This window comes from Saimiri boliviensis, chromosome X (genome assembly GCF_048565385.1).
Source record: "Saimiri boliviensis isolate mSaiBol1 chromosome X, mSaiBol1.pri, whole genome shotgun sequence".
Taxonomy (NCBI): Eukaryota; Metazoa; Chordata; class Mammalia; order Primates; family Cebidae; genus Saimiri; species Saimiri boliviensis.
Window position 1 is genome coordinate 107,094,673 of NC_133470.1, and position 142,276 is coordinate 107,236,948.

The 142,276-nt window shown below is 47.2% G+C and overlaps 3 protein-coding genes across 3 annotated transcripts; 1 reads left to right on the forward strand and 2 right to left on the reverse strand.

Moving 5' to 3' along the window:
- Nucleotides 1–4,161: 4,161 nt before the first annotated feature.
- Nucleotides 4,162–19,400, reverse strand: SASH3 (SAM and SH3 domain containing 3). The gene is made up of 8 exons (XM_003931116.2): nucleotides 19,169–19,400; nucleotides 11,524–11,619; nucleotides 11,017–11,163; nucleotides 8,255–8,396; nucleotides 6,884–7,032; nucleotides 6,525–6,734; nucleotides 6,222–6,372; nucleotides 4,162–5,719 (listed from the first exon to the last, which is right to left on the reverse strand). Exons 1-8 carry the CDS (start codon nucleotides 19,223–19,225, stop codon nucleotides 5,529–5,531), a joined length of 1,143 nt encoding a protein of 380 aa, XP_003931165.1. The 5' UTR covers nucleotides 19,226–19,400; the 3' UTR covers nucleotides 4,162–5,528.
- Nucleotides 19,401–28,148: 8,748 nt separating this feature from the next.
- Nucleotides 28,149–62,550, reverse strand: XPNPEP2 (X-prolyl aminopeptidase 2). The gene is made up of 21 exons (XM_003931114.4): nucleotides 62,160–62,550; nucleotides 59,245–59,318; nucleotides 57,339–57,449; nucleotides 56,208–56,271; nucleotides 55,129–55,233; nucleotides 54,788–54,874; nucleotides 53,718–53,864; nucleotides 50,010–50,111; nucleotides 48,898–48,979; nucleotides 48,382–48,577; nucleotides 47,493–47,582; nucleotides 46,137–46,246; nucleotides 45,352–45,429; nucleotides 43,843–43,914; nucleotides 41,296–41,356; nucleotides 39,684–39,753; nucleotides 39,024–39,128; nucleotides 38,242–38,301; nucleotides 37,542–37,618; nucleotides 30,423–30,512; nucleotides 28,149–29,828 (listed from the first exon to the last, which is right to left on the reverse strand). Exons 1-21 carry the CDS (start codon nucleotides 62,206–62,208, stop codon nucleotides 29,634–29,636), a joined length of 2,025 nt encoding a protein of 674 aa, XP_003931163.3. The 5' UTR covers nucleotides 62,209–62,550; the 3' UTR covers nucleotides 28,149–29,633.
- A 27,675-nt stretch (nucleotides 62,551–90,225) lies between these two features.
- Nucleotides 90,226–90,588, forward strand: LOC101039599 (ubiquitin-fold modifier 1). The gene has a single exon (XM_003931115.4). It carries the CDS (start codon nucleotides 90,291–90,293, stop codon nucleotides 90,546–90,548), a length of 258 nt encoding a protein of 85 aa, XP_003931164.1. The 5' UTR covers nucleotides 90,226–90,290; the 3' UTR covers nucleotides 90,549–90,588.
- The last annotated feature ends 51,688 nt before the right edge of the window (nucleotides 90,589–142,276 follow it).

A 142,276-nucleotide genomic window follows, 5' to 3' on the forward strand; every position in this document is an offset into this window, starting at 1 on the left:
CAGGTTGTGTGAGAAGCTATGGTACCCTCTATTGTGAAGGAAAGGTGGGAGAGCCACTTCTTTTCCCCAGTGGGAAACCTCATACCTCTTCCTGAATTTCCTGACTTGGGAGGGGGGAAGGTGTTGGGCCTTGTTGAGACGATGGTGATCAGTGCCTGTTTTTCCCGTAAGAAACCTCGTTTAGCCTTTGTTTTAATGTCCTTGGTCTCTCATGGCCCAACCGTGGGTGGGGAGCTCTGTGAACAAGAAATTAGAAGCTGACTCATAGGGACTGGGCCCTCAGTGCCATGTGTCAGATCACAGTGCCATAGGGTTTGGGGTTTAGGAGAGGGAATTTGCGGAGGCCTTTAGGGGGCTGACCAAAACCTGCTTGGGTGGTCTAAGGGGAGGCTGTGAGATACCGAGACAGCAGGTGAGAGAGGACGTTGTTCAGCTGGACTATACCAATGCCTCCAGCTGCTTCTCCTGATAGGAAGGAGAGGCAGAAGGTGGCTGTAACTCTGAACTGGTGAGGAGCTGGCTAGGCTCAACTCTTTCTTCTGAAATCTGGTCTTTATTCTCTTCTTTCTACCAGCCCCTAGATGTCCAAGTGAGTTCCCTAAAGGAAGTCTAATGCCCGGGGCTGATTATCTTGCTGTGGATCGAGCAGAGCCAGGGCTGCCCCAGGCTCCTCAAGCGGGCTTTTTTTCATCACCAGCCTCTCTGGGCACCAGAGCTGGCACACTCTATCCCTGAATCCCAACACCTCCCGGGGGCCTGGACATCAGTGGTCTCTGGGATATGACAGGTCCGAACATCAGTCAATCCTCAGACAACGACACGGCCTTTGTGCCCAGTATTGAGCTCAGCACCCTGAAAGTTACAAAAAAGTCAAGTAGCTGCCATTTAACGTCACTATGTGCTAGGAACTTTGTACGAGTTATATGATTGATTTCTCTCATGACTCCCAAAAGGTAGGTATTATTAGATCATTATTCCTGTTCCACAGAAAAGAAATGTATATGTATGTAGTTTACCTAACGTCATATAACTAGTAAAAGTGGTATAGCAAGAGTTTGAAAACACTTTAGTCGAACTCCAAGGCCTTTTGCTCTTGGTCACTCCATTGTACTCACTGGGGTTCAAAGGTCAGATGGGCCTTGAAAGGAGTGAAATGGAGGTAGCAGGATGGAGCAAATCAAGGCAGCCAGACCCCCTATCACTCCTTGAGCATGTATTTTGTGCTGGACACTGTGCAAAGTACTTTACGCTAGTACATTAAAACTTCATAACAGCCCCATGGGGCTAATGCTAGTATTCCTACGTTATTGTTGTGGGAATGGAGGCTTAAGGAGGTTAAGTGGCTTGTCTAAGGTGACCCAGCTAGGAAGTGACACAGCCAACACTTGAACTCAGGTAGTCCTGAAGCTCCCAAGTGCTAGGCCTTACCTACCCAAGAGAAGGTTTTGCTCTCCCCAGGCCCTGGAGAGGCCCATGGGCAGAGGAAGAGCCTGCCTCATCAACCTCTTAGACTAGCCTGTCCCCCCACCTTCCAAGGGGAGTGAGCCAGAGGCTACAGCTCCCTGGGCTGCTGACCTCCCAGGCTGGGGTGGGTGTATATGGTCTCCAGCTGTGTAGAGTTAGCCTCTTGTACCCTAGACCTTGGTTGCTGGGTTCAGGGCACCACTTGGCATCTTCTAGAAGTGCGTGGGTCAGGACAAGAGGTGCCAGCAGCCCTGCCTGGAGGAGGAGCTTTGGGCCCTGTGGCCCTGCTCAGCACTGCCTTTCTTGCCCCTCGGGCCCCGGCCTGTTCTACATTCCCTTGATGCCCCGCCTCACCTGCCCTTCCCAAACTCCTGTGATCCTTGCGGTCCTTGCACAGCTACCTACCTCAAGCCTGTAATCATCCTATACACCAAACTGCGCCTGATATCCGAGACACACTCTCACCCCTGAGCTGCCTCTGCCCAGGGAAGGGGAGGATTTCCAGACATCATGTTCACAGGCATTCCTCTCTTTCTGTTTTCCTTTCCCCAGCTTAGAGCAGTAGTGATTACATAGGGGTTTTAAAAGGTTTAGGAATCTCCTCTGACAGGCGCACCCTGGTGTATGGATTTTGAGCACTTTGGGCATTATTCACCTCTCATCTTTCCAGAACTGGTGTCAAAAGGCAGCAGGATAATGGTTTTGCTGCTGCTGTCCCATATTGGAGGCCAGAGGGGCATGGTCCCTATTTATTTGTTAATTTAGTTTCATTTTTAAAAAATTGAAATGCAGTTTCCTTTTTTTATAGACATAAAAATAAAAATAATACTTTTGAAATGCAAATAAAATAAGAATGTAGAAAGTAAGCATTTTTTCCCTTCACTCCGCTAGTCCCATCCCACGGCCCTCACAAGTTCACCAGTAGTAGTCGTTTGGTACGGACCGTCATAGTCTTTATTCTATGTATGTGTTCTCTTCTAAAATAAAAATGGAATCATCCTATTAATAATGGTTTAAGATTTGCTTTTTCCCTCGCTATAATGCAAATTTGTTTTACAACTAAAATGTTTATACACTATTTGTGTAATTTTCAAATTTAAAGTTAAAGAAGGCTGGGTGCAGTGGCTCACACCTGTAATCTCACCACTTTGGGAGGCTGAGGTAGCAGGATCGCTTGAGCCCAGGAGTTTGAGACCAGCCTGGGCAACTGGGCAACATAATGACACCCTGTCTCTACAAAAACTAAACAAAAATTATCTGGATGTGGTGGCACATGCCTGTAGTCCCAGATAACTCAGGAAGCTGAGGTGGGAGAATCGCTTGAACCCAGGAGTTCGAGGCTGCAGTGAGCCATGATCATGCCACTGTACTGCAGCCTGGGCAACAGAGCAAGACCCTGTCTCTAGAAAAATAAATAAATAAAATCAAAGAGTGAAAAAGCACAAAGATTTTTCTCATGTCATTAAATATTTTTTCTACAACATCATGTGTCATAGCTGTGTGGTGTATGAACAAACCATAAAGCATTTAATTCCCCATTTGCATTACTTTCAATTTTTTACTGCTACAGACAGAGCTGCTGTGAATATCTTTGTCCATAAGTCTTTGTGCACTTATGTGGCTGTTTCTGCACTTACGTGGTTGATTAAATTCTAGAAGGGAAATGGCTGGGTCAGAGGGTCAGCTTGCCCTCCAAAGTGCCCAGGACCTTTGAATGCTTGTTGGACGAGGCCTTTGGAGAAGCAGTGTAGCATAGGAGTTGAGAATATGGGCTCTGAAGTCAGGCAGACTCCTGCTCTGTTACTTTCTAGTCAACTTCTTCAACCTCCCCAACCCTCAGTCTCCTCCTCTGTGAACTGGGATGGTGAGGGCACCCGCCTCAGTGGGACACTGTGAAGATGACATGAGATGCTATATGTAAAGTGCCCAGTGCCTGGCACAAGTGGATGTGCTCCCTAAATGACTGCAATTATTCAGTACCCACTGGGGCCTTGAGGCTGCTAGGGCTCTTGTATCTTTGGTGAGGATCATGCTTGCAGTTTCCTGGTATCCCCAGTCACTAAGGGCGATGAGATGAACGCAGCTGAGAACAAGCCCTGGAAATCGAGTGGCCTTGTCCTCACTCTGGCGGCAGCTCTCCCTCCAGTAACCCCCTTCCCCAATGCCCAATGCAGTTAATTCTGGCAGAAACAGAAAGGAGGCTAGGGGTCTTTGTCTCCATCCCACCTCCCAAGAGATGGTATTGCTTTAGTGGGCACAGGGTGGGGGCCAGGAAGAGGTGCCCTCAGAGGAAAGGCCATGCTGACCCCAAATCTCCCACTCTTAGACCCTGGACAGCTCCCCAGTGCAGGTCCTTCTTCACAGGGGTGAAGGTTTTCAAGGGCCCTGTTAAAATGAAGTTATTGGATGAGGGAAGTAGCCATTCCTCCCTATGCCTTTTGGACCCCAGCAAAGCCTGTGCCATGGGAGCCTGAGACATGTTCTGAGGAGGGCCAGTTGGAGGGAAGGGCAGAGCCAGCTAGGGCTTCAGACTGGTGCTTTAGGTCAGCAGAGTCAAGGGCAGTGAACATTTAAGGGAAGGGAAAGATGGCCCTGAAAGGACAATGAGGGACAATTTGCTGAGACCAGCTTTGAAGGAGACCGGTCTGCCCCTCCCCACAACCCTCTCCCCATAGAAAAGATAACTGGAGACAGTAGTTTAGTTCTACCCATGTTTATTGCTACCAACTGGTCTCCCTCCACCCTCATATGTACACCCAAACCCTTCCCCAAAGCTAGCTTTTACCAAAGTTCCTGGTAGGAGGTCAAGAAGTGTGTCCACTTAGCCAGCAGTTCTAGATGTAGTGGACACTGTTTGTCCCCAGGCTGGTTGGGCACCAGAGAAGGGCTACTCTGGGGATTCAGGGCACAGACTTGGTACTGGGGTCAAGGGAGGCCCCCACTCACAGATACTCTCCTTTCCTTCTGGGGCTCAGTGTACACCAAAACCTTCAGAAAGCGAAGTTGGAGTGGTGGACCCCCAATGTTAAGTTTAGTGCTCTCTTTGCTCGTGAGGACCCACACAAGTGGCCAACTCTGGACCCAGATCCACAGCTGGCTTCTGAGAGGCAATTCTGTCCTTGGAAGCCAGGCCTGACCATCTGCAATTAGCCTTGTGAGAAGCCTCGTTTGAAGGGGCCAGGGATGGAAGGGGAAGGTGCATATCATAGGAGGTTTGGGCATTGTTTTAAGCTGGGGGAAGTTGCAGCTGTCCTGAGTTACACGGGGAGGGATAAAGTGGGTGAGCACAAGGAGCCATTTCACTTGAAAGATCGAGGCCCCTCTGGTCCCCTCGATAAGCCCCACTGGTGTCCCGGGCCACAGGTGACAGGAGAATAGACGTTTAATGTCACAGAATGTCAGAGTTGTCAAGACCTTCAGTGATCACCCATTTTAACCCCAACCAGTCCTAAACCTAGGAAGAGGAAGCCACTTGGTTCAAGTCTCATAGGATTTGGTGGTCAAACCTCTAAGAAAGCCAAGGAGAAGGAAAGTGGGTATGGTACCAGTGAATTTCTTCAGCCCTTACTTAGGGAAACTGGATTTACCCATGGTCAGTTTGGGTTCTTTTAAATGGCCAACTTCCCTAGGGTTTTGAGACTGACCTGAAACATTGACTTGACCCCCTTTTCAGGAACAGTGCAACAGGAGTAGGTGGTGTGGGGGCAAGGAGGATTTGGGGGCCTTGGTGGTGAGGGACATGGGCAGGGTCTCCCAGTGCCCCGCTTGCTGTGGCCGTGGCCATGGCGGGGGAACAGTTGGTGCCAAGAGGGGCTGCGCTGTCAGTCGCTGGTGGAGGGTGGGGCTCAGGCAGGTGGGATGTGCCCTTGGGTGACTCCCCAGCCACTCTAGCTGAGCCTAGAACCTGTAGGGCCCTGGCCTGGCCTCTGCGGCCCTAAGCGTCCCTGGGGAAGCAGGGCCAGGCTCAGTGCCAGTCCTCTGGGCCTGGGCCACCACGGGCAGCTGGGCCCCCTCCTGCAACCTTTGCAGCTGGAGCCCAGCCTTGGCCTATTGCTAACACCACCTCAAGGTGCCCCGGCCAGGGAGAGGCCCTGCAGCTGCTCCTCAGTGCCCGTCAGCTCCGCCTCATCACGCCCGCTCTCTGAGCCCTCATAGCAGCCGGAGTCACGAGGGATGTCCACCTTGGGGTCGGACACTGTGTGTGCCACTGGCTCCTGGCTGCTCTCGGCGCCCTCTTCTGCCTCCTCGCTGCCGGCTGCCAAGAACGAGAGAGGAAGACAGAATAAGGGGGTGGGGGTAAGGATCTTGGGAAGTGCATCCTAGGCGGTCTCTCCCTGTGGGCACCTGCCACCACCTGCCTCTCTCCTCATCACTTCCAGCTTAGAAGTCGGTGGGAGCTGTTTCCAGGCCAGCTCTGCAGCCCAGGAGCTCACACTTCTTTAGCACCACTAAGCTGGAGCCAGGCAGTGGGCCTGAATCCTGGCTCTGTAATTTATCTGCTTTGAGGCCTCAAGTAAGGCCTTGCCTTCTTTGGCCTTAGGGTCCCCTTTGACCCAAGGGGGGTTGGGCTCAATCATCACTACAACTCCTTTCTCCCACACACCTTCCCTGAAATTCTAATTCAAGTGGAAAGTCCTTCTCACTGCAGAGCGGTCCCAGGGCACGGTGTGGACCGGGGACAGGGCCAGGGCAAGCCTCCCCTCCCTGGAATGCTGGTGGGCACACACTCTTGCCAGGCTGTTCCTAAAGGCACTCACTGTCATAGTCCAGCAGCAGCTCAGCGGCAGTGAGCAGCTTGGCCCGGTGCTGTGGGTCCATGATGTTGAGCTCATTGAGATGTGTTTCTCGCAGCTCTTTGAAGTCCTCCAGTGTCTGGTAGCCATTGAGCAAGAGGGTGGACGTGTGCTCCTGTGGGCAGAGGCAGGCCACCGGCACAGCTGCTTACCAGCTGCCCTTGCCAAGGCTCTCCCCAACTATGCATAGTTGTCGTTTCCTGGTCCCCATCCCTGGGGCAATTGTGCCTCCCTGATACTAGGTACTAGTGAGGTCCAAGCTCAAACCTCCAGGCCGATGCGCTCCAGCAGCTCATGCAGGGTCTTAGGCTTGGGTCTCTTGCCCTTGCTCTGTCGGCGGCTGGGGCGGGCAGGCTCTACGGCCTCCTCGGGCAGCACATCCACATAGATGAATTTGAAAGAGCCCAGCTTGCCATTGAGTAGGCCCTGCCATGTGCCCACAGGTGGCTTTTCAATGATCTGGATCACATCGCCTTTCTGTGGGGGGAGAGGAGAGGAGAAGGGAGCAGGGGACAGAGGAGGTGGGGGTCTTGGCCTCCACTGACACTGTCATAGCCTGGTTCAGTCCAGCTTCCTTTTTGGGTGCAGCCTGCCAGGCTCCAGAGAAGCCCAGATGCTGACCTTACCTGCAGTTTCAGTGAGTCGTGGTCATAGGGGCTGGGAGTGAAGTCGGTGTGGACTCGTGCCCGGCCACAGAAGGGCCCTGTGTACTGGGGGGCAGGTGGTTTCTCCCCGAAGCTGCCAGAGCCTGGGCTGGGGCTGCAGAGCTCACTGCCTGCAGGAGATGGGGCAGGGAATAGGCTCACCTTTGTCCCAGGACAGCTGAGACAGTGCCTAGCAGGTGTCTTCCAGGGGGTCTGCCTAGAAATCCCAAGGGCATACACTGGAAAGGCACCTGGGCTCTGGCAAGCCTTACACTGCAGAAGGGATTCTGAGCCACCCCCTTGGCTACCCTGCAGGAGCACAGCTTCACCTCTGGGGCCTCGGTCATGGAAAGAGTTGACAACAGGAGGAGAAACGGCTCACTGACCAAAGAATGGGCAAATTAGGAGGGCCTCCAGAGACCAACTGGGCCAACACCCCAATGAACAGATGAGAAAATCTGAGGTCGCACAGACCAAGTGAACTGCTCAAGACCTCTCATTTTATAACTGGCAGCACATTAGACTCCACGTTCCCTGACTCCTGCTCCAGTGCTCCCTCCACCCAGGAAGCGACCTGCTGCATTAATGTTTGACTTTCCCTGCTTAATAACTCAATGTTTAGTTACAATGTCACATAGAAACTCAGCTGGGCCTTTTCTCCTTGGGAAGAGCAGAGTAGTGGGCATTGTGAATGATTTTCAGTCGGGGGCAGGGAAGTGTCTGTGGAGCCAGAGAAAGAGCAGGAAACTGGAATGGGCCTGAGGGGCGAGAAAGGCGGCGCTGAGTGGGGCTACGGGACCCAAAGCCCCTTCCTGGAGGAGTTCCCTGCTGGCACCTCTTGTCCTGCCCCATGGACTTTTAGAAGATGACAAGTGATGCCCTAAGCCCAGCAACCACGGATTAGGGTCAAGAGGCTGACTCTTCACAGCTGGAGACCTCATACGCCACCCCAGCTTGGGGCATCAGAGGCCCAGGGAGCTGTAACCTCTAGCTCCCCTTGGAAGGGTGGGGACAGGCTGGTCCAAGAGGGTGACTGAGACTTCCTTTGCCTGTGGGCCTCTCCAGGGCCTGGGGACAGCAAGTGGAAGTTCCTCCATGGTACATCTGAGTTCAAGACTGGGTCACCTTGGGCAAGTCACTTAACCTCCCTAAGACTCTTTCCCCATCAGGGATAATAGTACTGGCCCCATGAGGTTGTTGAGCAGATTTAATGTGAAGAGGGCTGGGAATGTTCCCAGCAGGCAAACAGTAAGCATTCATTTATCTTACCCCACTCCCAGATAGCCCGCCACCAGCATGGCCGTAACCCAGTCCTTTCCTCTAGATTCAGCAAGTGTACCCCGCATCCCTTACCTGTTGACGCCTGGCGGCTGAGCGCTGGAAGTTCACGCTCCTCTTCCTCAGAAAAGGCCATCGCCACTTTCTCAGGGCCGGGGCTGTCCAGGCTGCAGTCTGGAGATGTCGGGGAGGCAGAGCCCTCCTCCAGAGTGTCTCCCTGCAGGGAGGGAAATAGGGAAGCCCTAAGAGCCTCGCTGGGGTGTGCGTGAAGCCAAGGAAATGGGCCTGGGCTTGGTGAAGACCTGGGGGCTGCCTCAAACCCCAGCTCTGCCACTTACAGGCTAAATGGCACTCTCTGAGCCCTGGTTTCGCCTTTTGTAAAAACGAGAGCGACAGTCCTTGCCCTGCTTACCTCACACAATGAGGTTCAACCAGGGTGTCGTGTAGACATGCTTTTGTCAGCCTCAAGTGCCGATGTACATACAGAAAAGACCACGGTGGCACAACCTGGACTAGCCATTGCTACCACACAGCTGGGTGGACAATGGCACTGGGGAGGAAACTACTTTTGCCTGTGCTTCTGTGTGCCAGGCCTGCCTGCCATTTCACTGAGTCCTCACAGTGACACCTGAGGGTAAGTGGTATTGTTGGCCTGAGTTTACAAATGAGGAGTAAGGCCCAAGGTTTACTTAGTCCTCATTCGTAAACTCAGGCCAAAGGAACTCAGGTTCAAGACCCGAGGGAACCCACAACCAAGACGGCCAGACTCCAGAGCTATCCCCACCTCACCACACCTCACAGTGTGTGTTTGTTTTTGAGATGGAGTCTTGTTCTGTCGCCCAGGCTGAAGTGCAGTGGTATAATCTCAGCTCACTGCAGCCTCTGCCTTTAGGGTTCCAGTGATTCTCCTACCTCAGGCTCCCAGGTAGCTGGGATTACAGGTGCATGCCACCATGCCCGGCTAATTTTTGTATTTTTAGTAGAGACAGGGTTTCACCATGCTAGCCAAGCTGGTCTCGAACTTCTGATCTCAGGTGATCTGACTGCCTCGGCCTCGCAAAGTGCTGGGATTACAGGCATGAGCCACTGTGCCTGGCGAGGTGACAACTGTTTAACAGCTGGCCCCCCTCGGTGAGTTGCCAACTCCTGTGTTGTAAATACTCCCTACTACGGCCAATGTCAAGCTACCGTTTTGACGTCACTGGATGTGTTGTCTGAAATGAGGGCGAGGCTATTTCCACCATGAAGATGCTATGGATGCAAGTAACCTCAACGGCACTGATAAGAGTAAAAGGTAGTGCAAGAATTAGGAAGTGATGAGTTTTGAAGATTTACTGTGTTGTTTTTGTTCTTTTTTACAAAATTTTATTTTTATTTATTTATTTACTTATTTAGAGACAGGGTCTCACTATGTTGCCCAGACTGCATTCTTACTGGGCTCAAGCAATCATCTTGCCTTGTCCTCCCAAGTAGCTGGGATTATAGGTGTATACCACCACACCCAGTGCACCTTTTCTTTTTTCAAAAAGAATATTATTTACCAAATTGTAAGTTCTATAATTTGATTTTTAATAATGGTTGTGTTTAACAACTGGCTTGCAAAATTCCTGACAGTTTGACCAATTGCTTTCGTGAGCTGGTATAAGTCAGTGTGTGCCAACTCCAGCATACCACTGCCTTTTAGCCTTTTAGAGCTGTGACACTCCAGACTCACTGTGTGATTTAAGCTACTTGGTTCATGCCTGCCCCACAGCTGTCTGTGCCACATTTCCTTCCTGGGTTGAAGACAGTCTTCTCTGTTTCTCTCTCTCTCTCTCTCTCTCTCTCTCTTTTTGAGTTGGAGTTTTGCTCTTGTCACCCAGTCTGCAGTGCAATGGCACGATCTTGGCTCACTGCAACATCTGCCTCCCAGGTTCAAGTGATTCTCCTGCGTCAGCCTCCCAAGTAGCTGGGATTACAGGCACCAGCCACCATGCCTGGCTAATTTTTTTGTATTTTTATTAGAGACAGGGTTTCACCATGTTGGCCAGGCTGGTCTTGAACTCCTGGCCTCAGGTGATCCACCCGCCTTGGCCTCCCAAAGTGCTGGGATTACAGGTGTGAGTGAGCCACCATGCCCAACCTGCTTTCTCTTATTGGGATCCTATGAGAGAAAATAGGCCTCCCCAATCCCAGGGGCTAGTTCCAAAGCAAAGCTTTGAGGGGTGGATTGCCTCAGGCCATCTCATCATTCTTCCAGCTGCCTGTGTCCCAGGCCCGTCTCTTCAAGAAGCATCTGTTGCCCAGACTTTCTTTCTTCCTCTTTTTTTTTTTTTTTTTTTTTGAGACAGTTTTGCTCTGTTGCCCAGGCTGGAATGCAGTGGTACAATCTCAGCTCACTGCAACCTCTGCTTCCCAGATTCTCCTGCCTCAGTCTCCCGAGTAGCTGGAATTACAGGCATGTGCCACCACACCCGGCTAATCTTTGTAATTTTACTAGAGACAGGGTTTCGCCATGTTGGCCAGGCTAGTCTCAAACTCCTGACCTCAAATGATTGGCCTCAGCCTCCCAAAGTGCTGGGTTTACAGGCATGAGCCACCATGCCCAGCCCTGTTGCCCAGACTTGAATCCCTTCTGAAACTCCACCCCTTCCCCAGCCAGCCTCCTGCCACCTCAAGACTGTTCCTGGCTGCCTGTCTGAGGCTGCAGGTGAGTTTTCCTTCTCATGTGACCTTCCTTCTTGCATCGAATAGGACCTTCGGGTCTGAGTAGTGGCTATTGAGGTGGTTATGCTCACATTCTGCCAGAGCTGTTCCTGGCCCCCAGACACCCCCTCCCCTGCATCCCCAGGCCTCACCATCTCTTCTGACAGGGCCTTCACCATCATCTTGCCCGTCTTCCTGTTCATGGTTCGGGAAATCACTGCCCTCCACTTCTTCCCCAGCTTTTTGCCACTCTTCCCAGCATCCTCTGGGGCGGGGACACCTGAGTCATCTTCTGGAATCTGTGACAATAAAAGAGGTGATCCAGGGACCCTAGTGGTCCTGCCTGGGTCCGGGACTTGAGGCACAAGAGGCCTTTTGGTCACAGCAGAAGCTGGAGGGGGTGGAGCTGAGAGGCCCCCATCCCTTCCCCTCTTAGCTCCAGCCATATCCTTAGCCCTATAAATTTATAAATAGTTTACTATTTAATTTGTAATTGAAAGGAATGCAGGGGAGTTCTTAGTGTGGGGAGAGGTGGGCCCTGTGTGTTAAAGGGAGCTTTGCCCCAACAGTTCTATCTCCTCTTCACCCTCCTCCCTCCCACCCCCACTCCCCTGCCCGGGGCCTGCAGCCGGATCCCCCAAGAACACCCTGAAACTCACATTATCATCCAGATTAAACTCCTTCTCGCTCACCACGGGGGAGCTGGGTTTGGATTTGGCAAAATCCTTGAAGCTGCTGGAGCGCTGAAGGGAGAGCTGGAAAAAGCGTGGGTGTTGCAATCAGTGAGCTAGGCTGTACAAGGGCCTACATACATACTCTCGTCCCCCGCCACCCCGCCATGCAACAGCCACAGCCCAAGGCTGGCAGAGCCACATTACCCTGAGAGCCCAGGGTAATGGTCCTCGATATTCTTGGAGCTACCTGGCCTTATCCCATTCTTCACCCCAGCCCTGGCCACAGACCAAGCTCCTGACCTCAAGAGCTTCACAGCTCAATTGGGCCTCAGACTTAGCCTGAAATTCCACCAGTTCCTCAAGTTTGGTCTCCAGAATCCTGAAGCGAAAGTCTACAAGAGTCAAAGTAAACGTGTATCTACCCCTGGAGACACCTCAGTATGCACAAGCACATTGCCGGGTGTGTAACTGAGCAAATCTCTCCCAAAACCTGTGGCTCTGGCCTCCACATCCTGGGTGTGCTCGGAGCCAGGCCCCCAGTCACAGTGATAAGAACAAACACACTGGGGTCTCCAGCCTGATGAATTTGTGTCCCAAGAAGAGCAAGACAATCCGACTAGAAGTCAGCAAGACCTGGCATGACACTTTCTGGAAAACCACAGTAGAGGCTTGCTCACAGAAGAGGCCCACAGATTTAGGATACACGTGACTGGGGCTAATTTGGTGGAAGAAAGTCACCATTTTCTCTTTTTTCCCAGCTTTTAATCTTAGCCACTGATGTGGTGAGCTGGCAACCATGACGTTTGCCGGTGTTTGGACTTTTAGGCATGACCTATTGTTTGTGGTTTGTGTTGATGAGGTGGTTTTTAGGATATGAACTTTTTTTTTTTTTTTTCTTTGAGACGGAGTCTCACACTGTCACTAGGGCTGGAGTGAAATGGCGCAATCTTGGCTCACTGCAACCTCCACCTCGCAGGTTCTAGGGATTCTCCTGCTTTAGCCTCCTGAGTAGCTGGGATTACAGGCATGAGCCACCACACCTGGCTAATTTTTTTTTTTAAGTAGAGACAGGGTTTCACCATGTTCCCCAGGCTGGCCTCCTACTTGTGACCTCAGGGGATCCACCCGCCTTGGCCTCCCGAAGTGCTGGGATTGCAGGCGTGAGCCACCATGCCTGGTGGAGCTTTCTTAAAAGTATATGCACTCGCATAGCAAGATAGCAGCCAGAAACCAGGGCAAGGCAGGTAATGGGGGCGGGCCCTCGACACAAGAGGTTAAGGCTGAGCCTGTATCAAGATAAACAGTCGAGACCAGAAGATACACACAGGAACCAGGGTTCACAGATGGCCAGACAGATAAAATAGGATAGACTGCAGACACCCGAGATAAGGGCTTGAGGAACTGAAGCCCCAAACCCACACAGCACTGAAGGTTTCACATCCTCTTTCCTAATAAAGGGGTTGTGTGTCCAGTGACAAACTCCCAGGGCAAGGGCAATATCACCTGCCCCCCACTAACACACATATAATTGGGCCAAATTCCTGGGCACTGCAGTGTAGCAGTTTAGCACTCTCGGTGGGTCTTGACCAAAGCCAAGTCAGCAATCGGGGATCAGGGGTCACACGTTCCTAAAAGTCACAGCGAGGTAGTTGATGAGAAACCAGGTCACTGGTCAGGCCAAGCAGATGCTAGCACGATCAGGCCCTCATGGGGCGGGGGCTGTGCCTGCAGCCTCAGTCAGAAAGCCTCCTCTGTATTGCCCTGGCGAGCTGAAAAGGGGGCTGTAAGTGAGGGTGGGGAGCAAGCATGACCACGGGGTGACCACTCGGGTTCCTCTGCATCTTCTCCATCTTCCTTTCCTGGTTGTCTCCTCCCACTATTCTTTTTTCTTTTTCTCCCTTTCCTTCCTTTTCTCTCTACCTTCCATTTATGTTCTCCTCTTATATGGCTAGGATGCAGCTGCCTGGGTAACTTCCTCCTCTTACTGCATGGAAAAGAGGGAACAGAGAGAGGGTGAGCATCTGGCTGGCCTGGGCCCAAGGAAGGCAGGCTGGGCTGCTATTTATAGGCCGATGGGGCCTATTGTGGCCTTCTCTCCACCAGCCCTCAGCCCGATCTGCAGACCAGGAGGCTAAGAGTCGCCCCTGAAACCCTAGGGACTGGTGAGGCTGGAAAGCAAGCAGGAGGGCAGACGTGGGGCCGGAAGTCGGCTTTGTTGGGGAAGAGTAAACTCACCGCCTGCCTGCCCTCTAATTGCAGCTCTTTCCCAAGGCCTTTTCCTGTCATTAATCTGCAGTCTGGGGGCTGGGAGGAGAGGCCTTTGGCTCCCAGGCCTTGTGCGAGGGTCCCTCTGTCCCAGTTTTAGTCCAAAGCAGGAGGAGATAATTACAAAGGACTACAGAGATGGTGCTGGGGCTTGGGTCCAGTTGGCCGCTCTCAGCCCAGGGAGATGGAAAGGACAAACACAGTGTTCTTTGGCTGATCGAGTTTCAGGACCCTCTAGGGTGGCGTTTCGCCAAGCCTACCTCTAACCTCAGGGACAGCCCCAAATATCTTGACTGCCTTTCAGGGACAAATGACCCCACTCAGGGTTGAGTTGAAATCCTTGAGCCCAGCTGGGTTTTCCGCTGGCTTCCCTTTGGAGCGAGGACTTCCTGGGAGTCATGCCTGACGAGGGAGGTGGTACCATACATTGTTGGCCCCCTTTTCACTTCATGGCTCAGGGCAATGTGTGGGCCTCTTGGAAAGAGCTACAGTTCAAATGTATATTACATTTGAAATGTATATTGAAATATATTGTTGAGTATATCTCAATATTTCAATATTGTATGTTACATTTGAAATATATATTGAAAATATATTGAGTATATTTCAATATGTATTTCAAATGTAATATACAATACATTTGAAATGTAAGGACACTAAAGAGTATATGTAGACCATATGGTTCCCCCTGTGTAATTATAGTTCAAAGCCTGGCAGAGCTCACCTATGCTGTTGGCAGTCAGGACGGTGGTCACCGTGGGAGAAAGGGGGCATGTAGTGACTGGCAGGGGCATGAGGCAAGCTTTCTCAGCACTCTCACATTGCTGAATTCAGCTCTGGGATGTGTGACCTCCAGCAAGTTATCGAACCTCTCTGAAACTCACTTCACATCAGGGCAAGGGTTCGCATCTTGGTTCTGCCACTAACTGACTGCGTAAAGCTGGGTATGTTTCTTAACTTCTCTAGGCTTCTGTTTCTGCTTTAGTTAAAGACAAAAGTACCGACCTCATCTGGCTGTTGTGAGGATGAAATGAGCTAGTATGCATATAAGTGCTTGGAACATTGTCTGACACAGCAGTCCCTCTCGAAATGTCGGTTTATGTTTACTCTTTCCTACGACCCACCTCCAGCCTCTTACCCCGGGCATTTCCCCACTGGAATACTCTGCCCTTCTCTCTGTTAGCCATAGCTTCTCTTCCTTCCAATTTAAGTGGAAAAATCACAAGTGCCCATCATCTGTATAATGGGTAAACTAATTGTGGCAGAGTCACGCCAAAAAATAGTACCCAGGAATGAGAAAGTACAACTGTTCCCAACAATATGAATGTCACAAATTCACCGTTGAGTAAAGGGGCTGGACACCAAAGAGTATATATACACGAAATGGTTCCTCCCGTAAGTTCAAAGCCTGGCAGAGCTCACCTATGCTGTTGGCAGTCACAATAGTGATTGCCCTGGGGGAAAAGGGGCATGCAGTAACTGGAAGGGACATGAGGGAAGCTTCTAGACTTCTGAGAGTGTTCTGTTTCTTCATCTAAGTGTTGTCTACATGGGGTGTTCACATTATTGAAACTCACTGGGTGGCGAAATTACGATTTATCCACTTCTTTGTATGGATACTATACTTCTATAGAAAGATTTTCCAATTCCAGCTTAAAAGGCAGCATCCATACAGAAGCCATGCCCCGATCAACCCCTCAGACATACACACCGCCCCAGCCGGCATTCTTGTCTCTTGCTTCCTGAGCAAACTTGGCTTTTTTCCCAGGGGTCTCCTGAGCCACCCTCTTTGCTCCTTCAGGGTACCGGGCATATACTGAGCTCTAGGCCCTGCCTGTGTGTGTGTGTGATTCCAGCAATGAGGGGCTAAACACCTCCTGCATGCCCGACATCCTGCCAAGTGCTTCCTGTGTGCCAGCTCACTCCAGCTTCATCGAAACCTCGCATCGTATTCACACCTTGATGCAGACACCAAGACGCAGAATGAAGTGCCCTAGGCAGGGTGACGCAGCTGGTCTGGGGAAGAGCAAGCATCCAAACCCGGAGCTCATGCTGTTGCTCTGCCTCACCAGTGTAGAAGTTAGCAGTGGATTGCCTGCAGCGCTGACTGCATGCAGGTGGTTTTTGAACAGAGCTCCCAGGGAAACAGGTGGGAGTGCAGAGGGGGAAGGGCTCAGGCGGGACTTTGTGGAGGAGGTGCATTTGAGCTGGGCCATGCAGGGGAGGCAGGATTTCTCCAGGCGGAGCTCCGAAGGGGTTGAACAAGAATGAAAGTTAGAGACGTTGAGAGCGTGGTGATGGGATGGTGGGTGGTGTAGTAGAAAAGGCTATGGAAGGCTCTTGCCAGCCAGGCCAAGGACATGTATCCCGTGGGCAGTGAGGAGCCACTGAAAATACAAAGTGCATGCTGGTGGGGTGTGGGGGTCGTGCTAGAGGTGTGCTGTAGGAAGGGAGCGATGGAGAAAGAGGGAATGTGGTGGAGTAGGAGCATCCTTAGGGGAAGCAAGTCCGGAAAAATCCCCTCTCCACTTCCTACACCTCAACACTGGCCTTTGGATGAAATCAGATCAAAGGGCTTGCAGAGCAAGAACTTGAAGGAAGTGAAAGTCTCCAAAGTGCAGCTAAGGGGTCTGTCTTCCAACCCTGGGGCCTCTCCAATCCTTCTTGATCTGTGGGAGATGCCATGTTCTGGCCCCGCCATTCTAGGGGGCCCTCCCCCTCCTCTGCTCCGGTGGCTGGAAGGTCACTCATTCCACAGCTATCTGGGTCTGCCCAGCGGAGCTCTCCTGCTGATGGGTTGAGTCTTTTATGCTCATCAGACTCTTCTAGCGCCTTTGAAATCAACAGGGGGTCAAGAGAGTGGAGAGAGAGAAGGGATCAAGACTCTGGAGTCAGACAAATCTTGGCTTGGATCCCTGCTCAGCAGCTTCCTAGCTGTGTGACCTTCAGCAAGTTGCTTCACCCCTGTGAGCCTCAGGTGTCAAATAGAGATAATGACAGTATCTGCCCCTACCTCACCAGGTTGTCATGGGGAGTGAACAAGCTAAGAGATGCACAGCACTGTGCCTGGCATCCCATGAGCCCTCACTCAGTGGTGGCTCTTAGTGCTATTAGGTCTTGTGTTCTCTGCACCAGCACTGGGGCTATGGCTCGTTCTTCTTCGAAGTATCTCCCTCTCCCCACCCATGCCTACAGGAGGCACCCCCTTGTGTGCACATGCATACATGCGACAGGGTACTCGCACATCTATTTTGGGTGAACTCTACAACCTCTTGAGGGGATAGATGATGAGTTATCCTCCTTTTCAGAGGCAAGGAAACTGAGGCCCGAACGAATTCAATGAGCTGTCCAAGGTCCTACAGCTAGAACATGGTAGGATTCCAGTTCAGCTTTCTTGCCCCCTGCCCGGCACATTCTCCATTGGCAGGCCCAGGAGGAGAAGAAAGGGCAGGAGAGAGAAGCCTCTCTTGCTTTTGTGCCTTCCTCTCCACCAGGTTATCTCAGTCTTCAAGAGGAAGGGACTAGCAGTGATGGAGCCAGCCTCCTGCTTCTGGGCCTGGGGAAGATTCTCTGTGCCTTCTGGAAGGTTGGCTTTTCAGATGGCATTTCCACAGTCTGGGGCTAGCAGAATATGTGGAGGCAAGCTCATCCCAGCTCTGGAGGCTGGCATTAGCTCTGGCAGGGGTTGGGGTGGGGTTTGCCCAGACTACTCTCCCCTAAAGGACCCCCTAAAGGACATGGGCCTCAGACAGGCACTTATCTTGCTTCTCCTGGGAGAGGCCTGGGGAAATGCCAGAGGCTCACCTGCCTGCTGAACACAGAATTTGGGTAATTGAAGCTGTGTGCCCCTGGGCACGTCCTGCTGATGTGGCACAGGGTCCCAGTGTCAAAGTGTCAGCTCTTTTTCACATTATCCTCCAGCTCAGCGCCCCTGTGGTTTGGGGCCTAGCAGTGTCTATAGAGCAGTCTCTGTTTCTCACCCCCACCAGCCAAAGAGCAAGGGGAAGTGGCCCTGCTCGCCTAAAAGTGGCAGCCAATGGCAGGCCTGCTGGGCCCAGAGCCATGCAGCGTTTGGATGAGGATGACATAGCCTGTACGAAGATTCATGAACCTCCCCCCTCCCCCGTCCACCACCACTGCAACCTTAGAGAAGCAGCTGGGGTGGGGAGAACACAGCCGGAAGTGGCAGCCACCCCAGGACCTGAGAGCTGGGGCAGGATGCACACCCCAGTGCCCCGAGTCTCAATCTTTCAGCTGCCTTGGCCTCCATCTCTGAACTGCTCCCCTGACAAGGCTCTTTGCCTTAGGTCACCTGGGCTGAGCTCCAGGGAAAGCTGGGGGGGCATAGCCTGGGCCTCTTGGACCTAGCTCGGGCCTACTTTGGGACCGTCGTAGCATCCCACTGGATGTGCAGGATATGCTTGCTGATTGCCTGGGAGAATCCTTCAATTGAATTAAAGAATTAAGTCTAGAAATCCTCAAACCCAACCAAAGAAATCTGAAAATTCTCAAATCCAACCACAAAATCCTAAATCTGGCAGAGCTTCAGGGAATCTTCCAGTCCAGCCTCTGCCCCAGGAGGTTGAACACCTCAGCCATCTATGGCAGCTGCTTTTCCTCCCAGCCTTTAAAATCCCCGCTCCTCAGCCTTCACTCCTACTCACCACCTCAGCTTCATTTCTCATTCCCTACCCAGGAAGAATCTGCGTGTCCCCTGCATCCCACTGTACTTCCGGACTCCTTTATCCCCAAGCCTGGAATGGCCTCAGGCCCCATCTCCAGGTTGGCTCCATCTCGGGTGGGGCTGGGGAGCTACCACACAACTGAGCCAAGTGGGCAGGGTCTGAGCCATGGCCAAAGTGAAGATGGGGGGTGGGGGGGTGGTACTATGAGCATCATGGCTCCAAGCTGGGCAGCCCAGCGGGGCCCTTTGAGTGAGATGGCTCCTGAGAGGCCATGGCTGGGACAGAAGTGGCGGCAGGACCAGCGTAGAGGAGAGAGAATTAAGTACAGGCTCAGGGTTCAGCTTGAGCATTGTATTTTGTCATTCTCAAATTCTAGTGTAAGATTCTCGCCCCTAATTTTAGATCTTTTTTCCCATCCTTGCAGGGTTGAATTGCATGACTCTAGACTTCTAAGGATTTATTCTGTAACTCTGTTGCTTCAGAGTTTTAAATGTCTCTTCTGTACTTCTGTTACTCTTGTAACCCTTGGGTCCCTGTCCCGTTGCCCTCTGGGTGAGTGGCTCTCACCTACAGACTCAAATATGGCCTTTGACTCTTCCCACTGCCAAGAGTCTTGGAGGGGGTGGGTCAAGAGAGCAGAGGAGGAAAGGAAGATGTGAGTTCCCAAAGATGCTCCTCACCTTTTTCTTCTGAGTGGGCTCCTTCTCGTTGGCATTGGAGGGCTTGCGGCGCAGCATGATCCTCCACCCTGGGAGACTCCGTCTCTGCTCTCCTAGGTGTCAAGATGCAGAGGACACTTGCTCAGCCTTGCCAGTACTGCCCGGGGGCACGGCATGAACCGAGTCTTCAGCTGCCACTCTGACTGCTGCAGTGGCAGCTTGGGGGTGCGGGCCATGGACACCCGGCGGGAGCAGCATACAGGAAGCCCTGCCACGTGACCTGCTCTTACAGCAATCGCAGCCCCTGCCGGCCCCTAGGGAGGAAGGAAGCCCAAGCTTCAGTCTCCAGAGATTCTAATGCAGACGGCTCTTGGGTTGAACAGTCAGAGAAAGTCCCTACTTTGTTGTCTCATGTCAATCATCATCAGTCCTTCTGCCCCATCTTCCCAGAGGTGGACAATCAAACTTAACATTATATGGCCTACCCAAGCCCTTTATCTCACTGACCAGAATCCAGAAACCAGAAATTGGACCATCTGTCTGCCTGTTGGATCAATGCTCCTGGTCAACTTGCATCGTCAAGGTCATCATTGCCATCACTACCATTACCATCACCCCTGTGACCATCACCACTGTTACCATTACTCTTCTCAATGGCCATCACCGTACAGCCATCAGGCCCGCAGCCGTCCCCGCTGCCAGCAGCACACTTGCAGCCATTGTCCTCAACTCTACAGTTGACATCCCTCAGCCATGTATTCAGCTGGCTGAATACAGTATCTTTAAGATTTTCTCATGCTATGAAATATTCTTCAACAACATGATTTATAACGGCTGCTGAACATCTCATTGTGTGGATGTGCCATGCTTATTTCACCAAGCCCCTGCTGATGAACTTGGGTTGGCTTAAATTATTCATTGAACATACTTATGGTAAATATTCACATCCATAGTTTTTTCTTTTCTTTTTTCTTTCTTTCTTTCTTTTCTTTTTTTTGTTTTTTTTTGTTTTTTTTTTTTTGTATTTTTGAGACAGAGTCTCGCACTGGAGCGCAGTGGCGTGATCTTGGCTCATAGCAACTTTGCCTCCCCAGTTCAAGTGATTCTCCTCCCTCAGCCTCTCGAGTAGCTAGGACTACAGGCATGCACCTCCATGCCCAGCTATTTTTTTTTTTTTTTTTTTTTAGTACAGATGGGGTTTCACCATGTTGACAAGGATGGTCTCGATCTCTTGACCTCGTGATCTACCCACCAGAGCCTCCCAAAGTGCTGGGATTACAGGCATGAACCACCACGCCCAGCCCACATCCATAGTTTTTTTTTTCTTTAGGAGAAATATCCAGAAGAGGAATTGCTGGGATCAAAGGTATGCATCTTTTTAAGGCTTTCAATTCTGTGGTATTTGTGAAATCCTTGACTGGTCCACCCCTGTTCCCAAGATGTTCTCGTGACTTCCTCCCCAATTCTGCTTTATGCCCTCTGACCATCCAACCTTTAGGGTGAGCTCAGGGAAGACAAGCTTTTTCTTCCCTAAGCGGAAACCATACATTCTTTGGCCTACTCAGCCTGCCAGGCAGACTCATGAAGAGATTCCACACCCCAGATCTCCTCTCCACTGGCCTGTGTTTTCCACCCTGAAAGTCCCTCCCAGGCCGCCCAGGGGCACAATCGAGCATGGTAACTGGTTAAGGCTTTTCGGCATGCGCAGTAGCCTGGCAGCCATGTAGGGGATCCATCAGGCCTTTGGGGCTCTGCGTGACCAGGGGCAGGAGGGCAGCCCCAGAGTGTTCTGGGACTGGGGATGCCACTGTAGTGGCACCTGGAGCCAGAGCTGTGAGGGAGGAAGCAGTTCGCAGAATCTTCCGGGTCTGCACAGCAGCTGCGTCCCTGGCCGCCTGGCAGGATGTGCCCGCTTCCTGTTTGCTCAGCCCAGGCAGCGACTGAAGATCACACACTAACCACAGAACCTTCAAAGGCCACCAGCAAACCAGGGCACAGGGCTGGCAAGGCTTGGGAAAAGGTAGCGAGGGGGAGGTGAGGGTACCTCGGTGAGAAATATGGAGAGGTGACCAGCTCCCAGAACAGAAGGGAGCAAGTGTTTTCAATGGCTTCCTTCTTTCTCCTTTTCACATCTATCTCTTCTGATAAGCAACACCTCCTTCCCACCACCTGGGGCAGAGCCAGTAGAGGCGGGGTGTCCAGGACCCCCATCGGGATTTGCCTTCCCCTCGTTTTTCTCTTCTAACAGATTCCCCTGGCTCAATCCCAACAGGCCAGGTCCTTGCTGGCTAATGACTTTTTTTTTTTTTTTGAAACGGAGTTTCGCTCTCATTACCCAGGCTGGAGTGCAATGGCGCGATCTCGGCTCACCGCAACCTCCGCCTCCTGGGTTCAGGCAATTCTCCTGCCTCAGCCTCCTGAGTAGCTGGGATTACAGGCACACACCACCAAGCCTAGCTAATTTTTTTGTATTTTTTTTAGTAGAGACGGGGTTTCACCATGTTGACCAGGATGGTCTCGATCTCTTGACCTTGTGATCCACCCGCCTCGGCCTCCCAAAGTGCTGGGATTACAGGCTTGAGCCACCATGCCCGGCCCATGGCTAATGACTCTTAAACATGTGTTTAATAGATGTTCCCTTCTGGGTAACATACTTGCATTTTACAGGTTATGTTGTTCCAGGTACACAGAGCCCTCAGCTAAAGAAGTGATATGAGTCAGTAGTTTAGTGAACAAGGTCATCTTACACTTGATAATGGGTCGACAGGCAGGACCTAGGAATTTGCTGTGGGCACAGCCTTCTGCTGAGCCCCATGCAGAGGTACAAAGTAAATAGCCACCAGGGTTCCTTGTGCCTGGGAGCTGACATCCTAGGTGGGGTGGCAAGCTTACATTTGCCCATCACTTGACGGATGTTTAATCCCACCACAAACCCTGGAGGCAAGTAGTTTGACCTAAAGATGTACCCTGAAGTATAGATTTGGGGCAGAAGAACCTTGATTTAGTGCCAACGCTGCAGGGTTGCAGGGTGTGTGTGTGTGTATGCACGCGTGTGTGTGTGTGTGTGTGCGCGCGCGCTTTGGGGTTTCACTGATGAAATCAATCTGAACCTTCAGAGGGTGGATGGAGGACTGCCAAAAACACAAAGGTCATCGTGGGCCACATTCAGATAAGGCAGCTCCCACACCAGCATGCCCCAAGAAATTCTCATTTAGTAGATGATCATGAGTGGGATATTTAGGACAGGTGGGATCCAGACCATGTACAAAAGCATCTCTCACTCTCTGAATGGATGTATTTCTGATTTGAGATAGTAAGAGCTTGGATAGTGAGAGATACCTATATATCTGGAAAAACCTCCTCAAAGTTGAATTGATTAATTAATTCAAGACAGGGTCTCCCTCTGTTGCCCAGGCTGGAGTGGAGTGGCGTTGTCACAGTTTGGTGCAGCTTCGAACTCCTGGGGCTCAGGATCTTCCCACCTCAGTCGTCCAGGCTGATCTCGAACTCCTGGCCTCAAGTGATCCTCCTGCCTCTGCCTCTCAAAGTGCTGCAATTACAGGTGTGAGCCACTGCACCTGGTCCCCAAGCTTCTTCCTTCCACTCCCCTCCGACCCTTGCATCTAGCTGAAAATTATTATACTTCATGGCGTGGCTCTACAACATGACAAGTCAGGCACTGTTGTTATCCCCATTTTCCAGGGAGGAAGCTGAGGCCCAGAGGAGTTAAATGAATTGCCCACACAGCTAGTAAGCAGTGGAGTCAAGCCTTAAATGCAGTTCTGGTCTTGGCCGGGGCCCATTCTATTAACCACTCTGCTAAAGTGCCTCTGATGTGGAGTTCCTGAAAGGGGAGGTGACAGAATTATGGAGCCCTCGGCTTGCAGCCTTCTCTTGGCATCTGACGCCGGTTTGGGTGCCACACTAGGTGCCACACTAGGTGCCACAGAGCCACCTTGAAGCGGGCCCAGAGGAGAATGAACAAGATGGGGAGGGCATCTGGAAGTCGCATCACATGTGCAGAGCTGCAATAGCTAGGGCCGATTAAGTGGGGGTGAAATATGGGGAAGTCCGTGTCAAAATGTGAAGTACTAAACTCCTGTCACATTTAGCCTAGATGATTGAGGTGGGGAAGCAAATGGCTATGAATGATGGGGAACAGATACATGGAAGGTTTTGGCTCATTCCAAGGAAGAAATTTTGGCTGTTCAGATGATACTAGTTCAGCTCTGGTAAGTAGTGATCTCCCCATCTCTTGACATATCCAAGCAGGCTGGGCACGGTGGCTCACGCCTGTAATCTCAGCACTTTGGGAAGCCCAGGTGAGTGAATCACCTGAGGTCAGGAGTTCGAGACCATCCTGGCCAACATGGTGCAACCCTGTCTCTACTAAAAATACAAAAATTAGCCAGCATGGTGGTGCATGCCTGTAATCCCAGCTACTTGGGAGGCTGAAGCAGGAGAATCACGTGAACCTCGGAGGCGGAGATTGCAGTGAGCCGAGATCACACCACTGCACTCCAGCCTGGACAAGAGTGAAACTCCATCTCAAAAAAAAAAAAAAAAGAAAGAAAGAAAGAAAAGAAAAGAAATATTCAAGCAGAGACCACATCATTCCTTGAAAATACCTGCACATTTCTAAGGTGAAGCCCACTTTAGTAGCCCAGCCCATTAGCAAATTTCATGTGGTTATTTTAGGCAGGGAGGGCAGAAAGAGCAAAAGTGCCGGAGGGAGAAGACTGGCAGAGGAAAGCAAGGAGACAAGGACAGGAGACTTGCCCCCATGCCTCATGCCCACAGACAGCACAGACAGAGTGGGCAGCTGGTGGTAGGGGCTGAGGGGGGGGTGGGGAAAGACAGTGATCTTCGGAACTCTGAGCTTGTGATAAGGTCTTGGTTTAAAAACAAGACAAAACAAAACACCTGCTGGCACCTCTGTCCATTTCCATCAGAAGAGGAGGCTGGACTTTGGTGCTCAGATTAAAACACACTCATGACTCCCTGGTGGGCAGGGTAGTGCTTTCTATGGGGGACAAGTAGGGGCTGGGCTACTCTGCATAAATCTCTGCCCCAAGGTTACAAGGACAAATATCTCTGATCAGTGGGCCCCCACCCCATGGGGACAATTATCCAGGGCTCTAGAGAAGAGGAGGAGCAGAATACCTCTCAGAAATGGAGTCAGGTTGTCCTGACTGGATTCAGACTGTTGTATGGTCACCTACTGGCTGCATAACCTTGGGCAAGTGATGTCACCTGCAATGAGCCTTAGTGAAGACAGTTACAGTGATAATGTGAGCCTTTCTTGTGGATGTGTGTAACTAGGGTTACTACTCAGGTGACATGCATACAGTGAGTGCTCTCGGCCCAGTGGAAAGTGCTGGGTACTTGGAGAGTGATTCCACATCAGTTCACTTCAGGCTCCACCTGGAGTTTCTCCCCTCTCCAAATCCATGAAGACCTTGGTGACCATTTGGAGCTGCCGTATTTCCCTTTGGTGTCCCCTTGGCATCTGCTTTTTCTTCTTCTTCTTCTTTTCTTTTCTTTTTTTTTTTTTTTTGGAGGCAGAGTCTTGTTCTGTCACCTAGGCTGGAGTGCAGTGGCATGATCTCGGCTCACTGCAACCTCTGCCTCCTGGGTTCAAGCGATTCTCCTGTCTCAGCCTCTCAAGTAGCTGGAATTACAGGTGTCTGCCACCACACCTGACTAATTTTTGTATTTTTAGTAGATACAGGGTTTCACCATGTTGCTCAGGCTGGCCTTGAACCCCTGACCTCAGGTGATCCACCCACCTCGGCCTCCTAAGGTGCTGATATTATAGGCATGAGCCAATGTGCCCACCCTGGCACCTGCTTCTATGTCTCTCATGGTCCCCATCCGAATCTCTGCTACATGACCCTGTGGCCCATATCCTATATGTCTCCACCTTGTTCTAGAACACAGGAGGTGTGACAAGCAAGAGAGGGCCTGAAGCTGCCTGGGACCCACTGGGAAAGAAACCAGCTTTTCAGCTTCGTGGCCTTGCCACGGACCACTGGGGCTTTCTCAACCACCTATCCTACCCGACTTAAGCTGCTTGCTCAGTTCCTGTTTCACGAAGAAACAAGGAAGTGAAGAGACGGGCTGGCCTCTGGGCAAAGGCTAGCTGGGTGGGGGTTTGGGGAGCACCTCCCCCTCCTGGCTGCGACCGTCAGGGAGGAAACAGTTGCTACTGAATCTTTCATATTTCTATTTTTTTTTTTTTTTGGTACCAAGAGTGCCCAACCACTGATTTGAGGAAGTACCCAGTGAGTTGGTAAAATTCACTGCTGACGTGGCTTAGCTGGCTGAAAAGTAGCCAGCCCAGCCCCTTTTGAGGTCCCAACTCACACACAGCTGGAACTAGCTGACTGGCAAATGAGCAAAGGCTGACTTAGTTATCATTTAAAAAATGAACTATTAAGTGCCTTACACCTGTAGTCCCAGCACTTTGGGAGGCCAAGGTGGGAGGATCGCTTGAGGCCAGGAATTTGAGACCAGCCTAGGCAACACAGAGAGACACCATCTCTACAAAATAAAACTTAAAAAAAATTAACTAGGCACGGTGGTGCATGCCTGTAGTCCTAGCTACTCAGGAGGCTGAGGCAGGAGGAGCGCTTGAGCCCAGGAGTTCAAGGTTACAGTGAGCTCTGATGGCACCACTGCACTCCAGCCTGGGGGACAGAGCAAGACCCTTTGTCTAAAAGAAAAACCAGAAGGAGTTATTTAGATGATTTGTGTATGTATGCATCTACCTATCATCTTACCTATGCCCTTTTCTATTCGGATTTGAAGCTTGAAGGAGCATAGCTCGACACCACCATCACCATTGTTGTCACAGCTGTGTGACCTCCAACAGGTCTCCTTGGGTCTGAGTACGTTCATTACGGGCAGTAAGGGAGTAACAGAAGCACACATGGAAAGCGAGAGTGGAGCCATCGCAGAGCTGAGTCAGTATGCTGCAGATTTAGTCCTTGCTCTGGCCCTAAATGGACTGTGTGACCGTGGGCAAGTCCCTTCCTCTTCCTGGGTTGCTGTTGAAGTTTCTCTACCTGTACACTGAAAGGACTGCATCAGACTCTGTGTGTGTGTGTGTGTGTGTGTGTGTGTGTGTGTGTGTGTGTGTATGTCTGGTCATGGAGCTCCTATTCAGGATTGGCTCTGGAATTTTGGGGACTTGGTGCAAAATGAAAATGCCTGGTGCCCCTTGCTTAAAAATTATTGGGGATTTTGAGACAGTGACAGGCAAGTGTTAAACCAAGCACGGGGCCCTTCTAAGCACAAAGTCTGAAGCTGGCCTGCGACTACTTCAAGTACCATTTTACGGGACGCCCATCAGGGCTACTTCGTGCAGGAGCTCTGTTTTCCTCAAAAGCCTCTGTGGTGTTTCTGAGGCATCGCAGGCTCCTGGGAGCATAGTTGGGAAGACATAAATTAGATGTTTGCACATTAGCTGGGATTGCAGGCATGCGCCACCATGCCCAGCTAATTTTTGTATTTTTAGTAGAGACAGAGATTTGCCATGTTAGTCAGGCAGGTATCTTTCTAGTTTCGACTATTTATATATAAAACTTGGGTCCCAGATCTTTTTCTTACCTACCTGCAAAGGTGAAGCAGAGTTGAACTCGCGCTGGGCAAATGACAGCAATATCATCTTTTGTCTGTGTGGCTTCCTGGTTTAGAGTGCTGCCACATCCGGGTTTTAGGGGCCTCTCACCATAACCTCACCAAGAAGGCACTATGAGAGCTTCCAGAAGGGATAACTGAAGACCAGAGAGAAGACACTTGGCCAAGGCTACACAGTTGGCACAACTGGGACTCGAACCCCAAAATCTTAACTTCTGGGAAAAGGGGCTTTTCCACATGGCCTGCTCCCCAGGCAATCAGCAGGCGAGGAGAGGTTTGCTAAGCCCCATTCCCGTCCTCCAACACCAAAACAAAGGATGGTCCCTAGAGCCTGAGGAGACAGTTCCTAATGATCTCTCATTCCTAACAGTGGCAAAAGAGTCCCTGTGTATCGACCCGGGTGTATGTGCCCTGAATGTTTTCCTGCCTGACCCAGAGTGAACCCCTTAAAGCAGGAATGGTCAAGGCTGCCCATCTGGGTCCCAGGGGAGGGAGGAGCTGGGGTGGGTGTGAGTCCTCATTCCAACCATGTTCCAGGGCCACCTTCTTCATCCCAGAATGGTGGGCTGGAAGGGCAGTTAAGGAGACTTGCAGACGAGGTGGAGTCCTCGGTCTTGCACTGAGGAAGAAAGCACATGAGCTGCCTCAGGGTGAAAGGCCTTTGTGTGGGTGTTGGTCAGGGGCCTGGTCTTGCCACCATGACCTGCCAGAACCACAGGAGCAAGTGTCAGGGAGCAAGGCAAAGGTCTGGCAGGGCCTGGGGAGGCATTATGGTATGGATCTGCTCCTCACCAGCAATGTGGTCCTGCTCGAGCCTGTTTTCTCATCAGTAAAATGGTGAAAGCCATATCACTCACCCTTTCTTTTCTTTTGAGACGGAGCCTCGCTCTGTCACCCAGGCTAGAGTGCAGAGGTGTGATCTCCGCCTCCCAGGTTCAAACTACTGGCTTGCGCCACCATACCCAAATAACCTTTCTATTTTTAGTAGAGATGGGGTTTGCCATATTGCCCAGGCTGGTCTCGAACTCCTGGCCTCATGCGATCCTCCTGCCTTGGCCTCCCAAAGTGCTGGGATTATAGGAGTGAGCCACCACACCTGGCTAGGACTCTCCCTTTCTTGAGGGTGGATTCTAGAGTTCTCTGACTGGTTTAAAATCCGGCTTTTTTCATTTACCCAATGCAAAAAGTGACTTTGAGCCACTTTGTGAAACTCCATGGGCCTCACTGAGTTCCCCTACTTGTAAAATGGGAATAAGAAAAGGGCCTTCTTAGAGGTTGTGAGGATTAAATGAGAAAATGCATGTAAAGCTTCTTCCATGGTGGCACAAAAACACTCAGTAAACGGTAGCCATGACGATGATGATGGTGATGGTGATTGTAATTTTATTAGCAGTAGCTGTTTTTGTGGGGTGAGCAGGTGACTCAGCAAACAGAGGCCCATCTTTGTGTTCTCAGTAAGCCTGGGTCAGGGCTGGGTCCTCTGGATGCCAGCACTGGTGGTGGTAACCATTACAGGTCACTCTCACACTCAGCAGACTAGGTGACAAGTTTCCCAGTGTGGGGCTTCTTTCTGTCTCCTCTACAAGGTTGCAATATCCTTAGCACGGGCTGGAGGTTGGCTGGTTGGGCGTGGCGTATACATGCTCACACACACGTTCTCAAGCCCACGTGCTCCCCCGCTGAGCTTCTAGGAGCCTCAGGTCCCCACCCCCCACCTCCCCTTCTCTTCCTCCTCCCCTACCACAAAAGCCACAGGTGACAGCAGTCTCTGGCAGCACAGCAGACACAATGCAAAACTCAGAGGCGAGTGTCTTTGCTAGGGTGTTTTAAACGTCTTAGCAGGATGTGAACCCAGGTGGCTAACGGCCAATTTGGCTGGAGCAAATTCTTCTCACCACAGTGGGCTCAGCGAATGAGGAGAGGGCTGGGAGGTAGGCTCAGGGACTCTGGATGGCGCTGAAGGGTAAAGAGCTGGAGTGCCAGCTCATCTGGCTCCATCAGCTCCCAATCAAATGTGTGCCCTTGGGCACGGCCCACCCCCTGTCTGAAGCTCAGTGTTCCTGTCTGTAAAATGGAGAAACCAGACACTGTCTACACAAGGTGAAGGGCCATCCAATGATGCGGGAGGATTTAACAGCATCGTAGCTGTGGCTGCGCGTTGGAATGTTCAAAGGGCTCCCCGAATGCCAGGGAGGTCTAGAATAGTGACGCGGTCCGGCTGCCCAAGTTTGTTCTCCAACCTCTGGTAGGGTCATATTCCGGAGTGTCTCACCGCATTCCCTCCTACCCCACAGCCAAATTCCTATGGCTTAACTCCCTTTGCCATTACTTGGCATAGAGCCCACCCAGGGTTTAGGAATGACGGGTTCACATGTCGGGGGTTGTTGGTTCGTGCTCTGGCTGAGTGGAAACAGCTGTGGCGATGCCCAACAGGCGGTGATAGGTTTGGGCTCTCCTGGGACCATGGCACCCCTGGGTGGTAGGGGCATTGCCGTCTTGGGCTTTTGTTTGACGGGAGGGGAGCAGCTGTAGCAGTTTGTACTAGGTTATAGGTTAGGCCTACTGAGATCCCAAGAGACAAGAGTCTAGCTGGCCCTCCTATCCCAGGGCCTGGGGTTAGGAGCCCAGGGTGCAGTATACAACCCAGGGGGCAGGGAGGTGCCACCTGGGGCCAAGAAGCCCTGTGCTCCTGGGGCCTGGTCTTGGAGAAGGAGGCTGAATGCAGTGGTTTCCAGGCAATGGGCCATCAGGGGCTCTTGGAGTATGTTCGGTGCAGGGTGAGGGGAGCCAAGCAAGGGAGCCCCCCGTCTAGATGGAGGGTTAACAGGGTAGTCTTCTGGAGCCTCTAGGCACTCCAGCCGAGGATGGCAAGAGTGGAGACCACTAACACAGAGGCCCAGGAGGCAGGGTCCGGGGCCCTGGCGGACAGGGGCTCTGTGTGCTGCTGCAGCCACTGGAACTCCTCCGGCAGTTGACGCTTCTGCAGCTCTGGGCCCACCTTCTCCCGGATGGTCTGGTAGTAGCGATTCAGGTACTGGAGCTGCGAAAGATAGAAGGGATGAGAGCCTCTCCAAGCCAAGCTGCCAAGACGTACAGTCTTGGTGACACCCACTCCCCTGCTGTGGTACTCTGCCCACCGTGATCCAGATGCCCACAGGTCCCCCACCATCATCAGGCCTCAGGAATTCTCTGGGGCTTTCCAGAGGCAGTTCCCCTCAGCAGCTGTTTCATGTCATAGTGATGTTCATGGGTGGTGAGGTGGGTACATTTCAGGCCCGGGAATGGGAGTAAGCTGGGCAAGCATTCTTATCCTCAGCTTACACAAGAGGAGACTGAGGCGAAAGAGTGGAAGGGATCACTTACAGCGCCAGGCCTTGTAGTGACCGAGCTCAGAGGCCCAACCTCAGACGCCCCAGTTGTTCACTACCTGGGGTTGGGCAGGCTAGTTTGACTGGAAAGTTCTAGAAGCTCTGGGATCTCTGGTGAGCTGGGGAAGAATGCCCCAGTGTGTGCCTGCAGGTGCCACCAATGTGGACCCTCCTGGGGGAGGGGCAGGGACAGAGGGTGTGGTGGCAGGTAGCAAAGGCAGAAAAGGCCCAGGATCAGAGAGACGGCAGGGCTGAGGGACACTCACATGCTCGGGAGACAGCAGGCTGACATCGATCAGGTTCCGGTCATAGGGCACAAACGATACCACCTCAAAGGTCAGGTAGCTCCCTGGATACTGGGAACCCACAAGAGAAGGCGGGTAAGCAGGACAGTGAGGGAGGAGGGGGAGCTGGGCTGCAGGGAAGGAGGGAGCGCTCCCCCCAGAGGACACAGGAGCTGGGCCTCATCCACCTAGACACTCCGGGTAGGCTGAGCCTTCTAGAGTCCCTTCTCTTGGCGGGCCCCCTTGTCTGCCACTTAGTGTTCCATCTTTGGTGCTTCCCTCCTGATTCTGGAAAGTTAGACTTAGGTTTGTGGTTTTCAAAGTATGCACATCAACAGCACTCAGGGAGTGTGATAAATATGCAGAATCCAGGGCCCACCTCCCAAACCTACTGGAGGCAGAATCCTTAGGGCGGGGCCCAGAAACTGAAATTTCCATCATTTTATTTTATGTTTTTGAGACAGGATCTTCCTCTGTTACCCAGGCTGGAGTGCAGTGGCGCCATCGCAGCCCCCTGCAGCCTCGACCTCCTGGGCTCAGGTGATCCTTCTACCTCAGCCTCCCAAGTAGCTGGGACTATAGATGGGCACCACCACGCCCAGATAATTTTTGTATTTTTAGTAGAGATGAGGTTTCACCATGTTGGCCAGGCTGGGCTCGAACTCCTAGGCTCAGGTGATCCACCCACCTCAGTCTCCCAAAGTGCTGGGATTACAGGCATGAGCCACAGTGCCTGGACTTAAATCATTTTAAAATAAATGATTATTAGGTTTTTCAATCAATCAATCAATCAATCATCTTTGTAATCTATCTATCGACTCATCTACCCGTATCTTTCTGTATCCATGTATTTATTGATCTATCTATATAGACAAATGTAAAGAGGAAAAAATAGCCCATAATTCCCATCTCCCAGAGAACCCTTGTGTGTATGTGCTCAGGAAACAAACTACACAAAGATACACAATACAAATTGAAAGTCTCTTTTGGCATGGTGGCCCATGCCTGTAATCCCAGCATGTTGGGAGACTGAGACAGGCAGATCGATTGAGCCAAGGAGTTTGAGACCAGCCTGGGTAACATGGTGAAACCCCACTGATATGGTTAGGCTTTGTGTCCCTGGCCAAATCTCATCTTGATTGTCCCCAGGGTATTTAGCGAGAGACTTGGTGGGAAGTGATTGACTAAGGGGGGTGGTTTCCTCCATGCCGTTCTTGTGATAGTGAGTCCTCACAAGATCTAATGGTTTTTTGTTTGTTTCTTTTGTTTTGTTTTGAGACAGAGTCTCACTCTGTCGCCCAGGCTGGAGGGCAGTGGTGTAATCTGAGCTTGCTGCAACCTCCACCTCCCAGGTTTAAGCGAGTCTCCTGCCTCAGCCTCCCGAGTAGCTGGGATTACAGGCACACTCCAGCATGCCCGGCTAATTTTTGTAGTTTTACTAAGCCAGGGTTTCGCCAAGTTGGCCAGGCTGGTCTCAAACTCTTGACTTCAGGTGATTCACCTGCCTCGGCCTCCCAAAGTGCTGGGATTACAGGCATGAGCCACCACGCCCTGCTGATCTGATGGTTTCACGAGGCAGTTTCCCCTGCTCTTTCTAGCTCTCTCTTTCCTGTCACCATGTCAGGATCCTTGCTTCCCCTTTGCCTTCTGCCATGATTGTACATTTCCCGAGGCCTTCCCAGCCATGTGGAAGTGTGAGTCAATTAAACCTCTTTTCTTTATCCAGTCTTGGGTAGCATCTTTATAGCAGTGTGAGAACAGACTAATACACCAGTCTCTACAAAAAAATACAAAAAAATAGCCAGCCATAGTGGCATCCATCTATAGTCCCAGTTACTTGGAGGCTGAGGTGGGAGGATCACCTGAGCCCAGGAGGTCAAGGCTGCAGTGGGCCATAGTCCTGCCACTGCACTCCATCCCGGACAACAGAGCGAGACTCTATCTCAAAAAAAAAAAGAAAAAAAAGAAAAAAAAAAGAAAGAAAAGAAAAGAATAGAAAAAGAAAGAAAGAGCCTGGGTGCTGTGGCTTACGCCTATAATCCCAGCACTTCAGGAGGTCGAGGTGGGTAGATCTTTTGAAGTCAGGAATTCGAGACCAGCCTGGCCAACATGGTGAAATCCTGTCTCTACTAAAAATGCAAAAATCAGTCAGGTGTGGTGTCAGGTACCTGTAGTCCCAGCTACTCAGGAGGCTGAGGCAGGAGAATTGCTTGAACCCAGGAGGTAGAGGTTGCAGTGAGCCGAGATGGTGTCACTGCACTCCAGCCTGGGTGACAGAGTGAGACTCTGTCTCCAAAAAAAAAAAAAAAAAAGAAAGAAAGAAAGAAAGAAAAGAAAGAAAAGAAAAGTTTAGACTTGTTCAGTTTCGTTCCTGAGAACATTTCAGGCATACACAGCATATATATCTATCTACGTGTATATTTTGAAAATTCACACAAAACGGATTCTACCATACATACTTCTCTGCACCTTCCTTCCCTGCCCCACCGCCCCTAACTTGTAAACCTAGGAGAGTGCTTCACAGTAGCGCAGGGAGATCTACCTCATTCTTTTTAAGGGCCGTGGAAGACTCAGTAGTGTGTGGATGTCCCATGGTTTATTTAATCAGGCTATTGAGTCCACTGCCAAATTTTTACTATATTTACCATCAACGCTGCAACTCAACATTACTGTATAAACATCTTGGTGAGCTTTTGGGACTATATCTAGAAGGCACATACCTGGTGTAGGGATTGCCGAAACAAAAAGTACGAGTGTTTTTAATAGGTAATTTCATAGATATTGTCAAAGCACCCTCCAGAAAGGTTGCACCGATTGTGCTTTCTCCAACAGTGTATGAGAATGCCTATTTCCCCACATACTCACTAGCACTAGGTATCATCAAAGTCACTTATTTTTGCCAATCTGATAGGTGAAACATGGTATTCTATTGTTTTTGTTTTTGTTTTTCCCTGAGATAGAGTCTCCCTCTGTCGACAAAGCTGGAGTGCATTGGTGAGATCTTTGATCACTGGAATCTCTGCTTCCTGGATTCGAACGATTCTCTTGCCCCAGCCTCTCGAGTAGCTGGGATTATAGGCAGGCACCATCATGCCCGGCGAATTTTTGTATTTTTCATAGAAACGGTGTTTCACCATGTTGGCCACGCTGGTCTTGAACTCCTGATCTCAAGTGATCCACCCACCTCGGCCTCCCAAAGTGCTGAGATTACAGGTGTGAACCACCCTGCGGGGCCCTGATTTGTATTTCTTTAAGGATGAACTTGAGCATCTTTCCACATGGATGTGGACCATTTGGTGTTAATTTACTGAATTGCCTTTTCATGTCCTTTGCCCTATTTTTTCCTGTTTTGCCTATTTTTATCTTATGGATCTGTAAACGCTCATGGTAAAATAAGAAAGTTCACCCTCTCCCTGTGACATGTGCTATATTTGTCACACATCTCTTGGCTTTGTTTATGGCATTGTTTCCATAAACATTGTTTCCATTTTCTATTTAGTTTAGTCAGAGTTATTAATCTCTTCCTTCACGGTTTCTGGTCTTGCACAGAAAGACTCTTTTCTACCTTGAGATTATAACTGAATGTATATAGGTTTTCCTCTACATCTTTTGTGGTCTCATTTCTCACTTTAAAACTTTGGTCCATCTGGAATTTTATTTCGGAGGTTATTCAGTTTAATCCCCCCAAATCAGCCATTTGTTCCCTCTGTTTATTTGATGAATCATCATTTTTTTCTGACTGTTTTGCAACATCAGCTTTCTTGTAAACGAAATTCCCATGTTGTTTATGGGAATGAGAGTGTTTATTTCTGGACGGATTATTCTGTTCCATTGTTACAGCTGTCTATTTCATCTCATGTCATACCATTTTAGTTATGGGAGTTTGTGTTCAAATCTGAGAGAGCTGGCTTTCTTTATTGTTCTTTGCGTGTGTGTGAGCTGGGGTTTTGCTCTGTCACCCAGGCTACAGTGCAGTGGCATGATCATGGCTCACTGCAGCCTTAACGTCCCCAGGCTTAGACGATCCTCCCACCTCAATTTCCTGAGTAGCTGGGACTACAGGTACACAACACTACACAGCTAATTTTTTTTTGTATTTTTCTGAGAGACAAGGTCTGGCCATGTTGCCCAGGCTGATCTCAAACTCCTGAGCTCAAGCGATCCTCCTGCCTTGGCCTCCCAAACTGCTGGGATTATAGGCATGAGCCACTGCGCCTGGCCTTGCTCTTCTTCTTTTTTTTTTTTTTAAAGAGAAAAAGAATAATAAGAAAAAGAATAAAGAAGAGGAAGAAAGAGAAAGAGGAAGAGGGAGAGAGAATAGGGATATTGCTTTGTTGCCCGGGCTAGAATGCAGTCTAAATATGGGTATGCCTACAATTGTCCTTGATAATGGAGACATGAAAGAAAATGAGGGAAGAGAGTAACAAACAAGGAGCCAACCAACATTTCGTTTAAACTTCTAAGTTGATATGATGTGGTACTGACAAGAGTGTATATTTTGTGTAAAGTGGAGAGTTCTATAAATGTTATTTACGTTTACTTGTTCCAGATCTGAGTTCAAGTCCTGGATATCGTTGTTAATTTTCTGTCTCATTGATCTGTCTAATATTAATGTTGAAGTCTCCCACTATTATTATGTGGGAGTCTAAGTCTCTTTGTAAGTCTTGTATGTCTGGGTATTCCTGTATTGGGTGCGTATATATTTAGGACCTTTAACTCTTCTTGTTGTTGCATTGATTCTTTTATCGTTATATAATGTCCTTCTTTGCTTCTTTTGATCTTTGTTGCTTTAAATACTATTTTATCAGAGGCAAAAATTGTAACTTCTGCTTTTTATTTATTTATTTTTGCTCTCTGGTTAGTTGGTAAGTCTCTCCATCGTTTGAGTCTTTGTGTATCCTTGAATGTGAGATGGGTCTGGATGCAGCATACAGTTTTAGTTTTTTGTCCAAATTGGCTGTCTGTCTTTGAATTGGGGAATTTAGTCAATTTAAATTTAGAATTAATAATGATATATGTGAGTTTAATACTGCCATTTGCCTATTAGTTGATATAAATTCCTCATTATATTAATGTTCTTTACTTTTTGGTATTTTTTAGAAAGGCTGATACTGTTTGTTCCTTTCTATGTGTAGTGGTTCTTTCAGAAGTTCTTGTAAAGCAGGCCTGGTGGTGATGAATTCTCTGAGTGCTTGCTTGTTCACAAAAAACTTTATTTTACCTTCACTTATGAAGCTTAGTTTGGCTGGATGTGAAATTCTTGGTTGAAAATTCTTTTCTTTAAGGATGTTGAATATTGGTCCCCACTCTCTTCTGGCTTGTAGGGTTTCTGCTGAGAGATCTGCTGTGAGTCTGATAGGCTTCCCTTTGTGGATAACCTGACCTTTCTCTCTGGTTGCCCTTAGTGTTTTCTCCTTCATTTCAACCCTGGTGAATCTGACGATTATGTGCCTTGGAGTTGCTCTTCTTGAGGAATATCTTTGTGGTGTTCTCTATATTACCTGGAGTTGAATATTATCCTGCCTTACTAAGTTGGGAAAATTTTCCTGAATAATATCCTGAAGCATATTTTCCAGCTTGGATTCATTCTCTTCGTCACATTCAGGTACACCTATCAAGCGTAGATTAGGTCTTTTCACATAGTCCCATATTTCTTGGAGACTTTGCTCATTCCTTTTTATCCTTTTTTCTCTAATCTTGTCTTCTAGTTTTATTTCATTAAGTTGGTCTTCGACCTCTGATATCCTTTCTTCTGTTTGATCAATTCGGCTGTTAAAACTTGTGGATACTTCAAGTAGTTCTCGTATTGTGTTTTTCAGCTCCATCAATTCACTTATTTTCCTCTCTAAATTTTGTATTCTTGTTGACATTTCGTCAACCCTTTTTTCAAAGTTCTTAGTTCCTTTAGATTGTGTTAGAACAAGTTCTTTTAATTCACAGAAGTTTCTTATTATCCACGTTTTGAAGCCTGCTTCTGTAATTGGAACACACTCGTTCTCCATCAAGCCTTGTTTCGTTGCTGATGAGGAACTGGGATCCCCTGCTGAGGAAGAGGCGTCCTGATCTTGGGTATTCTCAGCCTTTTTTGACTGTTTTCTTCCCTTCGTTGTAGATTTATCCATCTGTGGTCTTTATAATTACCGTCTTTGTAATTGGGTTTCTGAGTGGACGTCCAACTTACTGATTCTCAGCGCCGAAATCTGAGCCACCCACTGCACCGACTAAATCAGCGGCGTTAAGATTGATGGTGCTTTTCTGACTCTGCACCGAGAACCGACGCTCCGAGGCGCCGGCAAAACCGCCTCGCCGGTCACAAGAGTCGCGCTGGCGACCCGTGGGGCTCCTCCGCTGAAAATCTCCTGGTGCGTGAGCAACAAGAATTCATGTGAAGGTATGGCGTCCTCTCGTTCTTTGCGTTTTCACTGGGAGCTACAATCCCGAGCTGCTAGTGATCAGCCATCTTGGATCTCTCTCCCCTTGCTCTTCTTTTTCAAAATTTTTTCTAGCTACTTAGCTATCCTCACATGTTTATTTTTACAAATAAACTTTACTATCATTTTGTGAAGTTACAAAAGTGTCCAGTTAGCATTGAAATGGAGGTTGTCTGGAATTTATAGATTAATTTAGAGAGAAATGATATCTTCATAATATTGAGGCTTCTCTCCAGAGAGCACCATTTACTTAAATCTTTTTTATGTCCCTTAGTAGAGAGTTTCTCCATGTAAGCCTTTTCAAGTTACATCTAGGTATTTTATCTTCTTGGCTGCTATTACACAGAATCTTTATTTCTAACAAGCTCCCCTGGTGATTATTACGTGCATTGAGAACCAATGATTTAGGACAGGGATATGGATTCACTTGGTCTGGAGTGGGGCCTGGGCATTGGCATTTAAAACATCAAAAAGCCTCTCTGGGTGATTCAAATGTGCAAGCAAGTTTGAAAAGTCTGACTTATGGAATTGCTACGGAAGACTCCAGATAAATTCATGCCTGCACACTAAATTCCCTCCTCCTTTGATCTTCCTCTCCCTTCTCTTCCCATGCAGCCCAAAGTCACTGACATGGTGCCCACACCTCCAGCCCATCCTGGTGGCACTTTACCTTGGTCTTTGCTTCTACCACGAGAGCCACGTCTTCAAGACGGATCCCAAATTCTCCATCCTTGTAGTAACCAGGTTCTGGAAGACACAGAGATGCTGGTGGCATTAAGCAGGGGGAGGGCCTAAGCCGAGGCTTCCTGTACCTACTGATGAGTGGTTGGAGGGCCTGGCTGCCTGGCTATCCCCTGGCTGTTGACTCTGGCAGCCCCACAACTGGTTAGATGCTTGTTGGCTAAGCAGAGGCAACCCATCCCTGTCAGGCCTCACACCCCCCACAGGCGCATCGCTAATTCACCTTCTCCCCTGTAGCCCAGCAGGGAAGCCCTAAAAGCCCACTTGGGGGCTGAAGGTACTCCCATCTCCCTGGATGTCACTGTCCTGTTACTCTAGCATTTGGCAACTTCAGGGTCTGAATATATAGGTGGGTCTACAGCCATAGCACCCTGAATGTGCCTGATCTCATCTGAATAAACAGCTAGGAACCACTCCCAAGGGCAGAAAGAGGGTATGTGCTGAGGGGAGCTGGGGTTAGGGTGGAACAAGCCATTTGGGGCTGGGCGTAGGGGTGGGAATGGAGAGGTGAGTCCGAGCTGTGTTAGTGCCTGTGGTGCTCCCCAGAGGCTGGCACACCCTAGACTGCAGCCCTGGGCTAGCTCTGCTCTGGGATGGGGTGGTGAAGTAGAGGGACCTGAGGGCCGTACCAATGGAAGTGAACATGCCCTTGGCCATGGCGATGTTGTTGGACTGGAATCCCACTGGCCCTAGAAAGGAAGACATAGCATGGTATCAGCTCTCCTATATTCACCAGCTTGGAAGTGAGCAGCTTACAGGGAAGAGCAGGTAAGTGGGGATCCCTGAGCATCTCTATGACACAGTCCATTGCATCATTGTCTGCCTGGGCCTGGCACCAGATTGGCTCTGGCTTTTATCATTTATTTAGGTATTGAGAGGGGTCTTGCTGTGTTGCCCAGGCTGGAGTGCAGTGGCGCCATCACGGCTCCTTGCAGCCTCGACCTCCTGGGATCCTCCCACCTCAGACTCCTGAGTAGCTGGGACTACAGGCAAATGCCACCACACCTGGATACTTTAAAAACATTTTTCGTAGAGACAGGGTCTTGTAGTGTTTCACAGGCTGATCTTAAACTCCTGGCCTCAAGTGATCCTCCCACCTTGGCCTCCCAAAGCACTGGGATTACAGGTGGGAGTCACCACATGCAGCTGGCTCTGGCTTTTATTTCTCTGGGGTCTATAAAAGTTAGCCACTAGGACCTGATCCTCTTTCTGGTGCCCACTTGAATGCCAAGCAACCAGCAAAACTGGCCTGCTGCTGGCATTCCTCGCTTACCCCGTGGAGCTGGGTAACTGGGTAGATCATGGCACCTTGGTGAATCTTGGTCATTTCCATACCTGTGAAATGCTCTACCTCCTTCATAGAAGGGATCATAAAAGGGGGGGCCCTGGGGAGAGCTGAGGAGACACCTACACTCATGCACACACAGGAAGTTGCCAATGCCGTGGCCTGTCCCATGACCATAATTGAGCCCAACATCCCACAAGGCTCTGCGGGCAAAGGCCTCCACCATTCGCCCTGGAAGAGAAGAGAGATTGACCCCAGTCAGATGGCTGTCCCCAAGATTGTCCACCTTGCCCCTTTCCTGCTCCACTATCAGAGTGGTGCCTAAGAAGAGGGGTCCCTGAGAGGACACTAAGCATGCACTGATGCAATGATGTTGGGTTGGGATGGAGAAGAGCTGATGGACGGAGTTAGCGGTTCCCTGGCCAGACCAGCCCATCACTATCTCCAGCTTATACATTGTATCCATTACCATAATTTTCTTCCCATCTGTCGGGGCTTTGCACTTTGCCACCTACTTCCTCTAAGAATCTTACCCAGCTGATCTCTCCCACCTCTGAGCAACAGTTAGATTACGAGGCAGGAGACTTGAGTTCAAGGCCTGGGTCTCCCGCTAACATTCTGCGTGACCTTGGCCAAGTCACTTTCTCTCTCTACGCTGGATTTTCTCATCTATATAAGGGATGGGATGGTGACAGAATCCCTGCCCCACCAGCCTCTCAGGGTGATAGTCCGAGTCCTGTGAAATCAGGGCCTGAGGCTGTGTCCAACCTGGTTTCTAGAACCCACCTGATGTAGCAGCAGGAAAAACGAGCCTGGACAGGTCAATATTTCCTATCAGCACACGGGTGTACGCCTCCTGATGGGAAGAGGAAGAGGTGACGTGGAGGACAGGAGGAGGAACCACGGGAGCTTCCAGGCCTGGGTGTGTGTGGGCAGGGTGGGGGGAGTTGCATCGTCCTGTGTGGCTGCCCGTGTTCAGGAAGATGGTCAGTGGAGGCTGAGGAGGGCCTTCCCAAAGCTGGGGCTCCATCACATGCTTCCCGCTGGCTGGTCTATGAGGGTCATTACTGGATGTAATCCCAGCACTTTGGAAGGCTGAGGCAGGCGGATCACCTGAGGTCAAGAGTTTGAGACCAGCCTGGCCAATATGGTGAAACTCTGTCTCTACCCAAAATACAAAAATCAGCTGGGCATGGTGGCACGTGCCTGTAATCCCAGCTACTCGGGAGGCTGAGGCAGGAGAATTGCCTGAACCCGGGAGGCGGAGGTTGCGGTGAGCCGAGATCACACCACTGCACTCCTGCCTGGGCGACAGGGCAAGACTCCGTCTCAAAATGTATATATCTGCAGGAGACACTTGGTGGCAGTGAGCCGAGGCTGTGACTCCCTGGGCTGAAACCTGACTCAGCCACTGACTCTGTGACCTTGGGCAGGCAACTTTAGCTGCCTCATTTTCCTTGTCTGCGATGGTACGATAACAGGTCCTAGCTCCTGGGCTTGTTGGGAGAGGAAGGCGGACTAAGGAACGGAAGGTGGTGTCTGCAGTGTGCAGGCTTCACGGAAGGTTAGCGCTCTCATTCCTGTGGTTGCGACAGCTGTTGAGTTTTCTTAAGGCCTTTCATGAGGGTTGAGGTTTTGCTGATTTGGCAGCTTAGCCTTCGTCTGTCAGGGGAGGGAGGTGGGCTGACAGTGGCCTCTCCTGGTCATGTCCAGAGGCGATGTGGTCAGTCCCCTTCACTACACATGTGCACAGGCTGTGACATTGTGCAGGACAGCCAGGGGCAGCAGACCCTGCTAAACTGTGAGCTGCTGGAGGCTCGGACAGCATTTGGTTTTCCTCTCTGTGTTTCCAGCACCATGTCTGCCCCATGGTCGGCCAGCTGAATGCAGCATGACCACAGCTCAGCTCGCAGGCAGCTCGCTGCTCCGCCCCCAGGGCTCTCGGGTGCACAGAGACAATGCCCTTGCCTCTGCCCCAGCTGGCAGCCCTTGCTGTTTCCCGAACCCCTCCGGCTCCTTCCCATCGTGGAGGCTTCACTTGTGCCGTTTTCTTCCACTTGGGATGCCTTTATTTCTCCTTTCCGCTGAGTACAGGGCCAGGCACACAGGCACACACACACACACACACACACACACACACACACACACACACAATTCTGTGCACTGATTTACCGAAATAGGATGAGGCTCAGCTTGGGCTGAGACCTTGTCAGTGGCCTGAAATATCCCCAGGGAAGCAGCAGGGAACACTGGGTTTTCCGGCACCAACTGTGTGACCTTAGGCAAATGACTTAACCTCTCTGAGCCTCAGTTTTAGCCTCTGAAATGGAAGCAATCTTGATTGCTTGGGTGCCTCCTTGGGGGAGGGTGGCGAGGGGAAATCTGGGCCCAGGCTTACCTTCTGGAAGGCGGAGGGGGTGCCCCAGTGGACTGTTCTGGTGATGTCTGTGGTCCCATCCCTATGGAGAAGGGAAACCAACAGGTGCCTGGGGCTAGGGACTGGGCCCATGTGCTTTCTGTGTGCTTTCCACAAATGGCAGGGCTGGGCTGGGGTGGGTGGACAGCGAAAGGGAGCAGACAGTTACCATAATCAAAATCCCCCCCTTTGGGGTCTATGCATAAAAGGCCTCTGCAAAGCTATCAAGTTAAAAGCCGCTACGTTATCTGACAAGCGTGACTACACTCCACCCCCATCCCACTCATTTGGGCTGTTTTGTAGATCTGGGTTTCCTTGGGTCGGGCTGGCTCTGAAAGCGAGGCTGCTTCTAGGCTTCCTGGAAGGCAGAAAGGGGATTGTCCTGTTTTTACAGCTGGGGAAACTGAGGTCCAGAGAGATTATGTTATCTTAACACTCTCATACTCAGATAGTTATGGACCATTTACAGGACACTTTTGCTCCTCCCCGGGAAGAGTGGCAGAGCAGGCCTCATTATCCCCATTTCACAGATGAGGCCATTGAGGCCATGTGGCTGCTTCACTCTCTGAACCTCAGTGAAGCCAGGCGGAGAGCAAGCGCTGCGTCTCCATGCGGTCCTCTCCCTGGCAAACATGGATCTGACTCAGTGATCTGCTGAGTTCCAGTGAGGTGAAGCCTCAGCCTGAAGGTCTGACTCCCAACCCCCAGCTGCAGGGGTTCCCCCAGGATGGCCCCCGGGATCATGCCTTGGTGAGGGAGGGGGAGAAATGGCCCTAGGGCGCCGGGGGCTCCTCCTTGGGTCATGGGGTGTGGTGACCTTCTTCAGAAGGAAAGAAGAGGAAGTGAGGTGACCATTCCCCTGGCCTCACCCTACTCTGAGCACACCCCATTCCAGCAACGCCCCCACAAATTCACTTCCCCTTTGCTCATTGGCCAGCTCAAGTACACACAGCATGGAACTCTGGATGAGCAAAGGCTGCCGAGCCCCCGCTACTCAGGTTCCCTGAGAGCTGTGCTAAGAACAAGCAAACAGCCTCTGTCGTTAGCATATTCGCCATTTCCACAGGGTAGAGGCTGGGAAACCCTTGGAAACTACTTGCTCCTCTATCAGCTCAGCACGGCCCTTCTTTTGCCCCACCCCACGCTTCCCACAGTCCACTTCCTTCCTCAACGAGAAGGGAAAATCTTTCAGGTCAGCTCAGCTCAGCTCTGTTGTGAATGATTGGTGACACGTTTGGAAGGAATGGGCTTAGCTTATTCTTCTTTTTTTTTTTTTTTTTTTTTTTTGCGACAATGTCTTCCTCTGTCGCCCAGACTGGAGTGCAGTAGCATGATCTCAGCTCACTGCAACCTCTGCCTCTTGGGTTCAAGCGATTCTCCTGCCTCAGCCTCCCTTGGGAAGCTCCACCACGCCCTGCTAGTTTTTTGTATTTTCAGTAGAGATGGGGTTTTACCATGTTGTCCAGGCTGGTCTCGAGCTCCTGACCTCAGGTGATCCGCCTGCCTCAGCCTCCTAAAGTGCTGGGATTACAGGTGTGAGCCACTATGCCCGGCTGGGTTAGCCTATTCTGCACGACTGTCAGGTCTGAGCATTTAGGTTGTACACTGTACAAGGGTAGCCCATCAAAAGAGTTGCTTCTCTCATCTGCCCTCACCTCCATCTAGACCAGTGCCATGGGGAAGAGGGGGCTGAGGAGTCTGCATGACGTTGGCGGTTCGTGGGCTGTGTCCAGAATGTGAATGAGTGGGTGACAATAGGGTGTATGTGTTTGTGCAGCCAGGCAGGGAGGCTGAGTATAGTTGCTCAGACTGTGTAATAATACATACTTAGAAAACACTCCACTTGAGGCTGGGCCTGGTGGCTAATGCCTGTAATCCCAGTATTTCGGGATGCCGAGGCAGGTGGGTTACCTGAAGTCAGGAGTTTGAGGCCAGCCTGGCCAACATGGTGAAACCCCATCTCTACTAAAAATAGAAAAAAAAAAAAATTAGCTGGGGGTGGTGGTAGGCACCTGTAATCTCAGTTATTTGGAAGGCTGAGGCAGGAAAATCTCTCGAACTCAGGATGCAGAGTTGCAATGAGCCGAGATCATGCCACTGCATTCCAGCTTGGGTCACAGAAGAAGACTCTGTCTCAAAACAAACAAATGAAAAAAAAAAAAAAAACAACAAAAAACCAAAATCCCCTTTCCCCCGCAAAAAAAAAAAAAAAAAAAAAAAAAAAAAAAAAAAAAAAAAAAAAAAAAAAAAAAAAAAAAACACTAAACATTTTACTTGGGCAAAGGGAGTCTTTTCCTAATTCCCACAGAGGTGCTGCCTGGGTCCTGCCACGATCCCAGCCTCTGCGTATTTCCCACCGTGTAGGGCCCCCTGTGTGAAAATGGGAAGGATGTTGGTGGCTCATTCCAAGTGTCTCCTTTCTCAGATGAAGAATCCATGCCCCAGGAAGGGAAAGCTTTGGCTGACTCTAGGCAGGCCAGGAGGTCTAAGCAGAGACATCCAGGCCAGGGTGGGGTGAGGGGTACATACCAGTACTGCCCCCCAGAGTCCAGCAGGTACATCTCATCTGAGGACAGCTTGCGGTTCAGCTCCCTGGTTGGGCTGAGAAAGGGAAAGAATGCTGAGATGGCAGCCTAACGCTGCGCTGGGTCACATGGGTCCTTGGTGGGAGGACCTCTGGGGCTTGGGCTTCCAGTCCAGCTCCTCTGGGGGAAGTCATTCTCTCCCAAAGGGCCCTGGAAGAGAACTCAGCTTCCGTTGCTGCCATCCTCAGCACACGTCTGTTAATCCTGCATCTGGCTGAGCCAGGCCCTGGTCCCCAGGGAGAGGAGAGGGAGGAGCCCAGAGTGTGAGAGCTGGGAGAGCCCGAGAGACCCCCCCACCCCGCCAGCCCAGCCATCTCCCTTTCCACAAGGAAAAACAGGCTTATGGAGGCCGAGGGGTTTGCATGAGGGCACTCGGTAAAGCAGTGAGGAGCTGGGCCTCCACCCGGATGCTCCCTCCGGCCCTTTGTCTCTGACTTCCTGCTGCCTCTGAGAGCAGACAGTCCCCAGAAGAAGCCAGAGCACAGGAAGGGAGGGTCCCTCCAGGGCGGGGCTGCAGAGCAAGAGGTGGCGAAGCTGAGGAGCACCCACCCTGCCACTCTGGACCGAGTAGGGAGGAGGGGCTGGGGCAAGGCAGCTGAAGGCGTGGGAGACACCAGGGGGCACCCGGGGAGGGAATTCTGGCACAGGCTAGGCACTCCTTTGGAGGGCACTGACCTCTCCCTGCTGTGCCCATGCCAGGCAGAGACAGCTGGTCAGCTTGACCCCCCCACATTTCATCAGGCAGGCCTGCAGCAGTTTGTTTTCTGTTTGTTTTTGAGATGGAGTGTTGCCCTGTTGCCCAGGCTGGAGTGCAATGGCAAGATCTTGAATCATTGTAACCTCTGCCTCCCGGGATCAAACGATTCTCCTGCCTCAGCCTCCCAAGTAGCTGGGACCACAGGCACCTGCCACCATGCCCGGCTAATTTTTGTATTTTTAGTAGAGACGGGGTTTCACCATGTTGGCCCGGCTGGTCTCGAACTCCTGACCTCGTGATCCTCCTGCCTCAGCCTCCCAAAGTGCTGGGATTGCAGGTGTGAGCTACCGCGCCCGACTGCAGGGGTTTGTTTTCTATGGGGTCAAATACCTGGCTAGCCTGCATCTTGGGCCCACCTTGGTTGGTTCAGACTGAGTGAACAGGTCTCTCTCCGTGTGAGCTCGTAAGCTTTAAGAATTAGCTGACATAAGCAACACACAGGAAGCCAGGGAAAAGCATCCAACGGCTTCCGTGCCTCCCTTCCAGGTCCCCCAGCCTCCAGCGCTCAGGCCATTTCATTGCAAGGCTACTCCCTACTCCACACTGAGCTCCTCTCCCAGCCCCCACAGGGCTAAGGGCCTCAGATCTTCAACGTGGAGTCAGGTCCCGGAACATTCCCCTCCCCTCACCTTGTTCCTCTACACACACAACAGGATCCCCCAACAGGGTTCCTGAAAATTCTTTTTCCTCAAGTACCTGTAGTGGGGCAGGGCAGCATTCAGGCCACTGGCAGAGATGGTTTGGAAACTGGGTCCAGCGGAGAACTGTTCTTCTCTGGAAAGTACAAGGCAAGAAAGGGTCAATGAGTGGGTCCATGGACTAGGCTGGGCCCGGGATTCTAACCAGATCCAATGAAGGTCACGGTTGCCTCTACCTCTCAACCGGATACCATTTGGCTCTCCCAGCCCCCACCTCCTGGTTCCCATCTCCCCAAGCTCTGACCTGTTATTTATAGAGGAAGATCAGAGAAGGACACATTGTAACTATAGACGCCAATTATTTCCTCTCCACCTCCATTTTACTGATAGGAATGAAGAAACCCAGCTCCCTGTATCTGGAAACTCCTCCAACCCTGGAATAGCATCCTGTATCTCAAACCTACAATCTGGCCATGACCTGGGCCAAGCATGCCCTTGGGAATCCTCCTCCCTACCTGGTATTCTCAAGTGGTCCAGGGGCTGACCTGGCCTGAGCCACAGCCTCCCCAAGGGAGAGCCGGACCGTGCCTGAAGCAGCCACTGGAGGATGCTATTGGGTTGTGGCCTTTCAAGTTGTCCTGCTTTCAGCGGGGAGGGAAATGTGATCCAACACTCCCTGCTCAACTCCCTGACCACCCAAGAACCTGTCACTCCTTGTCCTACAGAGCTGTCCCCCACCCAGCCCACATATAAGGAAGATCTTCCTTAAGGGGACCAATGCCCCTTCCCTGTCCCCACTGCCACACTAAAAAATAGTGGGAAAGGATGGCCCTGGCTCTTCACCCTCGGAACTTGTCCACGAGCTCTGCCCCTGAGAATTCGTCCACCGTGCCTTTGGGCACGTTCTTCTCCAGCCAGACCAGGTACCGGATCACGGCCACAGCATCCCGCACCTGGAGTTGGGGAAGCAGGGAAGCAGAGAAGCCGGCTGAGATCTGGTTGCAGCCACAGGCTCTGAGATGATGGAGATCAGATAGCTATTGCAGGATGTGGAGCTTTAAAAAACACTGGCTATTTGATGTCAAAGAATTCTCGTTAGTGTTTATAGATGATCATACCGTGTTCCTGTTTTTGAAAGAGTTCTGTGTTGACAGCTGAAATGACACGCTATCTGGGATTTACTTTTAGAAGAATCCAGAAACAGAGGGGTGGGGTGGTGGTGGTAATGAACATGGGGTTACAGAGAAAACAAGAATGGCCATGAGTCAAGGATGTTGAAGCAGGTTGAAGGGACACTGGAGATTATGGTGACATTTTCTCTACTTTCGCGTATGTTTAAAATTTCCTATAAGATAAAGTTGTTTTTTTTTTTAAATGAGATAGTTTATCTTAATTTTAACAAGATTTTTTTTTTTTAAATTGAGCCATCCTCTTGCCAGTGTGAGGAAATCATTATAGCTAACAGTTATTTAAAACTTAGAATGTGCTAGGCAGTGCTCAGAGCAATATACATATTCATTGAATCCTAACAACAACTGTTTGCTGTAAGGTTACTGTTATGGTCCTCATTTTACAGATAGGGTAACTGAGGCTCAGAAAGGTAAAATGACTTGGCCAAGGTCACCCAGTTAGGAGTTGGGTGGAGCTGGGGTTTGAACTCAAGACACCCTAACTCCAGGGCCTACACTCTAAACCACTATACTATATTGGGAGCAAGGATATGAGGTGCATGTGGGTGCCCAGGAATAATTTGGTGTCTGCTTCTTTATTCCTTTTTTTTTCTTTTTCTTTCTTTCTTTCTTTTTTTTTTTTTTTTTTGAAACAGCGTCTCACTGTAGCCCAGGCTGGAGTGCAGTGGTGTAGTCTCAGCTCAATGCAACTTCTACTTCCCAGGTTCAAGTGATTCTCGTACCTCAGCCTCCTGAGTAGCTGGGACTACAGGTGACCGCCACCATGCCCAGCTAAGTTTTGTATTTTTAGTAGAGATGGGGTTTCACCATGTTGGCCAGGCTGGTCTCAAACTCCTGACCTCAAGTGATCCTCTCACCTTGACCTCCTAAAGTGCTAGGATTACAGGCGTGAGCCACCACGCCTGGCCTGCTTCTTTGTTTCATTGAGGATCTTCTTCAGTTTCTTTCCTTTCTAACTCATTAGGCTGGAAACTCCCAAAAGACCACATCTGCCTGAATGTGAACTTACGTGGCTGGCCTTGAGGAGGGCCTGCTCTTTGCTGTTCTTCACCGCCTTGGTCATCATCACTGGGGAGTAGGTGTCTGTCACGAGTTTCTCCTGTTGGGGGCAGGGAGGAGAAAAGGAGGTGTGGGGTCACAGGTTCGGGGGCACAGAAAAGGAGGTCTCCATGGCACAGGCGTGTTTTCAAATGACTGCCAGGAGGAGCCAGCAGAGGTGAGACTTGCCACTATTTTGTGGCAATGCCCTGTCCTCTGTGTGCTTCCTGTTTTTTTTAGTCTTCCACACCCAGCTGAACCCACTCTCCTTGCAGGAAGCCTTCCGTGATTAACGCTGCCTTGCTTGGCAGTGAACTTCCTGTCTTTGGATCCCACTAGCACTCTGGGATGGAGCAGAGCATGGCCTGAGTCAACTGATGGGCTGTTCTGATTGTGTAAGTTTCCTGTACATATCATGGCAGCTACCATTCATTGAACGCCTACCATGTGTCAGCCATGTACACTATCTCCTTTAAATCTCTAGTGAGTGACTCCTGTGAGGTTGAGACTCTTACTGTCATTTTACAAGTGAAGAAAAAGACCCAGATTGGCTAAGTTGCTTGTCCAAAGTCACCGCACAGCTAGGTAGCAGCAGAGCTGGAATTCCTTTGCAAGTTTGGCTCTGCTAGATCAGGCCGTATAGTCTCCAGCCTCCTGACAATTCTGTGAGCTCTCTGGACACACCTCCCTGTTTCCTCTTTTGTCTCTTCCCAGTTAGGCCTAGAAGGGAACTCACCGCACAGTTGTTGGCTGACCAGGTGACTGAATGGCTGAGGGGCTTCATCCCACTTTAGGTTCAGACTTAACAGGTCTGGAGCGGGAATTGGTGCCTGGTTTGGGCTGGGGCCTGGCAAACCCACCTTGGGTATCACTTCATAGATCCCATACGTGGTATAGCTGGTCCCAATCCAGATCCTCACATCTCCTAAGGCGTAGGCCTGGATGCTGTCACGAACTTGGCTGTAATCCTCAATTTGCACACACATGGGGCCTGTGCAACTAGAGTTCAGATACGTCAAGGTTTCGGAGCTAAAGCGACTCTTGTTTGCAAACAACCTGGGTGGGGAGCGAAGACAGAGAGGGTCCTGAGCATCTGCTAAGGATGCAAAGCACCAGAGGCAGACACAGTCCCTTTGTTCCTGGAGGTCAGAGGAAGCCAGACCCAGGGAGTCAATCAGGCCAGATTTGGGATTCAACAGGGACAGAGGTTAAAGAGTCAGGAAAAGCCAACAGGAGGTTTTCTAAAGGTCATGCTGGGGCAGGAACCAAGCTGATGGGCAGCCAGAGACTGTATATTAAGGTGGGATAAGTGGTGGGGCACCAAAAGGGTGGAAGTTGGAGAAAGTCCACGACAGCAAGCTAAGGAAAAGCCATACCTGATAGAAGAGTCTGTGAGCAGCGCGTAGGAATAGAAGAAGGGGTTAAAGGGGATGTCACTGGCCCGAAGGTTGAAGAGCCCTAGGAAGAGAATTGACAGAAATTATCTGATGCTGATCTGCCTGAGGCAAGCCTTTCTTTCTTTCTCTCTCTCTTTTTCTTTCTTTCTTTTTCTTTCTTTCTTTTCTTCCCTTTTTCTAGGACACAGTCTTGCTCTGTCACCCAGGCTGCAGTGCAGTAGCACTATCTCACTGCAACCTCAACTTCCCGGGTTCAAGGGATTCTCCTGCCTCAGCCTCCCGAGTAGCTGGGACTACAGGCACACACCACCATGCCCAGCTAATTTTTCTAGTTTTAGTAGAGACGGGGTTTCAACATGTTGGTCAGGCTGGTCTTGAACTCCCAACCTCAGGTGATCTGCCCGCCTCAGCCTTCCAAAGTGCTGGAATTATAGGCATGGGCCACCATGCCCGGCCTGAGGCAAGCATTTCTGACACCCTTGCCCCACTGTTTTCTTTGGCCCCCAAAGATTACCAGCAGCATGCCTGCATCATCTCCCTCTGCATGTTACTCAGTCTTTTTTGGGGGGGTGGTTTTTGTTTTGGGGGGGCTCTTTGAGATGCTGTTGAGAGTTATGGATCTTTTCACCCCAGAAAAATGCAGACACTTAGCAGTCAGCACACAGGTCCATGGGTCCCTGGAATATCTGAAGCCTAGCCATAGGGATCAGACAAGAAGCCCTGAGCCATGTCGGGAAAGAGTAGGGTCCCATTGGGTGCTAAAGCTGGGCGTATGAGTGCTGTGGGGTAGCGGCTAAGTTGCTGGGACGCATTTACTGGTCCTCCTCCCCTAAGTGAGATGGAAGCACTTTGCTGCCGTGGCCAGTTCATTCCTCCAGCTTGCTCAGGGCTACTTCAGGTCCTTTTTCTGCAGCCATGAGCTCCTGCCCCCTTACCCTTCTTGGTTCCCACGGGCTGTGACCATGGAATTCTCAAGAACTGGTGGGCACATGCTTATTAGGGGAAGATCAAGCTCTGAGCTGCAGGGCGCAGGAGGTCTGGGGTATTGGGGAGACACCGGTGCCCACCCGTATCTGCAAATCCACACTCACAGGCTGTCTCCTCGAGGGCTGACAGAAGGACGGCAGTTGGGGCCTTCTGATGCTTCTGCATCTGGCTTCGGATGCCAGATACTTTCTCTTGCCACGTGCTCCCTAGAAGCAAAGGAGCCCAAAGAAAGTGTAAGTGACACACCTTGCCTTTGGCACTCAGTTCCTGGAAGGGCAGCCTTAGGGTAACAGTTTTCCACCCTTTTAAAAAAGCAATGGAACCCTTTCCTCAAACAAACTCTTACTTGTGTACTCATCAATGACATGGGCCTTGAACCCAGACCGGGCTCAAATCCTGGCTTTGCCATTATTGGATGGGTGACTGTGGGCAAATTACTTAACCCCTCTGTGTCTCATTTTGCAAGTCTGTAACATGAGGATGGAGTATAACAAGTATCTGCCTTAATAGGGTTGCTATGAGGATGGAATCACTTAATATTCGTAAAGCATACAGAAGGGTATCTTGATAGGTAGTAACTCTTGTATCCTTCTGATCAAAAAATAAGCATGCAGACTGAGACCAGGAGAGCAGTCCTAGCTGCAGGACAAACGGATAGGGCTGGGGCCATGTTCAACCTTCTTCTCTGAATTAGCCCCAGTATTTACTAAGCCATGGGTACTGGGCTAAGCCCTCCATGAGCATTGTTCTAATTGTTACCCATCCCATCTCACAGATAAGGAAACTGAGGCTTTAGAGAGGTAAAGTGACTTGTCTAGGGTTTTATGGATGCAAGAGGTGGAGCTGGGATTTGAATGCTGGTCTATCTGACTGCCTGGACTGCACTTTTTTTTTTTTTTTTTTTTTTTTGAGACAGAGTCTTGCTCTGTCGCCTAGGCTGGAGTGCAGTGGCGCAATCTCGGCTCATTGCAACCCCAACCACTCAGGTTCAAGCAATTCTCCTGCCTCAGCCTCCTGAGTAGCTGGGATTACAGGCATGTGCCATCACACCTGGGTTTCACCATGTTGGCCAGGATGGTCTCGATCTCTTGATCTCATGATCCATCCACCTAGGTCTCCCAAAGTGCTGGGATTACAGGCGTGAGCCACCGCACCCAGTGGCCCACACTCTTAATCTGTACAGGCACTGTACTCTTATTAACATCGCCAGTCTCCAAATCTGTCCTTAAACGCTGTGTCACAGTGCCATCCTTTCTAGGATGCTTATATCCAGGTTCTATGACTTTAGTTTTCATCTTCTATCTTTGACCCCTGCAAGATATTAAAAAAAAGTCTACCCCTAGGCAGGACTAGGAGTTTGATGGCCGGCGGTCATAAACATTAAGGGTCCTAGTTGGGTTCAGATATGAGTATAAGTAATTTAATGTCATGAAAAATACTTCATGTAAACAGATAAAACTATTCAACAAGGGCCAAAATTTTGGGTACAATACCTTTTGTAGGTTTATTTTACTACATATTTTACCAGAATTTATGTTATATGTAAAATACACATCAAATGTATCATTTTAACCTTCTGAAAGTGCACAATTAAGTGGCTTTCAGCACACTCACAATGTTGTGCAACACACACTCTAATTCTACCACATTTTCATCATCCCCAAAGGAAACCCTGTACTCATTACGGAGTCACTCCTTATCCCCCTCCCCCAAGCCCAGGAAACCACTAATATATGTTCTATCTCTATGGATTTGCCAATGCTGGATATTTCATACAAATGAAATTGTACAATACGTGGCCTTTTCTGACTGGTTTCTTTCCCTTGCAGTTGTGTTTCCAAGGTTCAGGAATATGATACCTTTCTGAGAAACCAAATGAACCCAAATTTCAATGGTCTCATGCGTACAGGTATCTTTGAGGAGCGAACTTTTCATGTTCTGCCCTTTGCACTCTCCTCTCTCCTTTAAAACTTGCAAGTGGCTGGAAAGTCTCTCTCGTTTCTATGAGCTTATTGAAGCTGAACTCTGTTCTTTGGCTTCCAAGCTCAAGCTCCAGATGCCTTTTTCTTCTTCTTTTTTTTTTAAATTTGAGACGGAGTCTTGCTCTGTCCCCAGGCTGGAGTGCAGTGGCGCAATCTCGGCTGACTGCAACCTCCGCCTCCTGGGTTCAAGCGATTCTTCCGCCTCAGCCTCCCGAGTAGCTGGGACCACAGGCGCATGCCACCACGCCCGGCTAATTTTTTTGTATTTTTTAGTAGAGACTGGGTTTCATTGTGTTGACCAGGATGGTCTCGATCTCTTGACCTCGTGATCCGCCCGCCTCGGCCTCCCACAGTGCTGGGATTACAGGCATGAGCCACCGCGCCCGGCCTCCAGATGCCTTTTTCTTGAAGACTGGCAGCATGCAATGCCTCGGCATCCCCTCATTTTTGGGAAGTGACAAAACCCTTCCAAATTCTCTTCCAGCCCCAGGAAGGTTTTTCTCTTTTTTTCCCCTCCTCTTCCCGACATAACTTTGACTTTCTTTATTCTGAATAAGATGAGCTTTATTTATGATTTAACAGTCTTGGAAAGCAAGTTTCTTTAAAAATGGCATCAAGATGCAGAAAGAATGATTCTGCAAGTTACATCAGAACAGATAAAGAAAATGGGACACAATTTTCACTTGTTTCATCATCGCTGCTATTTTGAAATCTCCCTGCTGCTTTTTTGGCTCCTTTCTAAATGAGAAATTGTGTGGACTTGCATGTGGAAAGGGATCTCTTAGCCTGATCAGTGTTACTAAGAATCCAAGTTCATTGCCTCATTCAGAATTCCCAGGAAGATAGGAGTGGTTGGTGGCCAAGATACTGATTCATAATCAGTTGCCTGGTCCTCGTCCGGACTTTAGTTATGACTTACAGGAATCTTACAGCATAATGTTCTTTTGTGATGTATTTAGATAGTGTCAACGGGATCAAGGTTATTGATGTTATATTTTTCTAGCAAAATCTGAACTGTAATCTGTGTTACAGAATTATTCTGAACGCAGTTGTTTACTTCTTCTGTCCACTCCTGCCCACCTGACCCCAGCCATCCCACAAATCTAAATTCTTCATCACAAGAGGGTCAGAATTAAATATCTGAACGATTCAATATGGACCAGTCTCCACCACCAGACAAGCAACTCATATCATGTTTTTTTCTCTCTTGAAAGGGGTTGGATGTTTTCTCTCATCTTTCTCTGACTTCCTTCTTTCCTCCCTTCCTGGTTCATCTTGCGTCAAATTCTAATATTCTTTAATCCAGCATTTTCTCAGTATGACCTGAGGACCTTTTGATTCAGACTCCTCAAGGGGAGGGGGCCTGAAATCTGCATTTTATTTATTTATTTTTTTGATACAGAGTCTTGCTCTGTCACCCAGGCTAAAATGAAGCAGTGTAGTCTCGGCTCACTGCAACCTCTGCCTCCCCAGGTTCAAGTATTTCTCTGTGTCAGCCTCCAGAGTAACTGGGATTACAGGGCTGTGGCATCACGCCTGGCTAATTTTTGTATTTTTAGTAGAGATGGGGTTTCACCATGTTGGCCAGGTTGGTCTTGAACTCCCGACCTGGTGATCCACCAGCCTCAGCTTCCCAAAGTGCTGGGATTACAGGTGTGAGCCAACGGCACCTGGCCTGAAATCGGCATTTTAAACAAGCATCCCAGGTGACTCAGGTGCATGCTAAGGTTTACAAACCATTGCTTTGGTACCTGTGAAGATGAAGTTTGCCATAGTAGCTGGGACCTGCGTTGCTACCAGTTGGGAAGGAAACTGGGCTTACTGAATCACCTGTGAAGGCCTCCTGCAGGGCATAAATGGGTTGGTTTGGAACCGGTGGCCTCTCTGATCCCCACACCAGGTCCACGAGGTTGGTTACGATGGACACCAGATGTCTGTTAGAGCCTTGGAGGGCCTGATCATAACTCTCCCAGGTGTCTGCAGAGACAAGAAGGAGTCACTTGTCCCTTGCCCATTTATGCCTCAGGAAAAAATTGTGATTCAAGCAAAGTTAGTCCTGGATCCCTTTGCCTCCCTTTATAGCCCAACTTCCCCAAGCCTGCCCCAGAAGCCTGCCCATCGCCCCCACCGGAATGTGTGCCCACACTGGGATATGTTTCTCATCCTCTTTCTGCTTTTCAATTCTAATGCCCTGAGCTCACTCTAACATTGACCATCACAAATTGGCTAAGCTTGTCTTTTTCTCTGCCAGTGGCTGTGGGTGGTCCTTCTTTTGGGCACTAATTATTTTATCTGGGCTTCACTGTCACAGTCCAAAGGAATGGTGACGGTCAGGCTGTTGGACAGGCTGGCAAAGAAGCCAGTTCTAAAGCACAAGCCTTTCAGTACATATTCATGAGGACTCCCAATTTGGGGGAATGGGTTGGCCAGCTGTCTGGGGCTCCAGAACTCAGGGAATTGTATTCTCAGGGGCCTTTTTTAAAAAAAACTCAGAGGCCCTCCCAAATCTTTGACTCTTCTAAGCTACCTTCCAGAAGAGGGTTACCAAGTGATTCCAGCACCATCATTGGTAGAGTTCCAGGGCACAGAGGGTGGTTCTGGGTTCAAGCACATCCTGGCTTATTAATTCACTAGATCTTTAATGATTCACTGAATCTTCTAGTTTGGGTCTCTGCACTCATGAATTTAAAAATATTTGTACTCATTCTTTAGATGTATTTTAATTACACAACCCACGAGTACATCCTCATTGTAAAACATTCTGTAACTACAATTTTAAATGCTCTATCTTTATAGTCCCACCGCCCCTCCTTCTACCAAGGCCCATTTCTTTATATCCCAGGGAAGCTGAGTCACCCTCGTTGGCATGGACAAACTCAGGGACTGAGGAAAGAGCATACCAATGGATAAGAGGAAGGGGTCAAAACCCACACGCCCTCCAGCGGGAATCTCGGTGAGGAGCCAGGTGACAATAGGAGTGGTGCCAACTGAAAGAAAGATAGGAAGGAACACAGAGGTCACCTCCAGGGCCAGCTACAGTCCCTCCAGTCAGGGGTTCTGTCTGATCATCCTGCCATGTGTGTCTTCCTTGAGATCAGTGTTGAAGGTCAGGGATGGCCTCAAATTTCCCAAGCTGCCCATAGGGGCCCAGCATGGTCTTACATGCATGCTCTCACCTATACCTTCCTGAACCTAGTCCAGATCCCAAGACTTGGGGGCCAAATCCACGTAGTCCTTCTACCTTCCTTATGGAGCTCCCAGTTACAGTCCATCTGCCGCTCAGCCTGAGTCCAGTAGCGACTGTCAGTCCATACGGCTGCTTTCTTCATGGTCACCAGTGCGGTTCCTGGGGCAGAACAGAGAAATTTGCAGGTGAGGGTGAAGGAGAGGAACGTGGCATTAGCCGACGGATGTATGAGGCAGTGCTCTGAGAACACCACAAGGGGCCTCTGGAAAGAGATTCTGTCCTCCATTGGAAGGAAGCAAGGAAAGAGATGTTAAAGGGAGATACAAGGGGAGCTGCCAGAAACGTATCCTGAATCAGGCACCTCTGCTTTGTTGTTGAGAGCTGCTTGTGGGGGTCATTAGGACTTTCAGCAGAAGAAGTGACGTCGACTTTTGGCTGCATGTAGGCGCTCTCAAGAAAGATGGGGCTCAGTGTCAAGACTCAGTGGCTGATAGGGATGCTAAGCCAGAGACTCAGCTGTGGACTGGTAGGGAAGACTAAAAAAAAGCCTATGGTGCATGAGGCAGGGCAGTTTGAAGCCCAAGGAGGAATGTGTGAGGATCAGGAAGGGAAGCTTGGATTTGATTGAAGGGAGCAGGATCAGGGTGCGAGGCCCCTTCAGAAACTATGACTTCATCAAGGGCTTCGATGTTTGTGTCTCATTTGGCCATGTGAAGTGATGTTGTCTGTAAAAGGACTGGCAGAGAAAAACTTTGTCCCCAAATGAGCCCTCATGTGAAGGGAATCAGCAGGTTCTTAGTGGTTAGAGGTAAAAATAGCAACTATTCAGAAGCGGAGCTTAGGAGTGCTGGACTGGGCGTGGCTGCAGCAGAGGTAATGAGCATGGGAAGGCAGCTGGGGAATGGGGCCTCATGTGCCTCATTTCTACACAGAAACTGGCTGCTGGGCTATGAGATATATGCCCTGGGGAACCTGATGATTTTGGGTTGGTGGAGGAAGACAGAGAGAGTAGAAGGGTTTTCTCTGCAGTAGGGTCTAGGGTCCCAGCTGCTGTGACTCTAACCACACTAGGTCCTCTTTGACCACCTCTGGATCTACCAACAGAAGCAATGGGGCTGGGTAGTGACTGTTACCTGCAGACCCTGTAAAGCCTGTAATCCACGCACGCCTCTCGTCACGTTGGCTGATGTACTCATTCTAAGAAATCAACAACATCATCATTAGCCTTTCTCGTGGAGTCAGATACCATATGAAAGGCCCCCAGCCACATCCCAGTTCTTTCTGTCTGTCAGCTCCAACCAGTCCTGTAAGCACAAGTACACCAGGCACCTCTTCCAGGAAGCCCTCTGTAACTCTCCTTCAGTATCTTCCCTTCCTTTGAACAATTGGATCTTTTGCAGTCCAAACCCCACTGTCCACACCGGACTGTTGTGCAAAGGAGACTTGTTGTCCTGCCCTGCAAATTCTATGCACTCTAGGGTCCTGTCTTTTGGTTCGTTTGGGTTTTCCCCTCCAGCTACCCCTTCTCCCTCCTGAGTCTAGCATAGTAGATTGGGAACATCATAACTTCTGTGAAGGGTTTACACATTATCGTATTTTGATCCTCATAATCCTTGGGGCCAGATCTCATTACTTCCGTTTTGCAGAAGAGAAAACTGAGGCTCAGGGAAGTTCAGCTACTTGCCCAATGTTCTTAGCCCTTCCCAGCATGTGGGAAAACTAATTCAAACAATCTCATTGACACTGAAAATGCCCTCTCTTCCAACTGGGCTGGTGTTGGAAAGGTGGACGGGGTGGAGGGTGGAGCTAGTGGTGGGAAACGGTGGGGTGGATGCCCTCCTCCCCAACCAACCCCACACTCCCGTAACCCAGGATTTTGGATCATTTTGCTGCTCCATTCCACAGAGTATGGGAAGGGAGCTTGGAGTTCTTCCAGTCCAATTTCCAGCCCACCTTCTAACCTCCTAGGGCAGGATACCCTAAACATTCATTCTGGATCTGCCTTCTAGGAATTGATGAAAATTGATTCTGAAGTTGTTGATAGTTTGATTTCTTGAGGCCAAGACGGTTTGGCAATGTCTGCGTGCCTGTGTAGAGGGATACGTTCAGTTGCCCTAACACTACCGTGCCCATGCTCTCCACTTCCCTCCCTTTGTCTGTCAGATCCTTTCACTGCCCTCATCTTCTGAGTTTTAACAGCTCCTGTTTATGGTCTCTGACTCAGGGCAGCAGAGAGGGCAAAGGGGAGAGAAGCTCTCCCTTACCATGTGAGCATCCGTGTCTGGGATGATGTAGGCCAAGAGATTCTGGGTCTGCATCTGCTGGCGGAGGGCTGCGAGGGACACTGTTGTGTTGACCACAGTCACTGGAAGGTACTGAGAGATGACAGGAAGACACCGAGACACACACAAACAGATATGCACGTTGCTTAGAGAAAATGACACCTGGGTCCCTGACCTCCAGAAGAGCCCCCAGCCTCCCCTAAAGCAGGAGTTGGGGGAAGTTAGGCTGGCCCGGCTTGGGAAGAAATGGGGTGGCAATTGATGTTACTGCATAATCTAGATCAAGAATGCCTGGGTTGAGTGGAGATGGAGGTGTTGAAGAGTTTGGAAAGGGACCCCTTGTGACAGTAATGGGACCTGAGCCTAGGAGGAGCGTGTGGGTGAGAACTGTAGGGGTCTGAGCTCTGGCACTGGGCCAGGCCATGCAGACGTTCCTTCTTTGGTTACCTGGGGGGGTAGGGTTGCCAGATTAACAAATAAAAATACAGGACACTCACTTAGTTATGTTTGTATTTCAAATAAAAAGTGTATAATATTTTAATGTAAGTATTATATTAAAACATGCACAGTTTGAGGCATACTTGTACTAAGTTCTTACTTGTTATCTAAAATTCAAATGTAACTGGGTGTCCTGTATTTTACGGCAACCTTCCCTTCAGGGGGCTGTTTCAGGTTGCCACCCACTGGTCCCAAATGGCAGAGGAGAGTGGATGAATGCCCCCAGCAGTTTGAGAGAGTGCCCAGAAAGACCCTGTCTAGACCAGCTATTTCTTTAAAGGGTGTTTTGTCTTTACAACCAAAAGCATGCTTTTGTTTGTGTTTTGCCGTTTTGCTTTCTACTCCACGATATATCCATGTTTATTTTAATATAAAAGTAATGTGGTTCGCCCACCCACCTGCCTGCCCCAGGGGTCCCATAAAGTTGATATTGTTAGCAGATGTACTGCGATTTTTCTCATGGCTTATGGTGCTGCAAGCATGCCTACCCCGTAGTTCTACTCTGAATGTAGAAAGAATCACTCTGGTCTCCAGCTAGGAAGCTGACTTCCCAAGCCCCTTCTGCGGGGCCTTCTTCTCGTCTTCACACCCTAGGCCTCCCTCTCCTGCCCTTCCGTTGGCTCTTCTTTGGTTTTTGTTTTGTTTTTGAAACGGAGTCTTGCTCTGTCGCTCAGACTGGAGTGCAGCGGCACGATATTGGCTCACTGCAACCTCCACCTCCCAGGTTCAAGCGATTCTTCTGCCTCAACCTCCAGAGTAGCTGGGATTACAGGCATGTACCACCAGGCCCAGCTAATTTTTATATTTTTAGTAGAGACGGGGTTTCACCATGTTGCCCAGGTTGGTCTCGAACTCCTGATCTCAGGTGATCCATCCTACTCAGCTTCCCAAAGTGCCGGGATTGAAGGCCTCAACCACCAAGCCCGGCCTCTGCTGGCTCTTCTAATCCCTATCTTCCTCCCTCCTCCCTTCTGTGCTTCTCTTTTTGCTGTTGCTCTAGAATTTGTCTTTTCTTTCCTGCCTTCTTCCTCGCCTCTGCCTGGCCCCAGCCAAAGGCCAGCCAGGGGCCTCCTGCCCTCCTCCCTCCTCCTAGGGGGGCTTCCCAGGCTCACAACAGGGTAGAAGCAGAGGAAGTGCTGTGAGAATGAGTGGGAGGGAGAGGAGGGTACCCAGAGAGTGGAGGGGGGAGGAGCCTCAGAGTCCGAAAGCGTGGTAGGGGGAGGGGCTACCAGCTGAGCCAATAGGGGATGGAGAAGATGATAGGGCAGGGCAGGTGTGCAGCGGGTGCAGGGGTGCACGGAGAGGGGTGTGCTGGGGGCGGGAGTGGGGGGGATTCGCGGGGGGGGGCGGTGGGCAGTGTGTGGGGTGAGGGGGGGCGAGGGGCACTCACTGGGGGGTTGATGGAACAGTTTCTCACATCCTGTCCTCCAACGTCCACTGCCTTTGGGTGGCCCCAGGCACAAGCTAGAAGCCGGGAGAAAAATCCAGGGTCATTTCGGGACCTGCTAGTTCCTAGAGAGGGCAGGGGCATGCTCCCTCAGCCTGCCCCACAGGGCCTCCATCCTTTGAAACGCACGAAGCTGGCCAGCTCCACTTGAGGATAAAAATAATCACATTTCATAGGAAATCAGGCTGAATTGGATAGCACCCTGGGTCACAATCAAAGAAACTTGTTTCATAGACAAGTGATTGCCACTTTTGGATGGGTTTTAGTGCTCATTAAATCATTTTTTTCTTCTAATCTAATTGGGTCTTTTCAGGGTCTAGTGAAGTGGAAAAGTTGTGTGTAAATTAAAATTTTGTAATCAAATTTTCTTTGAAATGCTCTAGAGGATCACACTAAATAATCATCCCACCTTCATTTTAGCCTTTTATAAATCCAGTTGTATAATATATTGGGTTTACTTTAATTCAAGGCCCCATTGCACTGTTTCTTACAGTCCAAATATTTGCCTATCATTCCAGGCTCATTTTCAATATTTATAAGACAGAAACCCCAGTCTGGCATGGTGGGAAAAGGTGGATTAATTAGTATTTAAAGACACCCTATTATGTGCCGGATTCTGAACACAGCAATTCATCTATAGTGTCTCATTTGATATTGTGACAGCCCTATGAGGTGGGTATTGTTGACTTTCTGCGGAGGAGGAAGGAGGAAGCCAAGGCCCAGATAGATTTGGTGACTTGCCCAATTTGTGCCACCAGGAGCCAGTGGTAGAACAGGCATTCGAACCTAGGTCATCTATTTTTTATTTATTTATTTTTTTTTTTGAGATGGAGTTTCGCTCTTGTTACCTAGGCTGGAGTGCAATGGCGCGATCTCGGCTCACCGCAACCTCCGCCTCCTGGGTTCAAGCAATTCTCCTGCCTCAGCCTCCCGAGTAGCTGGGATTACAGGCATGTGCCACCACACTTGGCTAATTTTCTGATTTTTACTAGAGATGGGGTCTCTCTATGTTGGTCAGGCTGGTCTTGAACTACCGACCTCAGGTGATCCGCCCTCCTCAGCCTCCCAAAGTGCTGGGATTATACGTGGGAGTCACCACACCTCCAGGCCATCTTATTACAATAGAGGTGAGTGCCTTTCCCGTCCTCCCACTCCACCAAATATGAGAGGTGGGCCAGGAAAGGGTGACGCCACAGAAGGGACAGATTATATGGAGACCTAGTTTCCAATTTGAGCTCTGCCCCAAATTTAGAGTGACTTGAGAGTGACCCGATATTCATTGAGCAAACATTTCCTAGGCACCTACTGTGTGCCAGGCACTGGGCTAAGTTCTCCAGGCTCTGGATCTCTAGAAAGGAGGGGCTTTGATTAGATAAAGTTCCTTCTTGTCCTGAAAGCCAGTGGTCTCTGATAGTCCTCACCCCTCACCCCCCTATCTTTTAGTGAGGGATTTCCCTAGAGAGTAATGGGGGCCTGAGTGTGAGGAGACATTACACTTCCCCAACCCCACCCTCCTCTCCCTGCTTTTTTTTGAGACAGAGTCTCGATCTGTCACCCAGGCTGGAGTGCAGTGGTGCGATCTCGGCTCACTGCAATCTCTGCCTCCTAGGTTCAAGCGATTCTCCTTCCTCAGCCCCCCGAGGAGCTGGGATTACAAGCATGTGCCACCATGCCTGGCTAATTTTTGTAATTTTAGTAGAGATGGGGTTTTACTATGTTGGCCAGGCTAGTCTTGAACTCTTGACCTCGAGTGATCTGCCTGTATGGCCTCCCAAAGCGCTGGGATTACAGGCGTGAGCCACCGTACCCAGCCACACTTTTCCCTTTGGAGTGGGTCGAGCTTACAGATGCAAGGAGGGTGGCCTGATTTTGCCTGGATCTCACAAACTCAAGGGTCAGATGCTAGCCATACTGTTCATTTAAGAAAACAAACACCCATTTCTGTAGCAACAGATCCCTGGCAAAATGTTGACACTAAGAAGTGCGACACAGCCAATTTATGTCTCTGGACACCAGAATATGCTGTTCTCTGAGGCCAGGGCTGTGGCTCCCAAGAGTAGGCTTTGTAGCTGAATGACTCTGCCGTCCCTGGCGCAAGGCCTGGCACTGTGTAGGTGCTCAGGAACTGGACACTGAGTGACTCATCAGGCCGTGGTGACAGACAACAGAGAAAGGAAGGCTAGGTTGGGAGTGCTGAGCTGGGCACCTATTTGAGGACAGAGAGTGTGCCACAGGAATGACAAAGATGCTCTCCCTGACCAAACTTCAGTTAGGATCCCCCAAAGCCTCTTCTCCACTCGGCCTTGACCTTGGCCTTCTGCGTCTGTTCTGCCCTTGCCAGGCCTGCATCACCCAGTCTTAGCAAGAATCCTGCTAAGTCAGGTTAGACACCTTTGATATCTGATCACTCAATCTGGCCTGCTGTCAGCAAGAATCCTGTTCAGTCGGTTTAGCAAGAATCCCCCTACCCTTGCTATCTCCACTTAATACTTTCCTATCCAAGGACCCCCTCACTCTGCTCCTTGGCTACAGATCCCTGGAAGTCTTTTCTGTAATCAGAATTGAGCCCCATCTCTCTCCTCTATTGCAATGCAGTAGTCTTAAATTAAGTTTTCCTTCCCGTTTTAACGAGTGTCAGAATGATTTTTTTCCTTTAACGGGGTAATGGAAAGGTGCCAAACCAGACTCGATCCAAGTCACGAGGGCCCCCAGAACTGGCCCTGAGGTGCCTCTTCCTCAAGACAGAGAGAGGAAGCAACAGAAAAAGAGACGCTTGGGCCCCAACCCTCACTCCAACCCTTTCTGACCCAGAGGGGGAGGTCAGCGCTGGCTTCCAGCGGAAGCTAGGTTGCACGTACCACAGAGAAGGACCAGCCAGGGACAGCAGCCCCAGTGAGCCCGGGCCATGGGGTCTCCAGATGCCGGCGCTGGGTGGATGGAGGGACAGAGAAGAGAGGGAGGGCTCTTTCTCGGGCCTCTTCCTCCAGGCCTTTCCTGGGCGAGAGCAGACAGGGGGTGGGGGCTGGCGTCAAGAAGGAGGCGTCTGGCTGCTGGATGGAGAGTGCCTCTCTGGTCTTTCGTTTTGGAGGCTCTGGGAGCCAGGTGGGCAGAGAAGCTTTGGGTTGCCTGAGGCGGACTGTGCAAGTTCCTAGTCCTCTAGGATAGGGTGTGAGGCCACCCTGGGCAGAGTCCAAAGATCTCAGAGACAGAGGTGCAACAGCTGGTCTCAATCAGCCTGCTTTTCCCAGCCCCCTCTCAGTGGGCAAGCCCCAGCCATTCCTGAATTCTGTCCCCCCTCCCTCCAGCAAGCTGATTCCCATTAGCTCCCACACTCTGGTCTCTGGCTGCAGCACTGCTTCTGCTGTGGGGACGAAGATCCACCTCCTGCTGCTGCCCCTCCTCCCCTCCTCTTCCTCCTCCTCCTCTTCCTCCTCCCCCTCCTTTTTTGCCTCCCCTTCTTTCTCCAAGCTGTCTGGAAAAGCCAGCGTCCTCTCTTCTTGTAGTGCTTGGAAAATCCCACTGTACCCCTTGGGAAAGTTGGTCGTGACTGGAGTGTGACTCTTGAGCTAGGATGAGTCCTCCCAGGAGCGCCCACTCTGTAGAAGTGCTGCCAGCTCTGGTGGCTCACACCTGTAATCCCAGCACTCTGGGAGGCCGAGGCAGGCTAAACACGAGGTCAAGAGATGGAGACCATCCTGGCCAACATGGTGAAACCCTGTCTCTACTAAAAATACAAAAATTTGCTGGGTGCGGTGGCACGTGCCTGTAATCCCAGCTATTCTGGAGGCTGAGGCAGGAGAATCACTTGAACCTGGGAGGCAGAGGTTGCAGTGAACTGAGATTGCACCACTGCACTCCAGCCTGGTGACAGAGTGAGACGCCATCTCAAAAAAAAAAAAAAAAAAAAAAAAAGTGCTGCTAGCTCTTCCCTTGGGATCTGGGGAGTCCCATTCCCCTGCACAGTCTGAACCTGCACTCTGGGGAACTTAGGCTGTCAGAGCCATTCGCACCTGGGAGGAAATGAAAGCCCAGAGATGCCCCTATCTGGAGGGTTCAGGGGACCCTTCTGAAGAGGGAAGAAGACCCAGAAAGGGGAGTTTGGGCCCTCTGAAAAGACTAACTTGGTGAACTGGAAATGCTCTTTCTGCCGTAGCTTCTAGAACAGGGATTTGATTACCCTGAAGTGTAGGTCACTCGTAAACAGCACAAATCCCCATGAGGGAAGTGGAGAATGTGAGACCTGCCTTGTCTTCATGCCCAGCTGAATCAGAGGGCAGGGTCAAGGCAGCTCCTAGTAAATGCTCTTTGGGCTCGAGAAAGGCGATGTCCCAGAGAGACAAACAGACCCAATGCGGATGGGTGCTCACCTAGCCTGGAGGACCCCTGGGACAAACCGCCCATTCCTTTTGTTTTATTTATTTATTTATTTATTTTTGAAATAGGGTCTCACTCTGTTGCTCATGCTGGAGGGCAGTGGCATGAGCTTGGTTCACTGCAACCTCAGCCTCCCAGGCTCGAAGGATTCTCTAGCCTCAGCCTCCTTAGTAACTGGGACCACAGGTGCATGCCACCATGCCTGGCCGCCATTCCTTTTGTTTCTATTTTTAATGGATTTACTGTACACTTATGTCCACATCAAGTTTAAAGCAGCTTTCAACAATCCACTCAAGAATGACAAAATAGGCCATTTTGAAGAGGGAAAGGAGACCTTTATGGGACTCACTGAAAGGGCAGGGTGAAAATGAGAGAGGCAGCTCAGTGAACTTCATTCTCAGGAATAAAAACAGGAGCCCGCAGCCTCAGAGGACGGAGCACGGACAAGAACTCGAGAACGCTGTCATTCAATAACTGCTGAAGCTCCCGAAGCCTTTGCCCAGGGCTCCTCTCTCCCACCCCTTCCAGGGCTGGTAATGAAATTACTCCCAGAGACCAGAGCACTGAGAAATGTGTCCTCAAAGGCCCCTGCCTTCTCACAAGCAGGTAGAGCTGATGGGATTGTGCAGCGGAGGTCCCTTGAAGGTGGCCTTTGAGGACAAACATGGTCCTGTCTTTCTGTCAGTGAATTGAGCCTCGGAACACTGACTCAGGAGCTGATCTGCCTGAGTTTCAGTCCCAGCTCTGACACCCACTAGCTGTGTGATCTTGGACAAGTGACTTTATCTCTCTGTGTCCTCACCTGTGAAATGGAGTACGATAGTACTAACTTCTTAGGGGTGTTATGAGGATTCGATAGGCTGTTTGTGACGCTCTGAAAACATGCCTCACAGAGGCATGAGTGAATGTTCTACAAATGCTCATTGACTCACATGCTAGAACTAAGTAAAGCCAGTCTCATCTGGTCTCATCTGTACTTTGTTCTTTCTCTTCCTGGCATCCAGCACTGCTGAAATGGCAGTCGTTATAGCAAAGGTCAGCTGAGCTGAAGGGTCAACCTCAGAAGGAAACAAACTAAGTGGGGATTCCACCCCCATCTTCTGGACTCTGCCCAGGGATGTTCCCCACATAATACTCACCCCTCTGATTTCATCCCTCTGCTTCCCAGCCTTAGCCCTGGTGGCAAAGATAAGCTCTCTTGCCTTCATCAGCTCCTTCCTTATCTCCCTATCTCGAAACCACTGTCTTTACTCATCAGTTGAGAGACTTCAACCCAAGTTGGCAATAGCCTTGAAGTGGAAAGAAATGATTCAAAGAGGGGAGGGTTGAATGGCTGAGTCTTTGTATCAAAGTGGTTTGGAAGATGTTATGAGTCAGTGGCCTCTTGCTGTGGCCTGCTGAGGCAGTGGACTTCTTGTTTTACTTTTTGGTCCAAGGCTAGCCTAAAGGCCAAATTCTGAAATTGGAGGTGATCCTCTCTGGAGTACCTCCTGACTGTGCCTCTGATTTTGCACCCTGATGCCACTCCAGGCTTATCACCCTGACTTCCAACCAGAGTCTGCCCTCTCTCTAGACACCATTGCCTCCTTGACTTCCATCAGAATACACCTTCCTGACTTACGGGTTCTCCCACCAGGTGACAACCACTAGGTGTTCTGAATCACAGCTGAGGTCACAATAACAACTTATGTCGTGAGTGTGAATGAGAAAATGCATATAAAAGCGATGAGCACGCAAGGGATTCTAGCAGCAGGAATACAAGCCGCTCTGTTGTGGGAGCCCCAGGGAAGGGTGGAAGCTGGATGAAGGCCAAGATAAGACAGGTGGCGTGAACCTTGGCAGTAATGGTGCAGAGATGGCATTGCGGGCGGTGGTCGCAGGGAAGGACAGCGGTCTAGGGACAGACTGGCAGCAATGAGGTAAAAAGCAGCCTAAGGGAGCACGGGCAGACAGCACCATGGCCTGGAATAGCCAGTGGCAACAGGAAAGTCAGAGACCCAAGGGGCTGTGAGCACTACAGAGTATCCCCTGAGGATGTCCCAAGTCACTGAGGATGAAATCATAAAACAGTACCTGAGGTTTTGCAGTTCTGTGGGTGGGAAGGAGACTTTTGAGCTAGCACGTGCCCAATCTAACCATTCATGTGACCTCAGAGGCTGAGGGACTGGGGACACTTGGCCTTGTGGGCACAGCATGTGATCGCTGCTTCCAAATTCCCTTCATACCCTCGAGTCAGGTTCCAGCATCTCATGCTGGGAGACAGGCAGGGTTCTCACCAGCAGAAGAGAAGACAGGCTTGGAGAAAAAAAAGTGACTTTGCCCTGGTCCAAGCTGACCTGTGACAGAGCTGGGACTCGAACCTGGGTCTGGGGGACTTAAAAGCCCATGCTCGTTCCATTGGGCCGGACTGTCACCCCGATCTGAAGATCCTCCATGGCTCCCACTGCCCTCAGGATAGAATTCAGTCTCTTCAGCTCAGTGGCCAAGGCCCTCTTCCCTAACATTGTCCATCTCTTCTTGTCCACATTCTCTCCACCCATCAAAGTCCAGCTCAAAAGTCATCTCATCTCCCAAGCCCTCATCACCTCAAATTCATCCCTCCATCCTGGGGACTCCCGTAACATTTTATTGGAGCTTCTACTCTCAAAGCCTCACATTAATCTTTTGCTTTCTTAACAATTCTTCTTTCTGAGGTCACCCATCCCCAAGGGCGGGGGCTTGCTTTTTATAAATGTCCTATCCAGGACAGAGCCCAGCAACTAATGGGCTCAACCCAAGTTTGTGGAGTTGATGCTAAACTCCACCATTGTGTGGCCCAGCCTCCCCATCCTTAACTTGAAAGGAGTGCTCTAAATGGAGGGTAATTTTCCAGCCCCAGAAGGCTGCTCTGGTGCTGCTGGGTACCTCGTCCATCACATCTGCCCTGCTTTGATACAAAGCTACACTGCCTCTGTGTGTGTGGTCACAGAGAAGGGGGCAAGAGCTCATTTAATGAAAGCTGATCTTTGGTGCTATGAGGCCCAAGACCTCCTCACCCAGACAGCCAGGCATCAGAAAAGGGAGTTTCTTTCCTCAGGGTGAGGGTTGGACGTCCCTTTGGTATGGTTGGTAGGTCCACTGGTCAGCTCCTTTTCAGCAGCTCACAGCTGCCCATGGCTTCTCCTTCTTCTTGTGAAATTTGTTGGTGATTGTGTTAGGCCATTTTGCGTTGCTATAAAGAGATACTTGAGGCTGGGTAATTTATAAAGAAAAGAGGTTTAATCGGCTCACAGTTCTGCAGGCTGTACGGAAGCATAGTGTTGGCGTCTGCTTTTGGGGAGGCCTCAGGAAGCTCACACTCATGGAGGAAGGCGAAGAGAGAAGAGGCATTTCACATAGCAGGACTGGGAGCAAGAGAGACAGTGAGGGGAAGTGCCATACACTTTTTAACAACCAGATCTCATGAGAAGTCACTCACTAATGCAAGGACAACACCAATATATGAGAGATCCACCCCCATGACTCAAACATCTCCCACCAGACCCCAATTCCAACATTGAGGATTACAATTCAACAGGAAATTTGGCAGGGACATGTATATCATTCTACCTTGCCCCCCCAAATCTCATGTCCATTTCACCTTGCAAAATGCAGTTCTCTCCTCCCAACAGTCCCCCAAAGTCTTAAGTCATTTCAGCATTAACTCAAAAGTCTAAAATCCAGAGTCTCATCTGGAAATGAGTTCCTTGTTCCTTCCACCTGTGAGCCTGTAAAAAAAAAAAAAAACAAGTGATTTACTTCCAAAATACAATGAGGGGATAGGCATTGAGTAAACACTTTCATTCCAAACGGGATAAACTGGGCAGAATAAAGGGCTGCAGGCCCCATGCAAGTTTGAAACCCAGCAGGACAGCCTCTAAATGTCAAAGCTCCAAAATAATGTCCTTTGACTCCATGTCCCACATCCAGGCCCCATTGACACAAGGGGTGGGCTCCCAAGGCCTTGGGTAGCTCTGGCCCTGTAGCTTTGCTGGGTTCAGCCCCTGCAGCTGCTCTCACAGTTGGTGAGTGCCTGTAGCTTTTCCAGGTGCAGGGTGCAAGCTGTTGGTGGGTCTACCATTCTGAGGTTTGAAGGACTGGGACCCCCTTCCCACAGCCCCACTAGGCAGCAACCCCAGTAGAGACTCTACATGGGGGCGCCAACCCCATGTTTCCCCTCTGCACTGCCCTAGCAGAGGTTTTCCATGAGGGCTCTGGCCCTGCAGCAGGCTCTGCCTGGGCACCCAGGCTTTCCTATACATCTTCTGAAATCTAGGTGGAGGCTGCCAAGCCTCCTTCACTCCTGCACCCCACACATGTACAGGCTTAATGCTACATAGAAGCTGCCAAGGCTTACAGCTTGCCTTTTCTGAAGCAGCAGCCGGAGCTGTATCTGGGGCCCTTTGAGCCAAGGCTGGAGCTGGAGTGGCCAGGATGTGAGAACAAGTGTCCAGAGGCTGCACAGGCCAGGGATCCCTATCCCTGGCCCTGGCCCATGAAACCATTCAGTCCTCTTAGGCCTCAGAGCCTGCGATGGGAGGGGCTGCCTCTTGAAGATCTCTGAAATGCTTTCCTTATTGTCTTGGCTATTAGTACTTGGGTCTTTTTTAGTTATGCAAATATCTCTAGCAAGTAGTTACTCCACAGCCTGCTTGAATCCCCTGAAATTGGGCTTTTCTTTTCTACCACATAGCCAGGGTACAGATTTTCCAAACCACACTCTGCTTCCTGTTTAAATACGAATTCCAGCATTGAGTCATGCCTTTACTCCCACACCTGAGCATGGATTGTTAGAAGCAGCAGGGCACCTCTTGAATGTATTGCTGCTTAGACATTTCTTCTGTCAGATACCCTAAACCATCAATCTGAACTTCAAACCTATACAGATCCCTAGGTCATGGACACGATACAGCCAAGTTCTTTGTTAAGGCATAATACAGGTGACCTTTGCTCCAGTTCCCAAAAAGTTTCTCATTTCCATCTGAGACCTCAGCAGCCTGGACTTCACTGTCTACATCACAAATAGCATTTGGGTCATAACCATTTAACTAGTGTGTAAGAAGTTCCAAACCCCTCATCTTCCTGTCTACTTTGGAGCCCTCCAAACTCTTCCGACTTCTGCCTATTGCCTAGTTCCAAAACTGCTTCCACAGTTTCAGTTATCTTTATAGCAATGCCCCGTTTCTTTGATATCAATTTTCTGTATTAGGCCAATCTTGGATTGCTATGAAGAAATACCTGAGACGGAGTAATTTACAGAGAAAAGAGGTTTGTTTGGCTTACAGTTTTGTGGGCTGTGTGAAAAGCATAGTGCTGGCGTCTGCTTATGGGAAGGCCTCAGTAAACTTACAATCATGGCAGAAGGCAAAGAGAGAATAGGTATCTCACATGGCAGAAGTGAGAACAGCAGACTGGAGAAGGAGGTGCCACACACTTTTAAACAACCAGATCTCCTGAGAACTCACTGACTATCACGAGGGCAGTACTAAACCGTGAGGGATCTGCCCCAGTGACCCAAACACCTCCCTCCAGGCCCCACCTTCAACATTGGGGATTATATTTCAACATCAGATTTGGTGGGGACATATATTCAAACATTATCAGTGATTATGGTTCAGGAACTTTGCTAGTGAGACCTAGTGGATCTGGCTAGAGTCCTGTGTAGGCCAGTTAGCTTGGTTCACTTCAGTGGTCACAGACTGAGTCAGATCCTGAGCCCTGGCTGAGTGCACCTTGCACTACATAAGGATGTGTGGTGATAGCACCACTGGGGCTCACCACGGTTCTAGTCAATTTCACGCAAGCCTCCGTTTGGTGGTCTTTGGGCACTCTCCCAACCTTCTGTTCTCTTCAAGAGCCTGATCCTTTACTTCTCAGCCATCTTATGCCCCTCTTCTTGCCATCTCCACTCTAGCCGTATGTCATTCTTTCAGTCCCTCTTACCATGTCTCCTCTAGCAACAAGGTCTTTGTCTGTTTCTTTCCCTTCATCCAGAATACCTGCCCTTCCTTCCGCTCTTTGCTCTATGAACTCCTCTTCCTTCCAGTCTTGCCTCAAATGTCATTTGGTCTGTAAGTTTTCCTTGACCTCCCGGTGAGGTTGACTTCCCCTATTAGTTCTCTTACTGCCTTTGTCACAGGTCCCGTCATCTGCCTTTCAACACTTCCCCAGTCATGGAAAGGACCACAGCAACTAGCTCATGGCTGCCTCTCCGCAACACATCTACCATTACTATGAGTCATATCAAGGTTCCTGTCAATGACCCATCTAATGTCCTCATTCTTCAAGTCCAAAGCTCCTCAGTTCAAAGCCCTTGCTTCTCCACTCCTCCTCAGCCTCCCACAACCAAAGTAGCATCTTGGGCCTTGTCACTGCTTGGGATTGCTGTCATTTGACACGCTGAACTCCAGCGTCTCATTCTCTGAACACACCCTCCTGTGCCTCTCTCCTTCACTCTTAGTGCACCTGACTTTTGACTTCACCAAAATGTCCCATCCCTTACCCTATGCTCTTCCTCTCCATTTATCAGCATCCCCTGGGTTCCCTTCTCTCTCTATTTGGCTCAAACTACATAACCCATCACTCCAACCTCCCTTTTACTAGCACATTTAACTCTCCTGTTCCTTTGTGCTTCCACTCCACGTATCCTGCCAGTCTCCATCCCCAAGTAAAGCATGCTCCCACCCCAGGGCCTTGGCACATACCATTCCCACTAATAGGAATGCTCTTTTTTCAGATGCCAACATGGCTCGTTCCTTTACTTCATTCAGACCTCTGTTCAGATGTCCCCTTTTCAGACAGGCCTTCCCTGTTCTCGTTATTTAAACAGTTCCTCTGTCACTCTTTGTCTCCTATTCTGTATCTTTACCTCTTCAGAGTATTTTCCTGACATGATATTGTGTATCTGTTTGTTTGGTTTTGTCCACTGCTGTATCTCTGGGCCTAGAACACTACCTGGAGCTTAGTAGGCACTCATAACTATTTGTTGAAGAGGTAAGTAAACCCCAGGGCATTTGAACCATCTATCTTCTCTACAGGAGAATATATCCCAACTTTGTGGGTTGGGGGCACTCCAAGTTTTTGGTGTCCAACCTCGGCAGGCCTCTTGGTGCTGCTTGCAGCCAATCCTTTTCCTTGTCCTGAGTCAGTTGTATTTTCTGTTGCCTTTGTGGGAGATTCCAGACCTTTAGTTATTGTCCTCAAATCCCTACCCTGCTTGCATTTCATGATCGATGGACCTTCAGGTTGTTTTTGACTTTGCGCTGTTACAAACATGAAGTATTGCTCCAGGATCCATATCTAGAAGTGGAAATGTGTACAGTTTTGTCATGTCAATAGATTCCGCCAAATTGCCCTCCAAGGAAAGCTGTAGCAGTTCACACTTTTGCCAATAAAATAGCTGTTTCCACAACATCATCAGCACTAAATAACATCGATTGTTTAAGATTTTACTGATTTGATGGGTGAAAATTGGTCTCTTGCTGCTTTGTGTTTATCTGCTGGCTGGTAAAGGTTGAATATGCTTCCTTATGTTTTATTTGCCTTTTATTTTTTTCTTCATCTTTGAGTACCCATTCCTTTCATTAGCCCACGTTCTCATTGGGTTGTTTGTTTTTTTCTTATTGACTTAAAAATGAGACCTTCATATATTTCATGCATTCTTCCTTTATCTGTTTGACAAGTATTTATACACCACAAGTATTTTCTCCCTTTTAACTTTGTTTTCAATTTTAGAGACTAATTTTTGTGTGTGTAGCCAATAAACCTATCAAGATAACTCTTATAATTTCTAGGACCTGTGACTTATTTGACAAGGAAATACTGTCCTATATATTCTTACAGAGTTTCATATAATTTTTTTTGTGAGTTCATGTGTGTTCCGCTCATTAATTCATGTGGAGATTATGTTTGGATATGACAAGAAGTACAGATTCAAGAATATTGTGCCCTAACTCCCCACCCCCAATTTGACAACTAATTATCCCGACACCATTTATTGATGGGTATATCTTTTCTTCATTGATTTTCAATGCCTTATGTAGTGTATATTATAGTCTCACATATACGTGGGGTCGTACTAGACTCCTTTGTTCCGTTGATCTATGTCACGATGCCAACCTTACACCTCTTTAATTACTATAGCTTGTGTTTTGTGTGCTTTGATAGCTGGTAGTGGAAACCTTCCTGCCCATTTTTCAAACGCTTCTCTGTCATATTGCATATTTCCTTTTCTACATGATCTCAAGATTAACTTATCAAGTCCTATAAAAATTCCTGTTATGATTCAAATTGAGATTGCATTAGATGTTCAGATTAATATGGGGAAAATGTCTGAGTTTTAAAAAACATCCTGGAATATACCTTGTCTTTTCATTGATTCAGGTATTGTATGCCCTTCTGTAAAGTTGTCTATCCCTATCCTCGCCCACAGGGGTCCGATTTGAGCCCTGACCACTTCACTAAAGGAGCTCTTGCTAGAGTAATTAATGACCTTTGTGCTGTTTGCCTACTGAGAGGTGGCAGGTTGAAAGGATGTCTTTGTCCACTCCCCTTGAAACAGGGCAGGGTTTTATGAGTATTTTGAGCAATGATAGATGGTGAAAGTGAACTTTCCATTTATTTAGGTCTTCTTTAATTTCTGTATGCAAAGTTTTGTAGTTTTCTTATACAAGTCTTTTACTTTCTGGGTTAAATTTGTTGATAGATATTTTATTCTTTTACATACTACTGTAAATGGGATTGTTTTCTTCATTTCCTTTTGGATTTTTCATTGCTGATGTACAGAAACATGGTATATTAGTCAATTGGGGCTGCTGGTTACATATTAGCACAGATGGGGTGGCTTGAACAATGAATGTTTATGTCTCACAGTTCTAGTGGCTGAGGAGTCCAAGATCAAGGTGCTGGCAGATCAGGTGTCTGATGAGAACACTCTTCCTGGTTTGCAGATGGCCATCTTCTTGCTAGGTCCTGATATGACAGGTGGAGAGAAAGGGAGGGAGGGGGTAGAGAGAGAGAGGACTCTCGTGTCTCTTCTTATAAGTGCACAGATCCCACCAGGAGGGCTCGACTCTCATGACCTCTAATCGCCTCCCGAAGTTCCCCATCTTCAAATACCATCATATTGGGGATTAAAGTTTCAATATATCAATTTGGAGGGACACAAGCATTCTGTCTATAGCACAGGGGACCCTTACGCTTGGTCTTCAGTTGCCATATAAGCAGGTGGATTTCCCGGAGACCTCCAGGCTGTGAGGAAGCTCAGAGTAGCCCTGCAAAGAGGTGGCATAGAGAGGCCCTGAGACCACAGGAAGAGAGAGAGAGAGAAGGCCAGCCCACTCCCAGGCCAGCCCCCAGCTCCCCACCACCCAATGTTCTAGCTTCCAGCCCCTCTCTGACTGCAACAATGGGAGACATCCTGAGTCAGATTCCTTCACCGCCCCAAATTCCTAACCCACAAAACCATGAGAGATGTCAGGATAATACCATGATTTTTGTTGCTTTAAGCTACTAAGTTTTTTTCTTTACATATCAGTAGATAACCAGAACAGCCTTCTACTTCCCAATCTAAAGGACCACTTTAAGGGCAATGACTTCTCTGTGGCAGTCAACTTAGCAGGACTGCTCCCTCTTCGAACCTCTCCTTTTCTTTGACTTCCTTGACAATTGTTCCTGGTTCTCTTCCTATATCTGTGACTACTTCTTCTTAGTCTTTTTCCTACACTTTTTTTTATTCTCCCTTCGTAAATATTGATGTCCTGGCCTTCTTTTCTGATCAATTACACTCTCCCTGAAATCTGTCACCCATCTCCAAGTCAGCACTGGCACAGGTCTCTTTCCTGAGCTCTAGACTCATCAAACCAATTGCCTACTGACCTTCCCTACCTGGATGTCTCTTACTACACATGTGCAAAATGAATCTCTTCATTTCCCCCATGCTCCAACATGTCCCTGTCCACCCAGTTGCCCAAGCCAGAATTCTGAGGGTCATTGCGGACCTCTCCCTCCCCCTTGCTTTGTCACCATGTCTGGTCAAGCCTACCTCCTACATATATCTAAAGATCATCACTTCCTCTGCTTTCTGCTCTGAACTATTGCCATAGATCCTACATAATTCATCTGCTTTTGCTCTCTTCCCCTTCAAGCTGCCCTCCACACTATGGCTAGTGGTTAAGAACACCAGCTTTGGGGCTAGGTATATCTGTTTTTGTGTCTCATCTCTGCCATTCATTGTCTCTGTGACCTTGGGCAAGACCTTCACATTTCTGAGTCTCAGTTTCTTCATCTTTAAAATGGAAGTAATAATAATAATTTTACCTACTTGGAAGGTTGGTGCCAGGATTCAATAAGAATGTATACACAGCATTTTGCACAGTGCCTGACACACAGAAAATGCTTAATACATGCTTGCAAAATGTTTGAGAAGGGGACTTAGGTGAGAATATGGATGGCTCTAGCAGCTTTCCTTCTTTGCTGAAAATAAATGTTCTGAACTCGTGGACTACACCAGATGTGACTTGGATTTTGAGTTTGAATAGGAAAGACTGCATCTGTGCAGATTAAGGGAGAGCACTGAAATTGCAGAGGACATCCGAGTTGTATTCCTGAGGTCACAGTGGCAGCTAGGGCTTGGAAAAACTGACAGGTCCTTGGGAGCTGACTAAATTGGCCCAACTGGAGCTAGCACATCTGGAACCAGACAGCAGAGGGCAGCAGAGGTTGGTGTGATTGCAGTTCCCTGGGTTGGAGTCCGGGTTGGGGAAGAGAAACCTAAAGTAAAAATTGGGATCTAAAAGGGGGATTGGCTAGGGGAGCTGTCCAGAGGATAGCAGCGCTCTTGAGCATCCTTTCCCTTAGAGCCTGGGATGAAGATGGAAGTAGGGCTACTTGAGAAGAAAGGAGGGGCTAAAATTTATAGGTGGGAGCTGAGTGAATGAGTTGGAACTTCTACAAAGTATACTAAGAAAAAGGAATCTATTCTTGTCTTGTCTCTTTGGGCCTTTGCTCATTTCTAGGAGTCCCAATGGTCCTTCTACAGGTAGAGTTGTCAACTGAGGACCTAGAGGGTGGAGATGCTTTTATGTGTGATAGATAATGAGTTCGTAGTACAGCTTAGGGCCACATCCCTAAGGTATGAATAAAAGAAGCTTCAGGCTCACGAAGGAAGCAAGGCCCAGAGAGGGAAAGTGACTTGCCTAAGGTCATATAGTTAGGATTACGAGTGAAAGCCAATACTTACTGAGACCTTATAGGTACTGCTGAACACATTCCCTGCATTCCCTCACTTAATCCTCACAATAACCTCATGAGGCAGGATCAGGTGTTGCATCATCACATTTTACAGAGGAAGAAACTGAAGCTCAGAAAGGCTAAGCCATTTGCCCAAGGCCATACAGCCAGTCAGTGTTGCACCCAGGATGCCAATCCAGACGGCCCAATTCCAGGGCCTGCGAATGTAACCACCACATTCTGCTACTTGCCTAGGTCAAGGATTAGGTCACTGGACAACCAAATCAAGGCTTCTACCAACATAGACAATTACTCTATATTGCCTTGGATGGGAATCCAATTTCAGTAAGTCAAGTTTTGGTCTCAAATTAAGTACACTAGAAAGGCAGTTTGCTACTTTAAATGGAGCCTCAGTTAATCCTTTTGTGAGGTAAACACTGCCATTTTTCTTCTCCTGTCTGTAATTTACCTGCATTGCGATGTTTCTATGCCGTGTGAACTGTCAAGGGAACATCACTGCTGATACAGGTTCTGCTTTAAAGGGCTTCTTTCCCAGCCAACTCTGGGTTTCTCCTGGGCTGCCTTCCTAATTGTCACTGTAGTTTAGGAATGGTGAAAGAAAGTCAGTTAAAGTGTTTTTAATAAATCCTCTATTTTGTTTTCCTTGTACTTTTGCTTGTTGTTGAGCAAGCAACCATTCTTCTTCAGTGTCTGTCTGCATAGAGGAATTCATTCATTTACTCATTCATTCATCCATTCATAAAATACTTGCTGGGTGCCTGCTATGTGCCGAGCACTTTGCTGGGTCCTGAAGGTACAGCGACAAACCAGGAGAGCATGGTCCCTGTCCTCATGGAATTTCGAGTCTAGAAAGGAAGTCTGTCGAATCATCCCTCTCAGGTGCCCCTAACTGATATCGGGAACCGCCCATCTTCTCCATCACTGTTGTCTTAGCTTGAGCTCTTATCATGTCCCTTCCTTGGATCACTGCAGCTGGTCTGCCAGTCTCTGTTTCTCCCAAACGCCTCCCCCCTCCACAGCCTGCACACAGCAGACATCAGCAGACAGACTCCACCTTTGAAAACATCCCTTCAAACATGTCACATCCTTCCCCTGCTCAACCTGTTCAAAATCCTTCAATGACTCCTCATTTCCTGTCAAATGGCATCCACATTCCTTCACCATCTGGCACGATTCAAGCAAGTCCATGAGCCCATCCTGACCCGTCCTCTTCTCTATCACCTCATTTCCTACCTGGCCATCTGCTTTAGTAAGTTTGCTTACTGTCCTCATACCCTTCCAGCTCATTCTTCACCTTAAGTTCCATCTCCTCATATCCTACCCATCCTTCAGAAGCTCCAACTGGGGTACCACCTTCTGTAGGAAGCTTCCCCAAGGACTCCCTCCTTCCTCTGCTCTCCCTTGTCTGTGATCCTGGGCCCAAGACCTGAGCTGGTGCAAGGATTAAATGACATGCCATTATGGGCAAGTGCTTTGTATTGCATCATGGGAAACTTCATATCTGTTCTCATAGCTACCATTTATTGAGCACGTGTTCTCTGCTAGACAGTGGGGTCAGTGGCTTAAAGACACCATCTCATTGAGTACTCGTAACAGCCTATGAAATAGCCAATATAGATTAGGCCCATTGTTCAGATGAGGGAATTGGCTCAGGGAAGTTGGGGATCTGGCCCAAGATCACACTTATAGATAGATCCATCTGGGGATCTTGTGCTCCTTCCAGAGGTGGTCCATTGGACTGAGCTGGTTTGAATCCCAACTCTGCCTCTTTTTAGAAACCTGTAGTGCAACTCTACATGGCCTTTCAAGTCTTTAACACTTGATTTAAAATGTTTTATTAATATTTTCCCAGGTCTTGATTCTCTGTTTTTATTTTATCATTATCTTTTCATTGTCATTAACCACCTCAAAGTCTTTGGGAAGCAAAGTGTGGTAATTAAATGCATGAAAATAAAATTGCATCTCTTGTTCCCACTCATAGTGCCCAAGAAAGAAGTGGGAACTGGTGCTAAGCGAGGATCATCTAACCCTGTGCTCTGCAAGACCTTGAGGAAAAGGCAATCCAAATCAGAAGCCAAAGGTCAGTTCTTTCTGTGAAATGAAAGAGTCCTTACCAGGTCCCCTATCAACATGCCTATGACACAGACTCTATTTCCTTCCATGATTTTATTTTTATTTTTAAGGAGCCATCAGGTGGTAATGGATGATTCATGCTTTACTTACTCTTCTTGTTTATTTCCCTTCCTCGACCTTCAGATTTTTTTCCCGTTAATGTTTGTTCCGGGTTTTGACAAAGCAGTGAGGTACTTGACTTGTGTTGGTAACTTTTTTTTTCTAATGTCTTCTTAGGAAAAAAAAAATTGAAAGGAAGTGACAGTATTCCAAAACCATCTTTTATTTCATCAGTGGATGGATTGCACCTGCTGCTCTCCAATGGTTTCCTTTTACAGTAAAATCTCATTAGAAGACACTCTGTGAGTACCAAATGGGGATAGCTTGAGCCCTATCTCTTTTGACTTTGCCCACTCTCAACGAAGTCATAAATGAACTGAATAAATGGACACTGTGCACTGAGTTTCCATACTTCAACACAGCAAACTTTATCATGTCCTTGGCAGGACCATTTGCATACGAATGATTGATGCTGGGGATTCTTTTCATTTTATTAAGAAAAGTCTCCTAAGACCTCGATTAGGCTACAATTTGTTAGCCTACTTGGAGCTACTGTGAATTATTCAAAGCAATAAAGCTTCATTTCTTTACAAGTAACCTACAATACAGATGGTTCACTAATTTGAAAGGCTACATCCAATTAGTTTGAGTAAGTGAGGTTGGACTGCATTCAATAGCAATTTATTGATTTCTTTCATCATACAAATCACTCTCCCTAGGCAAGAATTCCTTTTAATAGCCCCAGTACTCTGTGAAGACAGGAACAGTGGCCTTTCCCTCCCAGACAAAGATGTGGTGTCCACTCACCTGTCTGTGATCTGGAATCTTAGTAGTAAGGATCACTTGCACTGATACATCCTCATGCTTGAAGTCTCATTCTTTTTTTTTTTTTTTTTGTTTTTGTTTTTGTTTTTGTTTTTGAGACGGAGTTTCACTCTTGTTACCCAGGCTGGAGTGCAATGGCACGATCTCGGCTCACCGCAACCTCCGCCTCCTGGGTTCAGGCAATTCTGCCTCAGCCTCCTGAGTAGCTGGGATTACAGGCATGCACCACCATGCCCAGCTAATGTTTTGTATTTTTAGTAGAGACGAGGTTTCACCATGCTGACCAGGATGGTCTCGATCTCTTGACCTTGTGATCCACCCGCCTCAGCCTCCCAAAGTGCTGGGATTACAGGCTTGAGCCACCGCACCCGGCCTGAAGTCTCATTCTTAGTGGCTAAAGTTCAGCATCAGTATATGGCTGGCATGGAGGATTGGTTCTGTGTGAGGTTGGCCAAGTTGCTTTACCTCTCCAGGTTGGAATTTCTTCATTCTGCAATTATACACTGTGTATAGTAATATAATAATAATGGGGCAGCCCATTACCAAGGTGTAGGCTCAGCCTCTGAACAGGGTTAGGGAACATTCTAGGCTAGGGTTAGGGCTTAGTCAGTGGCCAAAATTAGAGCTTGCCATATGGATGGAGAGCTAAGTGAAGGAGACTTTATTTTCTAATTCTAACTGCCTGCTTATAGGTAATGCTGTGCTCTACCCCACTGAGCTGAGGAGGTAAGACACCGATAGCAACAAGACAAGTCTGGAATTATAGGACAGGGACACTTAGGAAGTTAGGGAAGATCCTGGAAAATTTATATTCCCTGTCTAGTACCTCAACATTTCCTGTAAAGATCGCAAGAGGGAGAAGCTCACTTGCTCTGTCACTGACATTGCAAGGCATCATCAGATTCTAAATAATTACTTGAAACTGGGTACCTTTCCTTGCTGTGAATTTCTCTCAGGGACTCTGGCCATGGGGTGCTGCTGGGATCGGTTCCAGTCAATTTATCTTTTCTCTATCTCTCCTATGGGTGTGGAAGAAAGGGGATGGGCTGGGCCACCTTGGCCATGTTTGAGTTAACAAATGACAATAGAATTCCTGCTTAGAATGCTAGGGAAATGGTTTTCTCTGATCTCTTGGGAGGAATTGCAATCACCAAGTTTTGAAAAGGCTAGGGAATCTGTAACTGAAGGCTGCTTTTCATTTGAGACAGGAAGAGACAGACACGGAGGGTGAGACTGATAAGTGAAAGGGCGTGAAGCACCATTTCCCCCCTCAGGATGCTGGGGCTGGGCTGGAGAAGATGCAACAGGAGGTGGTGGTGGTGATGGGGGAATCCACTGTGCCTGACCTACATGCTCACAATCACCCTATGAGCTCATTATCATATTACTCCCACTTTACAGATTAGGAAACTGAGGTACAGAAAGAAACAGAGGTCACCCTGCTAGTGAGTACAGTGCTGTAATTTGAACTCCAGAACCTCTAAGAGTTATGTTTATTGGGAATACCAAGTCAATCTGGAATAGCAGAAAGACAAGGGGAAGAGGTGGAGGAGGTTTCAGTAACATGGTACCTCAAGGGCTCTAAGGTGGCCTCAGTGCCAAGAGGAAGCACAAGGTAGTGGTTAAGAGCATACACTAGGAATCCAGCAGTCTGAGCCAACAGACTTGGTTCAAATCCCAGATGTCCCACTTTCTGGCTGTGTGACTGCGGGCAAGTTACTTGACCTCTCCGTGCCTCAGCTTCTTCTTCTATGAAATAGGGATATAGGGATAATAACAGTACCTACTTCATGAGATTTTTATGAGGATTGAATGAATCAATGAGGGAGAGTGTTTAGACAACACCTGACACCTAGTGATGGCTACCTAGCTGTTCAACATCTAGTGTAGTAATGAATTGCCCATGTGCTTGGCCTGTGGTTGGTTGGGGGCTCTTTGAGCCTCAGCTTCTCCCTACAACCTACTTTAGGGTTGATGTGAGACATGAATGAGGCAAGGGACATCGAGGGTCAGTGGCAAGGGATGAAGAAAACCTTTTGCTCTGCAAGGAATTCTATTTCCTTTCAAAAATTTTCAAGAGACGGGGTCTTGCTCTGTTGTGCAGGCTAGAGCACTGTGGCCTGATCATAGCTCACTTCCGCCTTGACTCTTAGGCTTAAGCCAGCCTCTTACTTCAGCCTGCTGTGTAGATGACACGGTAGGCACACGTCACCACACCTGGCCAATTTTAAATTTTTTTGTAATAATGGGGTCTTGCTATGTTGTTCAGGCTGGTCTTGAACTCCTGGCCTCAAGCGATCCTACCACTTCAACTTCCCAAAGTGCTGGGATTGTAGACATGAGCCAATGTGCCTGGCTGGAATTCTGTGTTCAATCTAAGTGACTTTAGATTCTGCTGACACACAGTGAAGAGGGAAAGGGCCATGGCTTCAGATACCATTGGGCCCAGATCCACAGCCTCAAGAATCCACACCTTGCAGGGTGGTAGAGCCAATGGGTAAGAACTCAGCCTCCAGAGCCAGACCCGTCTAGGTTCAAATCCCAGCTCTATCACATATTGTATGACCTTGGGCAAGTGACTTTGCCTCTCTCAGCCTCAGTTTCCTCATCTGGAAAATGGGGGTATTATTTGTGCCTTCCTCATAGGGATGTTGTAAAGATTAACTCCATGGACACATGTAGAGAGCTAAGAGCAGCACCAAGCACGTAGTATTATATTTGTTGATTTATTTCCAGAGAAACCAGAGATGAGTGAGAAATGAAGGAAGACTGTGGCGCTCCTCTCCACCCTCTCCCCTTCCCCACCGGCTGGAAGATGCTCCTGTCCAAATGGGAAACTGAAGCCAAAATAGCACAATAAAGGAAAGGAAGTGCTCCAGGAGCAGATGGGCTCCCACTTGCCGTCCTGAGGAATGTGCTGACTATTCAGGAACAGGCCTTTGGCAGTCACTTAACACAATCACAAAGCAAAGGGAAATGATCAAGTCTGTCACTAGGGTCAGTGCCAATTTGTTTAAGAACGTGGTGAGGCTGAAAAGGACGATACGGGGAATGGGAGACCCTGAACATTCCTGGAGCCAGTTTGCAAAACCTCCCAGGCAGCAGCAATCCCAGGTGCGTGTGGCTGGAGACCTGCCCTCCCTGTGCTCCCTCCAAAGTTCCCCAGTGAGCAGCCTTGGCCATGATGGAGGTGCTGGTGGTCCACGTGAGCTGGCTCAAGTTGGGGCTCACATGCTTCCTTTATTCTATTCTGCAAACTTGTACTGAGTGTCCACTCTGTGCCAGACACTGGGGTAGGAGGCGTGGGGTATGTGGGGGAGAGTGATACAGGTAAGGTCCTTGCTCTGGAAGAACACCTAGAGGATCGAAGCTGTGTCCCCCTACATGGGAACACATCTGAGAAATGCTGAGGGGTCAGGGACTGGACTATTACCCCTTCCCAGGGGCTTTACCTGGAAAAAAAAAGAATATCTGGAAAGGAAAATGTTTAATATGGAATAACTGCTAATGATGGAAATAGCGGGGGTGTTATTTCCTGGGGTGTGGAGGGGCCATGGCAGACTGTAAACTTATTAAAAGAAAAGCTTCTGCTTCTGTGAATCCCTTGACCAGGCGCTAGCACGACTGTACACTTAGACTTCTAGGCAGAGCATTTAGATGAGATCCTACCAGCTTTGACTGAGTGCCTACTATGTGCCAGGAACAAGATCAGGTGCTCTCCTATGCTTTAATACCACAGAAAACCGATCTGAGGGGGATTAATGTAGATATTGAACGACTGGACATGAATCACAGGAAGCCCCTTAGGTAGAATGTAACCTAGTAGTTCTCAAAGTGTGGTCCCTGGGCCAGCAATGTCAGTATCACCTGGGCACTTGTTAGAAATGCAAATTCTCAGTTCCATCCCATAGGCACAGTCAGAAACTCTAGGGATGAGCCGAGCAATCTATTCCTACGAACCCTCCAGGTGACGCTGGTGCACACTCAAGCTGGAGGCCCACCGCTCTAACCCAGTGGTCTTTAAAAGGGGCTCTGGGCTACCATGGAGGTTCTAGGGGAACCTCTGGGAAGGGGAATGGGGTGAGATCAGTTCTATTTTCATCTGCCACCTTACATGTTGAGCTGCCCTCTTAGATTTTGCTTAAAGAAAGTGTTCCAAACTGCAAAAATTTGAAACCCATGATTCTGGTTGTACCAACTGCCTTCCCCACTTTACGCATCCTGCCTCATCATTTGTGCAGATGGAGAACACTGAGGCCCAGGTAGAGGAGGGCTCTGTCAGGCAGGGATGGGACTAGCACTCCCGTCTCCTAACTTGCAGCCTGGGGCGCTTCGTGACATCTCAGGCTGTCCCCTCATGAGAGAGGAAACAGGAAGGCAAGACTTTGAGCTCTCATTGAGTAAGATCCTGGGGCTGTCTGCTTCTCTTTCTAGTTATGCCCGGAAGGGATAGAAGCTTCTGGGGTTCTTGGAGGAAGCGTTTCCTGTTCCACTATCCTGTAGCCTAGGGCTTGTAGCCCCGGATCAACCTCCCAGCTAGCCTGGACTCTTCTGACCACACTCATCTCAAGGTAGAATATCATGGGAAGGCTGCCTGCACTTCCAGACTCACCCCCCCATTCCTTAGCCAGGCCTCTCAGGCCTACCTGCTGTCCAAGGCTCTGAGTATGTCCATTTCCCTGGTCTCAATTTCCTGCCCAACCGCAATCCAGACAATGCTCTGTTGATTCCCTCATACTAAGTGGGGGTCGCTGCGAGCCTCTTCTGGAGGGTCATTGCTTACTGTATTATATGTCTCTCCCTTCTCAGCCTCCAGCACTGCCAGGTCTGTTGCCCCAGTGGGCAGTGCACAGGGCTTGGTATGCGAGCAGCAGAGATGTCAGTGGGGTTGGGGTCTTCCCTACCTGCTGCTGCTTCTGTCCAAGGCTCAAAGATCCAGCTAGTAGGGCTTCCCCATGGCTGCCTGGGCCCTTTCTGATATCTGGCATCGCCTTTGACTTCATACTTAAGCCTCTGCCAATCTCTATGGCTGTCTTCCCCCAGGACAAGAGCACCGACTCCAGCCATCTCCACAATAAAAGAGAGAATGCAAGCACTCCTCCAGGTGCCAACTGAGGACACTGGCGATGCCGGGACTGCAGTCTTAGGCTGCTGAGCCTACGTGAACAAAGTCAAGGCAACTGCAGCATGGTGTGTGAGTCAGCTGCTTGGCTCGTGTGTGTGTGGGGGGGGGGGCAGGGAGGGGGTGAGGGAGGTGGATTCTGGATGAATGAGACACTAAAAAGAAATTGAAAACATGACTGCTAAAAGACTAACATTTTCAGGACAAGCCAGCTCATCCCTCCTGCAAAAGAGCATTTGAAACCCTAGCCAGGCCTGCTCCTGGCCAACTTATTAGCCTCTGTGGACTGGCTTAGAGCAGGGATTTCACAACTGATAGAAGCCAGCAGTGTAGGGGAAATAGCAAAAGGGTTCTGGAGCCAGAGAAATAAACATTGAAATCTGAGCAAGGGACTCACCTCCTTGAACTTTGGTAAAAGATTTTGGTAATATTAGGTTGAACCACATGAAAATGCTATTTTGTGGATCAAAAAAGGTTGAATATTGACAATTTCTTTCTTTCTTTCTTTTTTTTTTTTTGAGACAGAATTTCGCTCTTGTTACCCAGGCTGGAGTGCAATGGCGCGATCTCGGCTCACCGCAACCTCCGCCTCCTGGGTTCAGGCAATTCTCCTGCCTCAGCCTCCTGAGCAGCTGGGATTACAGGCACGCGCCGCCATGCCCAGCTAATTTTTTGTATTTTTAGTAGAGGCGGGGTTTCACCATGTTGACCAGGATGGTCTCGATCTCTTGACCTCGTGATCCACCTGCCTCGGCCTCCCAAAGTGCTGGGATTATAGGCTTGAGCCACCGCGCCCGGCGAATATTGACAATTTCTTATGGTTCAACCCAATAGCCCCTTCCTTCCAGAGATACTGTGCAGATTAAATGAGCTAATACGCAAGAGTGTTTATACCAGCATGTGACACATCATAATAAATGCCCAATAAAGGATAATGATGATGATAGTGATGATAATGGGTATTTAACACCAAATTTGGGCCACAGAATGAGCCCTGACCTTGGCCATCTCATAAATACAAGTCCTGGATAGGCTGAAATACCTCAGGGGCATAATCTACGGGGTTAAAATATTTCCCTGACCAAATAACCCTCCCCAACCCAGGCTGTCCCAGCTCTTAAATTTTTTTGCTTATTGGTCATGCTGTGGTGAAACTACTCTCCAATGAAGGCTCCCACTAAAGAGTCCCCAAAGGGAAAGAGATTCATTCACTGATTCATTTGTTCATTGAACAGCTTGTATCAAGAGCCTATTATGTTGCCAGGCACTGTGCTAGCTGGTGGATTGCAGAAGGTATGGTCCCTGCCCTGGAGGAATTCACAATTAGATATGAGAGAAAGCCTCCAGACAGGTATCAACAGTCCACTTTCAACAAGTGCCATAGCCATAAAAGTATGTCCCAAGATTTGTGGGGTCACTGAAGAGGGATCATCCTCTCTCTGAGGCAGAAGGATAGGTTCTGGAGGTAGGGAACCTAAGGCTGTTTCACGCTGAGTTCCTAGAACTAAATTGAAAGGAAAACCCTAACTTTCCACCCCTAAGTAACAAAGGGACCAGAGACTACTCCCTGTCCAAGTCCCCACTTTTTCTGTGTGGCGGATGGAGAATTGAAGGTACATCTGATTGGTTGTTAGACGTTTGCATAGGAGTGTAACTTTGAAACTTCACTTCAGCCTCTGTAGGCTGTTCACAACCAATCAGACTGATTGAGGTCCAAGTCTCCCTTTGTATCGAAGTGATACTTTGTAACTTCGCTTGAGCCTCCAATGGGTTGCTTCCACAACCAATCAGATCTTTGCATAAAAGTGTGACCTTTGTAACTTCACTTCAGCCTCTAATTGATTGCAATCAGACTGATTGCAGACCACCACTTCATTTGCATGGGGTGAGCACCAAGTGGCCAGTGGGAAACCTGTAAGGGGTACTTGGATCCCAGAAGATTCTGTATCTGGGCCCTTGAGCAGCTGCCCAGGCCCGCTCCCACCCTGTGGAGTGTACTTTCATTTTCAACAAATCTCTGCTTTTGTTGCTTCATTATTTTCTTGCTTTGTTTGTGCATTTTGTCCAATTCTTTGTTCAAAACACCGAGAATCTGGACACCCTCCACCAGTAACACCTCCATCCTTCTTAAAGCTGTTGGTTGGTCAGAGATGGCTACACAGGAAAAGGGACATTTCAGATGGACTTTAAGTGACCTGTAGGAATTCCTTGCATGGAGAAAGCGTGAGTTCAAGCAGGAGAAACCTAATATATAGAGGCATGGAATTGCAAAGGGGTGTGAGCATTTTTAGGGACTGTTTCTGGTAAGTTCAGTGTGTCTGGAGTATGCATCAAGAAAAAGAGTATCAGGAACTGAGGATAAAGAGGCACGTCAGGGTTAGGTTGGAAAGTAGCTCTGGATCTAATTCCCTAGGCAACTGAGAACCAACAGATGAAAATTTCCCAGCATCCAGAGAGAAGACAATCTAATTTTGTCTGGAATGGGACCTGGGAATCTGAGATACAGGGCTTTTTTTTTTTCTTTCTTTCTTTCTTTCTTTCGTTCTTTCTCTTTCTTTTTCTTTCTTTCTCTTTCTCTTTTTTTCTTTCTCTTTCTTTCTTTTCTTTCTTTCTTTTTCCTTCCTTCCTTCCTTCCTTCCTTCCTTCCTTCCTCTTTTTCTTTCTTTTTCTCTTTCTCTTTTTTCTTTTTTTAGAGATGGAGTCTCACTCTGTTGACCAGGCTGGAGTACAGTGGCTATTCACAGGTGTGATCACAGCTCACTATAGCCTCAAACTCCTGGGCTCAAGTGATTCTCCTGCTTCAGCCTCCTGAGTAGCTAAGACTACAGGGTTTTCTTTCTTGGTAGTAATCATTCTCTGTTGAGGTATAATTTATATGCAATAACGTGCACTCATTGTAAGTGTACAATTCAATGACTTTTAATAAATGCCTGTACCATGTAAACCAGTACTACCTTAGACCTGGGTAGATGGGGCTTCTGCCTTGCATCTCAGGGGGACCCCGCTGCACTTTGCAGCACTTTCCTTAAAATTTCCAGTTTCCTGCCAATGTCTGAAACCAGAGCCTTGGTCTCAGCACACCATGCTACAGTTGCCTTGACTGTTCACATAGGCTCAGCAGCTTAGCACCAGTGGTGTCATGAGGTTGGACTTTCCTTAGCTCAGAACGGGTCCCACACAGACATAAGACTTGGTCTGTGTTTTTCCAGGCACTCTTTGAGTCTCTAGACATCCCCCATCCTGTGCCTGGGGCCCACCAGATGTCCCAAGGAACTCCAGTACTCTAACCTATGGAATCATCTATGGTACTTGTAGTTGAGACCCACTTCCAGGAGAGCAGCATGGTAAGTGGATTGCTCCACTAACCAGAACAATGTGTCTTTGACAGAAGTGCATGAAATTGGGCCAACCAGAATGGTATCAACACACTAATTTTGGATGACTCAAATATTGTGTGTAGAAAGGTGTTGCACAAAATATATTTTCCCAGATTCTGAGCACCTTAGGAGTGGCCCTGGGTGTAAAGCCACTGCTGTGATTGAGATTTATGTCATTTTCATCATGGCAAAAAAATGTCCTTGAAGACCTTTGTAATCTCACTCCCACTCCTGACCCTTGACTACCTCCATCTTGCTTCCTATAACCATAGGTTAGTTTTACTTATTCTAGAATTTCAAATAAACAGAGCTATATGGCATCTAGCCTTCGTGTCTGGCTTCTCATTACATAATGCTTTTGAGGTTCTCCATGTTGTAACATGTATCAGTAGTTTATTCCTTTAATTGCTGAATACCCATTGTATTAATATGCCATTGTGCATGTTGTATGTCCATAAAAATTATAATGTATGTGATGTATGATTGCATTGGTATACCATTGATCCAATCTATGGATATATCACAATTTGTGTATTCATTCACCCATTGCTAGACACCTGAGCTGTTTCTAGTTTGGGGTTTTCATAAATAAAGCTGCTATGAATACTCTTGTATGAGGTTTGTTGTGGGCATATGTTTTTATTTCTCTTGAATAAATACCTACAAGTGGAATTACTGTGGGCCAAAACATTAGCTTATGTTTAATTTTATGAGAAACTATCAATCTGATTTCCACAATGGAAGTACCATTTTCTACTCCAACCAGCAATGTAATTTTCATTGCTTTGTAGAGTTTTCATTGATTTATATCCAGTTAGTACAGTTATTCTAAAAGAAATTTCACCATTCTAAGTGATTGTGTACTAGCATCTCATGGTGGTTTTAATTTGTATTTCACTGAAGACTAATAATGTGGAATATCTTTTCATGTGTTTATTGGCCATTTAAATCTTTTGCCCATGTTTTTAGATACAATTAACAGATAATAAAATGCACCCATTATAGGTATACATACAACTCAGTGAGTTTGACAAATATATACAATCATATAACTAATACTGCCTAGGTAGAAGCTTATTATTTTTACCGATATTTTCAAAGCACTGACATTTGGTTTCATTGATCTCTATCTGTTTACTAGTTCATTGATTTCTGTTCTTATCTTTGTTACTTCCTTTCTTCTACTTATTTTGGGCTTAATCTGTTCTTCTCATTCTGGCTTTTTAAGCTTGAAGCTGTTAAGTTTAGCATGAAACTACCTCCTTATGTATTTTAAGTTTGGCCTAAAGGTTTCTCTGTGCATAGTGAACTGTAACCTAACTGGATGTGTAAACAGACTGTAACCTGCTCTTGCACCAATCACTGAGTCCTGGCAAATCACAGGTGGCCAGCTGTTCAAATTGTGTTCAAATAAGGCAAACACTGAGCTGTAATCATAATCAGTCCAGCTGGTTCTGTACCTCACTTCCATTTTCTCTTTTCTTTCTCTCCCTTCCTTCCTCTCTCTCTTTCTCTCTCTCTCTCTCTCCTTTCTTTCTTTCTTTCCTTCCTTCCTTCTCTTTCTTTCTCTCTTTCTTTCTCTCTCTTTCTCTTTCTTTCTTTCTTTCTTTCTTTCTTCTTTCTTTCTTCCTTTCTTTCTTCCTCTCTCTCTCTTTCTCTCTTTCTTTCTTTCTTTTGACAGAGTCTCACTCTGTCGCCCAGGCTGGAATACAGTGGCACAATCTTGGCTCACTTCAACCTCTGCCTATGGGGTTAAAGCAATGAATCCTCCCACCTCAGCTTCCTGAGAAGCTGGGACTATAGACACGTGTCACCACAACTGGCTAATTTCTTTAGTTTTTGTAGAGATGGGGTTTCACCATGTTGCTCAGGCTGGTGTTGAACTCCTGGGCTCAAGCGATCTGCCTGCCTTTGTCTCCCAAGGTGCTGGGATCACAGGCATAAGCCACTCTTCCCAGCCCACACTTCCATTTTCTGTACATCACTTTCCTTTTTCTGTACATTAATTTTCTCCAACCACATGGCAGTGCTGGAGTCACTCTAAATCTATTCTGGTTTAGGAAGCTGCCTGATTTGCAAATTGGTCTTTGCTGAATTTAACTCTGTTAAATTTAATTTGTCTAGAGTTTTTCTTTTAACAAAGCTGAGGTCATTGATCTGAGACCTTTTTTCTTTCCTAACATAGGTATCGAGCGCTATAAATTTCCCCCTAAATACTGCTTTAGTGACATCCCACAAATTTTTATATGTTGCCTTCATTTTCATTCAATTAAAAATGCTTTTCAATTTCTCTTGTGATTTATTCTTTGACTCATGGATTATTTTGAAGTGTGTCATTTAATTTCCAAAGATTTAAGGATTCTGTAGATACCTTTTTTGTTATTGATTTTGAATCTCATTCTGTTGAGATCAGAGAACATACATTACATGATTTCAGTCCTTTTAAATTTATTGAGACTCGTTTGATCGTCTAGTTTATGGTCTATCTTGGAGAATGTTCCACATGTGCTTGAGAAGAATGTGTAGTCTGCGGATATTGAGTACAGTGTTCTATTCATGTCAATTATGTCAGGTTGATTGATGGTGCTGTTTAAGTGGGGGTTTTTTTGTTTATTTGTTTTTGTTTTTGTTTTTGAGACAGTCTCGCTCTGTCACCCAGGCTGGAGTTTAGTGGTGCTGTCTCGGCTCATTGCAACATCTGCCTCCCAGGCTCAAGTGACTCTCCCACTGGAGCCTCCTTAGTAGCTGGGATTATAGGTGCCTGCCACTATGCCTGGCTAACTTTTGTATTTTTATGATAGTGGACACAGGGTTTCACCATGTTGGCCAGGCTAGTCTTGAACTCCTGACCTCAAATGATCTGCCCGCTTCAGCTTCCCAAAGTGCTGGGATTACAAGTGTGAGCGACCACATCCGGCCAAGGTGTTGTTTAAGTCTTATACACTCTTCCTGATTTTCTGTTTACTTATTTTATCAGTTGCTGAGAAAGAACTGTTGAACTTTCCAACTATAATTGCACATTTTTCTATTTCTTATTTCAATTCTGTCAGTTTTGAGTTCACTTATTTCTTGTTATTAGGCATATACACATTTAAGATAGTTATATTGTCCTGATGGCTGTTTTATCATTATACATGTCTTTATTCCTGGTAATAGTCTATGTCTTGAAGCTTACTTTGAAATTAATAAAGCCATTCCTCGTGCATCTTTATCATTTCAGTTTAACCCATCTGTGTCTTTATGTTTAAAACATATGTCTTATAGACAGCTAAAATGTTGAGTCCAATTTTCTTTTTAATACAATAGGACAATCTCTAACTTTTAATCGTACTGCTCAGAGTCCCTTCACATTTGATGTCATTATTGAGATCATTGAATTTAGGTCATCCATTTCTTTGTTTATTTTCTATTCTTCCTGTCTATTCTTTGTCAGCTTTTTCCCTTTTTTTGCCCTTTTGGGGTTGAGTATTTTATCTTATTTTTGTTGAGATGGAGTTTTGCTCTTGTCTCCCAGGCTGGAGTGCAACGGCAGGATCTTGGCTCGCTGCAATCTCCGCCTCTGGGCTCAAGTGATTCTCCTGCCTCAGCCTCTGGGATTACAGGTGCCTGCCACCATGCCCGGCTAATGTATTTTTAGTAGAGATGGGGTTTCACCATGTTGGCCAGCCTGGTCTCGAACGCCTGACCTCAGGTTATCTGCCTACTTCGGCCTCCCAAAGTGTTGGAATTATGGGCGTGAGCCACTGCGCCTGGCCTAATATTTTCTTAAAAACTTTTTGCCCCGGCACAGTGGAGGAAGTCGTGCTACCCCGCGGGGCTGGCTTCTGTTCTAGATTCACCCCGACACCACCATGTCGAAGGTTTCTTTTAAGATCACGCTGACGTCGGATCCGCGGCTGCCGTACAAAGTACTCAGTGTTCCTGAAAGTACACCTTTCACAGCAGTCTTAAAGTTTGCAGCAGAAGAATTTAAAGTTCCTGCTGCAACAAGTGCAATTATTACCAATGATGGAATAGGAATAAATCCTGCACAGACTGCTGGAAATGTTTTTCTAAAACATGGTTCAGAACTGCGGATTATTCCTAGAGATCGTGTTGGAAATTGTTAATATCTGCTATTTGGAACATACAATTGCCTTTCAGAATAAATATTGGTATTTTTTGTTGTTGTAAAATTGAAATCAGGCATTTAACTTACTATGAAAACACCAGAGTCGATGAGTACTGAACGGTGACTCATCTGTCCCTTTTGTTGTCCACACTCTTCACGTGAAGAGGGAATGCATATGAATCAAGGGTACTCCCGTCACAGAAGATCATACAGTCTTTGATTGCTACCTCCCAACACAAGCAGGTAGTTTGTTGGGGGTAAATGAATTAGCTAACTGTGTTAACTGGAAGCTTCTGATAATTTTTTAGAGAGCAGTTTTTTAACATCAAAATTTACTGAATCTTATTTATTCATTTTAGTTAAAAAGATAAAGAGAATTTTGGATCGGGCCGGGCACGGTGGCTCATGCCTATAATCCCAGCACTTTGGGAGGCTGAGGTGGGTGGATCACGAGGTCAAGAGATCAAGACCATCCTGGTCAACATGGTGAAACCCCGTCTCTACTAAAAATACAAAAATTAGCTGGGCATGGTGGCGCAGCCTGTAGTCCCAGCTACTCGGGAGGCTGAGGTAGGAGAATTGCTTGAACCCAGGAGGCGGAGGTTGCAGTGAGCTGAGGTCATGCCATTGCACTCCAGCCTGGGTAATAAGAGCAAAACTCCGTCTCAAAAAAAAAAAAAAAAGAGAATTTTGGATCATGGATGGATGGCAATTTGCTTGATAGATTCTGATTTGTAGACTCAGTTTAATTTTTAATTAAATCTGTAGGTTATGATGAAGTCAGTAGTCATATCAGTGAACAGTTAACTATGTTAAATTTTTATCATTTACTTTTAAGATTCAAACCTCATGTACTATATAAATTACAGTTTAATATCAACCAAAAAATTATAATTTTAATCTAGCCGTTAATGTGTATAAATTGATGTCCCATACCAAGTTTTAATGGTGAACTTGAGGAATCCAGTACTAGTGATGGTGGGAATTCACAATATAGTAGAAGCATCCTTTGCTGAGTTTTACATTCCTTTATCAGTCTCTTTTGATATAACTTTTAAAATAAGTGTCTTCAAGAAACCATTGGTGTTTTGAGGGTAATATTTTTAAATAACAGGAAGAGAGTATTACTGCACAGAACATCTGAAGGTCAAAAAAAAAAAAAAGCTCAAGGAAATGTAGATCAGAAGTGCTGATGAAATCTATTTATTGAAGACCCAACTTTTAAGGCAGTGCTAAGATTAGTCACCTATGTGAATAAGAAGCCAGGAAAGGAAAGATGGGGAAGCCCAGATCACCAATCTTCTGTTAAGCAGCAAAGCAACAAAGGAGAACAGTGAAGGGGAACAAAAACGTGTAGCAAAGTTTTACAGAAAAGCCTACTGGATAGACAAAACTGCAGAAGGTATATGTAGGGGAGAAACTGAAAGGGAAAATAGTCTTAAGTAGTAGAAGGCAATTAGAGAAAAAGTATCTACTGGCCTTGTCAACATACAGATTTCAAAATACACCTTATGAGAATTCAAAGAATGATGTGTGTATGGGAAGATTTTATTTGACCTTCCAGAAGAAATCAGTATCTATGCAAATCTGGAAAGATGAAATTAAAGCTCGTAATGATTCAGAATCAGTGCTTGACCTGCTGTATTCTGAATGGTGAACTCTGGAGGCAGGGATTGTGTTTGGCTCTTTAGAGCTAGAAATGTTGCGGCTTTCATTAAATATTTGCTGTAAAGTCTCTCTAAGACCAATTATTATCTTGGCATGTTTCAATATCTTCTCTATCACAGGCCCTAGGTTCATTAGGGGAAAACAAAATAGAAGAAAATTCATCAGATTCAGCATTCGAAGTGTGCCATTCGTAGTTTATGAAAGTACCAGATATTTGTAAATGTGGCGAACAGCAGGATTATGAATTATCAAAGGAAAAAAAATTGCTGAGGTGCAAAAAATCTGATGTTTGAGGAAGTTATTTTTATAAACAAAATCTGATGTTCAAAGGCCCTTGCTTCTTATAATAAATAATGAGCCTCAGTTAACCAGAAATTTATGAACATTCATTTCCTGACTTTGATTTAATATAGATTTTTCTCCACTCTGTTTATAGCACAAAAGTTTGCCTTCAGTGTTGCAGAAATAAATTTATGTTGTCCTGTGCCATAAAGTTATATATTTAATATTTTTATTCTTTGGTTTTGAAAATTATATTGTAAGTTCCGAAAAACATTTTATTAAACAACTAAACATTTTGTTACTAAAAAAAAAAAAAAAAACTTTTTGCTTAAAATGAATTTTAGATTTATAGAAGAGTTGTGAAATACAGAGTTCCTATAGACATTTCATCCATCCTTTCATAAACACTTCACATAAGTGCAATATATTTCTCAAACATAAGAAATTAACATTGGTACAATATTATTAACTAGACTACGAACTTTATTTGGATTTTCCCAGTTTTCCCATTAATGCCGTTTTCTGTTCCAGAATCCCATTTCAATTAATCATGATCATGTCTACTTAGGTTCCTTTTGGCTGTGACAGTTTCTCAGATTTTTCTGTTTTCCGATGACCTGGACAAGTACTGGTCTTCTGTTTTATAGAAGGTCTCTCAATTTGGGTTTGCCTGATATTTTCTTTTGATTGGTTTGTGGATATGGATTTCTGGAAAGACTACCATTGAGGTGATGTGTCCTTGACATCCCATTAAATCAGGGGGTACATGATATGGACTTGACTTATTGGTGATGTTCACCTCAACCACTTGGTCAAGGTGATGTCTGCCAGGTTTCCCCATTGTAAAGTCACTGCTTTTCCCTTTTGAAATTATATTCATTACATGCAAGTCACTAAATTCAGCTCACAGTCAAGGGGGTGGGAATTAAGCTCTACCTCCTCGAGAGGTAAGTATTAAGGAATAATAGAAATCTTTTAATTTTCTACTTTATCTCTGCCATTGGCTTATTAGCTATAACTTTTTTGGAGGGCAGTTGATCTAGGGTTTAAAACAAGCGTTTTTAGCTATCACAATCTACCTTCAGATGCTATTATGTGACCTCATGGACAAGTAAGAACCTTACAACAGCATACTTTCATATCTCCCATCATTTGTGCTATTGTTGTAATACCTTTTGCTTCTACATATAATATAAACCCAAGGCATAATGTTGTTGTTGCTTTAAACAGTCATTTATATTTTTTGAAATAATGTGTTGAGGCAAAATTCACATCATATAAAATTAACCATTTTATTTTATTTTTATTTTATTATAATTTTATTTTAGACAGAGTCTCACTCTGTCACCCAGGCTGGAGTGCAGTGGCACGATCTCGGCTCACTGCAACCTCTGCCTCCCAGGTTCCAGTGATTCTCCCGCCTCAGCCTCCTGAGTAGCTGGAATTACAAGCATACACTACCAGGCCTGGCTAACTTTTTGTATTTTTTAGTAAGGGGTTTTGCTATGTTGGCCAGGCTGGTCTCGAACTCCTGGTCTCAAGTGATCTTCCTGCCTCAGCCTTCCAAAGTGCTGGGGTTAGAGGCATGAGCCACCGCACCCGGCCATAATTAGCTATTTTAAAGTGAACAATTCATTGGCATTTAACAATCAATTGTCTTTTAAGGAAAAACTTTAAAATCGAGGAAAGCAAGCTTTTTCTTATTTCCCCACATGTTTATCATTTCTGGCTCTTTTTGTAGGTCTGTGTTTCCAACTGGTATCATTTCCCTTAACCCAAAGAGCTTCCTTTAACATTTCTTATAGTGTAAGCCTTTGAATACTTTAAAGATATCACTTCATTGTCTTCTGGCTTGCAACGTTTTGGTTTAGAAGTGTGTGGTTACGTTTAGTTTGGTGCCCCAGTATACAACGCGTCTTTTTTTCCCCCTAGAGCTGGTTCTAACATTTTCTCCTATCAGTGGATTTCAGCAATTTGCTTATACTGTGCTTTTGGTTTGATTTTCTTCATTTTCATTCTTCTTGAGGCTTGTTGAGTTCCTTGGATCTATGGTTTACAGTTTTTATCAGATTTGCCAAATTTTCAACCATCATTTATTCAAATGTTTTTCTTCCTTCAGCGCCTCCCGGAACTCTTATTACACCCACATTAGACCGTGTGATATTGAGCCACCGATCACTGAAGCTCCATTAGTATTTTTTCAAATAACAGCTTTACTAATACATAACTCACATACTATACAATTCATCCATTTAAAGAGTACATTTCAATGACTTTTATAATATTCATAAACATGTGCAACCATCACCACAGTCCATTTTAGAACATTTTCAGTACCTCCAAAGAAACCCCATACCCTTTAGCAATTCCCCATCCCTCTGACTCCTCTAGCCCTAAGGAACCACTAATCTACTTTGTTTCTATGGTTTTGTCTATTCTGGATAATAAATGAAAATAAATGAAATCATATAAATTGTGGTCTTTTGTGGGTCGCTTTTTTCTTAGTGTAAAGCTCATCTATGTGATAGCATGTATCAGGACTTCATTTCTTTTTATGGACAGATAACATTCCACTGTATGGATACACTGCATTTTGTTTACCCATTCGTTCTGTTAACTTTTTATCAGCCTCTACTAAATCAGTTATTTAATAAAAATAACTTTTTATTTTCCCTCTGTGCTACCTTTTGGGTAGTTTCCATTGCTATTTCTTCTAGTTCACTGATCTTTTCTTCTGCAGTGTCTAACCTGCTGTTAACGTCCATCCAGCAAATTTTAATGTTAATATTCTATTTTTTACCACTAAAAATTCTATTTGGCTATTTTAAATATATATTTTATATTTGTCTTCACTGTATCCATGTTTTCCTATAAATCCTTGAGCATATTTATAATAGCTGTTTAATTCTATCATCTCTACCATTTCTGGCTGTTTCTATTGACTGAATTATGGGAATTATGGGCGTGAGCCACTGCGCCTGGCCTAATATTTTGTTCCTGGCTATGGAAGCAGCACATTTTATTTGCTTCCTTACATGTCTAGTAATTTTTGTAATTGGATTCTAGACACTGGGGATGTTTCATTGTTCAGTGTCTAGATTTTGTGTCTTCCTTTAAGCAATCTTGGATTTTGTTTTAGAAAGCAGTTAAGTTTCTTGTATATCATCCTGGGCCTTTCACTGCTTATTTTTAAGGTTGATTAGAGAAGGTCTAGAGTATCATTTATTCTAGGTCAAGTTTATCCCTACTGCTGAGGTGTGACTTTTCTTGGGGCCTTGACTGAATGCCGTGGATTTTCCATAAGGTTTCTCTACTCTGGCTAGCAGGAAATTTCATGTCTCCTATACTTGTCAGGACTCTGGGAATTTCAGCCTATCATTTCCTGGTAGTTCTTGCCTGGATTTGTAGGGTATCATCCTATATATGTGTAGCTTAGTGTTCAGCAAGTCAGTCAAGAGGCTCCCTATGCAGATATCTGGAACTCTTTTTTTCTGTGTTGTTCTTTCCTTTCTAGAACTCTGACCTGAAAATTCCAGCTGCCCTAGTCTCCCAAACTCTAATATGTTTCCTCACGAACTCCGGGAGATCACTATACTCTTCTGGGATTTCCCCATCCCATATTATGGTCCAGAAAGTGCCTTCAGGCAGAAACCAAAAGCCATCATAGACCTCACCTCATCTTCTCGCAGGGATCCCAGCCCTGCACTGCCTATTGTCCAATGTCTAAAAATAGCTGCTTCATGTATTTTGGTCAATTTTCGTGTGTGTGTGTGTGTGTGTGTGTGTGTGTGTGTGTGTGTGTGTGTTTTAATGGCAGAAGAAAAAGTCTGATACAATTTACTCTAATGTGATTGGAAGCAGAAGTTCCAATAGAGGCTCCTAAACAGGGGAGAAACGTGATCATATTTGTTGCTACAGGAAATCTGGCACCTGGTGGTCTCTTAATTGGAAAAGAGATAAATGCTGGGGCAGAAAGACAAATTAAGAGGTAATTTAAGTTGTCTATGAATGAGTTGATGGCAGTATTAATTAAAAGAGTGGCAGTGGGATTAGGAAGACATAAAAACTGTGGAGAGCTCTATAGAAGGAGGGATTGACAGGACTCGCCGATAGATAGGATGTAGGTGGTAGGTGAAGTAAAGAGCAGAGTTCAGGATGACCCCCGGTTTTCTGACTTGAACAGCTAAAAGAATGGTACTACCATTCACTGAGATGGAGAAGACTGAAGCAGGAGAAGATACTTTTCTTTTTCTGAAGGGGTGTGTTTATTTGGTGGTTGGGTGGAGTGGAGATGGTGAGGTCAGTTGTGGCCATGTGGAGTTTGAGGTGCCTGTGAGCCACCAAGGGGGAAGAAGCTGGATATGCAGGTCTGGGGATCAGAGGGAAGGTGGGGCTGGAGAAATAAATGTGGGGTTTATCGCATATAACTGAGGCCACTGGTGTGTGTGAAACTGTCTAGGTAGAGGGTGTGCAATGAGAGTAGAAGGTGGCCCGGGAAAGAGTGAATATCCTCATTTACCAGCAGACAGATGCCAAGAGTGGGCCACGGTACAGGGAAGTCATGATGGGGAAAAATAGGGTGGAGTAAGAGCCCTGCTGGTTCTTGTCCACAGAGGATAGGCCCTGGGAGGGATTGACATGGAGGCCCAGGCCCTGCAGTGGGAGTGGGCAGTGCTAGAAGAGAAGCCGGAAAGTACCAGAGCACACTCTGCTAACTTCAGTGTTCTCTTGGCTCTTGTCCTTCTCTGCCCCTGTCTCACCTCCAGGCACAACCACCAACACTATTAAAAAGAAAAGAGAAAATAGGGCAAAACAAAGGCATCATAGAAATGGAAATAGTTTCTAAACCCCACAGTAAGAGAAAACCTCAACTGGTATTTTGGAGGCGACAGCAGTAGTTGCCACTCTGTCTCCAGTGGCTGGCATTGTCAACTTGGCCCTGCGCCCTGCAGCTGGCCCCTGAGGGCTGGCCACACTCCAGCCAGCCCGCATGTCTTCACCCCTACCTCTGGTACTGGGAACAGTGCCAGGGCCTCCCCAGGCAGCCAACCATGTGGTTGCCCAAGGAGCAGTCTAGGAGGACCCTAGAGCAACTGGGACAGACAGGAAAAGGCAGGAAGGGAGTAGCTCTGTGTAGTGATGGTAGCAAAGCCTAGATCTCAGGCCCCGGTACCCACCTTCGGTGGCATCTCTGGTTATTCTTGCCTAAACTCTCTCCTGCTTCTCGAAGCTAGTGAATGAGCAATGCTGTCACCAGCAAGGTCTGATTGGAATTTGTTCTCTGTGGCCTGTTGTTCTCCAAGGAGATCCTGTCTGTCTCTCTGGTGGGTTGGGAAAGCCCCAGGGTCAGGGACCTATTGTAATTGCCGTTTGCTTGACTTCTTAACAGTACACCAGTTTTGCTGTCATTTACCCATTGTCATCAGTTTTATTTTCAAATCAGATACATGACATGGGAACTGACTTTTGATGTGCTGCGAGCTCCCTTTAATTGTGAGGCTTCTGGGGCATGTACAATAGGATCTACTTCCCCTCAATTCAATTTGTGCTTAACATCTCAAGGACACAGTTCTTGGGTAAAGTGAGGTACATCTGGATTTCTTTTTTGAATTAAAGTAAATAAATATTCGGAAATGTTGGGGGAGAATTTTCCAAGACTGCTTTCCGCTTGAGGGAAATGGAGACCCCTGAGTTGAGGGGAGGGTTGGTGAAGGGTCTCAACAGGATGGGAGTGGTGTGAGGCTGGGACCCCTTCTAGACCATTGGAAAGGAGCCCATACCCAGCTCCTCCCACAGGCCTGGGAAAACAATGCTCTCCTGGCAGTGGGTAGAGGTCTTTTGGGGCTACAGGGGGCACACATATCCATTAGCCTGCCATCCTGATCCACGGCATCTTTGCTTCCTAGGTCAGCTTGGGTCCTCCGAGAAGCAGGTATCAGATGGGATTAAATGTATAGGAGCCTTACGGGAGGGGGGAAATCTGCAAAGGATACAAAGATGAAAGCAGGAGCAAGGAGGGCGCAGCTTCAGACTACAGTGCAGGACTAACACTTGAGAAAGGAGAGGCGCAAGGGAGGAGGCTGGAATAGGAAGTCTTGGGCTCCAGTGCAGCTCTAAGAAAGTCTCACCAGATTGATGGGAGATCCGGGAGCAGGGGCTGCCTGTTGGAGGAGTCCCATGTTAGGCAGGAATGGGCTGGAACTGGTATCCCTGCCAGGCTTAGTCATTGGTTGGGAGCAGCCTGTGGTGAACTCCACCATAGGTTCAAAAGTGCGGCAACTGGTGTACTGTAAAGAAGTCAGCCTCCCTGCAGAAGGTTCTATTGAAGGGATATCTGAGCAGCACAACTCCATGCTCACCTTGTGATCCCTGAGGCCTCCTGGGATCGCTATCTTGCCACCTTGCCTGGGGTCAGTCCTCAGGTCTGGTGTTTTGTTCTCAAGGCAATTGTTTCTCCCCTTCCAGCCAAACCCCAGGCCAGATGATCTTCCTGGGCCTCCTCCAATTCCACAGTAGGGCCCTGGCTCCCAGAAACCTGCCGTGCTAGACTGTCCACTTGGAGCAAGAAGGCTGTGGGGGCAGCTGGGGAGGGACCATGGGCTCTGACTCCCCCACTGGGCAGTTGGTCATTGCAGGCAATGGAGATGTTAACAATAGCCTCCAAAGGAAGGATGCTGCTGCCTCTCTCCAAGACTGGCCTGGGAACCACCTCTTCTCCTTGGCTTTCAAGGAAACACCAACGTGGGTCCTTGTGGATGTGTAGATGAACGACTCTCCAAGAGCTCTCAGCCAACTGTGCTGCTTGTGGTGGAGAAAAGGGTGAAGGGATGGGGATGGTAGTAGGCAGCTGGCCAGGGCCAATGGCACCACCTCCAGCCAGGATCCTGGGGGGAAACATTTCCTCTGGGAGGGTGGCCAGAACACTGGCTTGGCTGGTGGCTCCTCCTGACCGAGTGGCTCTGCGGTGGCATTGTGCCTTCAGGACCTAGTCTAAAGCTTGGGACACTGTGGGTGCCCAAGACCTGATGGTTGGACAAGTGCCTCCTCTTGGCTTCCCCTTCTAGACCCTCCCCTTTGCCTTCCACTAAAATGGAAGGTTAATGAGGGCTGGAACTTTGATTTTTCACTGCAATGTCCTAGCTCATAGAGACTGGCACAGAACAGGTGGTCAGCAAATACGTGTTGGATGAATGAATAAATAAAAGTGTCCATTGGGTGCAAGAGCCTTGTTCATAGGAACACAAAAAGGTGAAAAAGATAGGTCCTGCCCATGAGAACTCTCAGTCTGATGGGGAGACAAAGCCTCTTAGGCAGAAGATGGGGAGCTAGGATTTACTCTGTAAAGTAGCTAAACATAAGGACCCAGTTAAAAGAAAGTTAACAGCAAGAACATAGCCAGGTACAACTGGCGAGAGAAGGCCTTTGCGTTTAGGGGGCATTGGCATGATGGAGGTGGTAAGAGCTGGCTACGTATTTCCTTTCTAGGCTTCCTATTCATACAGAACACACGTTCTGAACCAGAGTTCTGGACACAAGACCTGACTAAGGCACAAGATACGGGAAAGTGGAGCTGGCCTGGAAAATCCAACAGGACACTTCTAGTATCAGGCAGGAACTGCTCATGGAAAGCAACAGCCTAGATGAAGGCCCGGCTCTCTGCTGGGGTCTGGGCCAAGCTCCCAGGCAATGAGTCTTATCAGTGGGTCAACTTCTTGCTGGAGGTTGGTGTAACTCAAGGGGACTGAAGGAGGAGAAAGACGGTGCTCAACACTTCTTGGGGCTATGAGAGTGCAGCAGCCTACTCCCTGAACCCAGTCCAGCCTGGGTACCCCTGAGGCTCCTCACCCCGGCAGCAGGCCCCTCAGGTCCTTTAGTCTTGATCCAACAAGAGGGAACATCTTATCCATTTGTGGCTTGCCCGTGGATTCCTAACTGTTGTCATTACCAGCTTGAGATGACAAATGCCTAAAGGGCAGGTTCAAGGGTCTCCCATTCCTTGGGGGACACTATTCTATGCAACTTCAGACTCACTGAGTGCTCATAATTTAGAGAGAAGGAACCAATAAGTCAGTGTCACTGCCATGAGATGTCTTTAGGTCGTTTTCCCTATGGTGGAGATGAGTTTGGCCTGAGCCGTTCACATTTCATCTGAGGCAGGCAGATTAGAGCTTGAGGGCTCAGGCTGAGGCCAGGGCTTGGGTTCAATTAGGGTTGAGGCCATAGCTAGGGTTAGAATGGAGGAAAGTGGTCCACACGGACGGACTCCACAGTGTGGGTCCTCACTGGGCTACAACAACCCAAGTTGACCAGCCTCGACATTTACATGTTGTCTATTACAAATAACACATTAGGACTTATTTTATAAATCTTTGAGGAAAAGCTCAAAGTTCAGCATTTTTGTTCTAGGAAAAGGCTGTCTCCATTAATGCAGGAATTGTAGACGGAGTAAGAGAATCAACCGTGATTGGCTATTAAAGTGGCAATGCCTCGTTAATGAGGCATTGGCAGAGAGCAGTGTCTGGAGGGGCTAGTTATTTTCTAGATGAAGAGAGACTAGGTTGGTTTGTAGCCCCAAGGAGATCAGGCTCTGAGGGGAAGGGACGAGGAAGGACAGAAGGTGAGGGCTGTAGCAGCACCAGGGGTCATCGATTTCCTCCTCCTCCTCTTCCTCTCGGCTGACGCTGAGTGCTAACAATTATGCTTATTGCTTAACAAGCATTATCTTATTTTGTCCTCAGGATATCATATGAAGAAAGTCTAACATTCTATCTTACAGATGAAGCAACTGAGGCTAGGCTGGGCAAAGTGGTTCATGCATGTAATTCCAGCACTTTGGGAGGCCGAGGCAGGTGGATCGCATGAGGTCAGGAGATCCAGACCAGCCTGGCCAACATAGCGAAACCCCGTCTCTACTACAAAAATAAAAAATTAGCTGGGCATGGTGGTGGGCACCTGTAATCCCAGCTACTTCGGAGACTGAGGCTGGAGAATTGCTTGAACCCGGGAGGCAGAGGTTGGAGGGAGTTGAGATGATGCCACTGCACTCCAGCCTGGGTGACAGAGCAAGTCTCCATGTCAAATTAATTAATTAATTGATTAAGTAAAATAAGAAAGAAAGAAACTGAAGCTAACGGGAGTTAGATAAGTAGTTCAAAGGTTCAGAACAGGGTCAGGGGTCGGACCTGGGTTTCTGACTCAAGATTTGATCACTGCTGTTTTTGCTGCCTCTAGTATTTCCTGGGCTTACTGAGGGCTCTCCAGGGACAGGTGAGCACCAGAGATCTTGGTACCTTGAAAGAAAACTGTCCCATGCACGACTCATCCATAATACCCTTCCTGTCCAGTCTAAAGCTCTGCACCCCCTGGAACTCCTTGGTCCTGCTGGGCTTCCTTGGAGTTTCTCGGGGCCCACGTGGGTAGGGGCCTGCTCTTTGGTCCATGTGCTATCTCTAAAGACTCACCCCCAAATGACTGGACTGGGGCCACCCGCTTTGAGCCCCTACCACATCCCGCCTCTCTGTCTCCCTTAGCTCGGCTGCTCCCCGCAGCCCTCCCGCTTCCTGATAACTGTGGGGAGAATTTGGCAGCACACACATGACGTTTGCTGGCCCCTTCCCAGGCTGAATTTCACATGGTTATTTCCTCACCATATTTCTAGCCTGCTGGGCCCCCTGGAGACTCCAACTCATCCTTGGCTGATTCTAAACAGTCCAGTTTTAGCTCATCTGCGGATTTCATTAGCGTGCTGTTTACTGGCATCTTACAAAGTTTTAACTGAAGCTGTTCCTAGAGACTGAGCCAGGGGTTGGTCACTGAGGTTGGTCAGAGCTTGGTGTTAATGAAGCCAAGCACATGGACACAGGCCATGTCGGGCCCAGTGAGCTGGGCTGAGCTGCCAGCCGCAGACTGAGGCTGAGTCCAGACCCCGTTTCAGATGGAGCCTGAATCTTATGCACAGGCCTCCTCTGGGATCTAAACTCTGAGGCGGCAGTGGGCATTGAACGTTGCACCCAGAAACAAGTCAAGGTTCTTGCAAAGACACTGGCTTGAAGTTTGTCCCTGGTGTTCCCTTCGTCACTCACCTGCCTGCCATTCTCATCGTAGGCTTTAATTCATCAGCCCTGGGCCTTTCTGCATGGAAAGATGGAGTATTAACAGTGCGCAGCTGGGTGCAGTGGCTCACACCTGTAATCCCAGCACTTTGGGACGCCGAGGCAGGTATATCACCTGAGATCAGGAGTTCAAGACCAGCCTGACCAACATGGAGAAATCCTGTCTCTACTAAAGTTACAAAAAAAAAAAAAAAATTAGCCGGGTGTGGTGGCTCCTGCCTATAATCCCAGCTACTCAGGACGCTGAGGCAGGAGAATAGCTTGAACCAGGAGGCGGAGGTTGCAGTGAGACGAGATCATGCCACTGCACTCCAGCCTGGGCGACAAGAGCAAAACCCCATCTCAAAAAACAAAACAAAAAAATACAGTGTGCAGCACGGGGCTGGTCCGGACCCCTCCTCCCACTCTTGCACTGGCCTCCGGCTCAGGCCACAGTGTCATGGTGTCTCAGGGTAAGGGGCAGTCTTTGCTGCCAGGTCTCCACTGGGGCTCTCTTTTTTGCTCCTTCTCCTTATCCCAGCTTCACTGACCCCAGTGAGCCCCTGGACAAAAACAGATGGCAGACCGGTGGTGTTTACAGCATCTCTGGTTGGGAAGAGTCACATTTGGTTCATTTCCAGGACAGCACAGAAAAGTGAGACCAAAACTTGGGGACTGTGCTGCCCTCTGTGCCCCAGCATGCTGTCCCAGCTTTCTGTGCTACAGGTGTGGAAATGACTGAGCTGGAACTGAGCTGTGACACGTGCTCTCCCCTGGTCCCTGTGTGCCAATTTGCAAGGTCGCTAAGGATGAAACCCGGGGCTGGAAAACAGCAGAGATGACACTGTCTTGTCTAGGGCAGGGTTCACACTGTTGCCTTCATTAGCCCGGGGTTCTCCCCTCATCAATCAAAGGGACCCTGAGTTTTGGGACATTATATATATATATATATATATATATATATATATATATATATATATAATGGACATTATATATATACAGGATTGAACATATGAATTTTGGAGAGACACAAACATTCAGACCACAGCAACTTCCCTGAGCTCTTGTTCTACCTTCATGCCCAGTGCTGAGGCCGTCGTGCCCAGTGTGTTCTAATAGGACAAGAAGCTGCATATGAATAAAAGCAGTTCTTGCTGTTCTCATCCAGCAGGTCACACTAGAAGTGAGATTTGTGATTTAAATCTCATGAGACCTAATACCTAGTCTTTTCCTATGAAATCCACAGAGTCTAGTGAATACATATATATGTATATATCTATATTCCATCATGTCCATATATATTAGCCTCTGTAAGTGTGTAGATTCTGCCTTCTACTCTTTATTATTTTTCTCTGCCTTTTCTCTCGGCCCATAGTGGGACTGGGTACAAGAGAGACAGATGGTGGAGGCCAAGGGCCATCCCACCATGGGCTGATCAGCTTCGACCCCCTGCTCGTCTGCGGTACAAGCCTGCGGCTTTGCACAACTCTGTAGGGAGGGAGGACAGCTATGTGCAGCACGATGTGCTCCCCAGCCCAGTGAGCCTTTGCAGCTGCCACACCAACAATGCCTGGTCCTGGCTGATTAAATGGGCCCCTCTGGAGTTTGGGTTGTCAACTGAAGCATGAGGTAGGGGTGGCAGCAGAGCACAGATTTCCATTTATAGACTCTTCTGTAATGTTCCTGTTGATCAAACGCCTTCGAACCCCTCTCTTGGCATGCTCTCTGTCAGTCAGAAAAGGTTCTAAGCTCTCTTTCTCCCAAAGGTGACCATAAGGCAAATGAAATTGAAATCTGATGGAGTTGAAGATCCTATTCAGTTTGATTTGGTTCAGTGTGATTTGAGAAACATTTACTGAAGGAGCCACTGCTCTGGGCCAGGCCTTTTGTCAGCACTAGGTAAAAAGATATGTCTTGGTGCCTGCCCTCCAGGGGCTTCCAGAGACCATCTGGGTCCAGCACAGTCAGAGCACTGATGCAGGTCCACTGACAGGAGCCCAGAGGACGAATGAAGTAACTCTGCTGGGCATGAGGACAGAACGAGAGCTCAGGAGAGTTGCTGTGCTCTGAATGTTTGTGTCTCTCCAAAATTCGTATGTTGAAATCCTAACTCCCAAGGTAATAGTATTAAGGTGGGGCCTCTGGGAGGTGATTAGGTCATGAGAATGGAGCCCCCATGATGGGATTAGAGCCCCTTAGAAGAAGACATATGCGACAAGAAGATGGCCATCTGTGAACCAGGAAGCAGGCCTTCACCAAGAACTGGGCCATGATGGCACCATGACCTTGAACTTCCAGCCTCCAGAACGGTGAGAAATAAATATGTGTTTAAGCCACCCAGTCTATGGTGTTCTGTTTCACCTGAAAGTCCTAAGACAGAAGTCTTTGCAAACAAGGTGATTCCCAGCCAGGGGTTTGAAAGGTCAATAGTTTTCCTAGAAGGACAAAATGAACAGGGTGGTAGGGGGATGAAACAACCACAAGCAAAGATGCAAAAGCGGCAGTAGCTGGGTGGGGGGCTGCAACTATTTCAGCAGAGCTCTTTGACTTTTGCTTCTCAGTGCCTGGCAAATATGGTGTTCAGAAGATGTTGGGTGAATAAATGCACCTTCTTGCTCCTGGGGGATCTCATGCATCTGGAGGTGTTCTGACCTTCTTGCCAACTGCAAGATAGTTGAGGGTGATTTGTGAGAGAGAAATGAACATGGCCGGTAATCTCAGCATTTTGTGAGGCTGAGGCGGGTGGATGGCTTGAGTTCAGGAGTTCAAGACCAGCCTTGGCAACATGTCGAAACACTGGGTCTACTAAAAATACAAGAATTAGCTGAGTGTGGTGGTGCACACCTACAGTCCCAGCTTTTCAGGAGGCTCAGGTGGGAGGATCATCTGAGCCTGGGAGGCAGAGGTTGCAGTGAGCCAAGATTCCACCACTGAACTCCAGCCCTGGACAACAGAGCAAGACCCTTTCTTAAGAGAGAGAGAGAGAGAGAGAGAGAGAGAGAGAGAGAGAGAGAGAAATGAACACATCAGATGATACAGAGAATTGGGCAAGGAACTGGTCTACAGCCTAGGTCTCCTAACTCCCAGCCCAGTGCTCTTTTCATGCCACCTACTCTCCTCTCAGTCCACGCTGATCTCCCCCTCTCCCAAGCCGCTCGGCCCCTTCAGCACTTAAAGCCAGAATCGCTTATTCCCCACCTCTCCTGTATTGCACATGGGTTGTTTCCAGTGTATTTCACCTATTTCTCCAATTGGACTGTCAGCTCCTTCAAGGCAGAGACTGGGGGTTCTTCCTTACTGGGTTCTCCATGGTGAGCAATAAATGTCTCCTCCCCAAAGCATCAAGAATCCAAGAGCTTTGTGGATTCAAGCACTGGCATCCTTGAATTTAGGGGCTGAAATTTCTCTGCGTAAGCACCTCGTGGCCCTGCCCACACAGTATGCAGGGAAGTCTACACAACCTACACCCTTCCTTCCTTGGGAAGTTCACTGCTTAGAAAGGGAGAAAAAATGGCCTCAAATATAGAAGAAGATGGAGTTCTCGTACTTTGTGAATAAGTGTGTTCTGACATGCTTGTGGGAGTGGAATCCTACCTTTGATGTGCTGGGAAAAATCCCTAGTTGAGGAAATCCTCTGGTGACATTTTGACAACTAATGATATTGAATCATTGAATTAATTTATTCGTTTCTCCATGGCATCTTTTGCTTATTAGAGTTGGCATCTATTCATTTACCAATTATCTAAGAAAAATCCATTCATACCAATGAATCCATCCCTCCTAGTAAATACCAACACAGAGTAAATACCCACTGACTCATACACACATTTCACTTGTAGTAGATTCTTTTTGAATGTGAAGAATCAGCCTCTAATGGACCCACTGTGTCCTAATAGGACAAGAAGCTGCATATGAATAAAAGCAGTTCTTGCTGTTCTCATCTAGCAGGTCACCCTAGAAGGGTCGTTAGATTTGTGATTTAAATCTCATGAGACCTAACACTTAGTTTTTCCTATGGAATCCACAGAGTCTAGTGAATCAGAAAGACTGTTTGAATCCCACTTCTGCCACTTACTGAGTGACCTTCAATAACTGACATTGGTTTTTCTGGCCCTCAGTGTCCTTGGCTGTAAAATAGGGACAACCATAGCCACCACCTCATAGGATGGTTATGTGGCTGAAAGGTGACACTGAATGACAAGAGTGCTGATCGGCTGAACTAGGTGAAGGTAGGAACTGTGAGACGGGGACGTGTCTTCTTCCTAAGGTGACCCTGAAGCACCGATTACTCTGGGGTGGGTTCTCCCCTCCATGCACCCATAGTAGAAACTATTTTACCAGTGGGAAGGCAGGCCTCAGAAAGGGGAGGCACAGGTGGGTTTCAGCAGGCCATCAACAGATTCTTCTGTGACGCCCTATGGGCAAGGTGTCCACTGGTGCTGGATGACAGTCATAATCACAACTGTAAGCGAGAGCTCGCTTGAGTCACTCATGCACTCAAAATAGAATGGTAGAGACACAGATAACATGCAAATCCTGGAAGCTTTCTGTAGCAGATGATGACGACCCCCCTCCCTCCCCAATCTCTGCAGCCTAGCTGAGGTCACGTGCAGCTGTGGGAAGGGCCGTTTGTAGCACGCCACTGCTGCCCACCTCCGACGCCTGCAACTTCTCTGCGGGAGGGAGGGCTTTTGGTAGCATTCGGGAGAGTGTGGAGGAGGTGACACTCCTGGGTAACTTTCAACTGATGGGGGAAAGGAATTGGTGGGCAAATGCCCCAGCCTGCTGACAGGACAGTTCTGAGGACTGTCCCCAGAATCTCCCAGCGGTCTGAAGCAGGATGGAGCTCTAGGTGTCTTGAGGGTAACCTGCTCTTTAATGTGGTTTCTCCCTTTTCTCCCTTTCCCTATTTCCACCTGTGTCTTCCCAAGAAACTACCTGAACCCCAATCCTTGTCTCTGGGTGTGCTTTTGCAGGGGACTGAAACGAAAGCACTTTTTCTGTTCTTCCACAATTCACACAAGATTCAGGTGTGGGGAAACAAGAGTGTGAGAAAAACTCACTACGAAAGCAATGTAATCCCCCTACCTGACGCCTGTTTTCAAGGCACTTTCTTTCACCTACATCCTTGTTATTCAAAGCAGGACAGGCAGCAAAGAAGTCACCTGGGAGATTGTGAGAAATGCAGACCCACCCCAGGCTGGCTGGCTCCAAATCTGCATTTTAACGCAATCCCCGCCCCCCCCCCCACCCGGTGCTTCTTGGCTGTTAGTTTGAGAAGCCCTGCCTGTGCTACCTTATCCTTGAGAAGCTCCTATGAGAAAGAATGGCTATCTGTAGTGGGTTGAATAGCGTTTTCCTCCAAATTCATGTCCACTCCAAACTTCACATCATGACCTTACTTGGACACAAGCTCTTTTATTATTATTATTATTATTTTTATTTATTTATTTTTTTTTTTGAGACAGAGTCTCACTCTGTAGCCCAGGCTGGAGTGCAGTGGCACTATCTCAGCTCACTGCAAACTCCACCTCCTGGATTCAAGCGATTCTCCTGCCTCAGCCTCCCGTAGTTGGGATTACAGGCGCGCACCACCACGCCCCGCTAATTTTTGTATTTTTAGTAGAGATGGGGTTTCACCATATTGGTCAGGCTGGTCTTGAACTCCTGACCTTGTGATCTGCCCACCTTGGCCTCCCAAAGTGCTGGGATTACAGGTGTGAGCCACCGTGCCAGCCTGTTTCTGTTGTTTTAAGCTACCCAGTTGGTGGTACTTTCTTATGGTAACTCTAGGAAATTAATAACATTCGCAGTGTCATAGCCTAGTAAGAACTTGGCCTAGGAACAGTTTGAATTGCTGAGTAAACACCCACCCCCCTGCCCCACGGCCCCCTCTCCCCCCAGATGGATACCCGGCCTCAGGAGCTTTCCAGCAGCACTTCCAGAGCCTTGCTCCTAGCCTTTATCCTGCACCACTGCTGGCCAGGATTTGGAAGCAGGCATAGGGACACACACTGCTGAGTTTTGCAGATGACACGAGGCCAGGAGGGTTGGTTAATAGGGACATGGAAAGATTGGTAACAGCAATGGCCCAAGCAGGAATGAGAGTAAAGCTGAAACTTAGGTCACACAAAGCAACCATACAGAAGAAGGATGGTGGGAAGTGACTGTGGCAGATGTCCTGATTGCAGCAGGTGGGTGGGTGGGTAGGTTTAAGTGACCCCCCAGCTCTGGTGCAGCTGAGAGTACGATGCAGTTGGTGACAAAGGAAAGTAGCCTTAAGCAGCATTAATAGAAGTGGATGTCTCCAATAGGTGGGGACAGCATTGTCGGCTTCTACTTTGTATTGTTCCTACCACCCCTGGAGCACTGCGCCAAGGTAGGGGTACCACTTTACAGAAAGGATGCTTCCAACTAGGGAGTGTTTGGGGAGGTGATCAGAATGCTGAGGATTCAGAAATAAAATAATGGTAATAGCTGCCATTTATGAAGTGCTTCCCATGTGCCAGCGACTGGGCTAAGGGAGGTGAGTAAGACAAACACTAACCCTGCCCTTGGGAAGCTTACACTTGCTGGCAAAGGCAGGCCATAAGCCTTGAGGCAGATACACACATGGATTTATTTAAAAGCCTGCAAGTGCTACAGAGGAGGAGGGCAGGGTGCTGTTACCCAGAGAACCTGACCCAGATGGGGATCAGGGAAGCCTTCCTTGAGGAAGCAACATTTTCATCTTTGAGCAGTTTATGAAACCATATGAGGTATTACTTAGTGGGGACCATGACATCTTTTAAACAAAGAGAACAGTAGGTTCAAAGGCCCTGGGGCACATTTGAGGTACAGGGAGACAAATTGTAGTAAGGGACGTGACTTGGTTTGAGTAAGGTCCTGGGTAACTTTGCTTTGGCTGTGTTGTGAGGGATGGATTGGGGAGATGCATGGGTGGGGGCAGGGAGACCAGTCAGGAGGGAGTGGCAACCATCTGTATTCGTTTCCTATTGCCGCTGCAACACACTGCTTCACCTTTAGTGGCTTAAAACAACACAAATGGGCCAGGCACAGTGGCTCATGCCAGTAATCCCAGAGCTTTGGAAGGCTGAGGCCGGAGAATCAGTCGAGCCCAGGAGTTCATGGCCAGTCTGGAAAACATAGCAAGGACCTCATCTCCACAAAATAATTTTTTCTTTCTTTGGGGACAGAGTCTCACTCTGTCACCCAGGCTGGAGTGCAGCGGCCTGATCTCAGATCACTGCAACCTCCGCCTCCTGAGCTCAAGTGATTCTCCTGTCTCAGCCTCCTCAGCAGTGGGGACTACAGGCGTGTACCACCAGGCCCAGCTATTTTTCTGTATTTTTTAGTAGAGACAGGGTTTTGCTATATTGGACAGGCTGATCTTCAACTCTTGGCCTCAAGTGATTGGCCCGCCTCGGCCTCCCTAAGTGCTGGGATTACAGCCATGAACCACTGTGCTTGGCCTCCACAAAACAATTAAAAAACAATTAGCCAGGCATGGCAATGTGTGCCTGTAGTCCTGGCTACTTGGGAGGCTGAAGTAGAAGGATGGCTTGAGGCCATGAGTTTGTGACAAATCTGGGCAATATCACAAGACCCTGTCTCTACAAAAACAAAAACAAAAACAAAACAACCCCCAAAAGGACCCTACAAACAAATTAAACCACAAATGTATTCTCTTAACAGTTCTGTAGGTCAGAATACAAAAGGAGTTCCACTAGGCTAAACGTGTTCCTCTTGGAGGCTCGAGGGGAGGATCCGTTTTCCTGCCTTGTCCAGCTTCGAGAGGCTGCCTGCGTGATTTGCCTCACGATGCCTTTCCATCTTCAAAGCCAGCAGTGGCTGGTAGAGTCTTTCTCACATTGCAGCATTCTGAGTCCGACTTTCCTGCCTCTATCTTTCACTTAAAAGGACCCTTGTGATGATCTTGGGCCTCTCTGGATAATCCAGGATCATTCCCCAATCTCCCTATTTTATTTTATTTTGAGATGGAGTTTCTCTCTTGTTGCCCAGGCTGGAGTGCAAGGTGCAATCTCAGCTCACTTCAGCCTCTACCTCCTGGGTTCAAGCGATTCTCCTGCCTCAGTCTCCCGAGTAGCTGGGATTACAGATGCACGCCATCACACCCGGCTAGACCATTCTGGTCAGGCTGGTCTTCAACTCCTGACCTCATGTGATCCACCCACCTTGGCCTCCCTAAGTGCTGGGGTTATAGGCATGAACCACCGTGCCGGATCGATCTCCCTATTTTAAAGTCAGCTGATGAGCAACCTTAATTCCCTCTTGCCAATGTAACATAATATATTCACAGGTTGGGGGGACTAGGATGTGCAGATATTGGGGAGTCCATTATCCTGCCTACCGCACATCCTGATTTATGCACGTTACCTCATTTAATCCCCATGCCCTCTCCCCAGGAGGCTGGTACTACTAATTCCCTTTCTGCAGATAGGACACTGAGAATTGCACAAGTGACCTGCCGAAGGTCACACAGTAGGAAGTGGCAAAGTCCACAGTCAGACTCCAGGTTGTCTGACTCCAGATTCTGTGATCTTAACCACTACCAGATTCTGCAACTCCATTTCTTAGGAGGACAATACGAAAGGCCAGGGCATGATGTTTGCCCTAGGGAGCTGAGCTGCTAGCTGACTTCTAGTGTACGATGGGCTGCTTGGCTGTTGGCATCACACAAGGTTAAGTTCTGTGTGACTCCAGAAGGCAAAACCAAATCAAAACTTACAAGGAGGTAAATTCCCAGTTTTAGAGACTCAGAACGTTAATGCGACAAGGGACCTCAGAGGTCATCTTTTCTTACAAGGAAACTAAGGCCCAGAGACAAGAAGTAATCTACCCAAGGCCACACAGCTAACTAGTAGCCTAATAAATAACTTTCTTTTTTCTTTTCTTTCTTTCTTTTTTGATTTTTAATTTTTTTTGAGATAGGGTCTCACTGTCGCCCAGTCTGGAGTACAGTGGTGCGATCTCAGCTGACTGCAACCTCTGTCTCCGAGGTTCAAGCGAGTCTCCTGACTCAGCCTCCTCGAGTAGCTGGGACTACAGGTGCATGCCACCCTGCCCGGCTAAGTTTTGTGTTTTTAGTAGAGATGGGGTTTTGCCATGTTGGTCAGGCTGGTCTCAAGCTCCTGATCTCAGGTGATCTGCCTACCTCGGTCTTCCAAAGTGCTGGGATTACAGGCGTGAGTCACCGCACCTGGCCCCGCAGCTTGATCCTTTTTTTTTCACTTAACAATATGCTTTTCACCACAGAAAACTGGTAAGTATGTGAGGTGATAGATATGCTAATTAATTTTATTTAATCATTGTACAATGTATACATATAGTGGGTGCAAGACTCCTTGCAGGTACCAAAATCTAAGGATACTTAAGTCCCTGATACAAAATGGCATAGTATGGCTGGGCGCGGTGGCTCACGCCTGTAATCCCAGCACTTCGGGAGGCCGAGGCAGGTGGATCACAAGGTCAGGAGTTCGAGACCAGCCTGGCCAACATGGGGAAACCCCATCTCTCCTGAAAATACAAATACTAGCTGGGCATGGTCACACACAACTGTAGTCTCAGCTACTCAGGAGGCTGAGGCAGGAGAATCGCTTGAATCCAGGAGGTAGAGGTTGTGGTGAGTTGAGATCGCACCACTGCGCTCCAGCTTAGGCAACAGAGCAAGCAGTCTGAAAAAAATAAAGCCATAGCATTTGCATATAACCTATGCACAGCCTCCCTTATATTTCAAATAATCTCTAGATTATGTATGACACTTAATACAATGTAATGGCATGTAAATTGTTGTTATATTGTTTAGGGAACCATGACAACAAAAAAAGTCTGTATGTTTTCAGTACAGACACAACATCCATTATTCTTTCCCAAATATTTTTCATCCGAGCTTGGTTGAATCCTTGGATGTAGAACCCATGAATAAGTAGGGCCAGCCGTACATCAAAACATCACTTTGTACTCCACAGATACATATATATACAATTATTTATCAATGAAAACAAAATAAGAATACTTCTTGGATAACTTTATCCACACATTTATGTCTAATACATAAAAAAGTATCTGTATAGCTTTCTATAATATGGCTGTCCCATAATTGATTGAATCAATCCCCTGGTGGGAGACACTTCCGTTGGTTTGAGTTTTTCCCTATTACGAACGGTGCTGCGGTGGCCAGCCTTTGCGCACATGTGCAACTTCTTCTCAGAAGTTGAGAGAAGTGATATGCTTTCTAGAGTGGGAGGAAGAGGGATGAAGATTCAGCTGACACAGAATTGCCCCAAACCGTGGCATGGCCATGTGAATGCCATCTGGGACACATTCATTCTGGAGGCTGACTGCCGATGGGTTGCCTTGAGGGTTTTGGCAGTGCCTTTGAGCTCTGCGTGCTTGGGATTCTCGGACTTAGCCAAGGTCACTTCACACGTCCAGATTTACCTCTCTGATCTGCTAACTCCTGGGCCCACACTCTGCCTCAGCCAGCCTTGAAGTCACCTAAGGTGAAGGTGCGTAAGGGAGCCCCCTTTATTTTGAGGAAAACATGTATTGTTTTGATGACAGCTATTCTGACTTAATGCTTCCCAGCCCTGGAGAGACCACATGCCACCCTTGCACAATAGAAATGATGGAGGTCAAAAAATAATCAAGCGCCTCTCCAGAAGCAAGGGTGGTGATAAGTCCACTTTCTTCTACGGAAACTAAGACCCAGAGAGGGGAAGGAATCACCTGAGGCCACACAGCCAATTAGCATCCTAATAAAGAACTTTCTAATGGGGATGGGGGGTGGGTGTTGGAACAGAGTAGGGTGGAATTGTTAGCTCTGTGCCTGTTTGTTTAGCCTCAGTAAATCTGCCCGGGGTGAGGCCTTCAGCAACTGGGGAATGGCCACATTGAAGCTCTGCCTGTCTGAGTCCTACTGTATGTGTGTAGGGAAAGGCTGCTGGCCCATCCCAGTTCCATAATCATGCACCCACGGACTCACCCACTACCTTGGAGCCTACATGCTGGAGAGGAAGGAAGTGGTGGTTGAGAGAAGAAACAAATACAGTACAAGAATTATTCACATTTTAAAAGCATTTTCTACTGTTGAGAGGTTCTTCCTGTCTCTCTCTCTTTTTTTCTTTTTTGAGATGGAGTCTTGCTCTGTCGCCGAGGCTGGAGTACAGTGGTGCGATCTCAGCTCACTGCAGCCTCTCCCTCCCGGGTTCAAATGATTCTCCTGCCTCAGCCTCCCAAGTAGCTGGGACTACAGGCGCCTGTCACCACACCCAGCTAATTTTTGCACTTTTTAGTAGAGACAGGGTTTTACCATGTTGGCCAGGCCAGTCTTGAACTCCTGACCTCAGGTGATCAACTTGCCTCAGCCTCCCAAAGTGCTGGGATTACAGGCGGGTAGGAAGGGCAAGCTCTAGGTTTTATACCGCCGAGGTAGGGAAACCAAGGTCCACTGGAGGTTAGGAAGTTTGTCTCAGATCATGAATGCATCAAATTAGCCAGAGAGCTGGTTCAGGGACCCCGGCTTCCTGATTCCTAGCCAAAGGCCCTTGCCAACACATTTTACTGCCACCCCTCATCTGACCGCCAAGGGCTTCTGCACAGAGTCTCATTTGCCCACGTGCCTACCTTGGAAGAGACACTGCACTGTGAACATAGCTCTGCCCTAGCATTTATGGCCAGAAGCGATGTCACCCTGAGGCTCTGAGACCCTGGAAGAATGAGGAGCATGTTTCAGAATGTAGATGTTTCACCTGGCCAGGCGTTAGGACCCACATGTGGAAACCTACCCATTCGTCAGACAGGCCCTGACCAAATGTGGCACAACTCTTCAGCCTGTCAAACGTGGGTAAGTGTCTGCTTCCTATGAATAAGGGGAAACGGCTGCTGTGGTGCTTATGGAAGCCTTTAGGGAAACTTTAAGACGTGGGACTCCAACTGGGGCCTGAAGGCACTGGAGAAGAGAGAAGGGCCCCCAGAGTAAGGGACCAGCTGACAGCTGCAAGCAAAAAAGCAAAAGGCTTGCCTGAGGATCAGCTGAGGGAACAGCAGGAAGTAGAATTGGTGTAGTAGGGAGTATTTTCCCACGATCGCTATGACAGTATCATCTCTCGCATGAGCTTATTACAGTATGACTTTGACACTCCCCCGTTGAGATACAGGGTCTATGTTCCTTCTCCCTGAAGCTGGGCAGCTTTGTGACTATGGCAGAAGTGAAGCTAGATGACTTCCAAGGCGTGGTCATAGAAGAGGATACGCTTCCCCCTTACTCGCTGGAATAGTTGCACTTGAAGCCATGAGCCACCCTGTGACTGGTTTGACTGCTACCATGCTGTAAGGAAGCACGAACTGACTCACATGGAGAGATCACGTGAAGATCTCTGAGACTACATGAAGTGAGAGGTGCCTGGCCTGTCCCCAGCTGCTCCAGCCCCATTCTCCCCACCGTATACTGTTTCAGCTCCAGCCACACCCTGATTACAACCTTGTGAGGGACCCCGAGCCAGGACCACCATCTGAGTCCTTCCCAAGTTCCTGACTCACAGAAACCAGGAGAGGTAATAACATGATTGCTGATGTCTTAAGCCACCCAAGTTTGGGGTGATTTGCACACAGCAATAGGCAAATGAGGTTGATGAAAGCAGAGCAGTCTTGTGGAAAAAGCACGGATTTGAGAGTCGGGAGGCTTGGCTTCTTGGGCCTCTCCCCCTGCCAATACCTTGCCATATGGCCTTGGGCAGGGCACTTCTCTCTGGGCCTGAATTGTATTATGTGTAAAAGCAAGAGATTACGATTCGATAATTTAGAAAGCCCTTTCTAGTTTTTAAAAATGTCTTTGTAGTGATATGCCTCAGAGGAGTTTGAACTTTACCACTGAGCAGAAAGTGACATGCTGAGAGAGGGTTCTGGAGATAAAAATGTGTGGATGAAGCCAGGTGTGGTGGCTTACGCCTGTAATCCCAGCATTTCGGGAGACCAAGACGGGTGTCTTAAGTCACCAAGGTTTGGGGTGATTTGTACACCACACCATTGATAGCTTTAATAAATCAATAAAGATAGTTAACATCAAAGTAGGCATTATTTGAGTCCAAAAGTCTCACCACCTCTCCAAAACCAATGGGGGCATTCAAAAGTTCTGTAAGCCCACTATCTTCTCTAAGCAAGCCTTTACAGACTAGGCATTTAACATCATAGAATATGCTCATAAAACTCCACTAAGGGCCGGGCATGGTGGCTCACACCTGTAATCCCAGCACTTTGGCAGGCCGAGGCGAGTGGATCACCTGAGGTCAGGAGTTTGAGATCAGCTTAACCAACATGGTGAAACCCTGTCTCTACTAAAAATACAAAAACTAGCTAGATGTGGTTGCACACACTTGTAATCCCAGCTACTCGGAAGGCTGAGGCAAGAGAATCAGTTGATTCTGGGAGGTGGAGGTTGCAGTGAGCCGAGATCGCGCCATTGCACGATCTCGCCATTGCCAGCTTGGGCAACACAGCAAAACTCTGTCTCAAAAAAAAAAAAAAAAAAAAAAAAAAGAAAGAAAGAAAGAAAGAAAAGAAAAGGACGCATGGATAAAGAAGACAGAGTTGGGAAATCCTCCTTTTTTCTCAGCTGAATGGAAGGTGAGCACAGAGGAGATGAATAGCCCCCAAGGAGACACCTGACAGAAGGAGAGGGAGTGGGAGGTTGGCTAAGTCAAGCAGAGAGTCTACTGACCACACTGAGAGCTAAAAGCTGGAAGGATATCAGAGGCCCCCTAGTTAGAGAAAGGGTTCCTCTGGCACTTCCCACTTCAGACCCATCTATCTCTTTCTACCTAAAGAAGCATCTACTTATGCAATCTCGCCATTGTGCCTTTCTGGTGGAATATCTAATGTTTTTTCACCTCTGGAACAAACCCACAAGGCCTACCATTTTGATCAAATGTCCTAGCATTTATGTCCGGAAGCTATGTCACCCTGAGGCTCTGAGACCCTGGAAGAATGAGGACATTTTGGAATCTAGATATTTCACCTGGCCAGGCGTTAGGACCCAGATATGGAAACCTACCCGTTGGTCAGACTGGTCCTGACCAAATGCGGAGCAACTCTTTGGCCTGTCAAACATGGAAGTGTCTGCTTGCTACGAACAAGGGAAAACTGCTGCTTGTGGTGCTTACGGAAGCCTTTAGGGAAACTTTTGCACAGTCTGGTCTCGAACTGGGCTCAAGTGGTCCTCCTGCCTCAGTGGGATTAGGCTCTAGTCTTGTGTCCATTGCTCAGATGTCAGAGGCCTCAGAGCATTAATCAGCACAGGTAGCGAAGCCTGGGGAGAAGAGGCAGGTCAAATGCTCTCAGTGATTGGGCCCTTTATGGGTCTGCCCATGACACCTGACCTGGGCCCTGTTCTAGAACCATCAGCTGTGGAGAATTTCAGGTATATGATGCTCTCACTGCAGTGGAACCTCTGGGTTGCCATTCCTGGAAGGGAGAGGTAGCCCCAGCTCTTGGCTTGGGATAGTCTCTTAGGAAAACAATGGGCAGGCTGGTGCCAGTGGGGATGGGGTAGGTTTGCTTCTTAGCAACAAAGAGAGCATTTGAATGGAAAAGAAGCTCAGGGGCCCTCTGGGACTGTCTCAGTTGGTTATTTCTCTCTGCTTCTAGATAACTTCAGGCAGCTTGGGGATCTGGATTCCCTTTGCCTGTAGCCTGTGGCTAACACTACCCCCAGTGTGAAAGAAGGCTGAGTTTCTGCAGCCCTCTCAACTGGAGGAGTTGGTCTTTTCCACACTAACCCTGGCAAAGGTTCATAACCTATTCAGGGAGTCGCAGAAACTGGGAGGACACAGCCGGGGAGGAATAGGAAGGAGAGTGCTGGGAGAGAAGAGCTGCTTGAAACAGACTCTGCCGACTGGCAGGGCTGGATGCTGTCTTCTCTGGAGGGAGGTCAAGGGCACAGCTGAAGCCTGTTTGCATCCCCCTCCCTGCTACATCCCTGTGATAATAGCTTCTGACATTGACTGAGCCCTTAGCATGAGCCAGGCACTGTTCTCAGCCTTTTTCATGGATTATCTCACTTAATCCTTCACAACAGCCATATGAGGTAGGTCTATTATTATCCCTATTTTAGAGATTAAATAATAATAATTTCTAACCCCCCCTCCCCCGAGGCACATAGAGGTTAAACAAGCTACTAAGTGGCTGAGTCAGGATTATAAACCCAGACAGTTTGGCTCAAGAGAGCAACACCTAGCCACTAGGCATTACTGCTTCACACATACAGCTGAGCTACATTGCTCCACCCTGCGGGGCCGCCCTCTGGAGTGTCTCTCCAAGGCTTGCTTTCTTGGGGCCTATCTCATGCTTTGAATATTGTAACAGCCACCAATTTACTGAGTGCTTACTATGCACCAGGGATTGTACTAAGCACCTTGGATGATTGATGTGGTTTATTTAGTATCATCCTTACAACCACCCTATGGAATGAGTATTGTCACTATCTCCATCTTGCAGGTGAGGAAACTGAGGCTCTGGAAGGTTTAATACCTTGTTCAAGGTTAAACTAGTAAGCAGCAGAGCCAGAATTTAAATCTGAACCAAGATCCAGCTCATTCTGAAGCTCTAAGAATTTCATTCATTCATTCATTCATTCAACCAACCAACCCAAATTTTAGACTGGCTGCTATATGCCAGGCACTGTGCTCAGCATAGGTGGGTACACATAGTGACAGTATTTCTGACTCTATATCTTTAGATTAGACTGCTCTTCCTAACTGCAGACTCATAAATCCAACTGTCTATTTGATATTGCTATGTGGATGTTTAGTAGGTATCTCAAACTGACATGTTCAAAACAACTCAACATTTCCTCCAAATTCACTCCCCCAGTGCCTTCCTCAGTTCTGTAAATGGCATCCCCATCTGTTATGGTCTGAATGTTGGTCCCCTTCTCCTCCCAAAATTCATGTGTTGAAACCTAATCCCCAGTGCGGTAGTATGAAGAGGTGGGGACTTTAGGAGACAGCCCTGGTGAATGAGATTAATGCCCACAGAGAAGAGGCCTCAGGGAGCTTGTTTACCCCTTCTGCCACGTGAAGACACAGCAGGAGGGTGCCATCTGTGAAGTAGAGGGTGAGCCCTCATCAGACACTGAATCTGCTGGTGCCTTGATCTTTGACTCACATTTTGGAACTATAAGAAAAAACTTCTGTTGTTTATGAGCCACCCAGTCTAAGGTATTTTATGTAGCAGCCCAGCATCCATGCAGTTGTTCAAGAGTTCACAAAGAAGCCATCTTTGATTCCTCTCTTTCCCTCATCCATGGCATCGAATCTATCAGGCTATCTGGTTGACTTCATCGCCAAACATATCCTAAACCTTTTCACTTTTCTCCACCCTCCCTCTCCCCACCAATCCATTCTCCATAAGGAAGTCAGTATGATCTTAAAACACCAATCGGATCATTTCCTTCTCCTGCTTGAAACACTCTAGTGGATTCCCATATGCTCATGACCTAGAAGGCCCTGCCTGATCTGGTCCCTGCATTTCTTTTTCTTTTCTTTCTTTCTTTCTTTTTTTTTTTTTTTTTTTCTGAGATGGAGTCTCATTCCGTCACCCAGGCTAGAGTCCAGTGGCACAATCTCAGCTCACTGCAACCTCTGCCTCTCAGGTTCAAGCAATTCTTCTGCCTCAGCCTCCTGAGTAGCTGGAACTACAGGGGCGCGCCACCATGCCCGGCTACTTTTTGTATTTTTAGTAGAGACAGGGTTTCACCATATTGACCAGGCTGGTCTCAAACTCCTGACCTAGTGATCCACCTGCCTTAGCCTACCAAAGTGTTGGGATTACTGGCGTGAGCCACTGCGCCTGGCCTGGCCCCTGCATTTCTACCTTTATCTCCTGCCACGTTCCCATCCCTTCCCAGGCATCTCCTTCCTGTTCCTCTAACAGGCCAAGCTCATGACCACCTTTGAGCCCTTGCTCTCATATCTCCTTCTGCCTGGAATGCTCTCCCTCTGGGATGGTTCCTTCTTATGATCCCGATCTCAATTTAAATGTCACTTCCTCACAGAGACCTTCTCTACCTGTTTATAAAATAGCTACTCTCTTTTCTCTGCATGGCTCTTATTACTAAAGAGTTTTTGGTGGGTGTGGTGGTTCAGGACTATAATCCCAGCACTTTGGGAGGCTGAGGCAGGAGGATCACTTGAGCCCAGTTTGAGACCAGACTGGGCAACATAGTAAGACCCCCACCTCTAAACACACACACACACACACACACACACACACACACAAAGCTAGGTGTGGTGACATGTGCCTGGGAGGCTGAGGTGGAAGAACAACTTGAACCCAGTGAGTTATGATCATGCTACTGTACTCCAGCATGGGTGAGAGTGAGACGCTGTCTCTAAAAAATAAAATGAATTTAAAATTTTTCTTACCTACCTGTCTCTCCCATCCACTAGAATAAAAGCTCCAGGAGAGCAAGGAGCTGACTTCTTTTATTCACCATTTTATGCTCAAGAGCTAACATGGTACCTGGCACGTAGCAGGTGCTCAGTGAGTAAAGGGCTCATATTCCAGTAGCAGAGGTTGGTGAATACAGCAAGAATGGTGGACAGAAAGCACTGTATGGTCCTTGGGGAAATGACAAAGGAACGGCAGTCTGGATGAAGTAGAAGGGAGTAAAGAACACTGGGACCCCCACTCCGAGCCTGGGGCTGGTGGAGGGAGGAGGCCCGTGACCTCCAGAAAAGCTTATGGTCCGGTTTCAGCTCTGCCATTCACCAGACAAGTCACTCAGCTTTTCTGAGCTGTCGTTTCCTCATTTGAAAACGAGAATCCTAATACTATCATGCAACAGCATTCCTGTGGGGACTCTGTTCAATTCCTTCAATGGCTTTCCATCTCCCTCTGGGTAAGAGCCAGGGTCACCATAAGACCTCCAGGGTCCTGTGCAATCTGGCACTCGTCCTCCCATTTCCTCTCTGCTCTCGTAGTTACCACTCTGCCTCTCACTCACTCTTCTGCAGCCCCACTGGCCTCCTCCACATGCCTCAAACAGCTAAGCACATTCCTGCCTCAGGGTCCATGCCTAGCTATTTTCTCTGCCTAGAATGCTCTTCCTTCAAACATCTGCAAAGGTTCAGTGGCGTCATTCAGGTCTAGTCTCAAATGTCCACCTCCTCAAGGAGACCTTCCCTGCTCAACTAATTGGACATTGCATTCATCTCTCTGGGCACGCCTCCTTCTCTGCTTTTTGTCCATAGCCCATATCCTATTTGGCACACTCACTTGCTTACTTGTTTTGTATATCATCTGTCTTCCCCACTAGAGTGTAAGCTTCATGAGAGCTGGGAGTTTTTCTTAGTCACTGCTCTACCCATAGCTTCTAGAACAGTGGCACATAGTAGGCACTCAGTAAATCTCTGCGGAAATGAACGAATGAAGTGTCAACATGGTGTCTGGCATGTAAAAAGTGTTTGGTAAATGGGAGTTGTTATTACTGATAACTATCTCTTTATGGAGCACCTTCCTGTGCCCAGGGCTTAGTACAGAGCCCTGCGCTCAGCAGACATTCAGTTGACATGAGCTGAAAGAGGAACCCTGCTTGAGGTGGATAGTACTACCTGCCACAAGAGAAATCCAAATAACCCAAGCTCTAAGAGTACAGTGGAGGGAAGGCCAAGCCTCAGCCTATTTCTAAAAACCAAATCCCCAACCATGCCCCTGGAAAGGAGCCCTCCAGCAAGGAGACTTGTGACAAAGGGTGCTATGATCTGAATTTTTGTGTCCCCTCCAAATGCATATGTTGATATCCTAACCCCTAACATGATGATATTAGGAGGCTGGGCCTTCTGAAGGTGATTAGGTCATGGGGGCAGAGCCCTTGTGAATGGGATTAGAAATCTTATAAGCGAGGCCCGAGAGAGTTCCCTTGGCCCTTCCACCTTCCAAGGACACAGCTAGGAGGTGCCGTCTATGAAGGAACTGGGCCCTTGTCAGACACCAGATCTGTCAGTGCTTGAACATCGACCTCTCAGCATCCAGAACGGTAAGAAACAAATTTCTGTTATTTATAAGCCACCCAGTCTGCAGGATTTCGTTTCAGCCGCCCCAATGGACTAAGTTAAAGGGATTTTCCACAAAGGAACACCAGGAAGGCTACGCGGATCTTTAACTTGGGGTCCCTCTTCCTCTAAGTGGTCTGTGGCTGGAATTCAGAGGATTCATGAACTTGGATGGGGAAAATTACATCTTCATTTCTGCTATCTTTTAACTACATTTAACTACATTTTAGCATTTCCTTCGATCATGAATGCAGGTGACAAACCGCTATAGTGTTAAAGACCTGTGACTTCGCCACGAGCAGAAATCACACATATTTTCAGATCACATTAGAATGAAGCAGATCTCTTGAAATAGAAATACGTTCATCATTACTTTGAAATTATGATAGCTATAAGACTTGTAGCTAGAATTTGTTATATAATGAGATAATAATGAGGCATAGATATCACAATTTTTAAAAAATATGTTGGAGACCAGGTGCAGTGGTTCATGCCTACAATCCCAGCACTTTGGGAGGCCTAGGTGGGAGGATCACTTGAGCCCAGGAGCTTGAGGCTGCAGTGAGCTATGATTGTGCCACAGCACTCCAGCCTGGGAGACAGAGTGAGACCCCATCTCAAAAACATAAAAAGTTGATAGCTATATTTCACTATAATTGGTTTCCATTTAAATTCTTTGTATTTTATGCATCTAAAAATATGATTCTGAAAAGGGGACCAAAGGCTTCAACAGATTGCTAAAGGGTCCATGACACAAAAAAGGGCCAAGAGTGTGTCTGGTTGCAATTGGTCACAGCTCTCCTAGAATAGGTGACATCTTCCAAGAAGAGCCTAAGTCGGCCAGTGCAGACCTTTTCAGTCATTCCTGGGTCAGGACCCTCCAACCCCCAACAATCTCACTCTCTATCACTTTGTGTGTCTATTAATTAGTTTTTCAAATGGCAAAAGGGCAAGCGTAGGATCAGGGTGGGCAGTGGAGTCTCAAACTCCTTCCCAGACACCCTGTACCAGCTAATTAGGTTGTTCACTGTTGGCTGGGAGTGCTGTACACATCCCACCTCCTTTGCTTTATCTCTGCTATTTACTCTGGTTGGAATGTGGGCCCAGCTTCAGTCGTAGTCCCAACTCCATGCTACTCAAACATCAGATCTAAGGTCATTAATGGTAAACGACGAGGGATACCTACTCTTCCAACAGTCTAGGCTAATATCATGTTCTTATGCTCCAAGACCCAGTATTCTGGAACTTTATCTGAACACCTGCCCAAACACTTGAGCTGACGCACAGCTGCTTCTCTAAGGAACATGTTGCCTCTGACCCCAGGCACTTTAGTGGCTTCAGGTGGACTGTGGCCTGTCCAGGCAAGAATGAAAGGCAGGGATGCCCACTTTCAAAACAATATAGAAGTTCTTCCTATGTCACACAGAGCACCCAGATCTGAATTTTCATCCACAGCACACAACTTTAATACTCTCTGCACACTTGCAGAAGAGCTCAGCCTTCGCCCCTCTAATCCAGGGTCTGTTGGGAGCACTGCAGCTTCTGCCAATCTTTGATATTGAAGTGACAAACCGCAGACTCTAGGCTAGATAATGAGGTGAGGAAAGCAGAGGACTGGTAAAGTGGGAAGAAGTAGAAAGGTTAGCGGGCTGGCCATCCCAGTGAAACTGAAGAACAGGTCTCATCGCAATAGTCACACAAGAAAACTGGACGATGAGAAGGTAGCAGAGTGGGGAGGCTTGAAAGAGTGATTTTGAAAGTGGCAGAGCTGAAAGCAATGTCAAGGCCCGAGGTGTGACTGTGCCAGAGTGTAGCTTGAGGAGGAGTGCAGAAGGTAAAGATGAGGAAGTCAAGGAATAGAGAGAACATGACATTGAAAGGGATGTCTGCCTGATTGTAGAAGTCATCCAAGAGAATGGTAGGGTTTCTGGAAGAGGAGAAAACCATAAACTGTTTTACCAAGTCTTTAATGAATGAGATTTAAAAAATGACAATGATTAGGAATGAGAAGGGTTAGCATTGCCTAATAGTAGGGACCTTGGAAGAGCAAGCCAGCAAATGACAGAATTCTTCAAAGCTTAAGTTTTTTTTTGTTTTTTTTTTCTGACATTCTACAATCTTTACCCAAGTGATCAATTCACATCCCCTATCCTGATGGCTCCCAAATTTATATCTCTAGCTCAGATCTCTCTCTAAGTTTCAGACAGCTTATCTAACTGCATACTTGACAGCTCCACTTGGACCAAACATATGACATTCTTTCCAAATATGGTCCTCTTCCAGGCCCCTCTATCTCTGCAGGACCCCCATTCATTCAGTTGCCTAAGTCTGAAATGTAACAGTTATCCTTGGCAGTCCCCCTCTCTCACATTTTCCCAAGTCCAATCTATTATCAAGTCCTGTTGATTTCACCTCCTCCGTAGCTCTTGAATTCCCTCCGCTCCTCCCTGCCACCACCCTGGCCCACACCACCACTTCTCACCTGGTTGAATGCAAGAGCTTCTGCACACAGCCACTTGGCTCCCCTCCAATCTGTGTACTCTACAGCCAGACTGATCGTTTTAAAATGCAAATCTGATCATGTCACCCGCCTGCTTAAACATGTCGCCACCTTCCCATGTCTGTCTCACTCACTGCTGAATCCTTAGTAGCTAGCACAGTGCCCAGCACAATGGCTCAATAAATATTTGATGATTGAATGAATGTGAAGTAAGACGAAGTGTTTGAAGCCATATGGACCAATTGGGTTCTTTAATTGCAAACTGAATTCTTAATGCTGGGCACAAACTGGACCTACAGTTGGGCGCAGTATGAAATCAATAGCCCTGGCTACAGCCGAAGTCCTTCATAGCTGCTTGTACAGGTAGCTCTCAATCCTGCTGCCCATTATAATCACCTGCAAGGCTTAATTAAAAAAAAAAAAAAAAAAAAAGTCTAGACCAGGCACGGTGGCCGGCTTACACTTGTAATCCTAGAACTTTGGGAGGTTGAGGAAGGAGGATCTCTTGAGCCCAGGAGTTCGAGACCGGCCTGGGCAACATAGGGAGACCCTGTCTCTACAAAAAATAAAAAAATTAGCTGAGCCTGTTGGCTTGTGCCTATTGTCCCAGCTACTTGGGAGGCTGAGGTGGGAAGATGGCTTGAGCCCAGGAGTTTGAGGCTGCAGTGAGCCATGATCCCGCCATTCCAATAAAGGCGACAGAGAGAGACCCCATCTCAAACAAACAAAAAGCCTGACTCTGCCCAGACTAATTAAATCAGAGTATCTTGGGGGTGGGGGGCCCTGGCCTAATTAGTTCTTAAAGCTCCCCAAGTTGATTTTAACGTGCAGCCGCAGTTGAGAGCAACGTTCTACCCCTTGCTTCTCAAAGTGGGGTGCACAGCAGTAGCAGCATCACCTGGGAGCTTGTTAAAAATGCAGTCTTGGGTGCCACTCGGATTCCCCAGATTTTCTAAATCAGAATTTTAACAAGGACCCCAGGTGATTTGTCCAAGTGATAAGGTTTGAGAAGCACTACCATGGAGCCGGGCAGGAGGAGAGGATGGACTCTCAGCTTCCAGGGAAGTATGTGGCTGCTTGAATGGGGGCAAACCTCCACTCCTCCACAAGTCCCGATCTAACAGCTGGCTCAGCATTTTGTCAGGCTAGAGGGCCGGCATTCTAGTGTAGATAATGCAAATGTCTTCCTCCATGGGCAAAATCCCCATCCTGAATAGCGCCAGCAAAGCAAAGCAAAGCAAGTGGTTCCATTCCATCGAGAAAGCTGGGACTAGCAGAATATATTTGCAAGGAGTCCTTTCGGGAGGAGTGGGAACAATAGCATAAAGAACCAGCCCTCGCGGTCCTGTCACGTCCCTGCACCCAACTAACCGCGGGCTGGGCCTAACCATGATTGCTTGCACTGTGAGCACTGCTGCTTGCGCAGGGAACCCGCCCTCAAAGCCGCAGCGCCCTGCGATTCTCCCCACCCCCGCCCCACAACTTGCCTCCAGAAAGGGAAAATAAAAAGCGATCAAAAGTATTCCAATTCTATTATTAGTTTGGTTTCAAAATGTTGGCCCTGTTCCTTCGGGCTGGGCCGGGTGGGTAGAGCCGGGACCCCCTTGTCTCGGGGTTCTTGAGGCTCTTGCAAGCGCGGGAACTCGCGTGGGGGCGGGATCCTCAGGGCCTCCCGGCCGTGGGCGCGCTGCCACGCCCTCTCCCGGGCCCTGATCCAGGCAGCGGTGCCAGGGGACGGGCGAAGGCGCGCGGCGGGCGCTGCACTGCCCCCCTCAGGGCGGGCGACGCGCTCCTTCGCGGACCCAGCGCGTTCACTTCCTGGGCCCGGCTGGCACTGCCCTGCGCCGCTGCCTGTCAGTCCCGGTACCCCGCCAGGAAATGTCTTCTTCCTGGGAGGACCGCCTGAAACCGATTTGCACAAGCCCTGGGCGACAGAAAACCTTGTGTTCCTTTTAGGGACTGTTCCCTCAGAACGAGCAGCTTAAAAAAATGTTCCCTGTGAGATCTCAGCTCGTAATTGCCCCTCATACCCATCCCCGGGAGGAGGCATGAGGGTGGGGGAAGCATCTTCATGGTAGATAGAAGCTTAAACGCAGCAGGAGCTGCCGGGCGGCGGCCAGGACGCGGCCCCTTTGGGGCCAGCTGTTTGCTGTGTAACTGAGAGCAGAGCAGAGTCCTCTGAGGACACAGGCCATTAGGTAAACACCCTCCTTGTCCCTCAGGCAGCTGGGTGGACGGCGGCTGCCTTTGGCTGGGACGCAGGGGCACCTAGTTGTTGCCCGGCCAATGAGGACACATAGCTTCTGAGAAAAGCACACGGGTGGCCCCTCTAGGCCACCTCTAGGGGGGAAAATTACACACACACTCTTAAAAATCTTGTGCCTGGATGCTCAGCACTGGTCCTGGAGCCTGGACACACCTGCCTCTTTGTTGGCAGTAGCTCGCCTGACACGGGCGTCGTCTCCACTGAGATATTGGCTCCTTCATGAGCTCATTCCCATCCTCTACCTTCTTCCTCCTGTTTCCTTAGTTTCTCTTTTTCTTGTCTTCCACTTTCTTCGTCTTCTCTCCCCATTTGTTCCACCTCTTCCTCTTCTGTTTCTTTCTTTTTCATTCATTTAAAAATGTACTCATCATGCATTAAGCAGTGTAGTAGTCGGCGTGGCTGCCATAACAAAATACCAGAGACTTTGTGGCTTCAACAACAGAAATTAACTTTCTCACTTTTGGGGGCTGGAAGTCCAAAATCAGGGTGCCAGCATGGTCAAGTTCTGGTGAGGGTTCTCTTCCTGGCTTGTAGATGGCTGCCTTCTTGCTATGTCTTCACATGGCAGAGGAAGAGAGCGAGAGATCTCTTTTTCTTCTTATAAGGCTGCAGTCCTATCTGCTTAGGGCTCCACCCGTATGACCTCATTTAACCTTAATTATCTGCTGAAGAGCCTATCTCCAGGTATAGTGATATTGGGGGTTAGGGCTTCCGCATATGAGTTTTTTGAAAGTTGGACACAATTCAGTCCATAGCAAGCACCTACAGAGATTGTTAGATCCCCAGGAGCTATAATAATGGGGAAAACAGCAGCACAAACACATGTGACCAGTGTTGTTAACACAACGTGAACAGAACATAGCATGGAGGGGCAGGGGTGAATAGGTGCCTCAAGAAATCAAAGAGGGCTTGACGTCTGAGGTATGAGAAGTAATTTGCCAGATAGAAAACAGAAGAAGTATATTTCAGGCAAAAGGACTAGCATGTGCAAACGCACAGAGTTGTGAAAGGGCACGGCCTGCTTCATAAGCAATGAAAGGTTCTGTAGCACTGGAAGTGAGAGTGTATGGCGAAGGGGAAGGGGGACGCTGGAGAGGCAAGTTGGGGCTGTCACCTGAAGAGTCCAAGCAGGACACGATGATGCTCTAAGAAGGGCAAGGACAGTGAGGCTGGAATGTAAGGACAGGGTGCAGGAGACATTGACAAGATCAAATTGACAGCATTTGATAACTGAATATTGGGGTCATGAGGAGGGATGAGTGGAGGGCAACTCCTGAGTTTCTAACTTAAGGGACTGGCACCATTTACTGAGATACAGGAGGAGCAGTAGGTCTGGGATGGGGGTGAGAGTAAAAATAATGACTGTCAAGTATCTTTAAAACATCCTGAGGTTGGGTGCTAGCAGGCAGGTGGTGATGGAACAAACTCAATGTAGATTCATTAGCCCACGTGTGCAAACTATTTAATGTTTGAAAAGAAACTATCCCAAATAGTTAAAAGGAGCAGTGCTCAGAATTCACACAGGGCTGGGAATAGTGCCTGCTCCCAACCAGCTAAAATTACAGTACTGGGTAGTGCTGCAGTCTGAATCTTTATGTACCCCCCTGCCCCCCAAATTAACATGTTAAAATCCTAACCCCCAAAATTAGTATTAGGAAGTGGGGCCTTTGGGAGATTATTAGGTCACGAGGGTGGAGCCCCAATGATGAGATTAATGCCCTTAGAAGGAGACACAGGAGAGAGCTTGACTCCTTTCTCTCTCTCTGTCTCTCTCTCTGTCTCTCTCTGTCTCTCTGTCTCTGTCTCTCTCTCTCTCTCTCTCTCTCTCTCTCTCTGTCTGTCTGTCTGTCTCTCTCTCTCTCTCGTCTGAAGGTACAAGAAGACAGCAATCTGCAAACCAGAAAGTGGACCCTCACCAAGAACTAGATGATGATGGTGCCCTGGCCTCAAACTTTCAGCTTCCCAGAACTGTGAGAAATAAATTTCTGTTGTTTATAAGTTACCCAGTTTTGGTATTTTGTTGTAGCAACCTGAATGGACTAAGACAAGTAGAGTACACAGAAGGTTCTTGCCTCAGTATGGTGACATAATTAGCCCAAAACTTAATACTGCTCTGGTCTCATTTAACAAAGCTTAACAGAAAGACCCAAAAGAATCAAACAGTTTCCAACAAACTTAACTGAGTCCTGGAACAAAACTCAAGAATATTTACAGCAAGATTTCCCAACCTCAGCATGATTGACATTTTTGGGCGTCTTTAATAATTCTTTATTGTGGGGGCTGTCCTGTGCATTGCAGGACATTTCTCATCATACCTGGCCTCTATCCACTGGGTACCAATAGCATCCTACAGCTGTAACAACGAAGAATGTCTACAGACAAACAAAACTACCTTTAGATGAGAACCAGTGATTATAGAAATTTAGACATATAAACAACCAACAAGGTAGAATATACAATGTCTGGCATCCTGTAATAGATTCCCTAGCATGGACTGAGCAGGAAACTGTGACTAATAAGGAGGATATACTTCAATTAATTGAAATCAAACCAGAACTGGCACAGATGTTAGAATTAGCAGACAAGGATAAAAAAGTTAATTAGAACTGTGTTCTGCATGTTCAAAAAGTTAAGTGGAGACATGGAAGATATTTTTGAAAACAGCCAAATGAAACTTACAGTAATGACAGCCACAGCATGTGAGGTGAAAAATACATTGGATAGAATTAATAAAAGATTAAACATTGCAGAAGAAAAGATTAGTGAACTTGAATACATACAGATAGAAATGATTTGAAAAGAAACACACATAGAAAAGAGAATTGCAAAATGAATAGAGCGTCAGTGAACTGTAGGAAAAAATCAGGTGCCCTCATTTACATATAATTGGAATCTCTGATGGAGAAAAAGAAAGGAAAGGGACAAGAAAAATCTTTGAAGAAATAATCGCCATTTTTTTTTTCAAATTTGATGAGAATTGTAAAACCCACAGATTCAGGGAACTCAACAAATGCCAAGTGCAAGAAACATGAAGAAAATTATGCCAAGTTGTATTATAATCAAATTGCTCAAAATCAGTGGTAAGGAGAATATCTTAAAAGCAACCAGAGAAAAAGACACATTATATAAAGAGGGAGAAATAAAAGTTTTCTTACTGTAAACAATATAAGTGAGAAGATGGTGAAGCAAAATCTTTACAACATTGAAAGGGAAAAGAAAACTGTTAACCAGGGATTTTGTATTAGGCAAAAATACCTTCCAAAAATGAAGGCCAAATAAAAACGTTTTGGTTACACTAAAGCTCAAAGAATTCATCACTAGTAGACCCATGCTGCAATAAATGGAAGAAGAATAATAGATGAAAATATGGATCTACACAAAGGAAGGAAGAACACTGGAAATAGTTAACTACACAGGTAAATATGTAAGATTTTTTAAAAAAGTATTTAAATATCTTTAATAGATTGTGGACTGTTTAAACAAAAATAGTAACAATGTAGTGTGAGGTTTATAACATATGTAAATACCAAATATATGACTACAATAGCACAGAGGTTGGGGGTGAAGTGGGCACTATACTATTGTAAAGTTTTTATAGAATATGTGATATAATACATATCACTTGAAGGTAGACTGTGATAAGTTAAAGATGTTTATGATAAATCTAAAAGTAATCACTAAAATGACAGCATGAAAAGTCATAGCTAATAAGTCAATAAATGAGATAAAATAGTATCAGAAAAAGACATTCAGTTAATCCCCAAGACAAAAGAAAATGTAACAAGGAATAGATGGGACAAATAGAAAACAAAGAACAAAACAATAGATTTAAACCTAAGTGTATCAATAACTAAACGAAATGTAAATGGTTTAAAGACCCAAATAAAGGATTGAGATGACCAGATTGGATATGAAAGCAACAGCCAATTATACACTACCTATAAGAACAACACTTTAACTCCAAAGTTAGAAATAGATTAAAAGTATGGAAAAAAGATATACTACGCTAACACTAATCAAAAGAAATCTGAAATGTCCATACTAATATGATATAAAGTATATTTCAAAGCAAAAATTATTTCCAGAGGTAAAGAAGTTTATTTCATAGTGATGACAGTGTCAGTTCATCAAGAGGACATAACATTTCTTTTTTTCTTTTTTTTTTTTAATATATATATATGTTATTGCATTTTAGGTTCTGGGGTACATGTGAAGAACATGTATGATTGTTGCATAGATGCACACATGGCAGTATGGTTTGCTGCCTTCCTCCCCATCACCTGTATCTGGCATTTCTCCCCATGTTATCCCTCCCCAACTCCCCACTCCCCACTGTCCCTCCCTTAGTTCCCCCCCACAGACCCCAGTGTGTGATGCTCCCCTCCCTGTGTCCATGTGTTCTCATAGTTCAACACACGCCTATGAATGAGAACATGCAGTGTTTGATTTTCTGTTCTTGTGTCAGTTTGCTGAGAATGATGGTTTCCAGGTTCATCCATGTCCCTACAAAGGACACAAACTCATCATTTTTTATGGCTGCATAGTATTCCATGGTGTATATGTGCCACATTTTCCCTGTAGAGGACATAACATTTCTAAATGTTTCTGTATCCAATAACAGAGCTTCAGAATACCTGGAACAAAAACTGACAGAACTTCAAGTAGAAATAGAAAAATCCACAATTGTAAGTTGCAGATTTCAGGACCCATCTTTCAATAATTGGTAGAATAAGCAAAGAAGAAGATCAGCAAGAATATAGAATATATGAATAACACTATCAACCAACTCGACCTAACCGATATTTATAAAGCATTCCACCCAAGAAAAGCAGAATACATTTTCTTTCCAAAAGCATACAGCACATTTACCAAGCTAGACCATGTTCTGGGCTATAAAACAAGTTTCAATAAATGTAAAAGAATTCAAGGTATGTACAGTATATACAAAGTATGTTCTATGACTATAATGAATTTAAATTAGAAATCAATAACAGAAAGATCTCTGGAAAATGCCTAGATATCTAGAAACAAAATAACACACTTCTAAGTAATTCATGTAAGTCACAGAAGAAGTCAAAAGGAAAATTAGAATGTATTTTTAAATGAATGAAAATGAAAACACAAGGTAATAGAATTCATGGGTTGCCACGAAATGCCTATATTAGAAATTAATAATAATCTTGAATTAGTTGGGATTCTCCAGAGAAACAGAATCAATAGCATAGATAGATAGATAGATAGATAGATAGATAGATAGATAGATAAAAAGAGATTTATTATGAGGGATTGGCTCACATGATTATGGAGGCTAAGAAGACCCATGATCTGCTGTCTGTAAGCTGGAGGCCCAGGAAAGCCAGAGATGTAGTTCCAGTCCAAATACAAAGGCCTAAAAATGAGGGAGCTGATGGTGTAAGTTCCAGTTAGAGGGCCCAAGAACCAGAACTGCTGATATCTCAGAGCAAGTGAAGAAGAATATTCCAGCTTAAGCAGAGAGAGCAAATTTGCTCTTCCTCCACCGTTTTGTTCTATTCAGGCCCTTAACAGATTGGGTAATGCCCACTCATGTTGGTGAGGGCTTTACTTCATCTATCAATTCAAATGTTAATCTTTTCTGGAAACATCCTCACAGACACACCCAGAAACAATGTTTACCAGCTACCTGGGCACCCCTTAACCCAGTCAAGTTGACACATCAAATTAACCATCACAGTTCTTAAATCTTAGTTTCCACCATAAGAAACTAGAAAGAGAGAAATAAATTAAACCCAAAGTAGAAGACAATAATAAAGATCAGAGCAGAAATTAAAGAAATAGAAGAAAAACAAACAATAGAGAAAACAAATTGAGCCAAACGCTTGGAGTTGAAAGTTCTTAGAGAACATCTGAAGTTCTTAGAGATAATCAATAAAATTGTTAGATTTTTAGCCAGACTAATCAGGAAAAGAAGAAAGAAGTTACAAATTACCAGTATGAAAAATGACAGGGGTGATGTAACTGCAGATTCTTCAAGTATTAAAAGAATACGAAGAGAATATTATGAACAACAACTTTTTTGTCAATAAATTTGACAATTTAGATGAAATGGATAATTTTTCGAAAGATGCAAAACACATAAACTCACTCAGGAAGAACAGGCACTATGAATAGCCCTCTATTTAAAAAATGACTTTGTGATCAAACACCTTTCCACAGAGATAACTTCAGGGTCAGATGTCTTTATTGGTAAGTTCTACAAAACATTTTAAGAAGAAATAATACCAATTCTATATAAACTGTTCCAGAAAATTGAAAAGGAAGAAATATTTCCCTTTTCATTCCAGCTATGTTTATTACTAGCATTACCCTGATAACAAAAAAGGAAAAAGATGTTATGAGAAAACTACAGACCAGTATCCTTTATAAACATCTATGCTTAAATTTTAGCAAATCAAATATAACAATATAGAAAAAGGAGAATACATCCACGATCAAACAGGGTTTATCCCAGCAAGGCAAAATGGGCTTAACATTTGAAAATCAAGGAATGTAATTTGCCACATTAATAAACAAAGGGAAGGAAAAACCATATGGTTTTTCATAGATGATGCAGAAAAAGCATTTGACAAAATCCAACATCCTTTTTAAAGAGAAACTCTCAGTAAACTTGGAATAGAAGGAAACATTCTCAACTTGAAGAAGAGTATTATGAAAAACCCACAGTTAACATGTAATGGTTGACTACTTAATTCTTTCCCCCTAAGATCAGGAGATAGACAAAAATTTCTGCCCTTATTCGGTATTTTACTGGAAGCTCTAGCCAGTGCAATGAGGCAAGAAAAATGAAATAAGAGGCATCTAGATAAAAAAGGAAGAAGTAAAACTGTCTTTATTTGTAGATAATATGACCATGTATGTAGAAAATCTAAGAGGATCTACAAAAAGTGTACTAGAACTAATACATGACATTAGCAAGGTTTCTGGGTACAAAATTAATATATACAAGTCAACTTTATTTCTATATGCTAGCAACAAACAATTGGAAGCTGAAATTTAAAAACAATACTGTTTATAATTCAATGAGACAAAGAATAGCCTTTCAACAAATGGTGTTGGGATAAGTGGATATCCACATGCAAAACAGTGAAGTGGATCTCCTTCCCCACATCACACATAAAAATGTACTCAAAATAGAACATAGACCTAAATGTAAGAGGTGAAACTACAAAAATCTTAGAACACAGGTATGAATCTGTGTGCCCTTAGATTAGTTAATTGTTTCTTAGATACAACACCAAAAGCACCAAGGAAAATGTTAATAAATTTCACTTTATCAAAATGAAGAACTTCTGTGCATCAAAGAACACTATCGAGAAAGTAAAAATGAAAAAAGATGGCCCATGGAATAAGAGAAAAAAATTGCAAATCATATAGCTGATAAGGGCCTAGTACCCAAAACATATAATGAACTCTTCAACTCAACAATAAAAATACAAATAACCCAATCAAAACATGGGCAAAGAATCCTTTCTCCAAGAAGAGACCAACAAGCACATAAAACATCATTAGTCATAAGGGAAATGAAAATCCAAACCACAATGAAATACCACTTCACACCCACTAGAATGGCTATAATAAAAACAAAAACAGAAATAAGTGTTTGGGTAGGATATAGAGAAATTGGAACCCTCAGACATTGCTGGTGGGAATGGAAAGTGGTGCTGTTGCTGTGGTAAAGAGTTTAGCAGTTCTTCAAATGGCTAAACATAGAGTTATCACATGGCCCAGGTAAATATTTGTAGGTATATTCATGAGAGAATTGAAGACATACATCCACACGAAAATATGTACACAAGTGTTCATAGAGCATTACTCACAATAGTCAAAAATAAAACACTCCAAATATCCATCAACTGATAAGTAGATAGATTGGATATGATTTGTCAGTAAAAAGGGGTAAATTTCTGATACGTGCTACAACATGGATGAACCTTGAAAGCATTATGCTAGTGAAAGAAGCCAGACACAAAAGGCCAATATTGAACATTCATATCAGTGTTCAGAAGAGGCAAATCTACAGGGACAGAAAGAAGGTTAGTGGTTGCCAGGGGATGGAAGGGTACGGGGGTTGGGAACTGACTGATAATGGATATGGAGTTTCCTTTTGGAATAATAAAAATGTTCTAATATTAGATTATGGTGATGGTTGCAGAACTTGGTAACTATGCTAAAAACCATTGAATTGTACCCTTTACATTGGTGAATTGTGAGGTATGTGAATTATATCTCAATAAAGTTACTAAAATAATTCAATACTAAGAAAACCAACCAATAAAACATGGACTAAATATTTGAACAGACAATTCACCAAATAAGATATCTGGATGGCAAATAAACACATATAAAGATGTTTAACCTCGTTAGCCATTAGGGAGATAAAAATTAAAACCACAGTGAGATACCACCACAGATCTATTTGAATGGCTAAAGTTAAAAAGACTGACAAAACTACTATTTCAATTATGTGAGATACTAGAGTAGTTACAGTCATGGAGAGAGAAAGTAGAATGGTAGTTGCCAGGGGCCAGGGAAAGCATGAATGAAAAATTAATATTTAACGGGTACAGAGTTTCAGTTTGGAAAGGTGTAAAAGTTCTGGAGATGGATGGTGGTAATGGTTGCAGAACAGGGTGAATATACTTAATGATGACAAAATATAAACTTAGCAACAGTTAAAATTTGTTGTGTAATTACCTACAATTAAAATATGCATGAATGAGTTCTTAAAAAGGTCTAAATGGTAAATTTTGTTATATGTACATTTCACCACAATAAAGAAAACAGAAGACTGACCATACCAAGTGTTGGTAAGGATTTGGAGGAACTGGCATTCCCATACACTAATAGTGAGAATGTGAAATTGTATGACCATTTTGAAAAATGATTTGGTAGTTTCACAAAAGTTAAACACACATCTACCATATGACTTAGCATTCCACTTCTGGGTATTTTACCCAAGGGAAATGAAAGTCTTTGTCCATACAGGGACTTGTATATGAATGTTTATAGCACTTTTATCGGCGATAGCCAAAAACTAGGAAAGAAAACCATCCATATTCACCAACAGGTGAATGAATAACAAAATATGGTGGAAACCACTCAGCAATTCAAAAGTAATGACCTGCTGATGCACATAACACTGTTAATACATACAACAGCAGGAATAAATCTCAAAATAATTTTTCTGTGTGAAAGAAGCCAACAAAAAGTACATATTGTGTTACTCTGTTTATTAAAAATTCTAGAAAATGGAAACTATATATAAACAGATAAACTCTCCCTCCAGCCCCTCCCCTCTTTCATCCCCAGGTGCCTGCTTGAAAGCATTATCCCCAAGTGATTGCTTGGGGATGGAGCATAGCGGAGGGGCTGGACGGAGGGTTTACAAAGAGGCAGGAGGAAACTGTAGGGATCGATGAAAACTAGATAGTGGTGATGGTTTCACGGGAGCATGTATACATAAAAACTCTGCAAATTGTACCCTTTTGTACACTGCATGAAACTTGTCAGTTATACCTCTATAGTGCTATAAACAAAAAAGGAGGATATCTTTGAACAGATAAACTTCAAGGTCCTTTCCAGCTTCAATTCTATGGTAACTATTAGAGGAAATTATCCCAAAGCCTGCTACTGAAGTAGTCCTTTGTACTTGAGAAAAAACTGAGGATTTTGCTTGGATTATGCATAGACATGCTTCTGTTATTCACCTGCCTGGGGCTGTGTAGACAGAACTTCAAAAGCCAGTGGGACAGAGTGGGGAAGCACACCACCAAACCGGTGGAAAGACATCCAGGTCACAGGAGGAAGCTGGGGAAATGACACTCTAATGAGTACTCCTCTTTCCAGTTTCTTTGTCTATGATTCAGAGGATCGGCTCGCCTTGAACATTCCTGACCAGTGAGGCATTTCAGGACCATGAATGCACAGATATCCCAGGGGATAAAACAATGGAAGACAAGATGGAAATAAGAAATGGCCTTTTTAGGTCTCGTAACCCAAATGCAAGGAGCTAAGAGGATATGGAGGAAGAGGTGGAAGTGTCCCTTCCCTGCAGGAAAGGAGATTATGACTTGATGGGGTCTAGGGAAATCAAAATATAAGAAACTAAAGACCTGGAATGTCAAGCCTCCTGGGATGTTTTTTAGATGGACGTGCTAGAGGAGCAAAAGGAAGGAGGTGATACCACCCCCTCCAACCCCTCCGCCTGCCTGTTAACAGTGAAAGCCAAGAAGGCCAGGAAGTGGAAGAATGCAAAGTCAAGAGGCACACTTCAGAGTCATTTGTCAGCTGGGCAGCGCCTTAAGCCAGTGCCACGGCTGATGGATAACCTCACGGGAAGCAACGGCCAAGAGCGATCCAGCCCAGGAGGCTGTCACCTTATCCTTGGCCTGCACCTGGATCAGATGCTTTAAAGGAAGATCCTAAATGTCCAAGGTGACTGCAGGCAATATTTACACCTGAGCATAATGGCATTTTCTTCTTGATCCCAGAGGGTGATAAGTTATAAGCCTCAATCCTGAAGCAGGGGAATTGAGTGTTCTTGTAATTTTATCCTACGTAGCAGAGCCACAGAAACTCTTCTTATCCAGAGGAATGTAGACCTCAAGTATCCTTCCCTGCCTCCACTCTTGTTCCTCCTGCTCCCGCTAAGCCGTGCACAGTGCACTTCCCACTCTCTCAAAATGCTGGTTAAACTGGCCAATATTGTAATGATTCCCCAAATCAGTAAGGCATTTCATGGTTTATAAGGCTCCTTCCATTTCATTCTCTTGTTTTGATTCTTATTCAACGCTAGGAGATAAACATTGTTTTCTCATTTTTTAGGAAAAGAATTTGAGGGACCAGAGCACAGATCTATTCATTCCTTCATTTATGCATTCATTCAGAAAATGATTGAACACCTACTGTGAGTCAGACACTGTCTAGTTGCTGAGGACACAGTCATGCCGCGAGATAGCCATGACCCCTCCCCTCATGGAGCTCAGTCTAGTTGGACAGTAAGGGGTGGAGAGGGTGAGCCAGACATTAATTAAACACAAACTGGATTGTGAACTATGAGAAGTGAATACAGAAGAATTTCAGCCAGTCTGAGGGCCAAGGAAGACATCTCTTGAGGGGGAGTGATTTGACATTAGAGATAAGCTGATGGATAATAGGTGTTAGCCAGGAGAAGATGGGGTAGAGCAGAAAATCATTCAGTAGGAGGGAAAAGTATTGAGAAGGTACTGTGACAGGAAGGACATGACATTGCAGACAGAAAGAGGATGAAAGGCAAGAGAAGAGGCTGGAGAGGTGGGTAGGGGCTAGGTCATGCAGGACCTTGCATGCCATGGTTTAAGAGTTTGGTCTTGGTCCTAAGAGCCATGAGCCACAGAAGATTTTCAAGTCAACTGGCATGACCATTCTGGTTGCTATGGAGAATGATGTGTGAGGAATGACAGGGCTAGAACAAGAGCAGGGCAGCAGAAACATAGAGAGGTATAGATTTGATAGATATTTGGAGGTAAAATTGGCAGGAAGTTCATGCTCTTTTGATTCCGGCATGCCAGAAATGTAAATGGAGGTAGTGAGGTGTAGTGGGTTAAAGAGTGGCTCCCCAAAAGATATGTCTGTGTCCTAAAGCCTGGAACCTGTCAATTTGACACTTCACTTGAAAATGGTCTTTGCAGGTGTAACTAAGTTAAGGGTCTCAAGAGAGATCATACTGGATTACCCAGGTGGGCCCTAAATCCAATGCTGAGAATCTTTATAAGAGTGAGGCAGTCACACCTATTATCCCAGCACTTTGGGAGGTCAAGATGGGAGGATCACTTGAAGCCAGGAGTTTGAGAACAGCCTGGGTAACATGGCGAGAACCGTCTTTATAAAAATAAAGTAAAAAATCAGCCAGTTGTGGTAGTGTCTGTAGCTCCAGCTACTCAGGAAGCTGAGCCAGGGGGATTGCTTGAGGCCAAGATTTCTAGGTTATGATGAGCTACCATCACACCACTGCACTCCAGCCTAAGCAACAGAGTGAGACCCTAATGAGGCAGAAGGATATCACACAGACAAAAGGGTCAGGTCACGTGAAGATGGAGACAGAGGCAGAGATCGGAGGGATGAAGCCCTAAGTCAAAGAATGCCTGGAGCCACCAGGGGATGAAAGGGGCAAGGAAGAATTCTCCCTCACAACTTTCATTTTCTCTTTATTTATTTTTAATTGACAAATAATTGTGTGTGCTTATAGGGTACAATGTGAGGTTTTGATCTAGGCATACATTGTAGAAAGAGTCAATCAAACCAATGTACATATCTATCACTTTGCTAATTGATCATAGATGTCTCACCCTAGAGCTTTTTCAATTTCAGATTTTTTGCTTCCAGAAGTGAGAAGAAATAAACCTCTGTTGTTTTAAGCCACCAAGTTTGTGGTAGTTTGTCATAGCAGCCCTGAGAAATTAACACATGGAGTTTTGCTATAAGATGGCTAGTTTTTCTCCAAAAGAGTTACTTTTTACATTTTAATACAATATTTAACTCTCTCTTTAGTGTATCAGAAATGTGTGAAAGTCAAAAAGTAAGAACCCCAAAAGAGCTCAGTCTGGGGCCACAATTAGGATCCAGATAGTGATTGGTGTCAATCCAAACCTGAGTTTGGGATAGAACAAAGCTGAGCTCGTTATCTCTCTGACTGACCTCATTATTCCAGAGCTCTAAGCCCATAACGGAACTGGTCATAGACTCAATACCCTGTCCTCAACAGTCTTTGCCCTGGCCCTGCAAACAAAGGTGCCAGAGTTGATACCATATAATATTCTACACGATATAAGCACAGACAATGTTAACCAGCAAAGCAAGATGAAGAAGGGTTCAATGGACTTTGGAGACAAACCTGCTCCTTTGGGAGTGGCTATCCTAGCTCACGGGGCCTTGCTGCCTAAGGAAGGAATTCACATGCCTCCCCTGGGACACCAGGGTATTTATAGACCATAGGGGAGAGGAAGGATGGAGGCTCTTGGGAGACGTCATAGAGGATGTGCAGAGGAAATGAAACTGCTCTCAAAGACAAACAGGAGGAACGGGACCTATGTGGCAATGGGAGAGGATCAGAAGGAATTAAGCAGGATGTAGGGAAAAGGGGGCAACTCTGGGGAGATGGGCTGGGCTGAGGGCAGGAACACAGGAGCAGTTCTTCACCTTCTCGGAGAATCTCCTTTAGGACTTATTCAGCTAATAAACTGTGAACCCTTCAAAGTCATTTGATACATAGCTGATTATCTGAATTCCACTGATAGAACATTTTTCAGGAGCTTGGTTGTTGTGTCAAGGAAGGCATATCTGCAGGAACCTCTGGTGTTACTTAAATATATCAGATGATCTGAGAAGGTATGTAGTTTGCGAAGAAGTTGGAAGAAACAGAGAAATGGAATAAGGATTTCCAGGACAGTTGGTGTCCAGGTAGTGATTGGTGTCAATCCAAACTTGAGTTTGGGATAGAACAAAGCTGACCTCATTATCTCTCTGACTTTGACCTCATTAACCCAGAGCTCTAAGCCCATAATGGAACTGGTCATAGACTCGATACCCTGTCCTCAACAGTCTTTGGGAGACGCAGTGGCTGAAAGGTGCCCCATGGAAGGAATTAGCATGCAGGGACAGGAATATGGTATTAAACACTTGAGATGTGAATAGAGATAATGTGGTTATGCTGCAAAATAGCTGCTTCTCTAATTTTTGCAAATGTGATACCTTGTGATGGTTAGTATTTGGCTCTGTGTGCTTGGGAAGTGGGCAAGTGTGAAAGATAAGATCTCGGTCTGTGGCCAGGCTTAGGACCTAGCTGGTGATCAGAATTAGGAAGCATTGGACATCAAGGCAAGAATCATACTGTTAGCTGAAGAAGAAACCCTTGCAAAGTCCCACAAAGAGATTATTCCCTCAAAATGATCATTAGGGCCTTTGATTCGCAGAGTAAGTTCCAGGCTAAATTTTGCATAATTAACATCATGTCCTCTGATTTAAATGGTTTCACACCCAGAATGGGAGAGTGAATCCATAAATATGGCTTAAGCATCTGCTACTCTGTGGCGAGCATTGTGCTGGCTGCTCCGGTGGTTACAGGTGAGTTAGAAAGCTCAACTCTAGTATCAGAAAGACAAATACTCAGTCATGAGAAAGTGAAAAATTCATGTTCTCTGGTGGTGGTGAACTGAGCAAAGATAATTTGTCATGCAGCTAGTGAGGCATCAACTAGCAGCAGGCCTGTGCTTTTTTCCCTAAGTGCCTGTTAAGTAGCTTCAGAGGCAGGGTAAGCTTTGAAGCTCTTCTTAAACAGTTTTTCCCAGTGTTGCTGCTACTGAACTTCTTTTGCTCATTAATTTAGCTTATATCTAAGGGAACAAATTAGATGAGCTACATTGGGAAGACTCATTCTGACATACTCCAGAAGGGTGGCTTGTGGAATGAGAATCTCGTGCCTAATCACAGTCATTTCATTGTGCATTTGCAGCCAGCTAGGGGACTGCTTGGCCAGTGAGCACTATTTCTATGCTGAGAAGACACAGAGGGAAAAACAGGATATGGGGGTTAGTTGAACCTAGGCTCCATCTTGACTTTGCCACCAGCTTTCTGTGTAGCTTTGGGTATGTCACTTTTCCTTTCTGGACCTCAGTTTCTCCATCTGCATAATGAGGAGGTTGACTCTCTTGCTGTATGAAATCTCTCTGATTGCTGACCAGGTTCATCGGTCTTCAGATGTTCTCTCCCCACTCCATTGTTTGCATTACTCCAATAAAAACAATCACTATACAATGAGGGGAGAGAAGATGGTCACATCTTTGCGTATATCTGTTAACTGTTGGTGTTGACCCATCTAAGAACCTATTGGACAAGTTGTGATGATTTTGCCCAAATAAAGACACTTGATATGGATCATAAACCTAGAGTGATTATTAATATGAATATACAATTCCTTCTTTCATTCAATAAACATTTATTGAATATTTGCTTTGAGCAACAGCACTGCTGGTGAGAATATGAAAATGAATAAGACGTAGGGTTACTGTCTCATATTATTCAGAGCCGTACACAAATACCCACGGGAATATGTAACATTTACAAAATGCTTCCCTTACTGTAAGAAGCAAACACTGTGCCAAGTACTTTATAGAGCTAGGTGCTGGCCCTTTGTCAGATGTGGCACCTAAGTCTCAGAAATGTTAATAATTTGCTCAAAGTTACCTGTGTAGTAAGAGACGGAGCTGCCTTATTCCAGAACCCATGGGCTTAACCTTTATGTGCTTCATGGCTTTCTAACTCAAGACAGTATGAGTTAGGTGCTAGAAGTTTGAATAAAGTGATAGGTGGACCCAGAAAGTAAGAGACTGCTTCTTGATGTCCAGTGTGTGGGCTTCTTGATGTTCAGTGTGTGAGAAGAGTGTGGGCTTTGAGGTTAGGCAGTGATATGGTTTGGTTCTGTGTCCCACCCAAATCTCATATTGAATTGTAGTCCCCACAGGTTGAGGGAGGGACCTGGTGGGAGGTGATCTGATCATGAGGTGGTTTCCTCCATGCTGTTCTCATGATAGTGATTGAGTTCTCATGAGATCTGATCATTTAAAGGTGTTTGGCAGTTCCCCCGCCCCCCTCTCTCTTCTGCTGCCATGTAAGATGTGCCTTGCTTCCCCTTTGCCTTCCACCATGATTGTAAGTCTCCTGAGGCCTCCCCAGCCATATGAAACTGTGAGTCAATTAAAACTCTTTTCTTTATAAATTACCCAGTCTCATGAGAACTCTGCCCCTATGATCTAGGCACCTCCCACCAGGCACCAC

What these genes read in the sequence shown, in the direction of transcription:
- SASH3 (XM_003931116.2), bottom strand. Translation starts at nt 19,225, where the DNA reads ATGCTGCGCCGCAAGCCCTCCAATGCCAACGAGAAGGAGCCCACTCAG. An exon ending in AGCCCACTCAGAAGAAAAAG is followed by an intron (nt 11,620 to 19,168) that starts GTGAGGAGCATC and finishes CGCTTTTTCCAG; the next exon opens with CTCTCCCTTCAGCGCTCCAG. An exon ending in TGGAGCGCATCGGCCTGGAG is followed by an intron (nt 6,373 to 6,524) that starts GTTTGAGCTTGG and finishes CTCTGCCCACAG; the next exon opens with GAGCACACGTCCACCCTCTT.
- XPNPEP2 (XM_003931114.4), bottom strand. Translation starts at nt 62,208, where the DNA reads ATGGCCCGGGCTCACTGGGGCTGCTGTCCCTGGCTGGTCCTTCTCTGT. An exon ending in CTGGCTGGTCCTTCTCTGTG is followed by an intron (nt 59,319 to 62,159) that starts GTACGTGCAACC and finishes CCCGGCTTCTAG; the next exon opens with CTTGTGCCTGGGGCCACCCA. An exon ending in CTTCCTGTGTGTGCATGAGT is followed by an intron (nt 38,302 to 39,023) that starts GTAGGTGTCTCC and finishes CTTCCTTTCTAG; the next exon opens with GGCCAGTGGGATTCCAGTCC.
- LOC101039599 (XM_003931115.4), top strand. Translation starts at nt 90,291, where the DNA reads ATGTCGAAGGTTTCTTTTAAGATCACGCTGACGTCGGATCCGCGGCTG.